Source organism: Eulemur rufifrons, chromosome 30 (genome assembly GCF_041146395.1).
Source record: "Eulemur rufifrons isolate Redbay chromosome 30, OSU_ERuf_1, whole genome shotgun sequence".
Classification (NCBI taxonomy): domain Eukaryota; kingdom Metazoa; phylum Chordata; class Mammalia; order Primates; family Lemuridae; genus Eulemur; species Eulemur rufifrons.
In genome coordinates, this window is record NC_091012.1 from 38,926,634 (window position 1) to 39,070,812 (window position 144,179).

The window sequence follows — 144,179 nt, forward strand, 5'->3', positions numbered from 1 at the left end:
AAATCACGTGTTTAGTATGAGCCCATGAATGTAAAATAATACATGTGTATGTATTTGTCAATGTATGTACATAGGGTCATGTGGATAGGAGTTTTGTTTTTCTGCTTTGTTTATTGATGTATTCCTTGAGTTAAAACAGTGTTTAGTATTGACTAGGCACTAATAAATATTTCTTGAAGGAATGAATAAACAAAAGAAAGAATGAATGAATATATAACATTAACCAAAATGTTAAGAGTGGTTAACTCTATGTATTATGATTGAGGGTATTGTATTTAATATTTTCCTTTCTTTTATATTTTGCTTGATTTTATTTTATTTTATTTTTTTACAAACAGCATACATTCCTTTTATCAGGAAGAAAATTCTTTTAATTTTTGAAACTACCCTCACCTTCATCAGTTACCTATGACCTCCAAGTACCCCTATTTGGCTGAATTCAGAGCAAAGCAATTGTTTTGCCATTGCAAATCCATATTTGGGCAGGAAGATCGGAATGATAGCAGGGAGAGATATGTTGACTCTTGGAGAGCTGAGAGCAGGAAAAGTGAACTAGGAGGTGAAGCCTGACAGGAGCTGTGAGAAAGAAAGTCTTGTGCCTTGGAAGAAAAAAGTTGAGCTGAGTTTTTCAAAGCAGAACAGCATAGGACAAGAAGCCGAGAGCCCCTTGCAAAACCTGACCAGGGGGGAGAGAAGCCTGTGGAGCCCAGAGAGCACAGTGAGTTTTGCAATCTAAATTCTTGACTCACAGTTGTGGATAGATATAAGAGTTAATAAAGGAGCCAAGTTATGACTCCAAGACTGTGCTGTCTGGTATATAAATGCCTCATTCCCTTTGGTGGTGGCAGTGGAAAATAAAGGCAGCCCTCTCTTTGAAGAAGTCCTTGGTTTTCTGTTTTTCTCTGAGGCTGTAAGAAAAACAAGTCAGATTATGTTCTTTGAAAAACTGATTGGACATTCTTTGGGATTCCGTGTTTATGTTTGCCCAATCACTCTCTATCTTCCTCTCTGATCCCCCTCATTACCCACTCACTCCCCATCACCAGAAGATACCTAGATTTCTCCAGTGTGGAAGGTTAATCTCCTGCTAGCATTTTCTTGTTCTGTCTTATGCTAAATGAGTGCTTATTTCCTTCCTGGCCTTGAGTTAAAAAAGTCTCTCTTCTGTTGCCCAAGTCTTGGAAAGTGCAGGCTCCAGGAAAAGGGTGGTGGTGATAGGGTTGCCAGATAAAATATGTGCCAGCCAGTTAAATCTGAATTTCAGATAACCAGTGAATTTTTTAGTATAAGTATATCCCAAATACTGCATGGGACATACTTATACCAAAAAATTAGTTGTTTATCTGAAATCAAATTTAACTGTATGTATTTTTTTTTTTTTGCTAAATCTGGCAACCCTAGATAGAGAAAAAAAATCTATCTTGTGATACAAGTGTTTTCTCAGTGCTTTTCATCCAAAACTTATCAGATGTTTCTTAGATGGACTTTCAGTTTACAAAAGGGGAAAATAACTAACTGATTAAGTCAAGATTAGACTGCAAATCAGCGCTAGGGCAGAAATTTTAAGTTTTCAAGTTTTCCAACACATGGCCGGGCGCGGTGGCTCACGCCTGTAATCCTAGCACTCTGGGAGGCCGAGGCGGGTGGATTGCTCAAGGTCAGGAGTTCGAGACCAGCCTGAGCAAGACCCCGTCTCTACTAAAAATAGAAAGACATTATATGGACAACTAAAAATCTATATAGAAAAAATTAGCCGGGCATAGTGGCGCATGCCTGTAGTCCCAGCTACTCGGGAGGCTGAGGCAGTAGGATCGCTTAAGCCGAGGAGTCTGAGGTTGCTGTGAGCTAAGCTGACGCCATGGCACTCACTCTAGCCTGGGCAACAAAGTGAGACTCTGTCTCAACAACAAAAATAAATAAATAAAATAAAGTTTTCCAACACATGATCTAATTCAGTGATCTTTTTATCAATAATTTATTGCTGGAAGGAAACAGTATTAGAATGATCACAAAGGCACATATTCCCAAGAAAAGTAAATTTTAAAAAGAGCCTAAAGGCAATGACTATAAAGGTTTTACTTTTCTTTAGACCATGGACATGACTGGGTTTAGCTGCTAAAATAGTGTTTCTCAAGGTATAGTCCCTGGACTACCTACATCAGAATCATCTGGGAAGCAGTCTGTACATATAGGCAGAAAGTGAAGGTAACTGGTCCTTTCAATGTTTGAGCTCGTGGTCTTTGTCTCGTTGGCATCACAATCACTTCCTTCATCTCCACTGCCTTTAATTCCACTAGTAGCTTTTATCCAGAGGATCTCAATCATAGAGGGTTTGTTGGTTGTTTTTAGATTTTGTTTCTTCCATTACATATTACAAAAGTAATTTATTAAAAGGCAAAATTGAAGAGGGATTTGACCCCTCCCGTCAACCCACCCAAATAAAGGAATCCAAAATAACTGTTAAATGCAAGAGAAAAGATGATTGACCTGGCCTCTATTAAATCACCAAATTTAATTTGATCTTGGAAGCTGAAGAAGTCTCTATCACCTTCATCTTGCATTGGTGCCTTGCCATTCCATAAAATTTACTCTGTACTTTCCCTGGGCCTGACTCCAAGATAACTAATCATATCTTAATAATTTGGTACAGAGCCATAGTATAATTGCTCCAGGTCAGTATTGTACCCTATCAGATTGGAGAAATTATTATCAAAAATTTAAAAGAATGAGGTCAAGAGGTACAGCTTGACTTTCAAAGCATCCCTAGGATGTATGTATAACCAGAACCACGTTTTAAATTGAGGAATTATGATTATTCTCTACTACAGCAAAGCAAATGTGTTCAGTCAGTTTGTCATTCTACATTTATAGCAAACAATCTCACATTTGGTCAATTCCTTAATCACATGCTAATAAAAATGATATAAATAGTTTGGTAACTCACCCTATGCTACTAAAATGTAAGTAACTCAAGATGGCTCGGCTATGTTGTTCTCATCTCATTTTATCACTGGGGACTCGATTCTTCTTAGTTAACATGATGTGCTGCCAGTTGATACTTGCCTAAATATTTCCTTCATTCTCAGAACATTATAGTTACTTTTTCAGGCTTCAAATATTTCTAACTAATTCTAGAAATACGTGAGGTACGCCTGAAACGCTGACAGCTGTAGCTTAGACCTAAAATAGTCAGGCCTGCTCAAGGAGACACATTGAGCAAATAGAACCAGGAGTTTGAAGGTGACAGCTGAACAGGCATCAATAGGAAACTGCCAGGTGCTCAGATGATCCAGCTAGGGATGGAAAGAGACAGATTTCATTTCTAGAAATAGCACAGAGGACGCCAACAAGTCATGGGATATATGCTATGGCACAAATCTTCCCTTCCATTTTCTGGAGAGCTTGGGGGTATCTCAGGAACCTTAAACTTGCTGTGAAAAGTAACATGTCAAATAAACAATCTTTGATATTGACTTATTGAGGCCCTATTTTTTTCGAATCACGTTTGCTAGGTACTTTGGGGGGGAATAAAAAGAAGTTTAAGACACAGGGTCTACTCACACAGAGTTTTCACACCAGTTGGGAAAACAAGACAAGTATGGCAGCAAAGTCCTGTCTTACAAAAGATTAGGTTCCTGGTGAGAAAAAAAAATCATTTATAGACAAAATGCCCCTCAGAAATTCCTTTGAGAGGTGCTACATTGGAGACAGACATATCATTTTCCAATAAGTCAAACACAGGTGTTCTTTTCTCTGCCAACATTATACCAGATCATTCTTTCTTTAGTTGAGAACCAAGCCAATTGGCTTGCATTTAGGGGCTGTGTTGAATTTTTATAAACACATATATTTAAGCATGAGAATCATACCATGAGAGGCCCACAGGAACTGACGCTATCCGAAGGAACATCAGATTCACATCTCCCAGCTCAAGTTAACTCCGGGGCAAAACTTGTTGAGTGGAATAGCAGTTAGAACTGCCCACACATTTTTCAGTTTTTTTTTTCTCTCTCTCTCTCTCCCCTGCACCCCTTCCCTCGCGCCCCCTCATTCATATAAGAATAGCATGCTTTTGATACGTCTCTCCATACCCATGTAACAAGACAGGAGAGACTATGTGAAAGTGAGCTTCACCATTTACTGATTGTGTGACCTTGGCCAAGTCAACCCTTCCAAGCCTCCATTTCCTCATCCATGAAATAAGGATAATAATTGCATCTTCCTTGCAGGATTGTTCTGTGGTTCAAATACAGTGATGCTTGCAAAATGCCTAGCCTAGTCCCTGGTAATGTAAAAGCCTCAATAATTGTTAACTATTATAGCAAGTGGTTTATTCATGATATACCAAATCAAAGAGACACACCTCACATGTTGTGGAAATTCGGGGGATGGAGATATACATAACTGGATAGTGTGTTGGCAGGGAGGGTTTCATGAGTGAGGTGATTTTTGAACTTGATGAGGAATGAGTAACACTGGGGAGTTGGAGGGAGGAAGGGAGTGAAGGTGGAGAAAGACATGGACAGGTGGGAATGCTCAAGAGACCAGCAAAGTCCATGGGGGTGGGTGGCCAAGCCTGGGGAGAGGAACATTAAGAGATGCTGTTGGAGGGGGAAGGCAGAGCCATGGGATTGAAGGCCTTGGATGCCAGGCTATGATGCTAGAGGCAGTAAGAAATTGTTTGAGATTTTTCACTCAAGGGTGATAGGATGATAAAATCTATTTAATATACTTTCCAAATTTAGCTCATCTGTAAAATTCTAGCTCACAGCCACTTCCTGCCGGAAGCCTTACTGGACCACTTCCCCCTCCTGGATGTCATTCTTCCTTTTCCAAACATTGTTGATGCTGATTGCTCCCGGCCCTGCTCCAATAATTTTGCCTGTAACCTTCTACCACCTTGTCTTGAGAACTAAATGGTGTGTGTGTGTGTGTGTGTGTGTGTGTGAGAGAGAGAGAGAGAGAAAGAGAGAGAAAGACAGGGGGGGAGAGAGAGAGATAGAGAGATCTTTTTCTCTGAAGATTGGGCCCTGCCTTTCACTTCCTCTGTCCACCACACAGAGCTTAGCACATTGTGGGCTCCAAAGGAATTATTTGTGCATTAACTCAATGATTGATTATGGACATGCCTAATTGGAACACAAAAACAAAGTGTCCCTTAGGGCAAGTGCTGGCTCTGTGAGGAAAGTAGTAAAACAAAAAGAAAAATGGACAGGGTTTCATGTCATGGGCTCATTCTTGAAGCCCCAGAGTCAAGTTTTTTGAACGTTTTCCTAAATGTCTTTGCCTAAGTTAGCCAGGGACCTGCCAAGCTAAACAAAGGGCTGGCTGGCTGGGCTAACTGGTGTAATGGCTGCAGGAAATGGAGGGCTGGCCAGGAAGAGATGCCCCAAGTGCAGCCCTGTGGGGGAGACCAGCTTCCTCAGAGCCCAGAGAAGGAAGAGAAACAGCCTCTATCTTTAATCACAGCTATTCAAGAAACAGGCTCTGCTGAGAGCAGCAGTCTCTGGGGGTGGGGGCAGGGGGAAGAGAGACAGTCTTTATGAAAGAAACTTTTTCTAACCTGAGGTCAAGCCCAGGAGTTAAACTTTGAAGGGACTGAGAGGGAAAGCCTGGGTATGAAATGAAAGGAGAGAGTCTGTTACATTCCTGGTTCTGAAGGACATCTCCATGCCTCTTACTGTCCACCTTCCCAAACACTCATCAGATGAAGTAACCCATCTGTAACAGATCTTCATCTGTCCAATGTGGAAGCTCTATATCTGCATGTTATCCCGGTTTGCAAAAGCCTCCAAGAACATCAACAGAAAAAGCCACTTGAAACGGGTTCTGGTTAGGACTTGTCCCCTTCCTCGTGTTCAAAGTGATGTCATTGCTGACAATTAAGAACCCTGCTACCTGCCACCTTCTCTGGGCCCCCAGGATGTTTTCTAGATTCCCAGCAGAAACTGTTTCCAGAGATCCAAAGTGACCCCTTCTTGGGCCTCCACCAATCAGTCCCATCACTCAGCCCACCCATCTCATCTAGCTGTTAGGGAGAAAGCATTCTGATTTAACTAACGCACACTAAGGTGTAAGTGAGGTCATACACGAACTTGCCCAGGTGTGTTTGCATTTCCAGAAGGGCCATCCTAAGGAACAGAATTCTAAACAGTCAAATTTCCAGAGTTATTTCGGGGCGTTGTGTGATGAGACAAGTCTTATTGGGCCAACTCAAATATACCACATGGGTAACCGCCTCAGCCGCGTCTGATGCTGTTCCCTTCTCTTGGAATGTTCTGGCCTCTCCTGTTTCTCCCTCCAAATCCTATTTTTCCTTCAGGGCTCAGCTCAAGTCTTACCCATGAAGCCTGCCCAGAGTGCACCTGGCTTGAATTCCTGCCCCGCTCGGAAGTCATTGCTCCTCATTTGTTCCATCTGGGTTAGTTTGGTTTCCTCAAACAGATCCTGAGCTCTGTGAGAGCAGGAATCATGTTTTAAACTTCTTTTTGATCTTCTGCAGCTCCTGCCATGATGCTGGCCTCATAGGGTGTGTACAAGAAATTTTCATAGTAACAGCTATTGCTCTCCCACATATGTCCAATTTGAGTCACAGCAACCCCATAAGGTAGTGTGTCGTTACCCACATTTTACAGAAGAACTTGTGGGGGAAAAAAACACTGCTCAAAAGGAAGAAGTTAAAGTCTTGTCTCCCTTCTATTTCTGGAAATTCTCAATTTGTCAGTCAATATGATATTTTTGAGTTAGACATTTGTGCCCAATACTGTGCTATTGGAAATGTAAAAAACATGTAGACTTGGAGCCACACCTTCAAGTCAGCCATGAGGCAGTGCCCCCCAAACCTGGTTGTTGATGAGGAATACCTCAAGAGCTTGTTAACACACAGGCTCCCAGACCATCCCCAGAGATTCTGACTCAGTAGGTCTGGGATAATTTCCAGGTATGTTCTCAAAGCCAACTAGGAATTCTGATCAGAGGTATGACATGCTTAACGCAGGCTTATAGGAAGATTAATCTGGCAGTGGCCAACAGGGTGGGTAGAATGAAACCAGACCAGTAAGTGGGCTCTTCTACAAATCCAGCCATGGTGTGACAAGGACCAGAACTGTGATGGTGGGATTGAAAATAAAGAAGCAAAGGTAAGTCACAGGCTAATTAAAGGCAAAGGCAGGTCAAAGGCAGAACAAGCAGAACTTAGTTATCCATGAAAGGACAAATGAAAGAAAGAGGGGAATGTAGGAGGACTCCAAGGTTTCTAGACCTGGATGATGAGGTCATGGTAGTGCCCTCAACTGAAATGAAAAACATAGGAAGAGGAGATGGTTTGGGGCAAAGGTGAAACATTTGGTTTTGAACATAAGGAGTTGGAGGTGGTGGTGGAACATCCAAGTAGAAATAGTTCCAAGCAGCTCAAAATATGAGCCCTGGGTTACAGGTCAGAGGTCATTAAACTCTCATTTTAAATATGGATACTTTACACAAGAATCATGTTCCAGTGATATACTCACTTTTATTTAGTGTTAATTTAAAAGACACATTGTTTTCATAAAGAAATTATGGTGTAAGACTTTGAACACAAGGGAGCAAGCATTTAAGTGCCTTCAAAGCCAGAAAACATCAAGGAGAGGGTGGGAATGGCCCAAGTGAGTAATTATAAATTTTCTCTTCTGGAAAGAAAAGAGAGAAAAACCATGGTGTAATTTCCAGTTGTCCTTTCTTGGAGTGCTAACGCATAGAAGGATTTAGTGTCCTTGTCACCCAATGCAACCTTTCAAAGAACTGCTGGATGAGTATTTAGTAATGAACCTTTGGGAATACCTTGTATGGAATCCAGCTCCTCTGCAATTAATGCAGTATGGCAGCTGCCTGAATGATTCATATCAGGACATCATGTAACACCACATAATTTGACAAAGTGAGAACGGGAGGAACGGGAGGGTTGACAATATTTGCTGTGTTGTCTGTTACATACTTGCTTAGTGAATGAAAGGCTATACCCCTTAAGCATGACTGACAAAACTCTTGGACTTGCTAACCCCCAAAAAATTCATCTCTGATTTTTATGAGTCAAACTACTGGAAACCGAGTTGGGGAAAACAGCAGGTTTAGCAGAGGTTCCAGTGTGCTCTTAGAGCAAGAGGGAAAATTATTTGCTCTGGACACGTTTACAGAGAGAAGGACTGGGAGCCTTTTCTTCTAAACCTGTTTTCTGGAGCCTGTGCTGGTCATCAGGAAAACATATGAAGTTTCTCTTTTAGCCCTTCCATCACTCTCCCTGTCTTCTCTCTCCCCACAACTCGTTTCAAAATCTACAGGATTACCTCTAAGTTCCCAGAACTATCACAGCTCCAGGTTTCACACTGTGAGGCCTCACTAAAACTAATAATAACTATTGTGTACTGAGAATTGGCAATGTATCAGATGCTCTGCTAGGTCTTTTATATATGTTATCTCAGTCCTAAGACAAATTTATGAGGTAAGTACTGTTATTGCCCTGAATGTACAGATTAAAAAACTGAGGTTTAAAGTAGATTCCACTAAGGCATGAACTCGAGTCCGATGTTCTTTCCACTACATCACCCTTCATCATAGAGTGATAGGAAAGAGAGGGGCAGCCAGATCAACCCTAGCAACCAGCAGGCTCTCACATCATTTTTTTAAAGCAATGAACTTCCTAGAAGTCCTTAAATCTGCCCCCTAAGGCAGACTTCACTGATGGCCTAAAGAAAATAGGAAAGAGGTTTTCTACTCTTGACATGAGTAAGGGGAGAATGTCGTTTTGACAAGAGGTTTAAAGTCACTCTTTAGATACTTTCAAGTTAGAAAATCGTAACACACATTTTCCTTGGGCATTTCCAGCAATTTTGAATTTGCACTTTGATTCTGTCTAGCCACTGCCATGACTGATCTGTGACAGAGCCCTGATGCCAACATCTCTTTCTACTGATACATTGGTCTTAAGAGTGGCACAAGATTTGAGGGGCAATGGGAAGCTTTATGATTTGCATTTATTCCCTGTTACATCCCAAATCCAATGAAAGGGTAGACTATCATCTCTTCTTGAATTATCACCCAATTCCTTATTGGGATTAGTTCATCCCATTGGTTTCCCAGATGAAGGCTAAAAGCCATGATTCTTAGTGATATTGGAAGGCAAAATGGTCAAGGGACAAGTTGCAATTGGGGGTCTAGAAGGCAGCAACCAAGAGAAGCCTGGGCTTCTTCCCAAATTCATCAAGGCTCAGTGCTGGCCCTGAGCACATGGCTGTCAGTACAGCTGACCAATTCAGAGCTTCCACTAAGACCCATTGTCACAAGATTGTCACCCTATGATTCACAAGAGGTTGAAGGAGGATCTTTGAAAAATTATAATAATACAAGTGCTGTCCTACCTTGGGGAAGCTGATCATCGCTGACCCACCCTGGGCAGGGCTGGGTTTCAAGGTGTCTGTCCATCAGTGAACAGGGCTCAGAATGAGCACTTCACACTCTCTCACCTAGTCCTGCCTGTGCCAAACAACAAGATGGCTGGCTGAGATGAAGGAGGGTGTCCAGCCAGGGAAAGGCATTTTTCTTTGTTTATTTACTTTTCAATAAAACTAACCAGTCCACATAAGATCAAACCAGCAATCCTGTCCTTTTTGGTATATCCTGGGTTTGTCATTGTACCCTGTACCCAAGATACTCTCAGTCACCAACTTTCCTATCTTCAAACCATAGAACAACAGAGCTAAAAGAGAATTCCAAACTCATCTCATCCCACCCTTCATTGCATAAATGGAGGACAGAGAGCCCCAGAGAAGGAGATGGATTTTCTCAAGGTCATGCAGTGACTTAGTTGTGGGCCAGAACCCAGATATCCTGATTCCTGGATATCTTCCTCTTCCACTCATCAACAGCAGAGATCCGATTAAGGGTCTCTGGGCTTACGTGCATTTCAGGTTCCAAAGTATTCTCCTCGCTGGCTTTTAGGACTCACTGGGTAATCCAAGGCTGTTTGCATAGTGCCTAAGTGTCATCCTGGATTGTGCTCCCCAGATCAGCTGCAATCCAGGCCAGGATGGAACATTGCCACAAAATCAGTCCTCCCTGGCCTCTGCACTGTGAGTAAAGGAAAATGAATGTCTCTGTCTTCTGTCTGGGGCTCTCAGATTGCTGAACAGATGTCTGTCTCAAAATGACTTCTCAGATACTGGACAGGGAAAAATAATCGGTTACAAGCCTTGATAAGGGAACACAAGCTTTTAGAGAGCGAAAGAGCTGTTGTTGCCTAGCTCCAGCTCCCCTACAAGACCAAATGCATGAAATATTGAGTTTTCCTTTTCAAAGATGTACATAAAGTACCCTTACTTAAAACAGCCTAGTGAGCCTTTTGTTTTTGGAAAATTGGCTTTTAAACCCAAGCTTGAGCTCCTCTCAGGAGATCTTACCTGTTCTTCCACCAAGCATTAGACTCGAGGTACTGTTTTTTCCATTCACATGAAATAATATTTCCCCAGTACTGACCCAAAAAAGAAACGATGCCATTTTGTCCAGCCTGCTGTATTCCATATATTTGCATGCTTCACCTCCCCTTACCCACCAGCCTGTGGCCCAGTGTAGGCACTATTTTTGGAGCTAACCTAAGCAAAAGAACAGTGGCATTGGGGTGAGGAATTTGAGAAGGGATTCCTATGTATCTGACGCTAGGCTCAGCTCCTGTTTCACTCTAAGCCTTGGCCCAGTAAAAGTAATGATCTTGTGTTGCCACCTAATGCTGCAGATGTCTAGTTCCTGCTGGATCCACTTTCAACAACTCAAATATAGCAGGAGACACAAGTTGGAGCATGTTCCTCAGGAAGGGTACATGACACATGGCCACTAGCTCTGCAGGGCCAAAGCTACTCCTCCGTGGAGAATGACAGCTACTCTGTTGAGGCCCCCTGGAGGGGCTAGGCAGCCTTCCAAGGCAGGGGAAATGTCATTTATTCCCTACCATCCCCTTTTCCCATCAATAGTGAAACTCGGAGTAAGGCTGTCCTTCTCCTGCATAGTCCAAATCAGTGATGGCCCTGTGTCCACTCTATGGGATTTGAGGGATATGCCTATAGCCAGCTTCAGGTAAAGGCAAAATAGATATAAACAAGAAGACACTAAATCAAAGCAGAGACAAACTAGAGTGCTTTTTTTTTTTTTAAATGGCAGACCACTAAATAATATTCTGGCTACTGAGGAGATGAGAAGATTCAAACCCTGGAACTCTCCTGGTTCCTGAAAGATGCCAATTCCTACATTCCTATAGAAGTTTTAGAGGGACAGTCATTTGCCTTCATGTAGTTGAAGGTCAGGCTGAACTATGCAAAAAGAGATTTTCCTGTTGCTGATGATGGAGAGAAATTCTTAGCACCAGGTGGTCTCCTTTCCCTTAGAATTTCATTGAGACTATTAGTAAGCCTACCAACCTCTTACATGTCATATAGAAGTCCCATCCTCAGTCCCCTTCTTCCACCCCACCCCTCTGCCCGAGTTTAGTCCAAGGTTGATCATCACCTGATGTGTCCAGCTTCCCATCAGGATCACAAAGATATCACCCTCTCTCTTTCTGACTGGACATTCCAACCCAGGCCAGTCCAGCCAGACAGCGTGCAAGGGCCTTCTGCTACCTTGCCCTACTGGGCATGCCAACCTAACTTTTCCCTTTGGATCTAGGTTAACATGATTGAAGATGCCCAACTCAATTTTCAGGCTTTACTCATGGTACCCACACAGACTGATGTTGGCACAAAGTGAAGTTCAGTAAAAAGCCAGTGTTGACTTTGTGGCAGCTCCAGAAGCAGAAGGCCTTGATGGAAGAATAAGCCCTTCCAAGCCTCTTGCCACAATAGCTAGTGTGGATGGTTTCGCAGTATTTTTCAAGCCACACAGATACTCCATGTTTGGGCTCAGTGTTATGGACAGGACTCTGGAAGAACCCTATTCCCAACTTTACCAAAAGCCAGCCCCATCATCTGTTTTCAATCTGGGCTGAATTAGCCTGTGATGGGAAGCAGAGAAAGATAAATGATACAAGGCCACTGTTTGCAAACCTCTGGCAATCCGTGGTGGAAAAGATTTGTGACACTCAGATCTTTGTGCCATCACATGGTGAGAGCCAACTAGAATCTCTTCTAGCAAAAGAACCCAGATTCTGGTCTCCTCTGAGTTGGTCCATCTGAACTAGTTTGTGAAATTCACCTCTCCATTTTTGCCATTTACAGTGGGTGTGGGTAGGCCCACAATGATGAAGAAAGTGTACCCTCGCTAATGTCTCTAGGATCTCTGCAGATAGAGGCAGAAATGGCTACGGAAGGTCTGGGATGATTCCAAGGCCCACTGGAATAAGCCAAATCCCATTTTATTGTTCAACCCACATCCCCAAAATAAATTTTGTAGCTTCAATCACAGGGAAAAAATGAAAACTTTGAGGTTATAAAACCCCTTGGTTTTTCTTTGTGTATTGAGACTTCATGGAAAATTCTGGAGATGGAGGGAGAGAGGAAGCAAGCATTGAAATTGAACAAATAAATCACACACAAAATAATATTGCACATATTTCCTGGGCTGCTCTCTACCACTTGTGAAGTAGTCAAGGATGAAATGACATCTTGGTTTCATGATTGAAGAGTTCATATGCTCTTTTACTTTATTGCCACTTACTGTCTGAGTTTGGCTTTTAGGGACACTTCTTCCAGGCCATCTGGTTACCTTATATCCTCTAGTCAAAAGCAGATAGGGGCCGGGCGCGGTGGCTCACGCCTGTAATCCTAGCTCTCTGGGAGGCCGAGGTGGGCGGATCGTTTGAGCTCAGGAGTTCGAGACCAGCCTGAGCAAGAGCGAGACCCCATCTCTACTAAAAATAGAAAGAATTATATGGACAGCTAAAAATATATATAGAAAAAAATTAGCCGGGCATGGTGGCGCATGCCTGTAGTCCCAGCTACTTGGGAGGCTGAGACAGGAGGATCGCTTGAGCTCAGGAGTTTGAGGTTGCTGTGAGCTAGGCTGACGCCATGGCACTCACTCTAGCCTGGGCAACAGAGTGAGACTCTGTCTCAAAAAAAAAAAAAAAGCAGATAGGGAGGTACTTGAGTAACCTATGGCGAGAGCAGGATCCAATAACTCTGAGCAAAAGAGGAGGAGCCATTTGGCCAAAGGGCTCTTCCTTCTCCTTGATCCCCTCAGGACCCACCAGAGCTTGCTTGCTTTCCTGACTGGACCAGCAGCCTAGGCTCCATGCCCCACCCAACTGCCCTGTGAAGAGCATCATTTGTCAAAGACCCTGTTCTCCAAAGTGCCTGCTACCAGATAAATTAAATGCAGTTTTAATTATAGAAACATAGAACATCTGAGTCAGAAAGGGCCTTAAAAATCACCTTGCCCAAGATGCCAATGAATAAACATCTAAGGAATCATAGAATTAAAATGTCACCATTGTACAACCATCATCTTAATAATGGATTTAGACAATGATCATCAATATATACTAAAACTATAGGATGCAATGCTATGTTAGTTTGATTTCTTGGTTTTCAGGGTGTCTGCCCAATTTTCCCATTGTAAAATCATCTTCTCCCCCTTTGAAATCACAAACCTAACAATAATAATAAGCCAATAATGGAGCAGACTTACATAATGTGTCTCCTGATGTGATGCAGCAATGAGAACATAACATCATTTGTGTAGTATTTTTAGAAGAAAGAGCTGTGGGAAATGTACCTTGTCACATGAATTGGGAAACAGATACTAGACAAGGAGAAGGAACTGAGTCAAAAACTGAGATTAGAATCTTTTCCCCATGGCCTCTTGGTGCACCATCTAGTTCTGTGATGATGATGTTGTTGATGATGATACGTTCGTTTTTTTTTTTCAACCAATATTTTTTTGATTTTCTACTTATGCCGGATAGTGTTCTTGGCACTTAGGAGTCATCAGTGAATAAAACAAAAGATCTTTGCCTTCATGGGGCTTATATCATCTTCATATTATTTCATTTTTATCTTCTTCATCCCTGTCCTCATCATAGCTATTTCATTGTATTTACCTTCTTTTAAATGTGTAGGTCTTGGTGGAAAGACTCCTAAGTAGATGTATCTCTAGGACCTGGAACAGCATAGGTGTTTAATAAATAGTCATTATTTTGAATTAATGAATGTGTGTATGTGTGTGTGTGCACATCATGACTGTATGTATAACAACACTCCACTTCTGTACCTTAACTCAATCTGTCCCCCCTGCTTGGAACAGGATCCCCACTTCTCTCTTACTGGCTTTTAAGGCAGACTCATTTCCTCAGTAATGGCTTCCCAAGAGGACCTCCTCCTCTTAACAACCAAAGTGTTTACCACTCATTTGATTCTCATCACACACAGTATTATGACAGCTTGGGGACTGTAGCTTGGTTATTTAACTCTGTTAATGGCCACTGATGAATTTGCGTAGGTTCCTCCAAGGTGAAATAATTTCCAGTTTCCCAGGAGCCCTGTGAAAACAATGATTCCCTAACAAAAGAGCAGCTAATACAATTTTAGGCCCTGAGAAGAGAGAGCAAACCTCTCTGCCCCTTCTCTGATGAGGACCCCTGGCATGCAGAATCTTTCTGGCCTGGTCACATGAGTCTCATTGCATTTCTGCCCTCAGCCTGCCTGTACAATTCAGTGTGCTTACCTGTAAAATAAAGGAGTTGGTCTCTGGGCACTGGGATCTTTTGCAGTTTTCTGTCTATTAGGGTGATTTCTCCTGACTTCAGGAAGGGAGGAAATAGCCAGGACATTTGAGAAAGTACAGCACCTTCTCAAATGGCCTTTGCACCAACATGTCTGCCCTGCTCTAATTAAAAGTGCAGTCCTCAGACACTTGGATATTGGCCCTAATTAAGATATCCAAATGAAAAGTCTACAATTACAGCCGATGCACCACATATAGAAATGATTTTGCAAACCCTGAGCTGGGTAATTTTCTCAGCAGGCCACATACAAGTGATACAGAGATAGGGGAAGGAAGGTGGGGTTTTTTTTCTTTATTTTTTAGACTATTTTCTCCCACATAAGGCCTTCCAAAGACAAAGAAATGGCCAGCATTTCAGGCAGGACCCTCTTCTCCTTTTCTCTCCCTTCACTGCTCCACAGCTCCAGGGCACACTGGCATATGATGTGACAGCCAGTATGATAGAGTAGTTAAGATAGTGCACTCTGGCATCAGGCAGACCTGGGTCTTAATCTCAGCACTGTCATTCACTAGCTGTGTAGACTTAGCCAATTTACTTCTGATCCTTTGTTTCCTCTTCTGTAAAAGGGAATGGTGGTACTATCTCATGGGGTCATTGTGATGATTAAATGAAGGGATGCATGTAAGACAGTTAGAACAGTGCCTGGCACTTAGTAGGTACTCTGTCAATGTTAGGAGAAAAATGCCCAAATGAAAATATTGGGACACATAAGTACCCATGTCCTTATGGGGATTGAGGGTGGTAGCATGTTGCAAACTGGGACTGTCCTAGAAAATTCAGTGTCTGCCTAGGAAGTAGCTTGTACTCTGTTCTTTGTAAGCTAGTCCTGAACACTTTGCCCAGTGGCTTGACCAAATGGGGATGTACCTCTCCTTGGGGGAAAGAACAGAGATATGCTGACTCTAAGGCCCCACAGGAAGCTGAGAGAGCAGCTAATGCAATCACTGTCTTTCCCACCTTCACCTACAGCCACCCAAAGGACCATGAAACTCTGAAATAGGAAGTGAATTGCTCAAGGTCATGCAATAAACTGGTACAGAATTGGTTCCATCTCTTGATCTTTTTCCTGTTGCTTTGATAAATAAGAGTTGAGAAAGAAAATGTGTGCAGCATAGAACAGGTGAAAAATATATATATAAATCCAGGAGACTTAAGCTAGTCCCTATATACCAGGGTTTCTCAACCTCAGCACTATTGACATTTTGATCCAGATAATTCTTTGTTGTGGGGACTGTCCTGTGTCCCCACATTGCATTGTAGGATGTTTACCAGTGCCCCTGGCCTCTATCCAGTTCTGACAACCAACAGTGTCTCCAGACATTGTCAAATATCCACTGCGGGTGTAAAGGAGGGGGGTGGCAAAATCTCATGTTGAGACCACTGCTGAGTAGGAACAGCACTGTAAATGCAGCTTCCTCCTCAGCCCTCTTCTCAACTCTTAGCTATCCTGTCTCCGATGGTGATACCATCCACCCCATGGGTGATGGCTCCCAGACGGGTGTCTTTAGCTTTCACCTCTCCTACCCACTCCACAGCCTGCTCAACATCTCTCTTGCACAGGCTATATGCATCTCAGACAATATGCCTAACACTGAACTCATGATTCTTGATCCTGCCCTTTCCCCAACTCATTCTTGCCCTCATTCATTTATTCTTATATTAGACAATATCGCACACCTACTGTGTTCGTTTCCTGTGGCTGCTGTCACAAATTACCACAAACTTGGTATGGCTTAAACCACAGAAATTTGTTCTCTCACAGTTCTGGAGGCTAGCAGTCCTGAATCAAGGTGTCCGCAGGGCCATGCTCCCTCCAAAGGCTCTAGGGGAGAATCTTTCCTTGCCTCTTCCAACTTCTGGTGGTTCCAAGCATTCTTTGGCTTGTGGCTGCATAACTCCAGTCTCTGCCTCTGTCTTCACATGGTCTTTTCCTGTTCTCTCCCTGTGTCTCTCCCCTGTGTCCCTTATAAGGACATCTATCATTGGACTTAGGGCCCACCCATATAATCCAGGATGACCTCATCTCTAGATCTTCAACTTAAGTACAACTGCAAAGACCCTTTTTCCAAGTAAGCTCATGTTCACAGATTCCTGCAGTTAGGACATGGATGTATTTATTTTTTTTTGGGGGGGGGGCATTGTTCAACCTACCACTGCTACTATGCACTGGGGATATTATAGTTGCTGGGGACATAGTGGAGAACAAAGCAGTCCCTGAGTTCACAGAAATTACATTACACTGTAGGGTGATAGATAATAAATGGATAACTATATAATATAAAATGTCAGTGATAAGTGTTAGGAAGAAAAAAGGAAGCAGGATAAGAAGAGAGAAAATGACAGGGGCTGCCACTTTTGATAGAGTGTTTGGGGAAAGCCTCTCGGAAGAGGTGACGTTCAAGTAGAGAACTGAAGCCTGGAGCCAGGCATGGGAAGGTTGGGGAAAGGCATTAGAGGAAAGGGAACAGCAAATGCAAAGGCCTTTAGAAAGGATTGTTTTGGGCATGTTTGAGAAAAATCAAGGAGACCAGAGTGGCTATTACACAGGGAGCTACCAGAAGAGTGGCAGGGCATGAATTTGGAAGGGTTAGCAGGAACCAGAGCACACAGGGAATTGTGGGCCACAGGAAGGGCTTTGGTTTTATTCTAAGTGTAATGGGAAGCATTAGACTGAGGCTGGAGGTTGGGGGAGCAACATGACCTGAGTTGCATTTTGCAAAGATCAGCCTGGCTGCTATGTGGAAAGTTAAGTGTAGCAGCAGGGCAGGTGTGCAGGCAGTGAGACCAGCCCATGGCCAGGGAGAGGCTCTATTATTATCCATCCACTTGCTTGGGCTCAGACCCTGGGAGTCATTCCTAATTTCTCTCTTTCCCTCATCCTCCACATCTAATCCATTGGCAAATCCTGTTGGCTTCATATTCAAAACATATCCAGAATATGACCACTTCTCACCACCTCCATCACTATCCCCTAATCCAAGGCACTGTCTTCTCTTGCCTGGACCACCATAATGGCCTCTCAACTGGTCTCCCTGCTTCAGTCCTTGCCTCCCCAGTCTATTCCCAACATAGCAGCCAAATCAATCTTGTTTAAGCATAAATTGGAATGTATCCCCCTCTGGCTTAAAACCTGCAATTGTTTTCCAGTGCACTTAAAATAAAATCCAAGTAATCTACCATGGTCCTCAGTATCTGACTCTCACCTACCCTCTTCAACTCCATTCCCTACCTCTCTCAGCCTCACTCACTGTATTCCAGCCACTCCAGCCTTCTTCCTGTTCCTTGAACCCTTCCAGTTTGTTCCTACCCCAGGGCCTTTGCACTAGCTGTTCCTTTTGGTGGTAATATAGGTTTTCTTAGCTGCTATCACCTCTTCCAGGAAGCCTCCCTGATTACCTTCATGAAGGTAAAACCCTAACAGTCACTCCATTTTCTTTTATTTTCTTCAGAGCATTTATTATTCTTTGAAATTATATCAGGTATGTTTTATGATGTATTTATATGGTGGCTTGTTTAATACCTGTCTTTTCTTACTAGGAAGTAAGCTTCTTGAGGCAAGGCTCATGTCTGACTGTTCACTGCTGTGTCCCCAGCACCTAGCACAATGTCAGACACACAGTAGTCCCTCAGTTAATCTTTGTTGAGTGAATGAACCTCTCTTACAGTCAGTGCATGGCTGGACAGGAGCTTAAGGACTACCCAGTGGCTGGCCATCAGAATCACCTGAAGGTTCTTAAAAAAAAATCTATATTTCCAAGGCCCTTTCCAAACCCACCAAATCAAAATCTCCTGTGCCAGGGTCCAGTAATCTGCATTTTGAACAAGTTACGTTTGTAACAAACACTTATATAGCACTTACTGCTACTGTTCTAAGTATTTTACAAATATTAACTCATTTTACCCTCACAATAATCATTTTAATATTCCTATTTTACTGATGAGGAAATTGAGGCACAGGGAGGTTTGGTAATTTTGCTCAAGGTCACCTGGGTAGGAAGTAGGAGGGCCAGAATTCAAACCCAGGCAGCCCATCCTCTTAACCACTATTTTATGCCGCCTCTGCACAGTAGATTCTGTGATCAGCTCCATTTGGGACCCGTAGATAAATTTGCTCCAGTGATGACACTGAGGCCCAGACAAGACAATGGACCTCTTTGAAGCCACAATCCTGGATGAGACAGGTTTTATGCCTTCCCATCTGATGAGCATTCCATTCCTTCCAGTCAGTCTGTACTCTGTAAGGAGCAGGGCCTGGGAGCACGTTGCCTACATAAAAACTCGGTCACAAGAGGTTGTCTAGAAATGTTTTTGCCGTCGGCACTGATTGTGAAGGAATGTCAAGGAATGCAGGAAGACATCCTGGCATTGGGTTCTCTAACCATCTCTGGGGGGATACAAGCTTAAAGTCAGAGACCCTCTTCCCTCAGAGGGCAACTAGCAAAGCCACAGGCTAGGAAGCCTGCTGATGCTGGGCTAGTTGAGGATGGGATGTAAGAGCAGCCCCTATAACTGTCAGCGGAGAGAGCAGAATATGCAGTGGAGCTTATCTGATCTAGTCACAGAAAGTGTGCCAGGCCTCAGCAGCCTCCACTCCCCCACCATCCCCCACTGAGAGAACCAGGGGATGGCCCAGCCAGATGACATGCCTCAGTTACTCTCCAAGGAGGCCCTGGGCCAAACAGGCTTTTCAATTTCCAGATGCTTTTTAATTAACATAAAGGCTACTCTGTAACCTGACTTTGAATGGACAAAGTTTCCTTAGTAGAATGACTGTCCAAGTTCAGCCTTTTTCCATTACTTTTCATTGAGCAACCGAACGTTTGTAACCAATAAATTATGACTTCAGTCACATGGCAGCAAGGGGCATGGAAGGGTTAAGTGACTTATGGAAGGTCACCCTGCTAGAGAAAGACTCCTTTGTTCCTGCCTCCCCTTTTGCTCCTGCCTCTGCTGGCGTGTATTCTACCTTTGGGGGAGACAGAGGGAGGGCTAGGCTGGCCTCGCTCAGAACAACAGAGGGTTAAACAACAGTGTTGTGACCTTGTCCATCTGGGAATGCAGACCCTCCATCTCTGCTCCAAAATGGATCTCGTGAGCTGACATTTTCTGTATTGGTTGCTCATACTGTGAGTTCCAACTGTGCCTCTATCCTCTGGGGACATAGGCGACAGGGAAGAAAAAAAAAAGCCACTTTTATTTCTCTCTAGGCCACAGTTAGAGGAGATTTTTGGGGAGACCTATGGAGAGAAAAGCAAACCTCGCCAACTTCTGTCTTGGATTTGCCTTGTCTAGAATTCTAGCATAGTAAGGGAGGAAGAGGCCAGACAGCAGGATTGGGCTCTGCCCAGATGTGAGAGCTTAATTTTGCTCCTTGATTATAAGTCAACTCAGCCTTTAACAGAGTTCAGAGACAATGGGGCTGTATGTGGGCTCAGAACAAAGCCCACTGATGCTAGATTCCAGAATTAGATGTGTTCTCAAGTGATGACTGATTCAGCTCCCCTGCCTCACATGGAGAGTGTTATTGTTCTTCACATACTACGCTTAGGGCAACTGAGTGAGGTCCAGATGGTTACATGATTTGTCTGAAGACCCTCAGCTAAGAATTGTGGAGAGTAAAGAGTGAATATTCCCTTGATCATTTTTTTCCTTCCCAAACATTCCCGAACTCCCGTCCTGTGGATCTTTTCATGGGAGCAGAGCCTTTGCCAAGTCCTGTTTTCCCCGTTCTGCTGAAAGATTGGGTCTGATCTGTATTGCCAGCTATAGACAGAAAGGGGAAGGACTGAGAAACCAATGAGGGAACTTGCTTTAAAGTTTTCCTTGAATGCTCCAAAGTAGTTTCCTCCACGACCTGGAAGTACCAAAGTAGTTAGTGTGGTCTATCTTGGGCCACATATACATGAAACCAACATAGCCAGTAGGAAAGTGGAGAACCCAGTCAACCACTGTTTGAGAGGCTGTTGATGTTTGTTTTTTACAGTTTTAAATTACCCATTTCCGTGCACCACAGATGCTTGTGGGTCACGGTGCCTGCGATTGAGGTTATGGGATGAATGTTGTAGGAACAAAATTTATTTTGTCTTGGGTCCTTTCTCACATTGGCTTTCTTTTATTGGCTGTGTGAGCTTTTCTTGTTTGTGTCTACTGAAGATGCAGAAACATCCCTGCCCTCTACCCCAATCCTTCCATTTCATTCCCGAATGGCCTTTTGGATGGGGGCTCTTCTTGGCTTTGCAGATTAGTATCTCCATAGATCCATTTCAAGCTTCCTAAGGGACTTCAAGGCATGAGACTGAGAAAATGAATCTTAGGATTTAGTGCTTGGGTTACTGCTCCACAACATGTCATCCTGAAGCTAGAATTTCTGGGGAAGATCCATGATATCAGGCCCCTTTGGGCAACCTTGGTGTCCTCCCTTGCCATTAAACTTGTGAAGTGTCACAAAAAGGGCCATATCCTAAATTACTCCAAAGCAGGCTGTTGGGCCAAGATTTTGGGGTCCAAGGCAAGCGTCTTCTGTTTCACCCCTGTAGGGAAATGTCATAATCATATCCAACAGTTTTATGGCTTCAGAAAAGCAAAGAGTGGTAGGCTTTAGAAATATCCATATGTTGCCCAGTCCCACACTAGTTTATGGCCACATTTCTTCTCATGAACAGAAGAGTAAAGACAAGTGAGGGACATCTGAGGATTGGTCAGCAGTACCTAGGTCAGGTTGTTGGAAGCTCTTAGGGCTCTCATTCTGGGATTCAGTTATGTTGGAGAACAAGGCCAGCCCCAATCCTCCTTCTACAAATGGAGATCAAAAGACAGTGTCAGCCAAACCATCCACAAATCTCTTCAGCATTTGACACTCACTATCAATAAATCCCATCTCTCTGCTAGGGAGGTGGCAATCTGAAGCAGCTTTCTTAGGCCAGAGGGCTTGGGGACCAGGGAGGCCTCTGCATCCTACACCACTTCTCATTTGGTCCACTAAACCTCTCCATTTGTGAAAATGTTTAGGATTATGATGAGACTTTCACATGATAGAGTTTCTAGGCTGAAAACGAATGGCCATAGAATTATGGGCCATTTCCTTTCTCACATCCTGTCACACAAATCCGCTCTTTTTTTTCCCCTCTCCTTCCTTCCTGCCTTCGTGCCTCTCTGCCTCCCTTCCTTCTTCCCTCCCTTCTTCCCTCCCTCTCTCCCTCTCTCCCTTTCTCCCTCTCTCCTTCCCTTTCTGTCTTTCCTTTCTCTTTCCCTCTCTTTCTTTTTTCTTTTTTTAAAAGTAAGTTAGCCTGCAGAGGCTCACCCAGTGTAATTTCAGCAAGTTCACAAGCCTAGGATGTTTCTCTCCTCTCACCTTTTCCTCTATCAGTACTGACTAGATCCCCCAAAGGGCCATTTCAGCTTAAGCAGACACACAGTGGGTGGGGAAGCCATCTTCTCATGACTTACATAAGGAGTTTGAGCTTTGCCATAGTTCCCAGTAGCTCTCAAGTTTGCCTCTAATAGTATATCTGAAGGGGTCTCTGAAATGACAAGATTTGTGGGGGTGCCCAGCGGTACATTCAATAAAGGGGAAAACCACCAGATCCATTCTGAAGTGTCCTCACCCACCAGCCAGTTGCCTATTACAGGGTATTGTTAGTGCACTAACTTCTGTACAGTAAATAACCAGCCCCTAAATTGTTCACTAGAACATTTTGAATTGAGTTTTTTTCAAATGACACTCCCTTTTGGGGTATCACTCATGACTTCTGAAAGAATTCTTTGATCTGATGGAATGAGACTCATGAGAAATGAGAGAATGAATAAATGAAAAGAATATCTTTTTCAGATCCATTCAAGAGTGTGAAGCCATCTCTGGTGGTGACATCCCTCCCACTGGAGGAGTACAAGGACAGGATGCGTCTCATGACTTATCAGAATCATGAGTTTTCTTGACGTTCATATTTATCAAGGGTATTTTCTTCAGAGAGCAGGGATGAGCCTCCAAGCAGCTGGTTAGATTAGCAGCACAAACATTTCTGTCAAAGAGGAAGATAACTGAGTATTGCCTGATTTTAGTACAGCTACCACAGGATGCTCCAGAGATACTACTTAACAAAAAAATAGAAAAGAAGAGAGAGCAAGAGTGTGTTCAAGGAAGGACAAGCTTCCTGTGTCTCTGAGCACACAGCCAGCTAGGGTATTGAGACCACCCAGAGACACCCTGTCAGCCCCTGCATTCCCCACAGTGGATGTTATTATAAGCCCTTGGAACTTGTAGGGGGGAGCGCTTAAGGTTATCTAATAATGCTAGAATCCCTCCACAGTCCCCACACCAAATAACTACCCATCCTGTCCTTGTACTTCTCCTGTGGGAGGGATGTCACCACCAGAGATGGTTTTGCACTCTTGAATGGCTCTGAAAAAGATTTTCTTTTCATTTATTCATTCTCTCAGTTCCATTTACTGAGCATATACTATATGACAGGCACTGCACTTTGTACTGGGGATACAGCAGTGGATGAAACCAATGGGACCCCTGCCATTGTGGAGTTTACATTCCAGTGGGGATATAGCTAAAAAAGGAACAGAACTCCCCCACCTGGCTCCATCACTCTCTGTCCCTTTACCCACGGGTTTGTGGTGCCCAAAATGTAACCCAATGACTCCAGAGGGCTTTGCTTGATTTACAGGGCCAAGGCAGGCCTCTTTTATTCTGAAGACTAGATTTTTTATGAATGCAACGTAAGACCACTTTTGTTTTTTGGTTCACTGATCACACCAGACATTGACTTACAGTGGGCTGTCAACAGAAACCCCTGAGCCTACCCCCCTCTTTTTTTACTTGTTCTATCATTAAGCTAGTTTTCTCGTATGTTATATTTGTGCAATAGATTTCTTTTGGACCAAATTACAAGACTTTACATTTATCTCTGTTAAATTTTATTTTGCTAAAATACTGTCATACTATCTATTGAGCAAGTTTGCATGCAATTCAGTAGAACAGTAAATTTTGCCCTTTGCAAAATTTACTCAGGGCCTATATATAAAACTTACAACCCTGGGTTATCACAGAGAGAAACTGGGTCTTAGCCAAAAGTTGGAGGCCTGACAAAACCAAAGCGTCACAGGAGTTTCACTTCATGGGGTTAAAATTTTTTTTAACAAACAAGGAAGTAAGGCAAACATATGATGCTTTGGTTCAGTAAAGTAGTGCAGGGAACTCCCAAGCACAGCATAGATCACAGCCTTCTCAAAGATCTCCAACTGCTCACCACGTGGTTGAGTTGGGTCTGTGAACTTGAAATCCAGTAGCCTCTTTGTTAGGCGGGGAAGGGGGATTTTCAGAGACCAAATCCTCAAGGCAATGGGACATTACTTGGAAAAGGTGCCTGTGACTGCTAGCTCTTGGTGTGAGCTTCATAAGTTGGGGCATCTCTTTGTCTTGTTTGCATAGTGCAGCTGGAGGCTACACTGGGAGTTGGTGTTCCATAAGACGATAGGAAGACCAGTCGATGACTCTGTTCTGTGAAGGCCAGTCAGAGAAGGTTCCTTGGTGGTGTGCTCAGAGACTGGGATTCAGCAGCTAGTGAACTCAGCCAGCTAGGCCGGCTAGCAAGTTAGGCAAACACCCCTAACCTCCTCCACCCCCACCCGCACCCAGCCCCACATTCTTGAGGTTTTCGTTCACCAGACCTGAGTGAAAGACTGCCTGCCTGACTGCTAATTATTCCTGGAAGTGGCATGCTATGAAGTCTGCAAACATTTTCTGCAAACATTGGCCCACAAGAGGCGAGCTGTTGAGTTCTGGAAGCCAGGAGGCTGGAGGTGGGAGGGGGTTTGGGAGGCATTCCTCAAGCATGAGGCAGTCGGGTCCCTTTGCCTGCTGGATCTCTGCTGTAAGGTCAGCGGGAAACAGATGCATGGAGTACAGTACCCAAGGTGGCACGGGGACCACCCAAGGGAGTTGGGCTTTTCAGACCTGTTTTTCAAGTGAACATAGGAGGCTGGGCTGGGGACTCCCAGGGAGCAAGAGCTGAACTGTTGCTGCCTTTCTATTGTCAAAAAACGGTTTCATCTGCCACCAGCCAAACTGCTTGCACACATGTTTTCCAGAGACAGAGACAAAAATGTGTTTCTCGGGTGGGGGTGGGGTGGGGAGACTGGAGTGACAGTTACATTAGCCGTATGCAGGGCCATCCTCATCACCTCGGCATTTCCTGGAGATGGTTGCAGCCTCCTGTGAACCCCAGCCAAGGTTCTATCGAGATCCAGGGCAAGCCCCATGGCCAAGAGCAGGCTGGCCTGACTCAGAGGGAAGAACAGGAGACTTCAGGAAGAGGAGCCAGGCGTGTAGGGCCCCTCCATCGCCAGAGCCCACCGCCCACTTCAGCCTTGTCTTGGAGGCCTTCTCTGTGCCTCCCGCTCCAGGAACACCAGACTACCCCAGCACCCTGCTCACACCAGGCAGCCCCCAGCCCTCTGCCCTCTGGCCCCAGTGCTCTTTTCCCACTGCTTTTTCCTCCTAACTCCTACCCATTCTTCAAGACTCCCCTCCAGAGTCACCTCCTTTGGAAAGCCTTCCCTGATTCCCTCTGTGTTTGGCCTTTTCCTCCGGCTCCCACAAAATGTGTTTCCTCCAGTCACAGCATTTCTCCCCCTCGAGAATAATAGCTCTCACTCATCTCCAACTTAGAATGCACAGGTCACCATTCCACCTCCTTTACGTGTATTAGCATTTCATCCTCACCACTTGACAGGATTATTGGTCTCCTGATTTTATTGATGAGGGAACTGGGAAACTGAGAGGTTAAGTAACTTGCCTGACATCACACAGCTAGGGTATGGTGAGGACAGGATTTGAACCTAAGCTTTCTGGCTCTGGTTTCTGTCCCACTGGAAAATGAACTCCTTGGGGGCAGGTGAGTCAAATCGTCCCTGAATTCTCAGAGTACGCACTCCAGAGATGTTGGGTGAACTTAACTGAACCACATGAAACCACAAAGCCCATGGGGAAGACCCTGGAAAGGTGGGAAGGGCCAGAAAAAGAGGTAGCCCCTAATGGCACACCTCTCTCTCCCACCCTGTGGACAGACGTTCAGGCCTAGCAGATCCCACCATGGGTCAGCTCCTGTGAGCATAAAGGCCAGAATGATGCCTGGGGCCCCACCCGGGGAGGCAATCTTTGGGAGGCCATTTTCCAAGGCCAGAGCCATTTCCACTGGTCCTGCCTGTCCCTTGCCACCCAGTGTAGCCACAACTCATTTTGTTTTGGTTAAAGATGACAATGGATTTGCTTCCTGGGGGAAGTAATTGGGGTGGGGGGGGCTTGACTTTTCTATGTTTGAAGTGTTCATAACTTAACTCATCATGCCCCAATCCCAGGGAGATTTGGAGGGGCCAGAAGGAAATCTTTTCTAGTCCTAGAACTTTTCTATCTTCAACCTTGAAGCCTTTGCATGAAGGCTTCACCTATGTGGAATTCCTATGGACAAGTGTGAGCTGGCCATTAGGGCCAGATTTAGACCTACTACCAGTCCTTCCCTGGCCTCTGAGGGCCCTTTTGAGGAAATAAACAGAAAACCCTGTAAAAAATAAATACTGAACACAATACCCAGGATCCAGAGCACTAAATCATAAGTCTAGGCCTCCAACTCTAGACAGAGTGGCCATGGGTGTAGGCACTGGAGTAGAACTGCCTGGACTGGCATCTGGGCCCCACCACTTGATTGTGTGACCTTAGGTTCCTCATCTGTAAAATGAGGATAAAAACAGCACCCACCTCAGAGGTTAATACGAGTATTAAATCACTTAACTGAAAACAGCTCCTGGCACATAATTAATGTTCAAAGATGGCAAATTGTTATTATTAGTCTTGGTTTTTTACACCAATTAGCTCATGGCCTTGGGCAAGTCTTTTATTTTTTCAGTTTCTCATCTATAAAAGAAGGAGTTGAACCTGATCCCGAAGGCCCCTTCCAGCTCTCACGTTCTATGATAGCATATTTTTCCACCTTAGTTTATATTTTCTTTTTTTAAAATTGAGGTACAGTTTATATTCAGTTTAAGTGTTCAAACTTCATCACGCAGCTCTGTGAATTGTTACATACCCGTGTACCTGCACATACATTTGTATACACCACTCAGGTCAAAATCTAGAATGACTCTAGCAAATCACAGGCTTCCTTTCTTGTGCCCCCTTCCAGCCAAGCCCCCCCCCACCCCGCACAAAGGTCCCCCCGCACAAAGGTAACTACTATTGTGACCTTCATCACCATAGATTAGTTCTGCCTCTTTGCACTTTATTAAGTGAAAACATAGAATCATATAGGATGCTTTGTGCCTGGCTCGTTTTGTCCAACATTGTCTCCTGGATGAATCTGCATTTCATGTGTGCCGATATTTTTTTTTAATTGCTGAGTAGTGTTTCATTGTATGGATGTATCACAATTTACCCTTTATCCAGTTGATGGACATTTGAGTTATTTCTAGTTTGGGCTATTACCAATAGTGATACTGTGTACATTCCATACTTGGCTTTTGGTGAACATATTTATGCATTGCTATTGGGTGTATACCCAGGAATGGAATTGCTGGGTCATAGGGCATGCATCTGTTTAGCATTAATAGGTATTGCTGAACCATACAAAAGTGGTTTTACTAATTTACAGTTCCAAGAGCAATGTAGGAGTCCTATTTGCTGTACATCCTTGCTCATACTAAGTATTATCAGCCATCTTACTTTACCCATTTTGGTGTGTGTGTTCCTGACTACAACTGCATCTATGTTGCTATGGACATGGTGACACATGAGTATCATTGCAGGTTGTCTTTGACTAGCCTGATGTAGATCTTCAAGAAGGAAGCCATTCCTAGCACAACCTCTGCAGTGGGCGCTAACATTCAGGATGAAAATATTCAAGGGACATGTTTCCAAATTGGCCTTCTAACAGTGGCTGCTTCAGAAGAAAGGCTGCACTATGCTAACATCATTTGGAAAAATGTTACTTGGGAGCAAAAGACAAAGCAGTTCCAACCTTAATTCCTAACTTCTGGCTGTTTTTGCAGGCCCAGGAATTTAGAATTGAATAAAACTGACCACCCATCCAGGACAGCTCCAGAGGAATCCAAGGGTGTAAGTGCCAGGTGGTTAGAGATCCACAACATTTTTTTATAGCAGCTTTATGGAGATATAATTCACCTACGATAATATTATATTCACAGAGTTGTGTAATCATTATCACTAATTCCAGAACATTGTAATCACTCCAAAAAGAAACCCCGTACCCATTAAACAGTCACTCCCGTTCTCCCCTCCCTCCAGCCTCTGGCAACTACTAATCTTCTTTCTGTCTCTATGGATTTGCCTATTCTGGAAATTTCATATAAACTGAATTATATAATAGGGGGCCTTTGTGTCTGGCTTTTTTCACTTAGCATCCGATTTTCAAGGTTCGTCACATAGTAGTGTGCATTAACACTTCATTCCTGTTTCTGGCTAATATTCCACTGTACGAATATATCACAGTTTGTTCATCCGCTTGTCTGTCGGGCATTTGGGCTGTTTCCACTTTTTGGCCATTGTGAATAGTGCTGCTGTGAATAACCATGTACAAGTTTTTGTGTGGACATGATTTTAATCCTCCTGGGTACGTATGTACCTAGGAGTGGAGTTGCTGGGTCCTAGGATAACTCCTGATTAACTTTTTGAGGAACTGCCAAACTGTTCTTCAAAGCGGCCGTGTGATGTTACGATCGGACCAGCAATGCTTGAGGGTTCCAATTTCTCCACATCCTCACCACCACTTGTTATTTTCCATTTTACTTTTTATTATTGCCATCCTAATGAGTGTGAAGTGTCACCTCATTGTGGTTTTGGCTTCCATTACCCTAATGACTATTGATGAACATTTTTTATGTGCTTATTGGGCATTTGTGTATCTTCTTTGGAAGACTGTCTATTCAGATCCTTTGATCATTTTTAATTGGGTTATTTGTCTTTTTAGTATATGGAGTTGTAAGTGTTCTGTATATATTCTAGATACAAGTCTCTTATCAGGTATATAATTTGCAAAATTTTTCTCTCATGCTGTGGGTGGTCTCTTTACTTTCTTGATTATGTGCTTTGAAGCACAAAAGCTCTAAATTTTGATGAAGTCCCATTTATCTATTTTGGGGGGTTTGCTTGTGCTTTTGGTATCAAATCTAAGAAACCATTGCCTAATCCAAGGTCAGAAAGATTTACACTATGTTTATTTCTAAGAGTTTCATAGTTTTAGCTCTTGCATTTAGACCTTTGATATATTTTGATTTAATTTTTATATATGATGTATGGTAAGAGTCCAACTTCATTCTTTTGCATGTGGCTATCCAGTTGTCCCAGCACCGTTTGTATTAAAAGACAATTCTTTCCCCCATTGAATTGTTTTGACACCCTTGTTGAAAGTAAATTGACCATAAATGTGAGGGTTTATTTCTGGGCCACAGCATTTGTAACTGATGTAAAGGAATGGTCAGATATGGAGGGCCCACTGTAGTCCCAATGTCTCAGGGTAGCATACCTGGGGGCCTCTTATCCCTCCATCCACTCTGCAAAGAAAGGGCCACCACCCAGGGAAATGGTAGTCACTGAAATTAGGTCTAATGACTCAACCTGAAAGCAGATCATGCAGGAAAGTAACACGTTTCCAGAACCAACCTCCCTTTTGCTGGAAAGTTAATGCTTCAGTGTAGACCCCGTTCCTCTTTTTGAGCATGCTGCCCTGAGTCTAAGAAAAGTCTTCCCTCCTTTCCCCTTAGCTGAGCACTTCATCCAATGCTCACCCTCCTAAGACTGCCTGCTCTCCGTCTAAGCTGTAGCTAGAGCCCAGAATTTCAGAAAGCAGAGAGGGATTCGGTTTCACTTTTCTTCTCAGAGAAAAAAATGCTCTTGCCTGCACCTTCTTTGCCCTTCACACAGCCTCACACTTTGGGCAGCCCCCCAGCAAGAGGCAATGGACTTATTCTGGACATGTCCTTCCTACTTTTGCTGACAGGCCTCCAGTTGACAATGAGCACCTCATAGTTGAAGCAGACTGCTGAGGACAGAAAGTGAACCCGACCTCCCGCTAGCTTTGGCCCTACCACCTAATGACCCCCTGGTTCAAGCCTTCAGGAGATTCTTGACCTCTTGACTAATAGGGTTCCCTGACTTAGAGGAGAGGCAGAGTGCCAGAGTGGAAAGGGGGCAGGCTTTGGCACCAGGCAGCCTGGGTTTGAGTCCCTGATTCTGCATTCGCTTTGTCTGCAGACACAGAGATACGCTGCTCAGATCCTATGTCTAGAAACAACCCGCTGACCAGGGAGAGGAGTGTGGTTAGTTGACAGCCTCCAGCTGTAAGATCCTTTAGGGTCTGCCCCAGCTTTTGAGCCAAGGTCATGCTGTTCTTGAGGTGGCCCCTAGCCAATGACTGATCAAGGAGGTGATACAAGGCCTATTTCCACCACACAGAACACTCCTCTGAAAGGTGGTCTTTACTCCAGAGCTCCCTGTAGGGCACAGACTTTGACAGGTCTGTGTCATGGTCTGGGATCCTCTTGCCCAGTCCTATTTTCTCCCTTTTCTTTCCTAAGTATTATTTCCCACCAAACCTTTTGCACTCCCAACTGTTGCAGTGTCTACTTCCCAGAGAACTCAATCTGTCTCCCTCAGCCTGTGTTTCCTCCCTGTGAAAGGGGAATAATGACATTATCTCACAGGGTTAGTAGGAGGATTAGAACTAAACAAAATACCGGCACAAAGTAGGCATTCCAGCAAAGGGAGCTGTTACTACTAGGGAATCTATCATTTCCACTGCTACATCCTAAATTTTAAAGGAAATAGAGGTACCCGTAACAGCCCAAACCTGGAAATAGCCTCAATTCCCATCAACAGGACAATAGATAAGTACATCGTGATGGGTCCATACAATGGAATCCTAATCAGCAATAAAATGGAATGAACTATTGATACACACAACAACTTGGTTAAATCTCATCAGCATGAGATTGAGCTAAAGAGACCAGACACACAAAAAATACATCATGTATGATTCCATTTCTCTGAAGTTCAAAAATGGACAAAACTAGTTGGTGATGGTAGAAGCCAGCGACTCAGTGATTACCCTTGGAGGATATTGACCAGGGGCAGGAGGAAGCCTTCTGAGGAGGTGGAAATGTTCTCTATCTTGATCTAGAGTCTAGATTATGGTTTACATGGGTACACACACATAAGTCACAAAGCTTGCACTTAAGGTTAGTAGACTTTACACACTCTGTTATGCTTCCATTTTAAAAATGGAAAAATAGTGGGGAGTCTTTTTTAATTAATTATTATATGTACATGATAAGTTTTTTGTAATTTAGAAAATACAGAAACATGGAAAGAAAAAAATCCCTATGGCTCCACCTCCCAAAGATAACCACTAGAGGCATTTTAGATGTCTCCAGCCCTCTTATTGCTCTACCTCTCTGTGGTCCCATTTTGGCTCATGGAGAAAGGAAGTTCCACCATCCCTTCCACCTTCTTGGAAGTAGTGCTTCTAGCCCCTCTTCTGCTCCTGCCCTCAGATAAAACCTGAAGCTAACTAATGCTAAGATTTCAACGTCCTAATCTGTGTATCACCTCACACTATAGCTGGGCTCTTCTGGGCCTCTGGATCCCTTTCTGGACAGCCAGGCTAGGCACCCAGGTTCACTGGGTCTTCTGCCTCTATAGGAGTTGAATGACTAACTCAGGCCCCAGAGGACTTTCTGATGGGAAGGTACCTGACATTCCCCAAGGCCGAAATGGTCCAGGTTCAGAGCAGCCAATTTTTTTGCCTGGTTTTTGTGTGAATTGGGGGAGAAAGGCATTTTCCAGCTTGCTTAGATGACCACAGACTGTCATGGTGACTCTGTAGGGAACATCTCAAAGGCAGATTATAATCGAAATCAGGCATCTGAAAAAACTGGGGCTTTCTTCCTGGACATCTGGGTCTCAAAGTGTGGTTCCCAGACCAGCAGCATCAGCATCAGCATCACCATCACCTAGGAACTAACTGGATAGGAATGCAAATTAGGGGGCTGCACCCTGGACCTACTGAATTAGAAACTCTGGGGTAGGACCCAGGCATCTATTTCTTAACAGGTCCTCCAGGGCTGATGCACCCTTAAGTTTGAGAATGTCTGTTCTTCAGGTTTCTAAATTCTACTACCAGAGAAAGGAAGGATGTACTCTCACTGTGTTCTGCTCATGCCCATAACTGGTGCTTTGTGTCCTTAGTATGACTTACGGGCACGTGCCAGGTCCATATAACTTCAAAGTTTCTTGTTCTTTATATCCTGAACCCAAGGAAACACATTCCTTTCGTCTCTGCTAGCTGAACAAAGATAAAATATAGCCCAATGTTCCCCCAACAGAAAGATTTATTAATTTGTACTAATGACTGTTTAGAGAAAAACATAAAAACCAATGTCCTTGTTGAATGCTCCTTATTGAGGGCAAAATGTGGATGTTATCTGTAAAACCAACAAATTTGTCACCAAAGTGAAATGTTATCTTTTCCTGAGGACTTTCCCAGGCAGCTCAAGGCCTCAATGACTAGATAGCCTCCCCTCTCCCCATGATCAGATGGAGAGTTAGAGCTTGCAGCCATAACTCAAATGCTTTAAGACAGCTCAGTTGTGTGTTTGTTTTCAGGTTAGGAGCTTTGCTCAGACCCAGCTAAAGAAAGGAGACCATGAACCTGTTCAAAGACTCAAAGAATCCCCACGGACATTTGCTTCCTTACCAGTGTGTGCATAAATGCTTAACAATCTCCATATATGTGTGTGCCTATATATATATATATCTTTATTATAAATGTATAGCACACAATTTAAAAATAATAAAATATACAATATTCATTATTGTAAATTTCATATAGCCAATTAACTCTCATAGTCACACTTTAGATGATTTCTGTCTAACTCTTGTATCCATAGCCAACCTAAGGTGGCAATTAACAAACAATTGTTCTGACGTGAGTGTTGGTTTACATTAGTGAATAAGACAAAAGTGAAAGAACAAAATGCATGTCAAAATTTCTCTGGTTCATATCAGTGATGTAAGTGACTTCTTTACTAAATCAGACAATAGTTTTAAAATACTGGAATGATATTTCCTCAATTTTTTTGTGCTATTTACAATGCAGCAGCTACAGAGACAACACAATTTTAAGTTTCACCTGTGTTGTTAACATTTTCTCTATCACTTTCTTAAACCTAGACCAGGGGTTCTCAAACATTTTTTGCTAAAGAGTCAGAGAATAAATATTTTAGGCTTTGCAGCCACATATTCTTTTTCATTTTTTTTAACAACCATTTAAAATGTAGAAACCATTCTTAGCTTGTGAGATATACAAAAACAGGCTGTGGGGGGAAGTTCTTGACCCCTGGTCAAGACGATCAACAAAACAATAGACTAAGCACTGATTTATAGCGTTTGCCAATTTCTGTGATGTAAATACTCCTACTATGGCCTATTTTTTTCAAACTACCAACCTGATATCACTGAATGTGGAGCTGAAGAGAGATGTGCGGTGGCAAAACATTATATAGTGTTAAATATTTTCACTACACTAATAACAAAAGACACAAGCAACCTCAAGAGCATGGATGATAGTAAAGTGTAGTAAAATAATTAGGAAGGGATGAGTTTTGAGTATTTATTAACTTTGTTTTTAATGTGATTTATTTAATTGTCAGTTTATATCATTTAATTTTTAATAATGGCTGTATTTAACAACCAGCTCTCAAAATTAATAATTGGCTCTTGTGGATTGGTATGAGCACACCAAATTTCAACCTGGTGTTTTTCTTGGGGGGTGGGTAGATAAAAAGAGAATCTTCACTCAATTTGGTCCATTATTCCCTGTAACAAAAGGATTTACTACAGGCTTTCTTTGAAGCTGGGAGTTTCCCTGGCTCTTCTAAAATAGGAAATGATTTTAGATGTTATTTTTACATATTTTCAAAAAGAGGCCTGTCTCTATTCTCAACAGCTTCCTGACCACCTTTTGCTTCCAAATAATGAGAACTATTTAAAGGAAAAAGGAACTACTGTAGTGTGGTTTTAAGAAAAGCACATACTTTGCTCTTTCAGAAGTAGTTACACAATAGTTCTGCTCATAAACTTGGGAAGAGTTAAAATAGCTTTCCATGGCCCTCCCAAGGCTGTGATTTTCCTCTCATCAGCTAAGGTAATGCCACTCGTTGTGCTCACACATTTATTCAAGTATTTGAGCATGTATCACCTGCCAGCCACTGTGCTGAGCCCTAGGGACACAGCAGAATGCAAGAGAGACATGGTCCCTGCTGAATAAATAATTATGTAGATCATTATTTACTTACACTTTTCATGAGTACCTAAAGGAAAACATACAACATAGGGGTCTGACCTGTTCTGGGGGTTCAGGGTGGGACATTTAACCTCATACCGGAAGAATGAGTAAAAAGGCAGGCAAAGGAAGAGGCAGAAGGATGTAGAACAGCCTTCTCCCCAGGTGATGTGAACGGCCTGTATATAAGATGCTTACATGAAGTACAGGTACATATATAGTACATAAACAGATATACAGTATATATTTGGTATTAGTATTTCATGGGGGGAGAAATTAGGGAAAAAAGTTCAAAAAATCTCGAGGGGGGTTGATAATTTTTTCAAAACAACGTTGAGAAACATTGGTCTGTATAAAGAACTGGGTGCTCTTGAGCTATTACAGTAGCAGTGGCAGAGCTATGATGCTGACCTCCTCCCATGAGGACTGACTACGTGCCTGCAGGCTCCAAAGCCTGGTATTAAGACAGGAAGTTAGAGGATTCATGGTTTCCAGCAACTCTGGAAAATTTCCTCTATCATCTTTCAAATACTGCCTCTTCCCCAAAGCCTTTACTCTCTCCTCCTGGAACTCCAGCTAGACATTTACTGGAACTTCTCATTCTATCCTCCAAGTAGCTTAACTTCTCTTTCATGTTTTCCATCTCCTTATTCCTCTGCACTGCATTAGATCTATCTTCTGCCTCACTCATCCTCTCATAAACTGTGTCTGGTTTGTTTAATCCCTCTATCGAGTGCTCCCTTTTCCATTGCAATGCCTGTTTTTTTGTTCTTTTTCACGTTCACCTATATTTTTCAAATCCTTCTATTTTTACCTTATAGTTCCCATTCCTTTTGAAAATCTCTTTGAAAATTTTAAGCATGCTCATTTTAAGGTCCTTTCAGATTTCTCTATTAGCTGTATTTCCTAAGGTATGAATTCTCCCAATTTGTCACGCCAGTCTCATGGTGGTTTATTTTCTCATAGACTTAGCAAGTTTTAGCTGTGTGTTCGTCTTCAGAGGCATAGTTACAAACACAGACGCCTGTGCTATCCTGGTTGGCTTTAAATTCTGGCTCTGCTACTTAGTAGCTCTGTGACCTTAGATAAATTACTTAATCTCTCTGTTTTGTAATTTCAGTATCTGTAAAATAGGGCTGTTCTAAGAATGAGTTAACATAAGCAAAGCACTTCGGACAGTGTCTGGCACATAATTAAGCACTTGGTTAGTGTTGTTATTACTGTTGTTTGGCAGGAACTGTTTTACCTTGGAGCCTTTCATACTCTGGGTTATGTGACTCCCTACTCTCAGCTCAAAATGGCCAGTACACTTCTAAACTGTGTTTCCCGCCCCCCCATCCCCACTTACAGGCCAGCCCTTCCCACTTGTAACTTTCTATGGGAGCTCAGATCCCAGTACCATCCTCACCCTTTCATTAAAACCCTTCACCCAGAATGCACGACCACTTTTAATCATGCATTAGGTTGTGTAGTTACAATTTCTGCTCACTGCTGTGGCTTTGATCCTCCTCCTCACTTCTGGCACCAGGACGTGTTTATTTTTGCTTTTGGTCTCTACTACATACTTAATTTAAAACAAAACAAAACAAAACAATATGTTTGGAGTGGGGTAGTAGCTTCCAGCAGGAGCTCAGACAACCATAATGACCAGCAATCCCTGAACATTCTTTCTAAAGAGACTTACCTCTCATTTGGTAGTGGGATCCTTGAGAGAACCTGGGACAAAGGCTAGAGGGAAGGGACATGTTTTATTTGATTTTGTATTCCCTGTGCCTGATATGCTTGACATATGTTTACTGAATTAAGAAATGAATGCCTATGTTGGCGACAGCAAGCACTACAAGCGGCCAGCCCGCTGTTTGGTTTCTCTAAGAATTACCACCACCATGATGTGACTCCCCCCTCCTTGTTCCTGTGAATAAGTTCTGTCAAAGTGCTATAATTTCTAACAAATGAAAGTAGGTATCATTCAATCAGTGACTATCTGAAGGGTGAGGACCAGATGTGGGTTTCTTTTACTCTCTAAGCAAAATACCAAACTGGGAAACACCGCAGAGGCCGCAGATTATTCTGACTTTCAGACTGTTGTTTTTAAAGCACCAGAGTAAAATGTTAAGCAGGTAGCTGATGCAATCTGGCACAGTGAGTCTATAGCTCTATTTATATAAAGACACACACATATATCAGGCCATCAGCAGTATTTGTATAAACAGTGACTCTCCTATGAAGGTAAAGGCCACCCCCCCTTCAGTTCCAGTGACTGAGATACATTTTTCCAATCCTGGGGGCAAATACAGACGCAGCAAGTTCCTTCTTCCCTTTGGAAATTTGGCAGGTATGGCAGCTCTGCCTCTGTTGCCGCATTCTCTCAGGATTTTATGACTCTGTGCACATGGCCTGTGTGAAGGCCTCGCTTAGGTCACCTTACGCCTTGGCAGCCAGCATGGTGTATGACGATTCAGGAAGACCCTGGTGTTTCCCAGATGGGGCGAGATCTGGCTGTGCAATTACTGCCCTCCAGCTGGGAAATGTGACATGGAGGTGATGAAGTGGCTGCTGAGAAGGAGGCAGTTTGACTGAATTTGGTCTGTTCTTTATTTAAATCTAAAGATTAAATACACGCACATACGTATAAAATCAATCTCTCTCTTTCTCTCTCTCTCACACACACATACACACACACACACACACGCACACACACTACTCCCCAATTGCATGGGGTATTCTTTAGGAATTCAAGTGGGATTTCCCTGAACACATATTTCCCAATCTAATCACTCTTTTCCCTGTTTACTTGCCATCTCATCATTCTCTCTTCCTTTGCTCTTCTACTTTTTTCCTTATCATTGATTTTAACCATCTGGGTATCCCCATTAAGTCAGATGGTCAGTTTAGGGCCCTTTGGGATAGAGACAGGGACCCTAAATCCATTTCCAGTGTGAGCTGCTTTGCTTCATTCTCTCCCATGGCCACAGAGAAGCCCATCTCTGGACCTTGATTCTGAGAGGAGACAGATTCTCAGAAGCTTCTTACCACTGGTAACACAATGCTACCCTCATGGTGGGCATTCTTGTTTATAAAGGATAGTACTGGAATAAATTTTGTCCTAATCCAAACAGCTCTAATAACTTATCCTTCCTTCCATCGATATACTGTTCTCTGTTACTACAGGGGCAGCAGGGAATGAACATGGGCTGTATATTTAGACAGACTTGGGTTCAAGTCCCAGCTTCAGCAGTTAATAGCTGGGTCACCCTGGGCAAGTTGCTTACCCTCTCTGAGCCTCTGTTTGTTCATTTGTTAACTTGGAATCAAATAGAATATACAGATGGTTCCCAACTTGCAATGGTTTGACTTACAATTTTTCGACTTAACAATGGGTTTCTCGGGATGCAGCCCCATTCTAAGTCAAGGAACATGTGTATAGTCAAAGCACTGGACACATAATAGGTGCTCTGTAAATAATAGGAGCAATTACTATGATTATTTGAATGATTATCACAGCCCTTGGTCCTTCCTGTCTCGCCAAAGTCAGAGATGATCAGAGCGTATTCTCTCCCAGTTGCAAGGAGGACTCTAAAGATGAACAAAGCATCTTCTCACACTCAGTCAAGTGATGGCTCTGAGCCACTGAGTGCTCAGCATAGCAGTAGCTCTCTAGGAGGCTCTAGGAGAAACCATGGGCAGATCTACTTCTGCTCTCAAGGGATCCCAGCCATCCAAATGAGCAGATAAGATGAAAATGTAAATGTTAGTGGGCAATAAGACTAGTATAAGCTGAATTATTCCCTGTAGACTACAAGTGCTGTGGAAATTCTGGGGTGGGGAGTGCTGCTGTGATTGGGAAGTCTTCCTGGAGGAGGCAGGGCTTGAGCTGAGACTTAAAGAAAGAGCAAGATTTGTAGTGACCCTTAGAAGAAGTGGGAGCTCTGTAGGCAACTACTGGACAAACTTGACAGGTAGGCACAATTTTTACTTCTATTTTACAGAGAAGAAAATGGAAAGTCATAGTAACTTCTCCAACACCACTCAGCAAGTAATTGGCAGTGCTGAGATTTAAGTAGAAAATCTGTCTCTGTGTGGTGTTGAAGGTTGTATTCAAAACTGGCTCCGATGGAAGAAAGATGGGCTTTTGCTGGAAAGTAAGACATAGCCATTGATGGTTTTCCAGAGAGGAGCGACATGACAAAAGCAGGGTGTTTTCCATTTTCACAGCACAGCAGATGTTCTGGGGAAGATTCTGGCACTAGAGGGGTCAATTAGGAAGCAGTTGCAATAATTTAGGGGTAAGGCATTGAAGGCATTACCCAGGGTAGGAGCATAGTGGGACTAGAGAAGGCATTAAGCCACGAGGCATGTCAGAGGGCAAATTCACAGACTTGGGAACTGACTGAATGTGGAGAACGAAGGACAGGGGTTGTGGGGAGAGGTGGGTTAAGCATCTGGTCTGGGGACCAGAAGACAGGGAAATACTGCTGCTAGGCATATTGGGAAGACAAGCTCATTTTAAGGTTCCTGTTTATATAAAACAGGGCCTGGTTTCTTTTATTACTATTCCTATTAAATCTTTTTATTGAAAAAAATGCTGTATACCATGAGGAAACAGACAAATTCAGAATATGAGATATTCTACAGCACGACTAGCCTGAACTCTTCAAAAAGTCAATATCACACTTAAAAAAATGGGAGCATGCACTGTTCTGGATTAAATGACATTAAGGATAAGTAAATGCAATGTCACAAGCCTTGGTTTTGGATTCTGGATTTTTTAAAAAACTACAGAAGACATTTGGAGGATATTGGGATAATTTGAATATGGATTGGAAATTAGATGATATTAGGAGATTATTGTTTATTTTCTTAGGTGTGATAATGGCTTGTGGTTAGGAGAGAGAATCTTCTTATTCTTTGGAAAATCATTTTGAAGAATTTCAGGGGGAGTACGTCACGGTGCCTGTGACCTTCAAGTAGTTCAACAAAGAAAAAAATATATATGTAAATAGATTGACTGATAGAAACAGAACTATACTGCAAATATGTTAAAATGTTAAATGTGGAATCTTGGTGAGTATATGTGTGTTCATTTTCTACTTTTTTATCTCCATGTTTGAAATTTTTCAGAATAAAACTTTGGGAAAAAATAATTCATGAACATTGTAAAAAGTTAAAATAGTATGAAAGAGTATGGAGGGAACCTTTCTATCCCAGATACCTGGTACTCCTTCCTCGATGCAACCACTGTTCACATTTCTTGAAATTTTATCTGCATTTACAAGTCTATATATGTATTTGTAGATCCTTTTAAAAAATAGGTTCATACTGTAAATATTTTTATTAGCTACAATAGGCTCTCTCTCACCTATGCAATTAGAGGAATAGTTGGTCAGATAATTAAAAATCAATTAAATAGAAGTGCCCAGACTCACTAGAGAGAGGCGTCCAAGCCTATCCAGGGTGCTGTGGGCATCAGTTGGTGTGTTTTACAAAGGAAATGGAGAGAATCTCTTACTCCTGAGAGTTGGCTCCACAGAGGTCAGTTAAGCGAGCTTTCACTGCAGTGGTGGCAGCTTGCTTTTTTTCTCACTTCAGGAACCTTCTTGGAGATTGTTCCATATGGCCGCATGTAGATCTGCCTCATTCTTTCAGCACGGTTTTTAGGATGAGTGTGGTTTTAATCGTGTTGTGCTTCAGATGATAGTGGGACATCTGGGTAGAAAAAAATTGCTGAGGCTTCCTGAACTTGCCTGATCATAACAATCACTTGGGTATTTGTCTAATAAGCTCTCAAATTTGGGCAATGTTGCCATAAGCAGTGGCATAACCAGGACTGGGGCTTCAGTGACAGGACTGCTCTGAGAAATGGAAGTTCCACTAATGGTGCTAGTTAAAGGTATGAGAATACACAGAGAAGGCAAGATGCCAGAAAAATGCTGAAGTCCAAGGACAGAGCCCACAAACTCCCATACGAGCTTCCGCCCCCTGCTGCTCCCCACCAAAGATGATTGCCTCCTGTTGCAATCATGGGAGTCACATTTCCAAAGCATGTGCAGCTTTGAATGTGAAAACCCTCCCTAACTGCCAGCACCTGGGCAAATTCAAATCACACACTTGGACGTAAGACTCCTCCCTGCAAATGGGAAGATTGATTGGAAAAATGTGACTCCAGAAACCAGATCTGGGATGGAACTGAAATTGCCTGAAAATGAAAGCATTGGCACAATTAACAAAAAGGGACTGGATTCCTTTATTTTATTTATTTTTTTATTTTTTTACAGCTAAATCCTGCACAGCTTGCAAACCTTGGGAGGCAGCCATCCTATTATCATTCCTGATATGGACTTGAATTTCCAAGAAATGACTTTTTTTAAGATCTGTGGACTTGAACCCCCACTAGAAGCAATCTTAGAAGTCCTAGTCTTAATGTTTGAAGAACAATCTTGAGACAAGAGTCAGAACTCTGAGGGGCCTTGAGTGCCCACTGACCCCAAACCAGTCCCTTTCAGGTGTCCTAGAAAATCCAGCTCTGCCTCTAAGTCACCCTCTACATTGGGACAAGGTAGAGCAGGTCTTGATGTCATTTGAGTGACCCACAATGTCAGAGGACCGCATTGGCTTGTCACACTGCCTGAAATGTCCCCATTTCAGTGTGAAGCACTGAAGTCCCCTGTCTTCTCTAAATCAAAGTGTCTCAGAGGTAGAGACAGGATCTCTAATCTTTTAAGAAGATAAGCTTTTTACTTAACAACCAAACAGAAAAGGGCGGATAGTGCTGTGTCTGGTTTTTGGTGTAAGCCTGGAGCATAAGCAGATGGTAGGGAAAGGGAAGGGTGCCAAGAAGGCCCAGAGCCTGCCAACATGGCCCCTGAGCCACTGTTAGAACCTTCAGGAATGAGGGAGGTGAGCCATGGGGCCCAGGGAGAGGCGAAGGGCATGATCGGCCTGGGCTGGGACATTTCTCATATGTAGCCCCACAGGCGCACCCTGACTATAATAATTGTAGGATTAGGAAGCCATCGCCACAGTTTCCAATTCCCTATCACTGTCATTACCACAACCACACCAAGTGCATGTGCTTTGAATTTTCAGTGGGCCTGCTGGCCCAGAGACACTTCCACCTGCACCATTATTCGGTGGCACAGATGGACCACAGTGGCGGAGGGAAGCCACAGGCAGATTATCTGATCCATCCAAAAGATCAGACCTCAAGGATCTTGCATTACAGTTTATTCCAGCTCTTCCATGTCTCTTAAGAAGTCCACAATTTTGGTTAGTTTTTTTTTTTTTTTTTTTTTTTACTTTTAACCATTCCCCCCTGCCCCCGTTTTTAAAGAACGTACTTATGTGCCAGGTGCTAGAGTGAGCATATTAGATATATTATTTATTGAATCCTCACCACAACCCTGTGAGGTAGGTGTTATTGTTAACCACATTTTACAGATGTGGAAACTGAGGCACGGAGAAGTTAAGGAACTTGGCCAGCACTGCTCTGTTCCAGCAGAGCTTCTAGAAGTCAGCTGGCCCCCTAGAATCCTTCAGATTACTTTTCCTAACTCCAAATTACTTCTGAATTGTCTCTCCCTATTGATTCAACTCCTCTGGTGATAGGTTTGTCTTCAAATGAGGTTGCCTGGGATAGCTCTGCTCTAGAGTCAGCCCGACAGGGTCCAGCCTCACCACTCACCTGGGAGCAGTTGCCTGTAAAACCATAGAACAGAAATAGCAAACTTCATTAGGGCTGGCCGCAAGCCATAAAATCCTTTAGAAGGACCCTAAAATGTCCCTGAGAAATGATAGTTGGATCACGGGCCATGCCGCTAGAGAATGAAACGGCAGCGTAGCAGCCACCCATCCAATTGGAGCTACATGACTTGCCACTGTGGGTCTTTTCTGCCAAAGACCTTCAGTTAGCCCAGCTATTCCAGCCTGATCTTTCCGAGTCTGCGTGAACTAGCTAGATGGTTGACTCTGGGTCACTGTAACCCAAAAAGGCTTAATTAAAATCAGGAAATAGGCTCATGCTTCTCTCCTGCAATGCTATAAACTCTAGATAGGCCAAATTAGGTTGTAAGGACACACAGGCATAAAAGGTGCTTTGGGCACAGCACAGTCATTTGGGACACACACATATACACACAACCAGCCCCCCCCCCACCCCAGTAGAAATTGAGAAACGAGAAAAGGGAAGTATTTGACTCTAGGTGAGTTTCTTTTTGTAGAGACTGGAGACAAAGGGGCTTGTCTACTGAAGACACTTTGTTTGAGTATGGGGGAGTGATCTTCCTAGCCTGAGGGCCTCAGGCAGGACTTGTCTTGGTGGGTGCTTGGGAGGGCCAAGAGGGCCAAGTGAGGGATAACTGTCAGGCTGAGGGTGTGAAGAGGACAGAGGAAGAAAGAGGGGCAGATGATGAGGGAGACAAGAACCTAGAAAGTGGGTAGGGGCAGTAGAGAGGACCCAGCCACTGGCAATCAGCTCTCCATGTTGATAAAGTCATTTCCTGTTTATCAGACATTGTTGGAGCATTAGAGGTCTCACTCCAGTGATTTATCCGATAGTGGACACTTGCCGCCTTTGGGTATCCACACTTTTGGAAGCCAGTTTTGGATAGATAGCTTTTTGAAATGTATTCACATTCCCCTGCTTTCTGACACTAAACATCTAGAGTCCTTTTTCTGGAAATAGTGGTAAAAGAGGCAACGAGTTTGCTTGTGAAAATCAGTTCCATTCTTTTTCTTTTTCTTTTTTAATGATATCACAGGCAGATAGAATGGTTTTATTCTTTAGACAGATACTTGTTTGCTCAGAGCCTTCTATGTGCCAAACACCATAGCAGATGCTGTGGACACAGTAGTGGACACAACAGACCTGGAGCCTTCTTATGGAGCTTGTTCTGCTTGTAATTTGGCCCATTTGAGGGCGTCATAGAATGAACACTTCCTCTTCCTGAACTGTGCTGGGCTATGATCAGTGAGGTCTTTGAGGGTCTCCAGAATAAGTTGGATTGTTCGCCCTTATCCTAAAAGGCTCAAAGATTATGGTTCTGGGACTTCCCAATGTCAGCTGTCACTTCATGCTGCTGTCACTGTGTTGCATCTGTAGGGGCAAGAAGGTGTAATCTCTTTCTCCACCCATTGTAAGGGTCGTGGCTGACACTCCTATAACAAAGGACAGGTTAACAAGAGAAAAGCATAACAAATTTATTTAATCAAAGTTTCACATGACACAAGAGCCTTCAGAAATGAAGACCCAAAGACCCAGGGAGAACTGTCTATTTTTATGCTTAGGCTCGATGAAGAACAGTCATGTAGAAATGTGATTGGACAAAGGGTATGATCTAATGGGTAATAGACCCAGTAAAGCCTGTCTGTTTAGATTCTTCTTGGTCTCTCTGTGTAGCATTCCTTCCTCCCAGGTATGGGGCAGGACCCCTCTGGAATGAGAGTCTACAACGGAGAAGGGAGAGAGTGACCTTTCTAGGTTTTACAGCTTGCTTTGGGGGAGAAGGGTTCCAGTTTCTATGACTCACCTCAGGGGAGAAACAAGGGCAGGAGACAGGAGGGCAGGAGGGCAGTGAGAGACTTTGCTTCTGCGGCTGTTTCTGAGGCCTTCCAATCTCCTTTAGTTCAAAGCACTCAGCATGCCAAAGTGCCGTGCTTTGGGGTATCATTTTCTGAGTCCCAACACTGCTCATCTACCATGTTATTTAACACATATTTGCCAGGGCTAGGGCCTTACAGTGGCTTTTCTCTCCCACAGAGTAAAGTGCATGTGTTTTGTGATAATGGTTGGTCACGTGGATATATTTCCTCTTCCTCCTGAGTTCTTAGCTGCATGCCTCATGGTTGCTGGAAGTATAGCTTCCAGAGAAGTGAGGACTTACAGGGTAGTCAGTGGTGTGCTGGCAAATGTTTAACAATTGGCTCTCTCGAGGGGGAGAGGAGTGCTAATTTACAGCGTTTACTGATTTCTGTGGTGTAAACACTCCCACCATGGCTAATTTCAAGCTCCCAACATGACATCATTGTGCAACAGTACACCATTGTAGAGTATTTCCACCACACAGATACAATAGATATAAATAACCTCAAGAGCATAGATAGTGGTAAAGTGTAGTAAAATAATTAAGAAGTGATGAGTTTTGAATATTCACTGGCTTTGTCCTTAATAAACTTAATTGTGAGTTTAGGTAATTTGATTTTTAACAATGGCTATATTTAACAAACCGGCTCACAAAATTCATGTTGAGCCATTGGTTCTCACTATCCAGCTGAGTGTGGTGCTACCTCACTTTTCTCTTAGCCTAAGCAGTAGGAAGAGAGGCTGAGTAGACAGGGCCCCAGGGCTCTCATCCCCACTTTAACCAGAGCAGCCCTGCTCATATTCATTTTATACATAATGGGGTTCTAAAGTTTTTAAAACATCTTTTTGAAAGGCACTGGTATAGATGGTCTATGAGACTCCTTTCATCTAGGATATCTTAAGTTAGCCATGTCTTGGTGGCCTCTTATTTCCCCTTTCATTCCCTTGTCCCCTCTTGTCACTCAGGCATCTCATTCCTACTATTCCCAGAGATCCTTCTGTCCCATCCCAAGGCTTTCCATCTTCACTAAAGAGATAGCTGTTATCAACTGATCTGGCTTAAAGTGATATTCCTCCCAGGCCACATTTTACTCTTCAACATGTGACTCCAGAAGACTCATAAGATCTTTCAAATACAAAGGGATGAATTTCGAAAAGCCAGAATTCCAGGAAGGGGGGGAGGTGGGTGTCTCTACTCAGTGTTTTTAAAATCCTAATATTGAGCAGTCAGACCTCTTTATATTTTGTATTATCCTTCAAAAAATTTCTGGATGCTGGGTTACCCCCAAAATACTGCCCAAGAGTATATCTCTATTTTTCTTTAAACAACACAGTTTTCTTTGTGTAAAAACTAAAACCTTTTCCTAGCAGATGCTTGGTTGGTCTTCCACTGAATGCAATCTTTTCAACCATGGAAATGGTAGAGAGGCTGCAAGGGTTATGAATATGACACAATCCTTTTCTGAAGGCAAATTCACCCTCTTTAGCCTGCCAGAGAAATTATTTTTCCAGGAAAACTAAACAGTAAGCACATACTTGGATGTTCCTTTCAAGCAAGAGAGGAGCCTTTTCTATCCCATTAAGGTCAGGCAATTGCCCAAATGATTTGCTTCACTGCCTATCATAACGGGGAGTGTGGGACAGAATCAGCAGGAGCCTACTCTCATCTCTCTCCGTCCAGCAGTCTAGTCGAGCAAAGGTCATAGGCACAGGCACCCCTTGAAGCCTGCAGTCAGAGAGGCTGAGGTTGGGACCACTCGGAACAACCCCCTCCGCAATACACACACATAGAAGCCCACAACATGCTCTCAGTTCAATACAGCAGCTCATGAGAATCAGTATTCCGAAACCAAAAGTAGTGCAGTGAAATATGGCGCGTGGAAGCTGGTGGCTCAGAAGGCCACGAAATGAGGCACAATGGTGATCTTCCTGGCTAGCTGCCAAGTCTGCTGAGTGCATGCTGTTCAAATGCAGATAGGATAGCCAGTGGCCTAGGAGCTATGAAGGACAGGGGTGCTGCTATTTCCTGCCTACATGGCTACCTTCTGAGGCCCAGGGGTGCTCTCCACAGCTTTGCTTCTCTGGTTCTGTCCCCACTGCTGACACCAGCAACAACCTCCCCTTGGCTCCATTTTGCTGAGGGTTGATGGCTCACTGTCTGAAGGCTCCAACTGTAAGGAGGTATGCATGCATGCCCAACACATAAAACAGATCCAAAGCCAAGCTCTGTCCAGTTGAGGCCAACTTAGGCAATAAATCTTGCTCAATTCCCTGGTCAGAATACCTTTGGCTACCTCTGCAAGCCCGGTCTATTCTTGATCCAGGGCCCTTTGGCCAAGATCCCTGCACAGTCGGCACTCTTTCCTCTTCTGTGTCCAAGCTGAGCTCACTCTCCCCTGGCTCCCCCCAGAGTTCTTCACTTTCAGAATCGGGATCTTTTGAACCAAAACTTTCCTACAAAAATCTCTTCTCTAACTCAAACCTCTAACCTTCTTCCAACCTAGACTCCTAGATTCTCTTGAGTCTTCCAGCACTTGAATTATAGGGGAATTTGGTCTCTCGGGGGGGAAGCAGAGAGACACTCCTTATTTATTTAGTAACATTCAATGGCTACTATTATTTCTAGACCACCACAGAAGTCATCAATCTCAGAATGTGCTTTCTCTGTATCACTTGCTCTTGACCTTGGAGAGAGGTTTGAAATCTAAATATAAGACAGCAAAATATTGTCTTTTCAAGGCACCAAAAGGAGGGAAAGTTAGCTTATCTTTTAGAAGCCCCTAGAGCATTATGGACTAGCTGAGTAAGTATAATTAGAAAAAGGAAAAGTGAAGTCAAGAATAATTTCACATGTAGCTGAAGAAGTCTCATGATAAAAGTGAATTTTCCCAAGAATTGCCGGAAAGCAAGTATTGCAACCATTGGGAACGGATGAGCCCAAGAATTTCAGAAGAGCCTCCACCCTTCACCTGGCCTTGATATCACCAAAGAGCTCCTATTGCTCCAGTCCAGGCTCAAGAAGCAAGCTGCTTTTCATTACTACTTTCCAAAGTGTGCTCATACCCATTATCTCACTTGATTCTCACCATGACCCCGTGAGGTAGGTAGGACAACTGTTAGTTTCCCCCTGGCTCACTTCTGGAAGATTCCCAGGAGTCAGATTTTGCACAATTACAATTTGACAGGTTTGGCTCTATTTTCACATGCTAACAAAACCTAGCCTAGTCCAATCATTATGTGAAGGGAAGATTTGTCATGCAATATTGACCTAAACTAGGCAGAGAGAAGCCTGATCATCAGGGGGTAATGGGGTGGGGGACAACTTTGGGAAATTTAGTAATTCTACTCCTCTTTTCCCTTCCTGGAACTAAAACCCAGGCTTTTAAAAGGGGAGGGCTTGTGTTATCCTGAAGCTACTCAAACCTTCTTTCTTGAAGACTGGATACCAAGGCCAAATTGCTATATATTAGCTATATTTGATCAACCTTACCAATTAATCAACTGCTCATTGAGGGCCCGACTCTGGTTAGTGGGAGGAGGAGACAGAAGTATGAGATGCAGACCCTGACCTCCAGGAGGTTACAGTTTTGCTGGGAGTTAAACTTGTAGACACTACACAACAACACATAGCAGCCAAAACAGAATGAAGAAAAGATCAAGGAGGATTGATGCAGCCAGGGGAGGCATCCCAGAGAGTCAGAACAGAGGGGTGGTTAAGAGCGTGAGCTCTGGGATTGGACAGTAAACATGGCTTCGAATTCCAGATCCACCATTTCTAGCAATATGAACCTTGAGCAAATCACTATACTTGATCCACAAAATGGGGTGAATATTAATAAATACTTATAAGGTTGCCAAGATGATTAGATGAGCACAATGCGGTTTCATTATGGTGTTAGTTAAGCTGACCATTGAAGAATAGCAAAGATTTGGAGACACTCAGAGGTAGAGACAGGAAAATACAAGGCATTGAGTTAAACAAAAGTACTGAATTAAAAAGGAAAGGAGGTGGGTAAGGAAGGATACTGGGGGTATTGGTCTTACTAAAGCCGAGGGTATATAATTAAGGGAGCAGGAGTTAGTGTTTGTTAGCTTTGTTAGTTTGAGTGCAGCTAGATGGAGAAAGGCCACCATGCAGAGGAGTTTAGACCAGATATGATAAGAAGTGAGAAGCCACCAGACTTTTAAGCAAGAGAGTGACTTGAAGATAGTGGTCTTAGAATAAGATTGGCCTGTGGTGTACTTGGTGATTTGGAGAGGGACTGGGGGATATCCACTGTTTCAGGCATGAGTTGATAATGACCTGAACTAGAGACATGAGAGTGAGAATAGAAAACATTTGAAAAATATTTTGGATGAAAAAGTAACTGGGTAGAATAGGTAATTGGACATGGAAGATGAAAGAGAAGGAAGGGTCCAAGAGGGTTCCAAGGTTTTGAGTCTAGGTGACTTGGAAAGTGGTGGTGCCATTGATAGAAAAATGGAAGTTGAGAGGAGCAGTAGACATGGAGGGAGGATGATAGACTCAATGTTCAATATGTAGAAATATCTGGAAGGAAATAGTGATACCTGATTGTCCTGGGGAGGATAATTTCCTTCTTTTACTTCATTTCTGACAGAGGCAGATATCACTTTTAGTTAGATAATTATATTGTCTGTAAATATTGATGGTTCCTTCCTTTCTGGCACTATTAATTCTTTTTCTTATTCCATTGCATTGGTTTGGACCTCCAGTAAAATGTGGAAGAGCAGAGTTACAGCAGAACTAGACATTCCTGTCTTGTTCTTGACTTAAAGTGTGAAAACAGCTAATGTTTCAAAGTTTGTTAACAAACAGTTACATAATGCTTCTATGTATGAAGCACTATTTATGAACACTTTACAAATATTAGGTGATTTAATCCTCCTACAATGTTATGAGATAGATATTATTATTCCCATTTTACAGATGAGGAAACTGAGGCACAGAGAAGCTAAGTAACTTGTCCAAGGTCACACAGCTAACAAGTGGCAGAACAGAGATTCAAACCTCCACTCTTTAGCTTTGGAGACTATGTTCTTAACCACTCTGCTATGCTTGTTACCTTTTTAAGTATAGAGTTTTCTGTAGATTTCTAGATTTCTGGAAGATATGCTTTATCAAGTTAAAGTTTCCTTGTGTTCCTAGTTTTCTTAGTGCTTTCTAAGAATAAATGGGTGGTCAGCTTTATGAAATATCTTTTGCTGCATCTGTTGAAATGATCATATTGTTTTCTCCTTTACTATGCAAATAATAACAAATTATATTAGTATATTTTCTAATGGTGAACCAGCCTTGCATTTCTGGGATAAACCCTACTTGTTTATATTATAGTCATCTTTTTCTAAAATGCAAGGTTTGATTTGTTAATAATTTATTTAGGGTTTTCTATAGAGTTATTTTTCTGTCCTCATACAATTTGGTATTGGTATAATGATAGCTTTGGAAATTAAGTTGGAAGCTTCCCATCTTTTTTAATGCTCTGAAACTGTTTGTTTGGTAAGGGAATTATCTGTTCCTTAAAGGTTTTAGACAATTTACCTGTAAAACGTGTGTGTGTGTGTGTGTGTGTGCGTGTGTGTGTGTTAAGGAGTCTGAGGTGTCTACATCTTTGATTCTATTTCAATTTCTTCTCTAGTTTTGTTGGTGTGGTCAGATTTTCATCTTGTTCTCAAGCCAATTTTGATAATTTATAGTCTCCTAGAAAATTGTCCATTTCATCTAGATTCCAAATTTATTGGTATAAATATTATTTCAAAATAATTACTTATAATTCTATAACTATACCAGGACTTACACAATTACTAATAATATTTTAATATTATCTTATACTTGTTAATACATTCTAAATGTAGTTTTCTCTTCTCTGTTCCTCTCCCTTTCACTATCTCTTTTTACTCCTGAGTGGGTTTATTTTTTTAGCAAACTTGCTAACTTTTGCCTATCTTAATGGTCTTTTCAAAGAGCTGGATTGTGCTTGTATTGATCAATTTTCCATTTTTGATAATTGTGCACTTTATAAATTTTTTATTTTTTATTCATTTTTTACACTTAGGACTTTGACTCAATATAAATTATTTATATAATCTTTATCAGGCAAACTTTACTTCTGTAAAGCCCATCTGTCTGGAATATCCTTTCCCCCCTCCCGTTCGCTTGGTTAACTCCTACTCATTCTTCAGTTTATGCATCATGTCTTTCAGGAAACCTTCCCTGACTCTCCAGAATGATTTAAATGTTCATCCTCTGTCCTCCCCCAGCAACTTTCAGCCCTTATCATTCCGTGTTATAATTAGCCATCTGTTTGTCTCTTCCCTACTAGACTATAAATTCCTTGAGGGCAGGGACCGTGTCTGGTTCATAATTGTACCTCCAAGCACCTACCATAGTATTTGGCATCCCAAGTAGTAATTCAGATGGAAAGTTTATTGGAGGTAGCAACCAACCCACGAGCTGGCAGGCAGATCTAACAAAGGAGCTCCTACCACAGTCTGTTGCCTAAGGTTTGGGGTCTTTCATAAAAAGGGGAAAAAATACCCCTGGTAGAATTTATTTTCTTGATTTTTAAAATAATCAACCCCCTTCCAATGGTCATCCCAATGTTCAACCCTTTGGAAAGGTGTCCTTCCCACTCCCCTATTCCCCCAGCCTTCCAGCATGGATCTAGAGGGTTCAACCCCAAAGGAGATAAGGCCAGGAGTTAGCCCTAAAGGAACTCAGACTAAGTGGGGTTAAAGAGTCTACAGATTGCCCCAGGGCTTTTCCATTTCAAAATAGAGTTCCTGCATGGGGGCCCTTTCCTTCTCTGCAGTGAGGGTTGGGGGACATCATCCCACGCTTCCACACCTCTTGTTTCTAATCTCATCTGAAATACCTTTCCTTCTATATTCATCTTTCCCCTCAATTCCCTTCTCTTATTTACCATTGACCCTGTAGTTTTTTATTACTTGTGTCCAGGAGGTGTTTCGAGAATGTGAACTGAAGTAGTAGTTTATGAAATTGGCAACACCCATGCATTGCTGCCCTAAGTTTTCTTCTGGAAACTTCTGTGGTTAGCACTCAGGTCCAACGAAAGCAGAACACAGGCCGAACTGAAAGAGAGGCATACCAAAATCGTGGAACACCATCAGCATTAGGGCTGGCTCCTGCCCACTTCTCAGCCTCCGCTTCCACCCTAGCTACAGTCCGATAGGAGCCTGTTTCTAGAGACAAAAATCAAACTAGTGACCAAGGGTTTTCCTGCTCACTGTGACTTTACTTCCTGGGAAAGATGGTCTCACTTCCTTACATAATCTGGGTTCCTCTTCGAGGAAGGGGTCATGAAACTAAAAATATAAAAGCACTTTTGAAAGAGAACTCATTCTGAAATGAGATGCAGGACCCAAAGCATATCCACTCTGTGCTACCTGCCTAAGACAGAACTAAGGAAAGAGAGATGGCCACAGGAATCCATGTGGGCCCCAAGAGTCCTGGGAAAGGGTAATGGGCTGATGCTGTCAGGCAGTCCCAGGACCTTTCTGAGGTTGCTTTGCTAATAGCAAATGTGTTCCAGGCACTGTGCTGGGCTATAGGGATAGAGCAAAGAACAGGACACAGTGCTTCCCTTGAGGAGCTTATAGTCTGGTGCCCATGTGGGACACACAGTATCCACATTTGGAACTCTCCTGGCTATACTATGCTATCTGGTACCTTGACTTAAACATGTATCATCTCCTCAGCATTTGCAGTGGCCCTAAAGACAGGAACTGCATCTCATTCACCCGCAACATCTAGCACACTACTTAAAATATAGTATGCACCCAATAAATACTTTTATGTGATTGAAGGAAGGAAAGAAGGATGGAAGGAAAGAGGGTTAGCTGAGGTATCCCAGAAATGCTTCATATTGACTGGAGATGATGTCTGGGTTCATAGGAGCCAATCTCAGAGGAATGCATGGGTCCCAGATAATCACTGGCTGGGCCCTCCAGAAACAATCCTCCCAATTGAGATGTCTCTGAAGCAACTGTAATCCTGAGGCATCAACCAGAGTCTTGGGACAAAAACTCAGGCATACCTAGGTCAGCTTCACAGATGCTGGTGACTTTGAATTGGTCACTTTTATTGTTGTATTTAGTCATCCTTGAAGGTATTAAAACAATAAGATGGGAAAACAATGTGGTGGCTCCTCAAAAAGTTAAACATTGGAATTACTATATAACCTGCAATTCCAGTCCTAGGTATATACTCCCCAAAAATTGAAAACAGGTACTCAAACTAGTACATGTATACACATGTTCATAGCAGCACTACTGACAATAGCCAAAAGGTGGAAACAGGCCAAATGTCCATCAATTGATGAGTAGGTAAATAAAAAAGTGGTATATCCATATAGTAGACTGTTACTCAGCCATGAAAAGAAATGAAGAACTGATATGTGTTATCATGTGGATGAACCTTGGAAACATTATGCTAAGGCAAAGAAGCCATATACAAAGGCCACATATTTTATGATTTCATTTATATGAAATATCCAGAATAGATAAATCTATAGAGATAGGATACAGATTGGTGGTTTCCAAGGTCTAGGAGAAATGGGGAGCATCTTCTTGTTGGGTAAGGAGTTTTACTTTCGAGTGATAGAAATGTTTTGGGACTAGAGGTGATGCTTCTATAATATGTGAATACACTAAATGCCACTGAATTGTTCCATTTATTTTATTTATTTATTTATTTATTTTTTGAGACAGAGTCTCGCTCTGTTGCCTGGGCTAGAGTGAGTGCCGTGGCGTCAGCCTAGCTCACAGCAACCTCAAACTCCTGGGCTCAAGCGATCCTCCTGCCTCAGCCTCCCGAGTAGCTGGAACTACAGGCATGAGCCACCATGCCCAGCTAATTTTTTCTATATATATTTTTTAGTTGGCCATATAATTTCTTTATATTTTTAGTAGAGATGGGGTCTCGCTATTGCTCAGGCTGGTCTCGAACTCCTGACCTTGAGCAATCCACCTGCCTCGGCCTCCCAGAGTGCTAGGATTACAGGCGTGAGCCACTGTGCCCGGCCAAATTGTTCCATTTAAAATGGTTAATTTTATGTAACTTCCACCTTAATAAATTATTATTTTAAATAATAACACCAGGGCAACCTTGGGAAAAGTCAAGGTAGAGAAGCCCCAATTCTGATTCTGGGGAAACTGAGTAGTTGGGGGGGAGTTGTAGACTAGGTGGGTATAGCATGGGAACTATTTCCTTCCCCACTCCCCATGCCACTGTGCTGCAATGCTTGTTCTTTCCTCAGCTAAGTCAAGTATTCCTATCTCCACTCCTGACCATATCTAAGAATCTCTTGGAATTGTTCTTAAGAATATTCCATTTCTCTAAGGACTGTTCCCCACATAAGGGCAGTTGTTATTTGTTAGGAGCCCTTCCCAGAAACCCCAAATATCAAAGATTTGGGGAATATGGGAAGCCAGCATGAAGACATGGGCCAGCTTAAGAAGATGTCATTTTGAAGTGAGTCTTCAGAAAATGTTAATGTAGCCAAGGTGTTGGATGCATACAAATTGTTGGGTACCTGGGAGATGTTAGGAAATGCTTGTTGATCGACTAATTCCTTGATTGAATAAAGACATTTAAACAAAGGATCCCACTCCAGTGGAGCCTATCTAATTTATGGTCTTCAGGCCACATTTTGTGTAAGAGCTTTCATTCATCCATTCTTTCTTTCATTCCACAAACATTTATTGAGCACCTCCTATGTTCTAGGAAATACAGTGCTAGGGATTCATGATCATAGACATGGGTAAAAGAAATTCATATACAATCCCCAAAATTCTTTTTAGACATATTTCAACCTTTTACCACCTCCAATCTTTGAGCTTGAGTAAACTGATGGGCAGGAGCAGGGCAGGTTATGGTGATGATGGTGGTGCAGCCACAAACTGGAATATGTGGTCCAGTAAGAATGGTTAAGGGGCCACAGAGAAGAATACTTGAAAAATGGGCCATTGTAGGAAATGGCCCTGTGACAAGGGAGGTGGAGCAGCTGGGGGACAGCCTGATCAATGTTTTCTTCCATCTCTCCTGTCCTCTCTGTCCTCTTCCCCATTCCTGAACCACCTTGAGATCATGGATTAAGGAAATATTCCCTTATACTGCTATGGCTACACACACCCTGGGTGCAGCAACCACTTTCCCCAACCCCCAGCATAGCTCATGAGAGGCTCTGTGTGAGCACTAGGTCGCCTGAAATTGAGGGGAGGCAATCTCGTCAGAACTAAGGAGGGTCTGCTTTTTTCTGCCTATGTTACAGTTAATCCATTGCCATCTGTCTTTATTTTGCTGACTCACTGCTTTCATTTGGGTTGGCAGTTCTTTTGCTGTTGGCTGCAGTCTTTAACTGTTTACAGAGGACTGAGATGGATGGAGAATTAGGGGCTTTGCGTTCATTCCCTGAATGAAATCCTACCCAGGTACTGTGGGCCTCTTGTCGAGGGGCTGAGGCCAAGGCCCCTGGATTTTGATGGATGGTGGAGATTAAGTGTAGGGTAACACATCATTTAGTCTGATTGCAAGGCCAGATTTCTCCCAAGTGCTGCCAAATGAGCTGGGAGGTCATGTGAATTGTCTGCCCAAGCACAAGGGAGCACGGTGCCTCTTAATTAGAATAAGGATAAAGGATATTCAGGACCTTGGTCTGTCAGAGAACTTGGAGCGCCCAAATCCTATACTTCATTCAAGGTTTTCTTTAAGCTTCACCTTACTCATGGAAGCCTTTCTGCAGAAACTTCCATCCCCACACTCTATCCTAGCCCTCCTCCAAAATACACCTCCCTACACTTTGAGTGTCATCAGCATTTGGTTTCTACTGTGTACAGTCCTGGCTCCTACAGCCATTTTGGAGCTGTCCCTGAGCAAATTTGAGAGCTTCACTCTTTATCCCAGTGAGATATAAGTTCATCAAGATGCAAAACTTTGTAAGCTGTTATGGCTCGAGTGTGATACTGGGCATTACGTTTGCTGCCTAAAGCCAAGGTGACCATACAGTTTACTGTCCAAACTTGGACACTTTTGAGGGTGAAGGACAATACTATTATAACGGCACTGGCGTAGCAAGTGTAAATTAGGACCATCCTGGGCAAACCAGTACCTATGTTCACCCTACCTAAAGCACCAGGTTCCTTTTATTTACCTTATTTTTGTTCCTACTCCAAATCCCAGGCAGGGACTAAGGCTGAGTAGGCAGATATACCCAAAAACTCTTAACTCTCTCTACCCCAGAAATGGTCTAATGCTGACAGAAAGTAGCCTTGAAAGGGTTAAAGGGTGAGCCCACTACAAACCCTTGGCATCTTAACACAAGTAATTTTTAAAAATTTTTTAATTATTATGGGTACACAGTATTTGTATTTCTTTATAGGGTACATGTGATGTTTTGATACAGGCATACAATGTGAATTAATCAAACCAGGGTATTTGGGGTATCCATCACCTCAGGCATTTATCATTTCTTTGTGTTAGGAACATTCAGATTCCACTCTTTTAGTTAAAGTATACTCCAACTTATTATTGATTATCGTCATTTTATTGTGCTATCAAATATTTTTCATTCTATCTAACTATATTTTTGTACCCATTAACCATCTCTACTTTATCCTCCCACCACTACCCTTCCCAGCCTCTGGTAACCATCATTCTACTCTCTGTCTCCATGAGACCAATTGTGTTTAATATTTAGCTCCCACATATAACTGAGCACATGTGAAATTTATCCTTCCCTTAGCACAAGTCATTTGATCAGACATCCTGAAAGTGTTTTCACTGAATTTCTATAGGTCTCAAAGGCCAAGGATGCCTTTCCCCAAGTCACCTTTTCCCAAGATCCAACCACCATATAATCAAATGGAGGTGACTGGCTTATAGAAATTATTCCCTTGAAAACTTAGCATTACATGGCCAAACTATCCTAGGGAGATGGCTTCTCCAAGCCATCAACCCTGGAAAGTATTCTCTACCAACAGGACAGGATCAAAAAATAGCCTTCAGAAATTGGAGCCCTTGTATACTGCTGGCAGGACTGTAAAATGAAGTAGCACTTTGCAAAACAGTTTTGAAGTTCTCAAATGATTAAACATAGAGTTATTATACCATATGACCCAGCAGTTTCACTCCTACACATATACCCAAGAGAACTGAAAACATATGCCCACACAATAGCTTGTACATGAATGTTCACGGCAGTGTTACTCATAATAGCCAAAAAGTGGAAACCACCCAAATGTCCATCACCTGATGAATGGATAAACAAAATGTGGCATATCCATATAAAGAAATATTATTCAACCACAAAAAGGAAGGGAGAACTGATACATGCTACAACATGGATGAAACTTGAAAACACTATGCTAAGTGAAAGATGCCATTACAAAACATTACATCATACGATTCCATTTCTAAGAAATGTCAGAACAGGCAAATCCATAGAAACAGAAATTAGATTAGTGGTTGCCTAGGACTGGGTGGGGTGGGGAGTTCTTGGCTGTGGGGAGTGACAGCTAAAGGGTACACAGTTTCTTTTGGGGGTGATGAAAACATTCTAAACTTGATTGTGGTGATGGTTGCACAACTCTGTGAATATACAAAAACCACTGAATTGTGCCTTTTAAATAGGTAAATTGTATGGAATGTAAATTGTATCTCAATAAAGCCATTAAAAATGTGGCCTCCACGCCTAAGTAGGGCTCAATACCAACTACCCAGGCTATGCTCACACTCGTTCAGTGAGGACGTGGGAACTCTCTTCCAGACATTTCGTCTCAGGCTTCAAAATGGTTAAGCACAAACTTGGGCAAATGCCTCATAAGAGCAGACCACTGGGAAGAAGCCTTGGTAGTACCCACAAGCCTTTGGGATTTTTCTTGATTCGTCAAAGGATCCAATAATGTTTGACAGGAAAGGGCCTTAGAGCTTATCTCTTTGATCCCCGCTGTGTAGATGCTCAGAAAGAGGAAGTGACTTGCCTAAGTCACAGCTAGCCAGTGGCAGAACAGGGACCAGAACCTGATGCTCCTAACTCCCACTGCAGTGCTCTTTCTCCTGCCCCGCCTTCTCCATTGCCTCCCTTTCCTCTGCCCTACCCCTAAAGCAGCCCCTTTGGCCCTTCTTCCTGAAATCTAGAAGAAATCAAGTCTGAGAATTCAAGTACAAAATCAGGGTGAATTTACAGTTTTGGAAATATGGTATAACTTTCTTAAATAGCAGGTCAGGAAATCTACATTATAGGTCTCCCAACATCAGGATGTGGACAGAGTACAGGATTTGACCCCTGGTACAGCTAAATTTGTGGAATAATCACATGCTTCTCTTTATACTGTATTTGGCAGTATTAGAAGAGAAAAATAATATTCATCTTAGGAAAACCTTGGTAACTGCAAATTTGCTGGCAACCTTATTTCCTCTTGCTTTCTTGGAAGAAAGCAAACGAAAAAGCAGCTGTACAAATTAGCCCTGACCAACAGGCCCGGGACCAAAACAAAACAAGAAATAATAAAGTCAAAAACTAATCAGGCTAAATGTTTAAATCAGAATGGAAAATGTATCCAACTATATGCCTACTGGAGCTGTTGAAACTACTAATCTCCACTTGATTGTCGACAACATCTTCTTTCTGGAAGGTCAGGACAAAACTGGGGACAGTTTGACCGAAAATTACCAGGAATTTTCTAAACCTCTTCATCTGCATTTACAGATTTTTCTGATAGCCCTGTCTAATTGCAGCAAAACCATTTATCATGCTTGTTGGAATTCTACTAGCACCATAGGGAAAAGAAAATGTGCTTAATAGGTCATCATTCAACAGACACTGTGTGCCAGGCGCTGTGCCAGTGCTAGAGCAAGACAGGACAGGGCGAAGACACGACGCCTGTCTAAGAGGAGCCATACATCCCCAAAATAAGGTGGACCATGCAAGGTAAATGGCAAGGGCTAAGGGCGAGAGCAAAGTTGAGAAGGCAGGAGAGTTTATGTATGCTGAATAACAGTAAGGGGACCAGTCTTTCTGGAGTAGAGATTTCTTTTAAGGTAGTCAGTGGGATGGTTGATTGAAAAAGAAGTTTGGAGACAGATCATGGGGGCAACGTAGCATTTTGAGGAGGTGAGTGGCCAGATGAAAACCACATCAGGAGAGCCTTCTCTTCACCCTCCCCTTAACACTGGGTTAGGAGTTCTCCTCCGGCTCCCACAACCCCCTGCACCTTACCATAGCGTTTTCACATTTTCCTGTAATTCACTGCTTCCTTGTACTTCTTCCCTTCACACTAAGCTCCTTGTGGAAAGAGCTTATGTCTTGTTGATGTGTGGATCCCTAATGCCTAGCAAAGGGTTTAACACGTGGTCAGCACTCAGGAAATATGTGTTGGTGGGATGGGACGTGATAGAAGGTAAGATCTTTGGAGGAGCCATCTGGAAGAGTAGGCAGGGAGAGGAGATCAGTTAGAAGGATGTTGCCAGGTACAGATATGAGGAAATCTGGCCCTGATCCAAAGCAGTAGCAATGGTGACAGAGAAGGAAGATGCATTTTGAAGGAAGAATGGACAGGACTGGGGAACCTTAGTTATCACTGACCTGAGGAAATAAAGCAAAATGACTGTGGAACTGGAGCAGGTTCCCCATGAGGCAGCGTGGTAGGTCCTACAGACCCCAGTAGGATTAACCAGCCCTCACTTCCACTTTGCGGACAATGGGCCCAGCTGTCTGTGGGGACCCTGGCCCTTCTGTCATTTTCATGTCTAGAGGTGAAAGGGACTAGACCATTGCTGACGGCACTTTGCCCAGCTGTCTCTGTGCCACCTGTGCCAAGTCCCCAGAGAGCTCATAATGACCAGTAAGACTAGGCTCAAGGGTGATGAACCGCCGTTTGGCCGTCTTAATCCTACGGTCTCAACTCAGCTCCCACCACCTGGAGGTGTCACACAAAGAAATCCAAAATAAAGAAAAGGGTCAGCCCAAGAAACAAGAGTCTCTTTTTTCTAGCCGTGCCTGTTTCGTTCCACCTTTCTTTCTGCAGCTCAGGAAGGGAGGGGTGGGAGAAAACCACGGAACTTTTCAAAATCCCATTTTCCAAAAGCTAAATCAGATTCATTCTGTGTCTCCTGCACAGACTGCATGAGCCTGGGTAATGTAAACACTGTGAGGCCACAGCTGTCTGCCAGCTGCAACGTTAAAGCCCATTTTGGGGGGCATGAAAAAACCTGTCTGTAACTATCACAGATGAGAAGTGTTAGCTAATGAATGGTCCCTGCTGAGTCCAGAGCCCAGCTGAGTTATTTCAGTCTTGGGCCTTAGCAGAGATTTTTATTGGGTAACAAATTTCAAATGCTCCAGTCACCCCTAGACCCTAGATTGGAGCCCATCACTCAATCCCCCGCCCCCCACCCAAAAAAAAACTAATATACTCCAGGGACATTACTGGTTGCAGCTCAAGAATCTTGGCACTTGGAGTGTTGGGTGATTGCTCAAGGAAGGTATGGTGGAGGCTTAATAATAACATGAGTCACCTTAGGCTCCCCACAGAAGTGTGGACAGTGGCCTTTTCCAAGAGCAGAGCCATCCATGGCATCCACCATGGATGGTCAACTTGGAGCAGTCTAAGAAACAGTTGGCTTTGTGTTGGACACCCCTATTTCTGCTGGCCCTCAGTCTAATGCCCTGGTTCTTGTTGGTACCTGTCTCCTCTTACAAGTCTTTCTCCTACATGGGCTCAGGTCAGGGGCAAGGCCAATGGAGCCAAACCAGCTGCAATGAGATGAGGGCTAGGGCCCAGGCCTTTGCTGGGCATCTGCCTAGAGTGTGAGCACCTCATTGCCACACCTTTCAGCCTGCCCTGGGGTAGAAGCGGGTGACTAATTATCAGCTGTGTACATGAGAGCCGTCTGTGAATTAGAGACACACAGAAGAACATAAATCCAAACCAGCTATTTTTGTGTTGTAGTGGTAAAATACAAATAACATAAAACTTAACATTTTAACCATTTTAAAATGAGCAATTCAATAGAATTTAGTACATTCACAAGGTTGTGCCACCCTGACCTCTGTCTTGTTCTGGAACATTTTCATTACCCACAGAGAAGATCCCCACGCCCATTAAGCAGTCATTCCCCATCCCCTCCCCCCACCAGCTCCCAGAAACCACTGATCTGCTTTCTGTCTCCGTGGATTTGCCTCTTCTGGATATTTCATATAAATGAAATCATACAGTATGTGGTCTTTGTTGCCAAGCCAGCATTTTTTAGTACCTACTATGTGCTAGTCACCATAATAGGCATTAGGACTCTGCCTTAGGTGCACACCAGCTAGCAGCAACTGTTTTGGGGAATACTTAGCTCACTCAAAGGACATGTGGGTGACTTATTTGCACCATCCTATTTAATCCTCACAATGACTCTGAAGTTGGTAATTGGAATGTCCCCATTTCGAAGATGAGTAGTCCAAGACTCAGAGAAATGAATAACTTGGCCAAGGTTGCACTAGCAGTTAAGATTCTAATTTAAGTCTTTCCGTTATTTATCATGTATTCAGCCCTACTTAGAGCCAATCTGCTTACTTAGAGGCAACGTACTGTCTTCGTGGTATGTGCTGCCTGCCCCATCTTGCCTGCCGTTAAATCCCCACTGTGACAGACCCCATAGGCAGGGCAATAATTTCATGAGGCCCTTGTGAAAATACCCTTGTGTTGCTAAGGATAGGAGCCTGGCATGAGTGCCCCTAGTGTTCACATGCCCTTGGGCACACCCAGAGTTTTCTGTAGTTCCCAAAGAGCTGGATATAACCCCTCCTTCTCTCCCACTCATGAGAGCATATGGGAATGTTAGTGAGTTATTTATAGAGAAACCCTTGAATCTGCTCAAATTTATTTTTTAAATCATATGCAGCTTTGGTATTTGATTATTGGAAATAAATAATAACTGATTGTCAGACACCAATGTGTCTTGGCATCAAAGATGAGAACCTCTGGTCCAAACATATCTAAGGCTCCAAAGAGGTAGAGCTCAGCTCAGCTCAGTTGGCTCCAGTTTACGGGGGAATTCCCAGATCAGTCAAGTTCCTCCTGAAGACTGAGAATCTGATTGTGTCAAATGAAAGTCTAGGGTGGCCTTCGTGAAGCAGCCTTGAAGGCTGTGCACCTCATGTCAGGACTTTTGAACAGTGATTCTGGCTGCTTCTGACAGGGCCCAACTGCATGTGCAAGAGATCACAAGAGCCTGACCCAAGTTCTGCAGCAAAGCTCAAGAAAAAGGAAAAGGAAAATGGGAGTTGTCCCACTGTTTTAAAGACTCCAGGATATATGTTTAAAAGATCCATAAATGGGAGCGGCACTCAGGAAAGTTCTATGCAACTGAAAGAGACAAATATTGATATTCAACAGTCAGCTTCAATAATAATAATAACAATAATAATAATGGGACTGCCTGAATTCAAATAAGCAGAACAGATGTTCCTCATGTGTTATGAGTTGAAAATCATTGCTTCATGTGGAATCAGTTAAAAGTTAAGCTTGGGACTTAGTGTATGTTTAATATAAAAATGCTCAATAAAAAGACTTTGGAGGCAAAATCCAAGTGAAGGCATGCTGCAGTCATTAGTGCAAATAATCAACCAGTCAGCATTTGCCTGTAAGAGACAAGTGATGTAAGGTATGAGAACGAGAGTTACTAAGAATGGAGGTGGTGATAGAAATGTTCTTTGCCATCAACTCTGACCGGAGCTCAACATGTAGCGTTTTTCTCAGTATAAATAGGACTTGGAACTTGGAACCGGAGTAAGCCTCAGAAAAAAAAAGAAAAAATTAAATCTTTTGATATCTAATAGACATTAGGAGAACTTTCAAAAGATGGGCTCTCAGAAATATATGAAACCATCTCACAGAATAGCTAATTTCAACTTGAACCAGCCCCAGCACCAGGGTGGGTATAATGAGAGGAATTTAGCCATAGTCTCTGTCTTCAGGACCCCATCCACACCACAGAAGAATCTAACTTCAGAGCTGGAAGACACACTAGGTACTGTATACCCAACATTCTCACTTCACTGATGAGGAAACAGGCACAGGAGTCTCTTAGATGAGCCCAAAGTCACACAGGGAATTCATCCCCAGGCAGAGGTGAGAACTCTGCCTTTCATTACTCCAGTCGGGGAGCCCACTAAATGAAAGAAGCACAAATCAAAATGGAATATAGAAAACATTATTATTGCCCTTTCACAATCCAGGCATAAAATTAGGATTCTACAAAAAACACTGAACTGGCATACCCTGTCCTTCTGCAGCACCAGCTAATAGCCGTTTTTGTTTTAAAGAATTAGTGGAGGAATATAGTCACCTGATCCAAAAGAAGAGAAACACAAAACAGGCAGCCGCAAGAAAGTCTTGATGAAGCCAGCCAGGGTCAAGGGGATTGGGAGGCTGCTTTACAAGGCCAGGAAGGAAAGATTAAAGCAAAATAGTTCAGGAAGATAAAGGCATAGAAGGAATGTCATATGATCAAAGTCTATAGAGAAACTCCAAAAGGTCATGGATCCAGGGGACTTAGACACATTCACCAAATTTTGGAGTACAAGAGAGAGGGGCGGACTTTGCAGTGCATCTCAGAAAAAATAAACTAAAAGAGGCTGCCTTTAGTATACCTACTTAAAGAGGTATACTCACTGTATACCCACTGTATACAGTGGGTATGAGATGCCCAGTAAACATGAAAGAAACGTGCAAACCTTCTTATTCCAAAAGGTGTTGTAAAGTTACAAAGCATTTCTCAAAGAACTTCCAATAAACTGATTCCTAGTTTAATAATAGTAACAATATTAATAATAGCTACCACTTATTGAGCACTTACTATGTGCTGGGCACCATGTGGAGCCCTTTACGTAGTTTTTGTATTTCATGCTTTTATCCTTATTTCATCCTTTCTTATTTCATCCTATACTTACAATATAGGTACTACTTCCATTTTTCAGATGAGTAAACTAAGGTTGAGAGAGGTTAAGTCATTTGCCCTAAGTCAGACAGCTAGTCAGTGATGGAACTCACCCTCAAATCCAGGTCTTCCTTCATTCCAGGGCACAGAAACTTTCCCCCATCCTGCCTCTGTAATTGTGATGGCTTGGTTACTTGGGGCTCTCCCTCTGACAGAAGAGAGATTTGACAAAAGCGATATTTGAGAATGTCCGTTCCAGTTGGTGGAAAAGATGAACTAGAAAGAGAGGCCCTTGGACTAAGGAACCAGTTAGGAGGCTGAACCAATCAAAAGGAATGAAAAGAAAGGATTCTGTGATATAGAACGGGAAGGAGGAACTTACAGACTCTAAAGACGTATGACATCTTCCTGTGCCAAACTCTGCTTTTTTTCATTTAGGGCATCATGGAGGTCTTCCCATGACAATACATATAGATCTGTCTTACCCTTTTTGTGACTGCTTAGCTGTCCATTCTATGGGAGTACCGCTACTATAAACACTGTCTCAGTGAGCACCCTGGATGTATATATACCTTTGCATATTGATATATATGTAGGATCAATTGCAAGCAGTGAAATTTCTGGGCTGAAAGAAACGTATTTTAAATTTTGATAGACTTTTTGGGGAAGATTTTCATAGTTGAGATAATTATTTTAAATCAGGGATGGGGGAAAACCTTCCTTGGTAGTGTGAAGGAATGATATAACAGAAATAAATGAGTTGGTCACTATTCAAAAGTGCAATCAGAAAGCACAAGGATTTCCATACCTTTCATACCAAATAAACACCAATGTTGTCAAAGCTAATGACAGAAGAAAAGGAACAGAAGGCATGGTAACCCTTTGGGAACCATTTTCAAGTGTTGGAGATCTGGTAACTCATTTCTCTTCGTTACTTAATTTTGAGGGAAGAGAAACCAAGCTAGAGTGTTGAGCAGCTGGATGGCTGTGGCTGTCATTTAATAGATGGCCTCCCGAAAGGCTCCCAGGAGGAAGACTGGCAAATGAAATGCAGGGCAATTTTCAGATATAATAACAACTTGACTTTATTTGTAGTTGAGAAGGTTGGCTATTGTTCTTAGGGAATCTAAATAACTTCTGCAAATTGCTCCCAAAGGAAAAAAAGACATTCTATAATAAAGACATCTGCACTTGAATGTTTATAGCAGCACAATCCACAATTGCAAAGATGTGGAAACAACCCAAGTGACCATCAATACAATACTCAATTACAAAAAAACAACGGTGATCTAGCACCTCTTATATTATCCTGAATAGATATTGAGCCCATCCTTTGAAGTGAGGTATCATAAGGATGGAAAAACAAGTACCACATGTACTTGCCATCAAATTGGTACTAACTGACCAACACTAAGGTGTTCACATGGTAGTAATACTCATTGGGTACCAGTCAGGTGGGGCAGGGTGGGAGGGGGTAAACCCACAACTGATGGAAACAGAATGAACTGCATGGAGGAAGGACGGGCTTGTAGCCCTGGCTCGGGCTGGGCAAATGCATTACATGTAACCAAAATGTTGGTACCCCCATAATATCCTGAATTAAAAAAATAGTTCCCAAAGGGAAGGGAAGGTAAATTTGAGAATTATTAAGTATAATGGTCCATCCCCCTGAGTGATAACTTTGATCCACTGCCAGTAGAGCCAGTTCTGTTTGGCACATCCTCACCACTAACTGCCTCTGGGCAAAAAAACTGTCTGGCCCTGGTGCCCAGATCCTGGATGCCTGTGAACCAAGTAAGAAGGGGGTGGATGGGGAGAGGAGATAGCTGAGGCTAGCTGTCTCTTCCAGATAGATAGACAGGTTGTGACAGAGTCAAATGCAAGAAGCTTTTAGGGAGAGACCTATGTGTGGAGTTAGGTCTGCTTTTTACATTTCCACAAAATGGACTAGTACAGAATACTACCATCTTATTCATTTACTTGACAAATATTTATTGAGCATCTACTATGTGCCAGGCACTTTAATAGGCATTGGGAGTACAGTGTTGAACAAAACAGGAGTCGAGCTTACTGTCTCATAAGAGAGATGAGTGATAAACAAGCAAACATGCAAACAAACATACAGTTGGAAATGATAATGAGTGCTGTGAGCAGTTCTGCAAAAAAAAAAACTAGGTTCTGTGAAATACAGGTGGGGCGGTGGGGCCTGAGCTGAGGGATCAGGATGGCCTTTCCAAGGTAGCCTGGCATTTAGAATGAGTCCACGGTGAAGGGGGCCAGTCACTTAAAGAACCAGAAGAGTCTTTAAGGCTGAAGGGAACATGTATGTGAAAGCAATTTTTGGATTCAGGCTCTTGAAGTTGCTGGTCAGGCAGGAGGCTCCCTGAAAGTTGCTCTACCTTTTGCTCTGCACTGGACAAACCAAAGTGCTCTAGGCTTTGTGGCTGCTCAGGGCCCAGAGACCCAGGTGGGTTCCAGAGACCAGCCTAGAAGTCACCCAGTGGGGATCCATGTGACAGCCTGCTTGTAGGTTCAGCCAGTTGGATAAGGTGAGCTTCCAAAGTACTCCTAAACCCTACGATCTTTGAGACTCATTTGCCAGTGATTTCCATTTCTGCTCATGGATTTATATCTGCGGGGGATGCTTGTTTTCTGCAAAGCTATGAGGCGCCTTGGTTAGGGTTAACCATTGAGGCAGCACTAGCGTTCAGGAAAAGTGCAAGCAGCAGCGGAGAGTGAGAGCAAGAACTGAAGCCAAGGAAGCAGCCCCTGCCAACAACTTCCGTTCTTTCCCTTTCCTTCAGCATGGCTGCCCAAGGAGCCCCCAGTGACTGTTTATGGTGATCTGTTTGTTTCGCAATTGACAAAGAAGGAGGGAGCCCTTTCTGACATTTTTGCCCAGAGGCCCCAGATTTCTCAGTACGAAACTGCCAAATACGCAACTTCGGGTGGATATTTGGCTGAATCACTTTGAAGGGCTTGTCAGTGCCTAAAATGGAAATTGTTAGAAAGCAAAGGAGGGTGGTTGCCAGCAACCATGAAATGGTAATGACCAAATCATTTATTTTTGCAATGAAATGTCATCCCCTAACACTACAAAGGCAGGTTTTTTTTCTAGCTTAGAAGTACTGACTACCTATAAAAATCTTCAAAAGTGATTCTATGTGCTGTGCACATGGAGACACATACCCCTATCTCTCTCCCACCCTCTGTCTTCCCTCCTAAACCAAGCTTCCTCCAGCGTTCCAGAAGCCCAGCTGCAACCTGGGATGAATTAAGAGGTTGGCTGATTGTGAAAGGTAATCAGGCTTCAGCCATCCTGTAAAATGAAGGGGAGTTCATTTGGTTATTTACAAGATGGTATGTGGCTGACTTTCCACGTGGGAAAGTCAGTAGGCAGTAATGGACTATATCCAAAAACAATGATGTGGATCTTTTAACGATCTGCTCAAGTCTAGCTATAGTCACACCTAGGAGATATGACACTTAATAAGGTTTTACTATATGTATCGGCTCGTTTAGCAGGCAAGATCTTTCATTCTGTACCTTTTCTTTTTAAACTCTGGTGCTTTTTTTCTGAGTTTAGGAGGAAGAAACTGGAAAATACATTGTGGGTTGACACCGGGGAATGTAAAAGGATCTTTCTTTGAAAACAGCCATTAAGATACTCTTCCCTCAGGCCAATTCCTGGGCAGCTTTAACCACATACAAAGCCCCAGCCCCAGGTCCTTCTTTTAACTTTTCCATATTGACTCCTGTGTGAGGATCAGTGAAAATTTATACTACCATAAAATTGATTTTAAAGTAATACTTTGCAACCCTTTGGCTTGAAAATATTTCAATAACATCTGCGCATTCGATACTGAAAAGTAAGATGGCTCCATTCAGCTCTCATTATAGTAGGCTTTGTAGGGATCTTTGGATCACAGTCATCAGTCCAGTTTTGATCAGCTTCTTTTTCAACAGAAGTCATTTTCCCCCAAATCATTTGTGACTGTTAGTGTGGGATCCATTTTGTAGGCAGGTTTGGTGTTAAGGAAGGTTATGGGGCATTACGGTTTAGCCATGGACTTGATCATCTGAATGTGGCCGTCGCTCAGTGTATTTGAAGCCCATGCTTATGGAATCCCTGTTATGCAAGGGGTTGGACCCACCCACTGGAAAAAGTGGCTCTGGTGTGGGTAAATCCCTCTTTCAGATTCCCTTGTGGGGTTGGCTCAAAGGCGAATTATAAATTAGGCCAACTCTGTCATTTCTGTCCTTTTCCCAACCTTTTCGGAGCCCTCTCCACCCTCAGACCACATGTATCTAATACCACGTTCTCTATCTCAGTTTCCTCATCTGTAACATGAAGGACTCAGACTAGACAAGCTACAAGTTCTCCCCAAACTCTGACATTTGACAAATTGAATGGATTTATCAGCAGAGAGGAATGTGGCTGTTTTCCAACACTTTCTTTAGTTTGGGGAAATCCATTTTACATAATGTTTTTTTCCCCATGTTTCCCTTTTAAGAGGCAAACACAACCCATTTCCAGCGTCATAATGTCAACACTTTGCAGCTCTGCGTAAGGAAGCTTTTATTGGTACCATCCTCAGTCCTCCCATGAAACGGGCCCAACTCAGGCAGTTCAGAGCTGAGATTCCTGAACCAGCAGTCCTGGCTTAGAATACCAGTTCCTCTGCTTCCTAACTGTTTAAACTCGAGCAAGTTAATTAACCTCTATGTGCCTCAGTTTTCTAATCTGCAAAATAAGAATAATAATCATACCACTGCAGAGTATAGTTGCAAGGATTAGATGAGATCAAATGAGCATGTAAAGTGCTTCAAACAGTGTCTAGCTCATACATATTAAGTGCTCAGCAAATGTTAACCATTTTCATCATTGTGCTCACATGTCCAAGTATGGATCCAGGAGTTGAAAGGGTTGCATTACACAGGGCCATCCTCCGTCTTGTGTCCAAGACTTTCTGGGGTATAGGACAACTTTTGTAAGAACAACTTTTGTCTGCTCTAGAACAAGTGACTTTCTCCTTTCTACAGAGCTAACTCTCCAATGGAGGGCCTAGCCCAGCCTTAGTCTCCCTCAGTTCACAAGTCAATGATAATGACCCAAAGTATGAAAAACTTTCTGATGAGAGGGAAAGTGTGGTCATTTAAACCTGGCAATAAGCAATTGTCTCTGGTTTACAGAGGATTTAGCAGAACTCTGACTTGAATGCTCTTGGAGTTGACAAAGGATCTTTAGAAAAGAATGCTCCCTGGGGGTTCTCCATGTCTACAGAGGCCCAAACAAGAGAGAACAGATTGTGGTTAGACCCAGGGAAGACATTTTTACCACAGATGGATAAAATGTTGGGCCAGATTCCCAAAATGGGTTATGTGGTGTCTTTTCCCGGTAAATTGGGAAGAGGATGGCTGGCCATCCATCCTAGATTGTTTCATATACCATCAGAGCAGGAAGGTCCCTTAGAGATCATTTTATCCAAGCCTCTATTTTAAGGATGAGACCCAGAGAGAGGGAACAATTGCCCTATAGTCATGTAGCAAATTATTGGCAGAACTAGGATTTAAATCCTAGGGCGATAGATCATGCCACTGCACCATAGTGGTCTCTTAAGGCACCCAAACTGCTGTCCCTTCTAGTTCTGGAATGTTCTATAGTATCAACATACTAAAAAGTAACAGAGGCCCACTCAGAAGAATTCAAGGTATTGAGCAGTGCCCAAATTGCAATTCCTCTAGTTTATCCATCTGATTTTGGAGCTCAGGCTGTCAAAGTGTTTCAGCCAAGACTCCTCACTCAACTAACTGGTCTTCTTGACTTACAATTTGAAAGCAGCTGTGGTTAAAGCCGAGCTTGCTGACTCAGCCCATGTAGTAAGGATGACTAAACACAAGAATTTCCTGTGGGGGGGGGTGTGCAGGGGATGGAAAATATCTTTCAAATGCATTTGTTTCGGGGAACCATTCTGATCAGTCAGGAGCTAGCCCACCGTGGGCCCATGAGGAAAAGCAGCAGGCTGTCCCTGCTCAACACCAAGGCAGGATTTGCAGATGTTTCCTTTCTTTTTTCTAAACAACACTGTGGCTGTCTCGGCACCATTTTGGTCTGGCCAGCATTTGTACAGAGGTTCATCTGCCAACTGGTACAGCCCAAAGCCAAGGGGAGCAGATGTCTCCCCTGACTGGAGGGGCCTTTTGCATTCCCCTGCTCAGAGGCCTTCCCCCAGGGGTGAATGGGGCTGATCTGCTTTATCTCAAGACAGTTTCAATTCTGAGCCCACCTTGAACTCTAAAGAGAGGATCATTTATGCTGACCGATCAGAAAACAATGTGGGCTGGCTTCCATCTTCAGGGTGTACTCTGGGGAGTTTGCAATCTGGAGTAAAGTTATCATTTTCAGGTCTGAATACCACACAGACATTGGACAACTTTAGGAAACAAACATTGACCTTCAGTTGGATTGCTCACCAGCTTAAGGCAGTAATCCAGTGAAACCAAAATTTGGATAAATATTTCAAGACTCTTGGCTGGAAAGGAGTCTGCCTTGCTCAATTAGAAAGTTGGAGACACCTGGTGCATTTGGGGGTGACACATTTTCTTTACAACTTGCAAATTAGAAAAGGGGGGCGGGGAAAGGGAGAGAGTGAACATATTCGGCCATCTTCTGAAAGCCATATGCAACTTGAACAGTTCAGACATTGAGGATTCAAGTCCAAGGAGCCTGCCTCATCCTCTTCCCATCCCCTCCCCATCCTCACCCTCATGTTCACAAGGAGAAAACAGGACTAGCCACCTCGGAGGTCTCAAAGAGGGCCAAGGATCTATTTTTCATAAGTGAGTAACAATTTTTTATTCCAATGGGGGAATGTTCTGGGACAGGCAATGTGGAGTAATGGAAAACATACTGGTCCTTGGGAGGAGAGGGGATGAGGGAAGAAGGAGAGGAGAATGTCCCACTTCCTTGCCACCTAGCAGTGTGAGCTTGGAAGTGTTATTTTACTTTTCAAAGCCTGTTTTTTATTCTGATTCAGTAAACACTCATTTAAGCTACATACAGTGCCTGGTAATAATATGGCCTCCAGAAATGTTTTCTGAATAAATGAGAGTGAGAGAGAGCAAAGGAGTAAAAGAATGAATGAATACATGACAGAACAATGATTTGTTTAGTTCATGGAGTTGGTTTGAAGCTTGAATGAAATAATGGTTATGAGTTCTCATGTTTCCAAACACTTTACAGTTAATATGGTATCTGCGTACTCACTATCTTATTTGAATCTTACAAGGCACCTGTGAGATAAGCAGGGTGAGGCTTGTTGTCTGTGTGATAGAGGGAATTAAGGCTCAGAGAAGTGAGGAGGCAATAGATGATGGAACTAAGGCTCCTGACCCAGTGCTCCTCCAAACATATCACACAACCTCTTACTTTCAAATGAAAGGGTTTTTAAAGGAGAAAGTGCTATAGGACGATTGCATCAGACCTATGACTTGCAACTAAGCACCATTTATTGAAGGCTTAAACATTGGAGGTGGGTTCAGAAGAAGAAATACCAGGCTAGGACTAACAATGCTATTAAACATTACAGTAAATCCTTGTCTACTCAAAGCACATGAGGCCAGGGGGAAATGGCCTTGGAAGGGCTTGGGTTGGGATTATCTAATATTTTTGTAAAAGAACAATAGGACTAGTTGGCAAGGAACTAAGAGTTGCTATTTGGAATAACATGGGCCAGTGTAAGAAGGTTGACTATAGACTCAGGTCAGTGAGCCAATATACACTTAAGTTTGCCCTCATCAGGTGCTTGGCCTGTCTTGAAGCCAGCAGCTGCTTAGCAGGAGTGGATTGTGGTCTGAACCTTCTCCAGGTTTACATAGGTCTTAGAACCCTTGACTCATGGTGCTTGAATGCGGCTGTTTAGGTCATATAATCCAGTTCCTATCCAATAAAGCCATTTCTGTCTGGTGAGTGGCTGTCTACCCTCCAGTGACAAAAAATCTTACTACCAGTCTATATGTAGTTTCTAGCTCTGTGTTCTGCGCAGTTCTGATGATGGTCATCTGTTCCATTGTCATTTCTGACTGCATGGGACACCAGGGAAATACAGAGATGTTAACTGTAAATGTACCTCATACAGCAATTAGGCATTGAAAACAAAACGTTCCATAAAGCAAGTTTTGTTTTTGTGTGCTCTTTGTTGGTTTGTTATTTAAAGGAATCATTGTTCCCTAACTTAGCACTTTTTAAAACATAGAATTAGGTTTTCTTAAAGCATAAATTTTTAACATGGGGTCTGTTGCTCTTGGATTAGCTACAGGAAGCTGGGTGAATCTTTCTGAAACTATGTGCAAAACTGTGTGTTTGCATTTATACATTTTTCTGAGGAGAGAGTCTGCACAGCTTTCCTCAACTTCTCAGAAGGGTTCACACCCAAAAAGGTTAAGAAACATTGGCTTTTAAAAAGGTAGAACTGTAATTGTGTTTGTGAATCTTATAATATGCAACTTCAACTGCAATTTATTTAAAAAGTGGCTTTGTCTCTGTTAGTTGCCATGGTCTCCTTCTCTTCCTTCTGCTGCCTCTGAAGGATGGATACCCATGGGACATGCTGACAAGCTTTGACCTTCTATTTTCAGGGTAATAGCTGTGCTAATAGGAGTTGAGTAGGAATTTTTGCAGACTGGAATAAGGTATTATTTGATAAAATTTCCAAGTTCTTGTTCTCTGTTCTCAACCCCAGAGTTCAGCCTTATAAGGAAGACATCTTTGTTGCTGCATGGCTTGAGCTTTGTAATCAAACAGCTCTGTGACCTTGGGCAAGTCACTTAATCTCTCTGAGCCTCAGTTTCCTCATCTGACAGATGGAGGTAATAACAGCATTGTTGTGAGCATTATAAGTAAGATGATGGATACAATGTGCTGGACACATAGTAAGTGCTCAATAAATAGCAGTGCCAATGGTATCTGTGCTGGGCAACCAAATCCTTAAGAAGATCCAAAACTCTTTTCTGAAGACATGGGTAGTTCTGTCTGGGGGTTACCTTGCTGCCCAGGGCCATACTTAGGGTTCATCCGTGGGAATGGGAATGAAACTAGTTGGACCTTTGTCACTTTATCAAAGCATAGAGTTTGGCCTGTTCAACACTTGTCCTCTGCTAAAAGCTGTTGAGAAGCCCTGAAACCATGTTTGACTACTGAATCTAAAAATTCTATGGAGGGTTTTAGGCTATGTTTACAGAAGGCCAGAGCAATTGGTACAGTCAAATCAGCTCAAAACTTCCAGTCAGCACTTTGGCCCGGTAGTAACAGTGTCCAAAGGGCTTTCCCACCCCTGTTCCTATTTGATCCTCAAAACAGCCATATGAGGTGAGCAGAGCAGGTGTTGGAGAGGCCAATTATTGTAGCAATGATATAAACAAGTCTGGAGGTTTTGAGCACTTTGTGAAAATGCAGTGGTTTGCAAACAAGTAAAGTTAGTGTGTTAGCAAAAAATGTTTATTGGGTGTTAGTTTTTGAATATTGGGTTTATTGAGTACAACTGAATATAGCACAGAGATGGGCATATGGTGAGGCTTATATAGTCAGGTTGGGGTATCAAGAATCACATGACAACACATTTAAAAGATTATATATCATGGCCAAGTGGGATTTATCCCTGGGATGTAAGGTTGGTTTAACATATGCAAAACAGTCACTATCATACACCACATTCATTAACAAAATGAAAGATAAAAACCACCTGATTGGCCGGGCCTGGTGGCTCACGCCGAGGCAGGCAGATCCTTTGAGCTCAGGAGTTCGAGACCAGCCTGAGCAAGAGCGAGACCCTATCTCTACTAAAAATAGAAAGAAATTATCTGGCCAACTGAAATATATATAGAAAAAATCAGCCAGGCATGGTGGTGCATGCCTGTAGTCCCAGCTACTTGGGAGGCTGAGGCAGGAGGATTGCTTGAGTCCAGGAGTTTGAGGTTGCTGTGAGCTAGGCTGATGCTGCGGCACTCACCCAGGCAACAGAGTAAGACTCTGTCTCAAAAAAAAAAAAATTAAAAAAATTAAAAATTAATTTAAAAAAACCATCTGATCATCTCAAAAGATGCAGAAAAAGCATTTGACAAAGTTCAACATCCTCTCTTCATAAAAACTCAACAAATTAAGTATAGAAGGAACTTACCTCAACACAGTAAAGGCCATTTATGAAAAGTCCACAGCTAATATCCTAATCAATGGGGTAAACTGAAAGCTTTTCCCCTAGGATCTGGTACAAGGCAAGGATCACCACTGCTGTTCGACACAGTACTGGAAGTACTAGCAAGAGCAATCACAGAAGAAAAAGAAATAAAAGGCATCCAAATCAGAAAGGAAGTAGTAAAATTATCCTTTTACAGATGACATGATCCTAGATGTAGAAAACCCTAAAGACTACCTCCCCCCCCCAAAAAAAAAACACCCGTTAGAACTAATAAATAAATTCAGGATATTTTCAGGATACAAAATCAACACCCCAAAATCAGTGATGTTTCTTGACATTAGCAACAAACTATATGAAAAAAAAAAAACCCAATTTACATAACATCAAAAATAATAAGCTATTTAGGAATAAATTTAACCAAGAAGGTGAAAGATCTGTACACTGAAAACCAAAAACATTGATGAAATAATTTGAAGAAGACACAAATAAATGGAAAGATATCCCATGTTCATGAATTGGAAGAATTAATATTGTTAAAATGTCCATATTACTTAAAGTGATATTCAGATTCAACGCAATCTTCACCAAAATTCCAATGACATTTTTTACAGAAATAGAAAAAATAATTCTAAAATTCACAGGGAACCACAAAATACTCCAAATAGCCAAAGCAATCCTGAGAAAGAAAAACAAAGTTGGAAGCATCACACTTCCTGATTTCAAATTATATTACAAAGCTATAGTAATCAAAACAATATGGTGCTGGCATAAAAATATAGACCACATAGACCAATGGAACAGAACAGAGAGCCCAGAAATAAACCCAAGCATATACAGTCAACTCATTTTCAACAAGGGTACCAAGACACAATGGGGAAAGGATAGTATCTTCAATAAATGGTGATGGGAAAACTGAATATCCACATGAAGATTAATGAAATTAGACACTCATCTTATATCATACACAAAACTCAACTCAAAATTGATTAAACACCTAAACATAAAGCCTGAAACCATAAAACTCCTAGAGGAAAACATACCAGGAAAGCTCCTTGGCATTACCCTTGGCAATGATATTTTGGATATCACACCAAAAGTTCAGGCAATAAAAGCAAAAATAAACATGTCAGACTATATCAAACTAAAAAGCTTCTGTATAGTAAAGGGAACAATCTGTTGAATCTTATATCTGATAAGGGGTTATTTGCAAGTCTTATACCTGATAAGGAGTTAATATCCAAAATATGTAAGAAATTCATACAACTCAATAGCAAAATAAATCAATAAACAACATGATTTTTAAAAGGGCAAAGGACCATAATAGACATTTCTCTAAAGAAGTCATACAAATGGCCAACAGGTATATGAAAAGGTGCTCAACATCACTAATCATCAGGGAAATCCAAATCAAAACCACAGTGAGATATCATCTACACCTGTTAGGATAGCTATTGTCAAAAAGTCAAAAGATAACAAGTGTTGGCAAGGATGTGGAGAAAGAGGAACCCCTGTATACTATTGGTAGAGATGTAAATTGGTACAGCCATTATGTAAAGCAGTATAGAGGTTTCTCAAAAAATTGAAAATAGAATGAGCATATGACCCAACAATTCGTTTTCTAGATATATACCCAAAGGAAATAAAATCAGCAGGTATCTGCCCTCCCATATTTATTGCAGCATTATTAACAATAGCCAAGATACAGAAAAAACCTAAGTGTCCATAAACAGAGGAATGGATAAAGAATTTGTGGTATGTATGTATGTGTGTATATGTATGGAATATTATTCAGCCTTAAAGGAGAAGGTGGTCCTGCCATTCGCAACAACATGGATGAACCCAGAGGACATTATACTAAGTGAAATAATCCAGACATAGAAAGAAAAATACTGCATGATCTCACTTATATGTAGAATCTTAAAAAAAAAAAAAGGAATGCAGGAAATGGGGAGATGTAGGTCAAAGGATGCAAAGCTGCAATTATGTAGGATGAATAACTTTAGACAGCTGATGATGTACAGCATGAGGACTATAGTTAATAATATTGTATTGTATGCTGGGAATTTGCCAAGAGAGTAGATTTTAGGTGATCTCACCACAAAAAAGGTACCTATGTGAGGTGATGGATATACTAATTTGCTTGACTATAGTAATTATTTTACTATGTATGTATATCAAAACATCATATTGTATACCTTAAATATATATACAATAAAAAACAAATTTAAAAAAAGAATATGTGAAAGTAAAAATCATAAGACAGCAAAAATTACTAGACACTGGATGGTCTGGTACAGCTAAGGGCTGTGACACTTTAGAGAAGGGAAGATATAGGTTGGATGGGGGATCTAAGGAAGGCTTCCTAAAGGAAGGGTGCCCTGGGGTGGAGGCAAAGGGAAGCAGGGAACTGTGGCAAGCAGACAAGCAGGAGCATAGAGGCTGGGATGAGCATGCTGGGGGAACGGAGGGACTTACACAGTGGTCAACCAGGGGGTAGCTTTGGGAAACAGTGGGAATTCTGGTTAAAGAGGTTACAGAAGGCCTCCATCGCCCAAACAAATGAAGCAGTCTGGACTCGATCTGGTAGGTGGTGAGGAGCAGCAAGGTGTGGCAATAGAGTGGCAAGAAAAGGGAATGGAGTAGGAGAGTCCAGCTGGGGGCCAGGAATAAGAATCTAGCTGTCAGTGTCAGAGTCTGGGCTAGGATGAGGCCATGGAAACAAAGAAAAGGGAAGGATGAAAGAGATCTCTGGTCTCAGCAGCCTTTGCCTAGAGTAACACAGGGACTTTTCTCTCCGTAAGGAGCAAGTCCATTTCTGGTCTTTTTATTTCTCTTGCATGAGAGATGCCTCTTTCATACAGGAGCATGTGCTCTGTTGAAGAAAAACAAGCAAGATAACTTGCAAAGGAGAGACCCCGAGAGGTAACTCCCTGTTGCAAAATGGCTCTTCACCAAGGGAGGCACAGAAGGTCCTTTGACATTGAAACTGCTCTAACTTCTGTGTGAGTTAGTGCCCTACATCCTGGAGAGGCTTTGGGGTGTGGGGTGACAAAACACTTCCACAGGCCCCCTCCTCAGCCTCTGCCTGGGGTTCTACTTGATGTAACAGGTCTTGTGAGGCTGCAGAGGTTGGTCACGGAACTGGTCTTTTGGTGAACTGATTCTGTGGACGTTTCAGCTTGAAAGATACAAAAGGGAGGTCTGCAAAAGGGGCTCAGGATTCAGTTCCTGAGTTTGTCCTAAGCATTTCTCAGATTTGAGCATTTGTCTTGGAAATATGCACGAGGTGGCTTCACGTGGAGAATTCTCTGAGGCTCTGAGGCACCATCTCCACCTGCTACGTGTGCCGGAGAGGCCCATGCCTGGCCCAATCCTCATACACCCCCGACTGCAGATGGGATGGTGGGTCCCTGGGAGGCCCTGGGGGGCCATGCACTTGACCAAGGTTGCTCACAGAGGCTGGATTCAGCACAGGTTCAGCTCCTCCAGCTTGGGGGCAGGGCAGGGCCAAGGTACCATACATTCATGCTAGCTGGAAAAAGAGGATTTTGTTTTTACAAACTTTAAAGGAATATAAAAATGACTTTGTTACATTTGAATTGTCTTTGCTGGATGAATAGAGCCCTGTGGCTCCAGGCCTTATAGAGGATTGTGTGGAGATCAAGTATTTCTTTATGTATGTTTCTATATAGATATATTTCCTTATATACAAACATCTATGCAATTGTTTGGGAGCCTCTGGCTAAAACCAATAAGCTGACATTTTTGAAACTTTATTGGATAGAAGCATAGAAGCTAGGGAGGGGGAAACCTTGTTTAATTGCTGCAAGCAGTTTTTAGCTTACAAGAGATGAAACCTTTGATATTCGTTTAGGACAATCTTCCTGTTTTAATGACAGCAGCTTCTATATATTGAGTGTTTCTTATGTGCCTGGCACTACGCTAAACCGTTTACATCCATACTCTCATTTAATCTTCACAACATCGCTAAAAGTGAGGTGACATTATTGTTCTCCATTTTACAAATGAGTAAAGTGATGGAAAGAGAGAGGTTTAGGGACTTACGGTAGCTAGTAAGTGGAGAGCTGGGGTTTGAACCCATAATCATTTTTTATTTCAATAGATTTAGGGCAGCAGTCCCCAACCTTTTTGGCACCAGGGACCGGACTGGGGGGTGGAGGGGATGGCGGGCGATGGGGAGTAGCTGTAAATACAGATGAAGGTTCACTGGCCCACCGCTAACTTCCTGCTGTACAGCCTGGTTCCTAACAGGCCACAGAGCAGTACTGGTACATGGCTTGGGGATGGGGACTGCAGATTTAGGGGGTACAAGTGTGTTTTGTTACATGGATGAATTGTATCATGCTGAAGTCAGGGCTTTCAGTGTACCCGTCACCAGAACAGTGTACATTGTACCCGACAGGTAGATTTTTATCCCTCACCCCACTACCACCCCCCTTCTTAGTTTTCAATGTCTATTACACCACTTCATGACCATGTATACCCCTCGTTTAGCTCCCACTTATAAGTGGACCCATAATCTTAATGACCATACAAAACTTCCGCTGGAGAACTACTTAAGAGTGTTCTCTCTGCCAATTTAAAGCAAATACTCTCTAGTAAAATTAAAATGTGGTTTAAGAAGCAAAATGGCTTTGTGTGGAAGAAGATACACAAAGTTGTCTACATGGGAGGCAGAGCAGTATTTCTGCAGACTAGTTTGTTATTGGAGCAATTGTATCTTGGCTGGGGAAAGAACAAGTACAATGAGGTGCTGGCGTGGAGTGTGACAGCCAGTCCCTTAAACTGGGCTTGAGCCCAGAGTGGGAGAAGACCAAGGGCCAAAGGCTAATAGGCCTGGGAAACTGTGGCACCAGTGGAGCTGCTTCTAAGCCCAGGGGGCCAAGTGTGACCTAGAGTTGGGCAGAGGGGACAACCAACTCTTTGCATGAAAGCTACACCTGTCTTGTGTCTGGTATCTTTTTATCATGATATTTTTTAGCTGGTTATCACTGGCATACAGGAAAGTTTTCATTTCTGTGTGTTTACTGTGCATCTAACTACTGTACTGAACTCTCATTAATTCTGATGTAAAATGAAAATTCACTCACGCCCCTTGAATTTCCTAAATATGTAAGCATATCACTGCAAAACATATACGTGTGTGTATAGTCTCCATTTTACAGTTAAAGAAACTGAGGCTCAGAGAGGTTTAGTAACTTTCTCTAGGTCACACAGCTAGTAAGTAACAATGCACAGATTTATATAGACCTAACTTCAGATCCTGACTTTTAAATTACTATACAATATCCTCTTATATTGCATTTTTGTAAAAATGGGATGATATTGTACACATTCTTTGTCATCTCCTTTCACTTAATAATTTTCCTATATCCCTAAATATTATTCAAGAACATGATTTCAAGGTATGCATAAAATACCTTTGTCATAAAAATATAATAATTAACATTTATTGAGTGCTTAAAATGTGTCAGGCATCTCAACATGGATTATTTCATATAAATTTGTTTACATGAGGCCAGGATTACTGGCTGTTGCAGTCACATCAGTTCAGAAACTCCAGCCTGCCACTGTCCTACCTGTTGGTACCCCAGCCTGTCCCCTACAACTAGCTTTGGTACTGTGAAGTCTGCTTGGGTTGCTGTGTCATCCAGCACAAAATTCCCTTATCTTCATGTAAGTGAAAAGCAAACAGCAAGTGTCTGGGCTGAGCAGAGGGCATGGCAAGAGTGGCAAGAGTGACCCTTGATATTGTCAAGGATTCCTGGGGGGACTTAATATTAATATTACTAGTCAAAACAAGAGACCAAGAAAAACTGTTCTCTAGTTTCCTGGAAGCTTTGAGATGATACTGGAACCCAAGGAAAATTATGGCAGAGAAGAGATTTTAGGAGGTGCAGGAGCCAAAGGTGAATAGGCACCATTGGTGGGTTGAGGGGGGCAAGATAGAGTGAAAGCATCAACATTAACATCTTGCCCACAAATATGATCCCTTCTGTTGACGCACAATGTCTACTTAATGCATACTGGCTGCTATGGACTGAATTGTGTCTCTTCAAAATTTATACACTGGAGCCCTAACTCCCAGTGTATTTGGAGGTAGGTAGGGCCTTTGGGAGGTGATTAGATTTAGATGAGGTCATGAGGATGGGGCCCCCATTAGGAGATCAGTGCCCTTATAAGAAAAAGAGATTGGAGACCACACTCTCTCTCTCCTCACACATGCACCAAGGAAAGGCCATGTGAGGCAGGAAGAGGGCCTTCACTGGGAACCAAATTGGCCAGCACCTTGATCTTGGACTTCCCAGTCTTTGGAAGTATCAGAAATAAATGTGTGTTGTGTATGTTTTTGTTGTGGCAGCCTGAGAAGACTAAGACATTACTTCAACTGATTACTTACATTTTGAAAGTGTTAGAAAAGAATGGTTTATGCTTCTCAGATGGCTTTCAGAGTTGCATTAGAAAATATACTTTATTCATTCTTTTTTAAGAAAAAAGACAACTGCACAAATAATTATTGAGTGCCTGCTGTGTGCCAGGCACTCTTCTAGGCAGTGACCAAGGTAGACATGATCCCTGCCTTCATGCAGCTTACAGTCTAGTGGGAAAGTCAGGCATTGAACAAATATAAATAATGATTTCATTGCAGTCACTATGTGGTACTCATGAAGGAGAAGTACAAAGAGCTATGTGAACAAATACAACAGGGGATCATGACCTTGAGAGAGAGGGGTGAGATGGCTTCCCTGAGGAAAATGAGTCATGATGAATAAGTAGGAGTTATCAAAGCAAAATGTATGCATGTGCATGTGTGTGTGTTCCAGCAGGCATGATGAGAGATGACAATGACATTATCCACAGAAAGAATGGCACCACATTTTTAGTGTGGTAAAATGCACACAATAAACTTTACCCTTTTAACCATTTTAAAAGTATACAATTCAGTGTTATAAAGCACATTCACAGTGTTGTGCAGCCATCACCACTATCTAGTTCCAGAACATTTTCATCATCCCAAAAGGAAATCCAGTACCCATTAAGTAGTCACTCCCCATTCTTCCCTCCACCCAGACTTACGTAACCACCAATCTGTTTTCCATCTCTGTGGATGTGCATATGCTGGATATGGATTCCATGTAACTGGAATCATACAGTATTTGTCTTTTTGTAACTGGCTTCTTTCACTTAGCATAATGTTTTAAGGTTCATCCACGTTGTAACATGTATCAGTCCTTCATTCCTTTTTATGGCTGAGTAATATTCCATTGTATGGATAGGCCACATTTTGCTTATCCATTCGTCAGTTGATGGACATTTGGATCGTTTCTACCTTCTGGCTATTGTGAATAGAGCTGCTGAACATCCATGTACAAGTTTTTGTTAGAATACCTATTTTCAGTTCTCTTGGATATATACCTAGGAATGGAATTGCTGAGTCATATGGTAATTCTGTATTTAACTTATCGAGGAACCAGAGAATGGCACCACTCTTACTGTTGTAAAGAAAAACTCAACAACAAAAATACAATCATATATATATATATATATATATATATATATATATAGGCTGTCCACAAGTATCCAGGCATGTAACCATTCTAGTTACATTAACAATGGCTGGATACCTTCCAGACAGCCTTTGTGTGTATATATATTTTTTGCAGCTTACAATAATACACATTTATTATCTCAGATTCCATGGCTCAGAGTCTGAGCATGGCTAAGCTGGGTCCTCTGCCCAGGGTGTCACAAGGCTACAGTCCAGGTGTTGTCTAGGCTGCATTCTTATTTGGGGCTAGGGGTCCTCTTGCAAGCTTGTTTAGGTTATTGGAAGAATTCAGTTCCTTGCTGCTATAGTGCTGAGGCCCTCAGCTCCTAGAGGCTTCCCCTCTCTTCAAAACCTGCTCATTTTTTTCTTCAAGGCCAGAAGGAAATGCTGTCTCTCTTCAGAAAAGGCCCAGTCACTCTTCTAATACCTTTCACCTGATTAACTCAGGCCCACCCAGGATAATCTCCTTTTTTTAAAAATAGTCCACAAGTCTTTTATTTTCTTTTATTTTTTATACCTATTATGCCATGAATTCACAGGGATATGTTCCAGCAGCTCAGGTTCCTTTCTTTTGGTTCTCACAAAGTGTGCTGCTCTGGGTGGAGCAGGCTGGGGCTTCAGTTGAACCCAGGCACCTTTCTCTTTGGCTTCTTTCTTTTTCTGATCATTTTCCTTCCCGTGATTCAGGAAGCTATCTCGGCTCTCAGTGTGCTTAATATGCTCAATATGCACATTCATTCTCTTGGCAAAAATCAGGCCCTTAACTTGTTTGTTTACAACAATGCCAACAGCATTCTGGGTCACACTGTAGAGTCTTCCAGTTTTGCTGTAGTAACATTTGTGGGGCATTCCTTTCTGAACAGTGCCCATTCCCTTGATATCTACAACATCACCTTTCTTGTAGATTTGCATGTATGTGGCCAAAAGAATGTCATGTTCTTTAAAATTTCGGTCCCCGCCTGCAGACGGGTCCATGGCCTGTTAGGAACTGGGCCACACAGCAGGAGGTGCACAGTGGGCAAGCAAGTGAAACCTACATCTGTATTTACAGCCTCTCCCCATCACTTGCATCACCACATAAGCTCTGCCTCCTGTCAGATCAGCAGCGGCATTAGATTCTCATAGGAGCACGAATCCTACAGTAAACTGCACATGCAAGGGATCCAGGTTGCATGCTCCTTATGAGAATCTAATGCCTGGGCCAGGCACGGTGGTTCACGCCTGTAATCCTAGCACTCTGGGAGGCTGAGGCGGGAGGACTGCTTGAGCTCAGGAGTTCGAGACCAGCCTGAGCAAGAGCGAGACCCTGTCTCTACTAAAAATAGAAAGAAATTAGCCAAACAACTAAAAATAGAAAAAATTAGCCAGGCATGGTGGCACATGCCTGTAGTCCCAGCCACCCGGGAGGCTGAGGCAGGAGGATCGCTTGAGCCCAGGAGTTTGAGGTTGCTGTGAGCTAGGCTGATGGCAAGGCACTCTAGCCTAGGCAAGAAAGTGAGAACCTGTCTCAAAAAAGAAAAAAAAAAAAGAGAGAATCTAATGCCTGATGATCTGAGGTGGAGCTGAGGCGGTGATGCTAGCACTGGGGAGTGGCTGCAAATACAGGTTATTATTAGCAGAGACGTTTGACCACACAATAAATGTAATGTGCTTGAATCATCCTAAGACCAACCCCCACCCCTAGTCCATGGAAAAATTATCTTCCATGAAACCGGTCCCTGATGCCAAAAAGGTTGGGGACCACTGCTCTAAAAGGCAAATAGGACATGGATCAGGTGTCTCTCCTCCTTCCCTTTGTGTTCCTCATTTTGGCAAATTACTTCTATAATCTCCCTTTTTATAAACTCAAAATCAACTCAAATGAGGCCTATTGAAACTATATTTTTAAACATTATTATGAGTAGTCTGGCCAGATTAGTGACAAATGAATCCTACTGTCAAGGAAGAGAATCCCAGTGAGTCATTCAGTGCACACCCATCATTACAGTTAGAAAAACCACACAAATGTCATTTTCTATTGGCCAGCCCAGGGAGAAGCATGAACTTCCTCAAGTCTGAGGGAGGACTCTTTATGTAGCCCTCAGTCACCACTGAGACTAGTGATGCCCTCATCCAACTATGAACACCCTGAGGACAAGGGCAAATCTGAGTCATCTCCATCATTTCAGTGCCTGGCACAGTCAACGATTTTTTTTGGGGGGGGGATTCTTTTTTTTCTTTTTTTTTTTTTTTTTTGAGGCAGAGTCTGGCTCTGTTGCCCGGGCTAGAGTGCCATGGCGTCAGTCTAGCTCACAGCAACCTCAAACTCCTGGGCTCAAGCGATCCTCCTGCCTCATCCTCCCAAGTAGCTGGGACGACAGGCATGTGCCACCATGCCCGGCTAATTTTTTCTATATATTTTTAGTTGTCCAGATCATTTCTTTCTATTTTTTTAGTAGAGACGGGGTCTCACTCTTGCTCAGGCTGGTCTCAAACTCCTGAGCTCAAATGATCCTCCCTCCTTGGCCTCCCAGAGTGCTAGGATTACAGGCATGAGCCACCGCGCCCTGCCCACAGTCAATGTTTATTGGTGGAAGGAAGACAGGAATGCCACCCAGCTCCCTGGGAGATATGGTCTTGGGCACAGTGTCTCTTTGCCATGCCCCTGCAGTGCACTGAGCCACCTCTACCCTCACAGCAACCTCCTCTCTATCATCCATCACTTGGGGTGGCACCACTATGGTCACTCCATGATGAGCAAGCCAGCTCATAGGACTTTTCACATAAACAAATAGGCAAATCACAGAAACCAACATTTCTCAGACCCAGCTACCCTGATTCTTGTTTTGAACAAAATGATCAGCATTCCCTTGGATGAATCCCCTAGTCTCTGGGCATTTGCCTTTCTCCACTGTAAAATGGGAATCATATGACTGCTTTCTAGTCACCTCACAGCATTGTGGGGAGAGTCAAAGCTGGATGTATGAACATCCCTGGGCTTGTGGAGTTCTCATCAAGTGGGCAGTGACTGGGCATGATCCCCTTTGGAGCCTGTCACTGCTGTTGACGTTGAGAATACCGGTGTGGGAACAAATGCTGTCTTTGTCACAGGCTCAACTACAGGGGCCTCTCCTTCCCTAAGCTGGCAGCTGAGGCTAAGTACTTGAGATCCCTGGGCCAGCTGTTGTGAAGTGAATGCCAGGCAGTAGGTAAAGCAGGATTCAGAACTGGGCAGAGAGCCAGGCTTGAGTGGGAGCAGTGATGGAAGTGGAGCACAAAAGTTGGCAAACAAATGTTTTCCGAGGAGGTTTTAAAAAAAGACAAGCTGGCTTCTAAGGTAGACAGCGTATCAATGGGGGGCTGCCTGAAAATTCCTGCTCTAACTCACTGTCAGCTGAAGAAGATTCTAGAACTGGAAAGGCACTGTGAGCAATGTTTCCCAAGGAAGCTTCCCTTGGAGCACAGAAAGATAGCCACACCCTTTGAAGTTAGCTGGAAGCTTACAAAGGGCAGTGTTGTTTCCACTGAGGAAGAATGATAGCCCCACATAATGGTGTCCTTATTCTGTAAACCTCAAACCTTTGTGATGAGGGGCAATCAAGCCTTCAGGCCCCAGCAAAGGGGGGAGGGAATGGTTGGCAAAATGCACAAGCTTTTAGCCTGCTTGCTGGTCAACATGGAAAGTCTTCCCTAGGAAGATGGTTTAGTCAAAGTCAGTGGTCTATTTCAACTCTCTTTCTAGGAGGATTGCTAAATCATACCAAGGTATCTTTTTATTATAATTTGACAGTAGCTGATAAAAGTTTTCAAGTGGACGGATCTTCTGTTATACTTGATAGATTTCAGTGAAACATAGCACAAGCTTAGTGGTTCTAGAGAGAAGGAGTAACAAGGAAAAAAATGGATAAACCAATTATTTTATTAATACATCAGAATGAGAATGGTGGCATTTCAGAGTGGTAGGATTCCTATCACACAAAAGAGGAAGTCAGTAGGCTAGCAGCAGCTGCCAACAGCAGACTATTGGTCAGCTATTAGGGAATGAAGCCCCAAAATTGGAATTTACATAGCCTTGACCAACTTCGAGATGCCTATGGTATTGTGTCATACATGCTTATGTCAGGGACCACTTCCAAAATTCTGACTCATCTCCCAGGCCAATGAAACCATGTCGGCATGTGAATTACACCCCTGGTGTCATCCCAGGGAATTTTTGTCAGCCCTGGTGCCCGGGACTGATTCCATTAGGCCTGGGAGAAGCTGTGTGGTGCAAAGGCAAGAGCCACAAGAAGCCTTGAGCTCGAGTCCTAGCTCTGTTGCTGATTAATCATCATTCTAAGCAAGTCTTTTAACCAGTCTGTGTCTTGGTTTCTTCAGTGGTTCAAAAGAGACTGGTGAATTTGATGACTTAGTCTCTTACAGCTTTAAAAATAAAAATGCCCATTTCTTAGCTTTGCATTCAACAAAGAATTGTTGTGGATACACAAATAATCTAACTTTATGATTTTCTTTAGGTATGAAAAGATCATGTAGTCCAACCCCTCTATCATACAGATGTAGAAACCAAGGCCCAGAGAAGAGAAGGGATTTGCTCAATGAGCACAAAATCAGGGTTAGAGATCAGGTTTCTTGATTCGCAGTCCTGTGCATTTTCTACTACCTTTATTTTTAAATCAAAGTAATACACGAGCGTGGTTTAAAAATATCAATACAGAAGACCTGGTAATAAAAAAACAATAGTTCTCTGCTCCACCCCTCCCCACCCCCAGTCCCACTCCTCAGAGGCAACCATTTTTAATAGGTTCTGTTTTCAATTCAACTGGTGGTTATGTCTGTATCTCTAAATAACATACCTCTGCTCCTATTCTTGATTTATCCATTTTGGACCTTATCCCTTAACTCTCTGTTATAAAAATGGAGAATTTAGCTCACTTCACATTATTCCCAGCTGCGTCTCATTCTTCCACCTCCTCTTGTTCAATAGTATTATTTTCATGAGATTTTCTAATTCACTTTTTAAAATAGCATACAGTAAAATTTACTTTTTTGTTGTACAGTTCTGAGTTTAGGCAAATACATAAAGTTATATAACCACCACCACAATCATAATGTAGTACAGTTCCATCACCTCCCAAAATTCCCTCATACTGCCCTTTGTAATCAACTCCTCCCTTTACCCCCAAACCCTGACAACCACTGATCTGTTTTATGTTCCCACAATTTTGCCTTTTCTGGAATGTTATAGGAATGGAATCTACAGCATGTAACCTTTTTAGACTGCCTTTTTTCACTCAGGATAACTATTTTGAGATTCAAGTATCACTCGTTCATTCCTTTGTATTGCTGAGTAGTATTCCATTGCATGGGTGTGCCACAGTTCGTCCATTCCCCAGTTGATGGCCATTTGGGTTGTTTCCAGTTTGATAGGATTATTTTTAGTTATTCCATTGGTTGCTTTTTAACTGGAAATCATACACTTTTTTTTTTTTTTTTTTTTTTTTTTTTTGAGACAGAGTCTCGCTCTGTTGCCCTGGCTAGAGTGAGTGCCGTGGCGTCAGCCAAGCTCACAGCAACCTCAAACTCCTGGGCTTAAGCAATCCTCCTGCCTCAGCCTCCCGAGTAGCTGGGACTACAGGCATGCGCCACCATGCCCGGCTAATTTTTTTTTCTATATATTTTAGCTGTCCATATAATTTCTTTCTATTTTTTTTTAGTAGAGATGGGGTCTCGCTCTTGCTCAGGCTGGTCTCGAACTCCTGAGCTCAAGCGATCCGCCCACCTCGGCCTCCCAGAGTGCTAGGATTACAGGCGTGAGCCACCGCGCCCGGCCGGAAATCATACACTTAAACTTCTATTTCTTGTACCATCATTCACTATATATTAAGTAGGTCTTCTTTTTCAGAATAGTAAATGCTTTTAACTGATTTAAAAACATGACACTTTCATTTTTTTAGGCTCAGTGTTAGATTGAATTTGAGGGTGTAATTTTTCATGGGGGTGAAAAGACTTGTTTAAATGCTATCCAGCAGCCCTATTCAGGACTACAGCTATTCCAAATGCCCCCTGTGGCATAGGGGGCCTTCTCTAGTACCAGACATGTTTGTTGCTGGGAAGATATACATGTACTTTCTGTTCTGACCATTGCTAGCTCAGGCAGTAATTTTTGGGAAAAAGATCTTTCTTCATGTGGATTTCAGCTTTTGTCTGTCATGCTTTTTCTGTTCCAGCTGCCTTCTCCAGTGAGCACAAAGCCACATTTCAAAGGAGACTGACAAATTATCCCCAGCTGCCAGAAGGAGGTTAGCTTTCTGTGTGTTGTGTCCCCTTTCTCTGATAACCAACAGGTTAACTTTCTAAAGAGAACTGACAAAAGCAGAAATTATCCTTTCATGCAAATGGGTATTTTTTGCTTTTTAAAAAGATGTGGATTGTAATATTCCTTTCCATTCCTGCTTCAATTTACATCAGGAAATAGAGTATAAATGATCACAACTGAATCTCTGTTGTTTGCAAAATTCATATTAATGCATTCTGCTTTAAGTGCTTACAAGATCTAAATGATTTTTTTAATTAGCTAGCCCAGTGTCTTCAATGAATAGCCATTTAAAGACTGAATGATGTCAGCCCTGACCATACAGATTTATGTGTTGTTATATTTCACTTGCATTTTTTCACATCTTTGTATATGTGTTATCTGTCTAGCACTTACACTGCACAACAAAAGTCTAATGCCTAGCACAGTACCCTACACATAGTAGGTGCTCAGCAAATGCCATTTGAATTGAAATTATCCAAAATAGTGTCATGTATACATGATGGTAAAGTACTCTGTGTTAATGCGGTGAGTCAGGCATTCTCAAACATTAATGGGAATGCAAATTGGTACAACTCTCCCACAGGGCAACTTGGCAAAATGTGCCAAACCCTTAACAATGTTCTTATCCTTTTACCCAGTAATTCTCTTTCTAAAGATTTATTCTTTAAAAAAATAGAGATGCATGAAAATATAAAAACTAGCAAATTCATTGTAGCATCATTCAAAATAGAGAAAAAGTGAAAACAACTTAAATCATCCATATTATGAAATCCTATACGTTAACATTTATACTATGAAATGCTATGTAGTTATTTAAAATCATGTTTAGAAAAATGTTTAATGACAGAGAAATGCTCACAACCTAAATTAAGAGAGGGAAGGGAGGATATACAAAAGAACATACAGTATGATTGTGTGTATATGTAGAAAAAAGAAGACTAGAAGGAAATAAATAGAAATATTAACAATGATTATCTCTATGTTTGGGGATTATGAGTGATTTTCATTTTCTTATTTTTGTAATGAGCTTATCTTTAAAATCTAAAAGATATTTTTTAATTTGAAATAAATAACTACTTAAATACTATTCATGATAGACAGAGGGCTGACAGTATAAAATACTAGTAACAAGATGTAGAACTGTTTCTTCAACCAAAGTCAACTCTTCATATGCTATGTGGACAGTTATGGCAGGGCTCAGTTTTTAGAAAGATGAAATAAAGCCAAGAAATCTTTTCAGGTTAGCGATCTGAGTCCCACTTTAATATTGAAAGGCAAATGTGTTCATCCTTTTCTCTAGTCTTAGTTAATTTTCATCCCCACCCCTTTTTAAACTGTCCAGATCTGTGGAACAAATGTAGAGCAAACTGGAAATAAATAAAATCAAATGGCTTTAAGATACCACAAAGCCCTCCCTCCCTTCCTGTGTACTAATGGCTACCTGCCCATTATACTCCCCAGAGTGGAGGGCTGGAGTCAGCCAAAATGGAGGCTTTTCTGATTCAAGCATGAAAACTGCAAATGCTCAAAAGAGAGAAAAACTTGAGAAGTCTGAAAAGATTGAGACACAACACGTACAGTCCTCCCTCCCCTTCTTAGCTTCACATAATATAAACTGGTGGGCTCTGCTGGGAAAAAAAACTACTAAGTAAAAACCCAGCCATAGAAGGCAGATATATTAAGGACTGTTCACATTTCAAAGAAATCACACAATCCTAGACCTTGAGAGCTGGAAGGAAAATATTCCAAGTAAAGGGCTCCTTCCAAATACCAGATACTATGCTGATCCAAAAGTTATCTCATAAAAAATCATCTACCAATGCATCCCATTTCATAGATAAGAAAACCAAAGCCCAGGGAGGAATTATGAATTGCCTTAGATCACATTGTTTATTGGCTACAAAGTTGGGACTAGGTCCTATATCTTCTGGAGACTCTCAGTTGAAATGATGGGTTTTTCTAGTATAATCTTTCCCTCAGCTTCAGATATTCCAAATACTTACTGTGCACTTGTGCTTGGAGGTTTTACTAACAGCTCAAGCTAATCAGGTAAAAGATCAAATTCAATATTCCCCTCATCTCCCCATCAACCAGGATCTGAACCAAACTCTGGCTTTTTACTCTCTTTCATCCCACACACACAGTCTGTTAATAAGTCCTGTTCATTTTTCCTTCAAAAAATACCTCCAGATCCTACTCTACCAACGAGACAACTCAACCTCCTCCTTAAGAAAACCCTTCTTCACTACCTCAGCCCACACTGCTGCCTCTCTCCTGGCTTCATATAGCACTTCTAGTCTGCATCACACAATTCAGTTTAGCACTTGTCATTCAGGGGCAATTAGCATCTATCCAGAATCATTCATTCATGCAACGAGCATGTGTTGAGTGTCTATATATATGCTAAGCCCGGAGACAGTAAATTAATTTTTCTTGTCTTCCCAACTAGATATTAAATACCCTGAGAATCGAGGCCACAACTTTCTTCATAGCCTCTTAAACTCCCAGTGCAGTTCTGGGCCCATATTGAAGACTTATTAGTTAAAGAGTGGTATAGACTCAAGGAATCTGTCACCAGCTCAGCAGCTGAGGAGCTCTGGGGACACTTTTATCTATGGTTCTGCCTCAACATCTCAAAGCTACATGAGCATGATCCACTCACTCAACATAGACAGTATATTAAAATGTGAGTTTTAAGCACCATGCCTTCAGAGATAAATGATGAGATTTAATAACTAATCAGAGAAGTGGGATCCTAAAGTCAATTGGGAACTTCTGCTTTCAGGAGGATGGAGTGAATATCCTTTTCCCACATTTAAAAACCCTGGACATTATATACAAGACAAACATAAGAAGACCAAGAAAGGTGGAGAGAAGAAGACATACTAGCTAAGGATCTCGAGACATAAAGAATGACATAGAAGTGAGTTCCCTGGGCTTTGTTTTTGCCTCAAATACTCCAGACTGTTTGCTGGAGAAATTAGCAATTCAGAAAAACATCAACAGAAGCAGATTTATTTTTAAAAGCCCCAACAAAAGCCTACTCTCTCTAGCCAAAGGACCAGGAAAGGGGCAGCCTAGAAAGACAGAAAACTTTTAGACAATTGCTGCTCTACTATAGCCAAACACCACAGGAAAAACTATGACCTCCCTTACCCCCAACTATGCCAGCAAAGGCTGAGTGGGGAGCCTGAACTTTCATCCCAATCTGGCAGTAAAAAGGCAACACCTCCCCTTTTCCCTACTAAAGCAATGTCACAAAAAATCAGCTAAAACAAAAGGTTTAAATAAGATGCAGGATCTCATAACATAATATCCAAAATGAACTGTATTCAATTGAAAATCATTCATCATACCAAGAACTACAAAAATCTCAAACTGAATGACAAAGACAATCAACATATGTCAACACTAACATGACTGAGATGTTAGAATTATCTGACAAAGATTTTGAAATAGCTACGATAAAAATGCTTCAATGAGAAATTACAAGCATGCTTGAAACAAAGAAAAAGAACAGAAAGTCTCAGCGAAGAATTAGAAAGTCTCATCAAGCAAATAAGAAGACATAAAGAACCAAATGGAAATTTTAGAACTGAAAAACACAATAACCAAAATGAAAATCTCAGTGGATGGGCTGAACAACAGAATGGAAGGGACAAAGGAAATAATCAGTGAGCTTGAATATATAACAATAGAAATTACACAGCAAATAGACTGGAAAAGATGAACAGAGTCTGTGGAACTATTACAAAAGATATAACATTTGTGTCATTGGAGTCCTAGAATGAGAGGAGAAAGAGAGTGTGGCTAAAAAATATTGGAAGGAATAATGGCTGAAAATTTTCCAAATTTGGCAAAAAAACATAAACCTACAGATCAAACAGCTGAGAGAACCCCAACCATGACAAACCCAAAGAATTCTAAAACATCTCATAGTCAAACTTCTGAAAACTAAAGACAAAAAATCTTGAAAGCAGACAGAGAAAAACAATGATTTAAGAGGGAAACAGTGACTTGAATGACAGCAGATTTCTCATCAGAAGCCATGTAGGCCAGAAGGAAATAGCACATTTTTCAAGTACTGAAAGAAAAGAACTAAATCCTATATCCCACAAAAATTCCTTCAGGAATGAAAGGGAAATCAAGACATTCTCAGATGAAGGAAAATTAAGAGACTATGTCTCCATCGGACCTACTCTAAAAGAATAGCTAAAGGAAGTTCTATAAACAAAACAGAAATAAAAGAAATCTTGGAACATCAAAAAGGAAGAAAGAGGCTGGGCACGGTGGCTCATGCCTGTAATCCTAGCACTGTGGGAGGCTGAGGCAGGAGGATCGCTTGAGGTGAGGAGTTAGTGACCAACTTGAGCAAGAGTGAGACCCTGTCTCTACTAAAAATAAAAAAAATTAGCCGGGCATGGTGGATGGTTCACGCCTGTAGTCCCGACCACCCGGGAGGCTGAGGCAGGAGGATCGCTTGAGCCCAGGAGTTTGAGGTTGCTGTGAGCTAGGCTGATGCCATGGCATTCTAGCCTGGGCGACAGAGTGAAACTCTGTCTCAAAAACAAACAAACAAAAAAAAAACACACCAGAGATAAGCGTTCTACACTTCACTGAAACTGGTAAAATAACACTACCGGTAGACTGTGACTATATTACAAACACAATGTAATACCTAGAGCAAGCACTAAAAATCTATATAAAGATATACATTTAAAACCACTACAGATAAATCAGATACAGTATTCCCAAAATTTTTCAAGTACTTATAGGAAAGCAGGAAAAAGAAAACAGAAAATTAAAAATAAAATGGGAGGCTCAGATGCTAACATATCAATAATTACCTTAAATGTAAAAGGTCTAAATACACCAAATAGAAGACAGAGATGGGCAGACTGGATAAGAAAAAATGACCCAATGATATGCACTCTACAAGAAAATCACCTTAAATATAATAATATAGAAAGGTTGAAAGTAAAAGCATGGAAAGATATATATTATGCAAGCATTGTCAGAAAAAAGCATGAGTGTCTATATTAATATCAGATAGACTTCAGAGAAAGAAGATTACCAGAGATAGAGAAGGACATTAAATAATAATAAAAGCTCAATCCACCAAGAAGACACGGCAAACTTAAATGTGCATGCATCAAAAAACAGAGCTGTTTGTGAAGCAAAATATGTGAAGCAAAAGCTGATAAAACTGAAAGAAGAAAATCCACATATCCACAATTATAGTTGAAGATTTCAATATCTCTCCCTCAACAATTGATAGAACAACTACACAGAAAATTAGCAAAGATATAGAAGAAATCAACAATACCATCAACTAACAGGATATAAACCAACATTTATAGAATACTCCATCCAACACCAGCAGAATACACATTCTTTTCAAGTACTCATAGAACATGGGCCAAGATATACCACTTTCTGAGCTATAAAACAAACCTCAACAAATTTAGAAGAATTGCAACGGTACATAGTATGTTCTCTGACTATAATAGAATCAAATTAGAAATTTATAACAGAAAGATAACAGGAAAAAATTCAAACACTTAGAAACTAAATAACATACTTCTAAATCTATGGGTTAAAGAATAAGTCTCAGGAGAAATTTTAAAAATACATTGAACTGAATTGAAAATAAAAACACAATATGTCAAAATTTGTGGGACACAGTAAAAGCCATGCTGAGAGGAAAATTTATATCACTAAATCATACATTAGAAAAGAGTAAAGGTCTCAAATCAATAAGCTCCCACCTCAAGAACCTAGAAAAGGCCGGGCGCAGTGGCTCACGCCTGTAATCCTAGCACTCTGGGAGGCCGAGGCGGGTGGATTTCTCAAGGTCAGGAGTTCGAGACCAGCCTGAGCAAGAGTGAGACCCCGTCTCTACTAAATATAGAAAGAAATTATCTGGCCAACTAAAATATATATAGAAAAAAATAGCCGGGCATGGTGGCACATGCCTGTAGTCCCAGCTACTCGGGAGGCTGAGGCGGTAGGATCGCTTAAGCCCAGGAGTTTGAGGTTGCTGTGAGCTAGGCTGATGCCACGGCACTCACTCTAGCCTGAGCAACAAAGCGAGACGCTGTCTCAAAAAAAAAAAAAAAAAAAAAAAGAACCTAGAAAAATAAGAGCAAAATAAACACAAAGCAAGCAGAAGGAAGGAAATAATAAAGATAAGATCAGAAATCAATGAAATTGAAATGAAGAAAACAATAAAGAAATTGATGAAACAAAAAGCTGTTCCTTGGCCGGGTGCGGTGGCTCACACCTGTAATCCTAGCACTCTGGGAGGCCGAGGCGGGTGGATCGCTTGAGGTCAGGAGTTCGAGACCAGCCTGAGCAAGAGTGAGACCTCTTCTCTACTAAAAATAGAAAGAAATTATCTGGCAAACTAAAATATACATAGAAAAAATTAGCCGGGCATGGTGGCACATGCCTGTAGTCCCAGCTACTTGGGAGGCTGAGGCAGTAGGATCGCTTAAGCCCAGGAGTTTGAGGTTGCTGTGAGCTAGGCTGACGCCATGGCACTCACTGTAGCCCGGGCAACAGAGCGAGACTCTGTCTCAAAAAAAAAAAAAAAAAAGCTGTTCCTTTGTAAAAGATCAATAAAATTGACAGACATCTAGCAAGAATGTCCAAAAAGAGAAACAAATTATCAATATCAGGAACGAAACAGGGGATATCACTGCAGACCCTGCAGACATCAAAACAACAAGTCTACACACACAAATTTAACAATTTAGATGAAATGGACCAACTCCTTGAAAAATACAAACTACCACAACTCACTCAATATAAATATAGTTAATAGCTCTATAACTATTAAGGAAATTAAAGCTATAACTTAAAAACTCCCTAAACAGAAATCTCTAGGCCCAGATGGTTTCACTGGAGAATTCTACCAAATATTTAAAGAAAAAGTAATGCCAATTCTACATAATCTCTTCCAAAAAATAGAAGCAGAGGAAATATTCCCCAGTTCACTTTATGAAACTAATATTACTGTTACCCAAACCAGACAAAGACAGCACAAGAAAACTATAGACCAACATTACTCATGAATATCAATGTAAAAATTTATAACAAAATGTTAGCAAATAGAATTTAGCAATATAAAGCAATTACACACTACGACCAAGTGAGGTTTATTCCAGGTATGTAAGTCTAGTTCAATGTTTTTTAAAAAGTCAGTGTGAACCACAATATTAATAGGCTAAAGAAGAAAAATCACATGATTATATCAATTGATGCAGAAAAAGCATTTGAGAAAATTCAAAATCTATTCATGATAAAATCTCAACAAACAAGGAATAGACCAGGCACGGTAGTTCACGCCTGTAATCCTAGCACTCTGGAAGGCTGAGGTGGGAGGATCTCTTGAGCTCGGGAGTTCAAGACCAGCCTGAACATGAGCGAGACCCCGTCTTTACAAAAAACAAAAAAAAAAAAAGAAAGAAAGAAAAGAAAAGAAAAACAAGGAATAAAGAGGAAGGTCCTCAACTTCATAAAGTGCAACTACCAAAAAAAAAAAAAAAAAAACGTACAGCTAACATTATACTTAATGGTGAAAAACTGAATGCTTTCATCCTAAGATTAGGAAGAAGGCAAGGGTGTCCTCTTTCACTGCTCTTATTTATCATAGTGCTGGACATTCTAGCTAGTAAAAAAAAGGCCAGAAAAGGAAATAAAAGGCATAAAGATTAAAAAAGAAGAAATGAAACTTTCCCTATTTTCAGATGACATGCTGGTCTATATAGAGAATCACAAAGAAACTATTTTTTAAAACTCCTAGAACTAGTAAGTGAGTTCAGCAAGGTCACAGGATATAACATAAGCATACACGAATCAATTGTATTTCTATATACTAACAATAAAGACATGGACACCAAAATTAAAAGTACAATATCATTTATAATTGCTAATAAAAAGACTTAGGTGCATATCTAACAAAATATGCATAAGACTTGTATGTCAAAAACTACAAAATGCTGATGAAAGAAATCAAAGAATATCTAAATAGAGAAGCATACCATGTTTATGGATTTGAAGCCTCAGCATAGTAAAGATGTCAGTTCTCCCCAAATTGATACACAGGTTTAACAGGGAAGAATTGATGTTGCAGCTTCAGTTTTAAGGCAGTCTTCTGGCAGAATTCCCTCTTCCTCAGGGAAGGTCAGTGATTTTCTTAAGGTTTTCAACTGATTGGATAAGGCCCACCCACATTGTGGAAGGTGATCTACTTTACTCAAAGCCTACTGATTTAAAGGTTAATCTCATCTAAAAAATACTTTCACAGCAACATCCAGATGTATTAATATTTCACCAAATATCTGGGTACTGTGGCCTAACCAAGTTGACACATAAAATTAACCATCACAAACCTCAATCTAAGTCTCATACTTCATATAAGAATTAACTCAAAATGGATCATGGACTTAAATGTAAAAAACTATAAAACTTTAAAAAATAAACAAGAGAAAATCTTCAGGATCTAGGGCTTAGGCAAAAAGTTCTTAAACTTGATACCAAAAACAATGCATAAAAGGAAAAGGCAATAAATTGGGCCTGATCAAACTGATCAAAACAAAACTGTTGCTCCACAAAGTAGGATGAAAAGACAAGATATAGAATAGGAGAAAATATTTGCAAACCACACATCTGACAAAAGACTCAGATCTAGAACAGATGGAGAACTTTTAAAAACTCAACAGTAAAAAAAAAAATCCAATTAGAAAATGGGTAAAGGACATGAAGACAGATTTCACGAAAGAGGAAATATGGATGGTAAAGACATGAAAAGATGTTCACCATCATTAATCATTAGAGAAATGCAAATTATACCACAATGAGATATCACTACATACTTATTTGAACAGCTGAAATAAAAAAGTGACAATACCAATGGTGGTGAGAATGTAGAGAAACCGGATCTTTCAGACATTGCTGGTGGGAATGTGAAATGCTACAGCCACTCTGGAAAACCCTGGCAGTTTCTTATAAAACTAAACATGCAATTACCAGAGGACCCAGCAATTACACTCCTGGGCATTTATCCCAGAGAAATGAAAACTTATGTCCACACAAAATCTCATACATGAATGTTTATAGCAGATTCATTTGTAATAGCAAAAAAACAGAAACAACCAAAATGTCCTCTGATAGGTGAACAGTTAAACAAACTGTGCTACAATAAAAAGGAATGAACAATAACTTGGATGAACCTCAAGGGTATTATCTTGAGTGGCAAAATTGTTTGCACAAAAATCTCTACTCCTCACTCCCTAACCATTGCAAAAATTCTAGATTCAATTCCTTAGGATTCAAAAGACAAGTTGGCAAAAAGGAGCACCCAGGTGATTTCAATTTGGTGGCAGTGTATGAGAAGTGGCAATCCCTAAGGCAATGTTTCTTAAATATTATCATTATCATCTCATATCTACAAGACACACACACACATTTCCAAGATGAAAAGATTTTTATGCAACAAAATTCCTGCCTCTGTTGACTCATTTTCAAAGATGAAAGATAGAGACTCACGTGAGCTGTGCTCACATGAGGGGAAAGGGCGATGGCTGGTAGCAGCATAGGCAAAAGATCGCAGGGAAGAGAGGAAGATAAAGCCAAGACAGAGTTGTAGGAAGAGGATTGTGCCAAACTGGGCTCCAGCTCTGTAGTGCTGGACTTGGCAATTCCATCAACATGTGCTCACTACTTTCTACATCTGTGGCCCCAACTCTTGAGTCTGACAACTGATGTGCAAATGTCTCTTCTTCAGAGAGGCTTTGCCAGACCCCAAGACTAGGTTACCTTCTTCTGTTATACATTCTTATAACACTTGAATCTAACTTTTATATCATTTATCACAATTGCAATTACACATTTTTGAGATTAACTATTTAATATTAAATAATTATGTGTGAATTTATCTATTTCATGCCTGTCTCCCATTTGGGACTGTATACTCCATGAATGTAGGAACCCTGTCTTAGTTCCGTTTTGTATATTCCCAGCCCTTCACAGAATGCTGGCCCAAAGAAGGTGGTGCTCAGTACATATTCGTTGGATGAATGAAAGGAGTAGCAAGACCTGATTGAATTAAATGTAGTTATTCAAACTCATATTAAGGAAACCTAAACTTTGATTTGTATTTATTTTCTCTCTTACAAAATAGGAAAAACATTACCTATCTCACATTGGATAAGACTGAATAGGTATGGAGAAGCCCTGGAATAAAAAGTACTGTTCAACTACATGGACTAATGATAATAAAGTAATGGCTTCCTACCCTTTGAGTGTGGAGGCCCATTGTACATTCTTTGAGGTATGGAATCCCAAGCCCTGAATGTGCTACACATGAAAATGTGGACATCAGTGCTCACGTGATCATTGGAGGGGTTTCTTTTCCACACACCAAAGATCCCTTGAAATCATCTGATAGAACCCAGGGGTTGGAACTGTTTGCTAGGTTAGAGTACTGATGCCTACCTAAGCTAATTACGGACTGGTAGGTATCAAAAATTATGGTTTCCATCCCTTATGTTTATTTCTCCCAAGGGAAAAAGTGAGTTTGGCAAGCACAAAGCATTTGAGGGCAGATTCCACTTTAGACTTTGACCTGAGGGCTCAAATGCTGTTCCTTACACTTATCTAGATTTCCCATTCCCTGTCACTCACATTGGAGCCCTCCCTGTCAGCCAATTAGGAAGCACAGGTTCCTCCAGTGGGAGAAATTGGGGAGTGCACATTTTCCAAGTCAGGACATTTCAGGGACAAGTCCAACCTGTTTTGCCTTTCTCAATGTACCATGATCTAGCTCCAGGCCACCTAGGCTCCCCCCACCTCCTCGCCCCAGTCCCTTAAGGGAAACAAGGTCCTTTCTGGCTGAATTCCACATTTAGTCCCCAGTGCTCTCCTCACAGCCACCTGATACCGGAGCTATTGCTCAACCCTCCCTGTTCCCACACCCAGTGTTGCATGAATTCATGTTTCTCCCCGGGCCCCTGACTAAGTCAACTTTTCCCCCAGTTGTTCTTCCTCTTTCTGCTACTCTTGATTGAATTAATCCCTTCTCCCAAGTTTCTCCTTCTTACTTTCTCCAGCTTGTGTTTTTTCCATCCCTACGTACTCTCCAGGCTCCCCTGTCCCATGGCCGATCATGCTCTGGCGAGGTCATTTTCTTCCCAGCGCCCTCACCTGCTCCCCATCCTTAGGTTCCTGTAGCTTCCCCTATGCAAGGAGAGTCTAACTTCAGTACACACAGGACAGGGGAGAGGGTTCTAGACAAAAAAGTGTGCAAGATATAAATATTACCAGGTTTTAAGATGAGAGTCGTTTTCAGCAAAACAGCTAGAGCCGATCAAATCAAATTACAGTCACAGAAAATCTATTCAAGGATGTTTTGTAACACCTTCCTGTGTGCATACTGTTTGTATCTAAACCTTCTTCAAAGCGCTCTGAAAAAAAGAATACAAGTACCAGAGCCTCGTAAATTGGGCTTTTCTAGGGTCAACTACATTTTTTAAGTGGGGGTCAAACTTACCAGTTCATAAAAAGTAAGAAATATGTTGACAGTTGCTTCATTCTGCATGAAACTTGCCCTTTTTTGTAGCTTGGAGGTTACAAAGGGAGACGAAAGAACAACATTGCTTTTAATCCCCATCCCCTCCCCGCTCTGCCTGCCTCATTGAAACCTGGTGGGTCTCATAAATAAAAGATGCCTGAGAGCCATGGCAGAAGCCATCGTAAGTAGCACTTGAAGGAAGTGAGAGAAGGAAAATTAGGAAGCATCTTGCTGGCAACACCCCTGCCCCTCAGCCGTTTTCTGTGCTGTGCCTGGGCCCTCTCTTCATGAGATTGTTCAGGAGAACATCTGCATCTTAACAGGATCCACAAGAAGAGGCCTAAGGAGAAAATTTCTGGCTGCTGTCGGGAGAGAACCAGCTCTAGAGTGAGCTCAGCCTAGCCTCGCGTCCTGGTGACTTGCTAGGGCGTGACCTGCATGGGCAAGCCATCTAAACTCTCTGGGCCTCAGTGCTGGAGATAATAACAGTGCCCACCTCAGAATGTTGTGAAGCTTGAGTGAGGCAAGATTCACAAATCCCCGAGTGCAGTGCTTGGCATATTATGAGTGTTCCATAAATGTTAGTGAGGAGATGGGGGAGAGGAAAAAGGTGGCAAGATAACCTTGGAGTCCCCTGGAAAGAAGGGGCCTAGCTGCTGTCTGTGTCCTTCCCCTGCCACTCTCCCTTTCACAGCCCGGTCCAAGGGTTGCTTCATGGCTCCTCAGGTTTAACAGCTCAGACTTTGTTTCCAAACTCGCAGGTGTGCTGTCCCGTGCACCTGGGTGGAATGTTGCTCTCTCCCCTTCCTGCAATTACCAAATCGCTTTGAGGGGAATGCTGTACATTTTTTTTTAAATGAAGCCTATGCCTGTATCCGCTCGTGGTGAATTTTAAAATTTAGAAGCTGATGGGCTTGTTTACTAAATAAATACGTGTGTTTGCATCCATTTTTCATCTCCTCCCTCCCAGATGCACTTTCCCCCTCCCGTTGCTGAGAGCTTCAAAAGCACAGTAGGCAGTGGGGTAGGAAAATGCGAGTTATTGGTCTTCTTAGACCGAAAAATTATTTGCAGAGCACGGGATTTACAGTCAGGAAGGATTTTTTTTTTTTAACAGAAACGGGCAAATTCTAGATGCTCTCTATGTATACAAACTTCCTTTCCAATAGTTATGAAAGGACATTTTACACTTCAAATAAGCGCCCTGTTGGTGGTACATTCTCAAATGCTAAGTTCCACCAAGATATCAAATTGAGGGGAAGGAGGTCACATAGAAATTGCCACCTTTGGGTCCCAACTTCTCCCCAATAATGCTGTGACTCAGGAATTAGGCAGAGGCCCTTCATTGCACTCTGGGTTCACTTCACGAACTCTGTGCATCTGATGTCAAAGCTTAAGCCAGTAACATATACCAAGGGATAGAATTCAACCCAGGGTCAGGTCAACTTGAATAGTTCCATACAGAAGTCCAACTTTAAATTCTACCCTCCATAGAAGTAGTCCCCATCCTGCAGCTGCTCTCCACCAGCTGCCTAACCAGCTGCCATTAGGCCTAAATTACCCCCACCTCAGGGTCCCTACCTTGGAACGTCATAAACACACTCCCTGGGGCTCATTCGCTGCCCTGCTAGCTGGAGTCACCCGCACTGAAAGTCAGCTGTGGTTTTCAACAACAAAGGGGCAACTTATAGATATCCATCACTCTCAGCACATGTGGAATGAGAAAAAAAAAAAAAACTTGCCAAGTCAGACCCCAGAACCAGATTGAGCCAGAGATGATGTGAAAGTGGAACCAATCAAGAAGTTCCCTGTCTTAGAAAGATCTGGCTTAATGATTCTCTTTAAAATATTTTTAAAATTTTAAATTGCATCCATCATGAAAGAATCCTCACTCTTTTCCCAATTCTTTGTTTTTATTTATTTTGAGGGAAAGCTGTTTTGCCTGTTTTAATGTGTCATTTGCAGAATCTGTGGGTAACAGGAAATTGGGTGTGAAATCAAGGCTAGAATCTCACAGGGAACAAGAGGTTAAGAATCAAGGATTTAGGATTTGAATCCCCGTTGCTTCTGTGGTGAGAGGTTGTCACACAGGCAATTAATTGTGCATTAATTTTCCAGAGATGTAATATGAAAAATCAGCACATCAAATAAAATAGTTAACACCCAGGAAAAGCCAAATGTGTATTCTGCATGTGTGTCCTTAAGTGGTATTTTTATGGAAGGAAAACTTATTTGAAACAAATGTTGCAACAGGAGTTTAGCTTATGAAGGGCACTGAGAAACCATGAAACATAAGGTTTTAAAATGTTGTCCATAAAAAGCATAATCCTCAGCCTCGGTGCCTTGGATGGTTAGCATGCACGTTCAATGCTCATGTTTATCTACCTGTATGTACAGGTGTCTTCGCTCATTTGCAAATCTTTCACAGCCAAACCTGGTAGTCACGTGTGTTCAATGAAAAATGGAAGTGGACTAGTGGATCCATTGTCTGGCACCCCAATGCTTGGTCTTAGGATTATACCTGGATATCCCTTGCAGAGCTTCCTGGGACCAGCGTTAGAATGAAACTCTGTTTTCTGCCCACAGCTAAGAAATCCCAGTGCTCTGAACCCAAAGTGGGGAGCCCCCAAGCTTCTATCTGGGTCTCCTGGAGGGGGCTTGTAGTGTGTTGCATGTGATCTGTGCCAAAGGAAGGAGAGAATTGGGGTTATTGAGTGAAGCCACAGCCAGAGAAGGCCCCTGAGATAGAGAGATGTCATGGAGGCATAGTCAGGAAAAGTTTGCCACGGCTCTGATTCCTTTCTCTCCCCGCCCAGATGCCTGCCCCCGTCTCTCTTTTTTCATTCACTTGTACATACATTCCTCAAGTATTTACCGAACACCTATTTCAGGCATGAGCCTGGGCTAGCCAGGGCAGGAGTATACAGAAGACGTTTGTTTTCTCCTCTCCCTCTCAATGGGTCTTCTCTCCTTCTCTCTTTCCCCATAACTCAGTGGTAGCAGGGGTGGATGGAGGAATATCCGAAATTCGTCCCTGTAGGAGACATCTGCGCCAGGAATTTCCGGCAACCCCCGAGGAGAGTGGCAGATTGATGGGACTCTAGTTGGGCCTAACCAGGGGGTGGAGGGAGGTGGGGGCGGAAGGAGCCCTGCAGCCAGGCTGTCTGCCTGAGCCTATTCTATAGCTCCCATTTATTGGACACTTGCTCTGTGCCAGGCCCTGTACGTGCAGTTTTTCATACCACTTGCAGTCTTCCAATGCCCTGAGGTCGCTATTATAACCGTCCTTATTTTATATGAAGAAACTGAGACCAGGATGGGAAAATGACTTGTCCAAGGTCATACAGCCAGGAAGTGACAGAGCCTCAATTCAAGCTTAGGGCTGTATATCTCCAATGCCCAGGCATTTTAAAAACTCAGATGTGGTTTAGAGGTAAGCAAGAAAATACATTAGGAGTTTCTAAAAGGCACTATGAGAACCCTGTTTCTATGTGTGGTTTAGTCTCGTTTCTATATTCAACAATAATAATTTTGATAATAACTAACACTTTTTGAGCACTTATGTGTCAGGAATTATACTAAACAGTTTTACACTCATGTTCTCATTTAATCATCACAACCACCTACGAAGTATTATTGTTATTAGTATTATTGGTCTTCATTTTACAAGTGAAGAAAACAATGCTTAGAAAGTGATGACCAAGGTTACACAGCTAGTAAAACAGTACGGTTTCATTCCAGGTCTCTCTTGACACATTAAAGCCACTCAGCTGCTAGACTATCCTGCTTCAAGCCCTCCAGGACCTCACTACTTCCACAATTCTTTCCCCAGACTTTCTTCTCACCCTTTTTCTGTTCATAGACATCTGTCCATATAAATTGCACCCATTTTTGTTCCATGAAGTGAGTTAAGTCACTGTCTCCTCCATAACCTTGCCTTTCCTCCTCACCCAGACCACTTCTTATCCCCACTATCCACTTAGCCAAACCTGAAAGTCCAAAGACATGTCTGTATAGGGCAACCGGAACAAGAATCCTACTAGCACCAAGCTTCCAGTCACCCTTCTGTGTTCACAGAATCTTAAGAAGACAAAGTAAAACTATAAACCCTTGTACTTGGAAATAATAAATGCTACTTGAAACTTGGTTTTTAAAAAATAACCTCCAGGTCTGCAGTCTCCCACAAGAAAAATCTCTAAAAGGGAGGCTAAAAGAGAAGTCCTTCTCCCTGAAAATCAGTTTATTTTATAAATAATGTGTAAAGTGGCCCTTTTGAAAGTGTTGCTTATTTAGAGACTCAGAATTTAAACTTAGATTACTAGCGAGGTTGTGTTCCAAATTACCATATTCCTTGATAAACACAATCGTTTGTTTTTGTTTTTGTTTTTTTTTTTTTTTTTGAGACAGCGTGTCACTCTGTTGCCCAGGCTAGAGTGCCGTGGCATCAGCCTCGCTCACAGTAACCTCAAACTCCTGGGCTCAAGTGATCCTACTGCCTCAGCCTCCCAAGTAGCTGGGACCACAGGCATGCGCCGCCATGCCCGGCTAATTTTTTCTGTATATATTTTTAGTTGGCCAGCTAATTTCTTTCTATTTTTAGTAGAGACAGGGTCTCGCTCTTGCTCAGGCTGGTCTCAAACTCCTGAGCTCAAACGATCCACCCGCCTCGGCCTCCCAGAGTGCTAGGATTACAGGCGTGAGCCACCGCGCCCGGCCCACAATTGTTTTTTAATCGGCTCTTTTCCCCCTAGTTTCATAGCACAACCACCAAAGAGCCAGGGCAGCCGCCATTTTGTGCCATGAGTTTCTCTTTTCCATTTTCCAAGGAAGCAAAGAATAAAGAATGTCTCACTTACCTCCCCATCCCCTGTTTGGAGTCATGCCCTTTGAGGTCTTATTCTATTTCAGCTTCTACCTCGAGGCAGTCAGAAAAATGAGTTTGAACAACCCATAGAATGAGCACCTGCTTCAGTTATTGTCCCAATGTGAACATACTAATCCCTGGGTTTAGGAGAGGTTCGCCTTCCACACAAAATGGTCAGGCCCTTCTAATGGGCCAGCACTGCTGGTTTTAATACCCCAGTCTTGATTTCTAACAGGTGGGTGCCACAGTTGTTCAGCTCTTATTATGAGCCCATTCATGGCTCAAACAATATAGGATTCTTCATAAAGAATCTGAGAAACTACCAGATGGTATTATTGAGAGAAATAAGTTCAATTCCTTTCTCTAGCAACTCAAGTTAGTGCTTTTGACCAGGAATGAAAAGTACCTCAATCCTGCTGCTTTCTTCAAACTCACTAAGTGGGCTCTTTTTCTTGTTTTTTTTTTCTTTCTTGGTTGGTTTGTTGTTGTTGTTGTTGTTGTTGTTTAGTTTCTCAAACTAAAATGTTTGTGAAAGCCCAACTTATGTCAGGGCACTAGGGCTGCCTAGGTCTGGTTGTTTAGAACATGGCACTAATGAGAAGTCACCCACTGACTTGACCATTTGTCTGTCTGTACTCCTTCCCTCGCTCCCGTCCAAGCCCTGTCTGAAGTGTCACAAACAAACTCTCGGTAAATGAAGCCCAGCATTCTTATGATGAAATCAGAAAGAGACAAAATCTCTGTCCTCAGGGTGGAATTAAATATATGATTCTCCACTTCCATAACAAATGTAAGAGTTTGAGAATGTGTGCTACCCTTTTTCCATTCAGGAAGATTTATTGGGTGAGCTTGCAGGCCATTCTGCTTAGTTTGGTATTGCCATATCTGGTGGCTTTGTACAGAAGCCATACACATTTCCCTCGTCAAAATAGATTGAGAAGGCCTGAATATACAGCGTGTCCCAAGGTTCATTATGTTCTGGGTGTACGTGCAGTTCATGGAATAAATGTGTTACATTGAAATAAGGAATGATTGCTTGCTTTCAAGAAGTCTAAAATATAGAGAGTGATAAAATATAAACAGGGATCCAGAATTATCTACTCTAAGTGCCCCTGAGTTTCTGTCTCTCATTTATTGCCTCTTTATTTCTCTATTTCCCCTGCTTGAAAAGCTATTAGCTTTCTAACCTCCCCCATCACCCTAGACTCTGATACCTATAAACAACTGATGCCTCTCTTTTATGTCCTCGTTCTGAACACCTTCCCTGTGTTTACTTTCTCAGCATTGGCATAGACTAGACAGAGAACCATGGAAGCTCCATGAGCATGGCAGATGCTTCCCATCCTGTCTTTGCCACTTACTACGTTTGTGTCTTTAGTGGATTTCCTAACCTTTCTGATCCTCAATTTCTTAATAAATGTCTTCCTTCCTTCCTTCTGCAGAAGAATCTCAGTTTCTACAGTCAGCCAGCTGCCTCTAATGAATGGCCTTATCTAGTGGGTGAACTCAGCTTCTGTCTTTGTTCCCATAACTTAGGAGTACAGTGAAAACTTTAAAAAGTGGGGTTTATTAGCCAAGGGTGGTGGTACACATCTGTAGTCCCAGCTACTTGGGAGGCTGAGGCAGGAAGATCACTTGAGCCCAGGAGTTTGAGGCTGCAGTGAGCTATGATGACACCACTGCACTCCATCCTGGGTGACAGAGTGAGACTCTGTCTCTAAAAATAAATAAACAAATAAATAAAATGCATTTTTTAAAGAGGCTTTTAAAAATAAATGAATTCATTAAAAGTGGGGTTGGTTTTGAGGGTGCATAGAAAAGTTCTTTTTATCTCTGTACAAGACAAGATATTCAAGTTTCAAAATATCCCCATGGCCTGTTTACCCTGAACCTCCTTCTGCTCTTCCACTCCCAAGGGTGCTCCAACTTGGTGGAACGTGGGCCATGTGGGAAATTAAACAGCCTTTCTGAATCTCATTATACTCAATATAAATGCAGTGGGATGGATTTAAGAACTGGTGACTTGGCCTGAGGAATTGCTATATTTGGTGGAAGCAGGGCAGGTTCATAAATAAGTGCACAGAGCTTTTGGAATATGGGAATTATCTGCTCTTCCTGGACATGGATGTCCTCCCAGGAATGAGCACCTTCTTTCACTATCCTAAGCCTCATCAAGGGAGCCTTCCATTCCAGAATACCTGTTTTCCATTAAATCAGGCACAACTTTCCAAGAAAGCACAGACTACGTGCTCAGCTGGGGTCTACCTGGGTGTGCCCTCTCTAATCTGTGACACAGGCCTCACTTGAAAGCCTGAGAATACTCCGTTCTTCCTCTGGTTGGTTTCAAATCTTGGTCTATTCTAGAACTCTTTATCTCTGTCCCTCACTGCCATCTGCCATCTTAGAGCTTCTCTCAGCTTTCCCCAGCCATGGGAAGTTGTTCCCAGAGCCCCTCTGTGCTTTGGTTTGCTCAATCTAAGAGTTCATTCTGCCTCCTCTCCTAAATGACTCGACCATCAGACAATGAAGCAGAACTCCCCAAACGTCTGGGAGCAGTAGTCCATAGGCCAAGCCACTTCAGGACTTTCCCTTCCTTTCACAATGGTTAACTCATCATAATAATGTCTTGCAATTGTGTCTGTGTTGTGACAAGTGACAGAAGCCAGGCAGGCTGGTAGAAAGGCCTGGAGGCCCAAATTGACTTATCCAAACTTGATCTTGGCCCAAGCTCTCTGCCTTTCTGGGCCCCCATTTCCACAGCTTTACAGTGTGATATCTGTTTTGGGGGATCTTACAGGAGAACTGCAAGGGTCAAGAAGAATGACAGGAGGGAGTGCACTCTATTGGGAGGAATCTCTAGACAAAAGATATCCAAATTAAAGCAAAAATGCCATATTTTGAGATTTGTTGCCGTTTGTGACCCATATGTGCTCAAACTCTTTTAAATCCCTGGATTCTGTAATTGCTTAAAACATTGCAAAGAAGCATAAATACATTGTTTTAAAAAGTCATTACTAATACTACTTTGTAGGTTAAATAGAAAATACTTATATTTGGAGCACTTGCCCTATAACTGTAAAAGGGCCTCCATAGACTGTAGTTCCAAGGAGCAGAGAGCCCCAACCTTTTCAATCTGGTACAAGAAGTTGGTAAAGAGAACCCCCAGTTCAAGGCTTTCAGAGACCATGCTGCTTAGAAAGGCCATTTCAATCCACATCCTTTAGAGCTGGGCAGTAAGCCCCATTCTGAGTATTTTCCTCTGTATAATGACCCTCTCTCCCTTCTCCTTTGCCACCTTCCCCTTGTAATTACCACCAACACACAGTCACATCCAGTTACAATAAAAACTGGCTGAGAGATCAGGTCTCTGTTAGAAAGTGTCATATAATCTTCTATATATCAGGGTTAGAGATTTCGGGAATCAATGACATTGCAAGACTTTCAAAAGAAGACGCACATAAATAACCTCTGTATGCATGCATGATGTATGTATGCATGTGTTCATAATACATATGTAATCTATCTGTCTACACACACATATGACATTCTGTGATAGAACCTTTCTCCTCTTATTTTGTTATTCGTTTGTTTTGTTTTACTTTTTCTGTAGACCTTCTCTGTGTCTACATAGAGAACCTTAAAGATCATCTAATGTAGCCTCCCACATGGGACAGGAATTCCCTCTCCAGCCATACTGATAGGTAGCCATCCAGCCTCTACCTTAACGCCTACAGGGAACAAAGAGAAGTCAGATCCACACCAGGTTTCTCCTTCCATTTTTGGACAACTTTTAGAATTAGGAAATTCTTCCTGATATGCACTAAAATCTCCCATCCTAATTCTATTTCTCCTATATGCATCAAATACCAGCCCCAATACCCCTTTAGACAGGCTCCTTTCTTTCTAACCTTTTGTCTCCACTCCTGGTTGTCTCATCATCTTTCTAGTTACAAGTGGAATTTAAGGTTGTAGCAAGGCATAGAGTCAGAACATTAGTAGTTGCAGGCTCTTATCTCAGGAAGGAGGCATGTGTGTCTGTTCAATTTGTTGGAAAAATATATTTATTAGTTTGCAAGGGCTGCTGTACAAAGTATCACAAACTGGGTGGCTTGAAACAATAGAAGTTTATTGTCTCACAGTTCTGGAGACCAGAAGTCCAAGATAAAGGTGTTAGCAGGGGCATAATCACTGATGGCTCTAGGGGAGCCTCTTCTAGTTCTGGTATTTACCAACAATCCTTGGTGCGCCTTGGGTTGTAGATGCATCACTGGAGTGATGCGCACGGCTATCTTCTCCCTATGTGTCTTCACATCATCTTCCCTCTGTACATGTCTGTCTCTGTGTCCAAATTTCCTGTTTTTTAAGGACATCAGTCATATTGGATTTGAGCCCACCATAATGATCTCACTTTAATTTTATTACCTCTGTAAAGATCCTATTTCCAAATAAGATCACATTCTGAGGTACTGGGGATTTAAGACTTCAACATATCTTTATGGAAGGACTCAATTACACACACACACACACACACACACACACAGTCCTAAACATTTGTAGTCAAGTGATGTAAGTTCAAAGTCTTAGCCCTTGAGAAAAAAATTCAGAAAATGTTTTTTATTCTTTGTTAAGGGAAGATAGATTACCAGGGAGGAGGGAACTTCCTCTTTTTCTTATTAATAGTATATAATAGTATATAATAACTTATAATAGTATTATACATCATATATGTGTATATTATCACATATAGTAATATATATGAACTTTGTATTTATTTTGAACATTATGTATTAATATATTTTTTAAATATATATTATAATATGTAAATAATGAATACATGTTCAACTTATTACATACATTTTTTAATCAAATAACTAATTGCAAGAAGAAGGCACCAAGCCAACATTCTGTTCTAAGTTTTTTGATATTGCTAGGATAAGGAACTATCACACCCAAAGTCAAATCTTCGTTATATAAAATGTACAGGTGAGAGAAATGAATAGTAATATTTACCAGTGAAATACTCTATCATATATGGAGATGAAGTCAAATGCAAAGCACTTTTGGGAAAACTCAGGCTCCCAAACAAAACTGAAGTTGGCCTGGAGTTGGCAGAGCAGAGAGAGAGCCCGGCCCAGAGTGAGCCAAGGGTCACCATGGGGTAGGGGAGACTAGGTCCATCTTGCCTCCGATTTCCCAGGAACCTCTGGCATTTTCTGATTTCTGCCTCTGTGCTTGGAACTGGGGGTGGACATGCTGATCTGCCGTCAGGAGGAACAGATTTCCAGCCTGTGGTTTAGGTTCCTCCTTCAAGCTGGGGGAATCCCCCGACAACCTCAGGGGCTGTGTCCGTTTGCCTGGGTAAACCTGGTGACTCCAGGAAGACACTTCTACGCACCTCGCTGTTCTTCAGTACTTCATGGACCTGAGGCTGCTGCCTCTGATTGTGCTCTGCCTCTCAATTGCCTGGGCTTGGTCTGGTGGGGCTTAAGAATTTCTTCTTTCCTCCCATGTAAAGGCTAGACTAGGAGAGAGTTCCACCTTGTCTTCCCTCAAGAGGTTGACTTATCGCAGGGACGGCAGGAGAGGGGGAGAAGGATACAACGAGTATCGGCTCTATTTGGGGTAGCTGGCTAAGAGCTAAATGAGAGGGCAATGGGTACCATTGGACTGGGCAGACATAGAGCCTTTGGCATCAGAGAGCCTAGTAGGTAAGCAGATTGGCAACTGGCCAGGCCAGGCCCCTTGATAGTGCTCTGTGCTCTCTAACTAGAAAGGCTTTACTGCTACCCCAGGCCTTTAACTGGAAGTTTGGAGAAGGAGTGGGGGAGGAGTTAACCAGTAACCAGATTCAGGCCCTTAGGGCTTGACAAGGAGGCACAGGGATAGGTGGTGATTTCTGATGGTCATTCATTGATTCCTTCATTCAAAAAATATTTATTTCCCAGCATTTTGGGAGGCCAAGGTGGGAGGATCACTTGAGGCCAGGAGTTGGAGACCAGCCTAGGCAACATAGTAAGACCCCATTGCCACAAAGAAAAAAAATAGCTGGACGTGGTGGCACATGCCTATAGTCCCAGCTACTTGGAAGGCTGAGGCGGGTGAATTGCTTGAGCCCAGGAGTTTGAGGCTGCAGTGAGCAATGATTGTACCACTGCACTCTAACCTGGGCAACAGCAAAACTCTGTATCTTAAATTAATTAATTAATTAATTAACTGAGTATTTACTATGTACCAGGTACTATAGTAGACAGAGACCCAGTTCCTTAAGGAATTTACCATCCAAGGATTAAGAAATGGGGAGACATAGCAGGGATCAGGGCAATGGCAGGAAACAGATTTGGGGCTTTCCTTCTCCTCGGTAGTTGTGTGTGTGTGTGAGAGAGAGAGAGAGAGAGAGAGAGAAAGAGAAAGAAACAGAGAGAAATTTGCTCTACCCACAATGTCCTGGCCACAGAGCAATGCATCTTTACCTACTCCAATACACACGCATGCCTCCCAAATTGTAGGCTCCCTAACAACGACCAACAGCCCTCCTATCAAAGGAACCTTTTCTAAACCTTTTCTACCTCTCAGGAGCCAAGGGATGATGAATGGCCTCAGTCAGGGTGTATACACACACACCAAGCGGCCACATTCTGGGTGGGGCGTATACAAGGTAGCTTTGGGTTTTGGAAAGATGCATTCTGGTCGAGTCAGTTAAAAATCGGCCAAATAGCCTGTAAAGTCAACTGTGGTTTGATTTGGACTTAGGCCACCCTTAAGGGGCCATATACCTACACCTCACTTTAAGAAAACCTGTACCCAAAAATCTCAATTTTGAAAGGGAGAGAGGAATGTGCCAGACCATTTTTGGAAGCCATGTAGAGCCCTCATTTATTGACACAGGTGTATCAAAGAGGTGGTGAAGTCCTGGAAGGAACATCTGATTCAACCCTCTGCCTTCTGATGGTAACACCCTGAAATCATCTCAGGCGAACAGGCCTTTATCTGGTTTTGGCAGACTCCCAGAGACTACTAATGGGTTAAAAATGTGGCTGTGGCTGCTGTGGAGTTGAGAGCTCTGTATAGACACAAATCTACCTTGTCTTTTAAAATGAGAAGGGCCTCTGGGGCTTTGTGGCAAAGGGTGTAGTTCTCTAAAAAAATCAAACTCAAATAAATTATTAAATTAAAACATAAACTGAATTAGAGGCATGCGTTTAGGATGTTACTTACATTTTATGGAAATTTTGAAATACATCCCTTTGTTCAACTTCAAAATTAAACCAACTCAGCTTCTCTGCACAAAAGGGAAGGAGTTCCCCCCTCGTATGCTGTTGTTGGGAATGTAAGTTAGTGCAACCACGATGGAGAACAGTATGGAGGTTCCTCAGAAAACTAAAATTAGAACTCCCCTATGACCCAGAAATCCCACTGCTGTGTATATATCCAAAGGATGGGAATTCAGTATATTGAAAAGATGTCTACACTCTTATGTTTATTGCAGCAGTATTCACTATAGCCAAGATTTGGAATCAACATAAGTGTCCATCAATAGATGAATGAATAAAGAAAATGTGGTACATAAACACAATGGAATATTATATAGCTACAAAAAGAATGAAATCCTGCCATTTACAACAACATGGATCGAACTGGAAAACATTATATTAAGTGAAATAAGCCAAGCACAGAAAGACAAACCTCACATGTTCTCACTCATATGTGGGAGCTAAATATTAAAAACAATTGATGTCATGGAGACAGAGAGTAGAATGATGGTTACCAGAGACTGGGAAGGGTAGTGGGGAGGAGGGTATAAAGTGGGGATGGTTAATGGGTGCAAAACCATAAATAGATAGAATGAACAATATTTGATAGCACAACAAAGCGACTGTAATCAACAATGAGTTAGGGTATACTTTAAAATAACTAAAAGAGTGAATTAAAATGTTCCTAGCACAAAGCAATGATAAATGCCTGAGGTGATGGATACCCCGAATACCCTGATTTGATTAGTTCACATTGTATGCCTGTATTGAAACATCACATGGTACCCTATAAAGATATACAACTATTGTGTACCCATGATAATGAAAAATATTTTTTTAATTTTTAAAAATTTTTAAAAAGGAAGTAGTTCCCACGACCTAATATTTGCAATTTCCCGTAAAGCACAGCTTTCTGTATTTATTTTAAAATACTTATGTTCAGTTGGGGCATGGTTTACCCTTGTTGTATAGCCTTATTATGGTTTGATTTCCCATTGGACTACTCACCTTTTAGTAACCAAATTTGTGACCCAACAAAAATTTCTGTCTTACAAGGAGTTTGGGCTCTTATTTATTTCGCAACCTTTATTTGTGTATGAGATGAACCATGACATTTAAACTATGCTTGATAGCTTAACAGATTATAAGAACAAAACCAGATGGCCCAAACAAAAATAATGCTTTGATTGCTTTCAAATTCAATGTCAAAAATTAAAAACAGCTTTCAAAAAGTCTTGACTTTTTTCCAGAAATGACTTTGAATCATATATGTACACATATACTTTTTCCCCCAAAATTAAAAATATATAAACCAAAATTTAACAATGGTTGTTTTGGGGCTGAGGAGTGTTTTCTTCTTTTTTCTTTTCTACAGCTTCCAAGTTTTCTAGTTACTTTTAGAATCAGAAAAAAAAAATTGAATGACGGCTTTTTAGTTTAATTTTAATGAAGTCTTTTTTAGGGTTCAGTCAAGGTGTTTTCCTCTGTTGAGAAAATGGGCATTGTTAAGCATTAGCAGTTCATAATTCTTCTTCCACGCAAAAATGATGAATAATGTGTGGTTATTTTAACACTGTGCTTCAGGAGGTTGGAAAACCAAACCAGTCCCAGAGTCTTCAGAATTAATGTAAAGTCTACAAAAGCAGTTATTTAATTTTCTAACTCACTTTAATGTACCTTCAACATCATTAGTATTAATCACAATCCTCACTTTCTTTGAGAGCAGTGAACCAACTAATTCTTTAAAACTGGGCTTTAAAAAGAACCTCAATTTTAAAAGGCTCTCAAACCTTGAGATAGTTTTCAGGGCAGTGTGACTACTTGAATTTCTAAACTAAAGTGTTCACAAAGTGTCAGGATTCTTTTTTCCGGTCTTGTTTTGTAAAAGAATCTTTATTCCGACTCAGATTAATTTTTCTCCAAATCAGCTGCAAGAGAGCGAACAAACTTTGCTGCAAATCAAAGCCCTGACAGTTATATTTCCCTGAGATAATTGCATGCTGCTTTGGAGTTTCCTTTTCCCCTCTGTTTCCTTTTGTTTTGACAACAAGATTCTGGGAAAACAATATACAAATGATAACTATGCTGTCACGAGTATACTGAATTTTAAAAATAAATAACTGTCGACCCAAAAAGCTTCCAGGAGCCTATGGAGTGAGTCCTTTATTCCAAACCGTTCCAAAACCAGATGTGGAAATGTTTAGCTAATTCCCCCTTCCCATTCTCCATGCAAAGAGTTCACACGTGTCTCTAACGACATCAGAGGGGATGGGGAGGCAAAAATCCCATCTGCATTCAAGGAGATTTGTGTTACCCTTCTCAGTTCACTCCATAACATCACAAAACTAATTTGGACTTCAGCTTTTGTCTATTTTAAAAAGGTTTTTTTTTTTTTTGTTCTGAGATGAAAAATGCTCTGTGTTTAAACCAATATTCAATCTCTTGTAAGACTTTAAGAAATAGAGTTCAGGGTAAAAACACTGAAAACCCACTCTTTCAGCAATTTTGAAACATGTAATACATTATTAACTATAGTTGCCGTGCTGTACAATAGATCACTAGAAGTTTTTCCTCCTGTCTATCTGAAACTTTGTACCCTTTGACTAACATCTTCCCTTTTCCCCTGTCCACTGCACGACCCCAAGCACGACTCTGCTCTTTGCTTCTACAATTAAGTAAGGTAATGGACAGGACATGTTGAACCAGCATTCCACAATGTATACATAAATCATAACATCACATTGTAACCCATAAATATATATAATTTGTAACTGTCAATTTAAAAAAAGATCTGCTGATGAACTTTATAAGCAACATTTCAGCATAAAAAAATTAATGATGGTGAGTTAAGTGGCAACTCTTTTTCCTCTTTCCTCTTTTTGTTTGTGTGGGACAATTCATTCTCTTCCTGTCTAAAAGAAGAAAAGTAGGCTGTCTTGTTTCACAAAGTACTATAAGACCTCAGTCTTGCTTTGCTAATCTGTTTGTATCACTCTCAGTGACTGATATAGGTATCTCTTAAACAAGCGCTTGGATTCTTCTGAACTTAATTAAAAGAGCAGCTTTGATTACAGGGGACAAAAGGAAATAGAATTCATATTCCCAAAATAAAACGTTTCATGATTTTTTTTTAAATGTAAAGGATTTATTAAGGTTTATTAAGGAGTTCTTGGGAAAAAAAGGGAAGGAGGAAAATTCTGTTAAAGGAGCTAATGAGATATGTATATGCATAAACCACATTTAGAAAAACAGAAAGCTACTTGTGCTCTGTAGCTTCAAGGAAAGCAAACATTTTGCATCCAGGTGTTACTAGCAACTCTGGGTTTGCTCGGCCTCTCTATAGCTCAGTTCAGGACGGTATGTACCAATAACTGAGCCCAGCTTGGCTATACAAATGCGTCTAAGCTCACTGCTCCTGGAATGTTGCAAGAGGCGGGGAGGATAATTTGCAATCAAATCAAAATAGGGCTATGGTAATGTAAACCCTCGGACCTGCTTTCTTTCTCAGCCCAGAAGACTCAGCAAGAAGCTAGACAGTAGTCCCAAGGTGAGCACTCCCTTCTTTGCATTTATTTCTTCCCCAGTCCTTAGCTCCACCTCAGCTCTGAAGATTTCGGTAATAGAAACTCTTAAATAGAATTCTGCCCACAGCTCCTGGGATACTGTGCATGGCCCCGACTATGGCTAAAAATACCTTCAGTTTGGCACCGGGCACAGTCCTCTCTTCTGGTATCTCCTTCCCATCTTTAGCCCCTCAGCCTTCTTTTCCTTCTGCCCCCAATAACCAGAGCCCACCTTCTCCCTCCCTCCCTTGTCCAGGATCCCATTCTGTCAGCACATCTCAGCGAGTTGTTAGAAAAGCCAGCTGATTTGATTAATTTACGCTGTGTTGTGAATGACTTATAACCATCCCCCAACACACACGCGCACGCACACACATACACACCCCACACACCGCTCTTCGATTCCCTGGGAATTGCAGGCAGCAGGGGAAGGGAGGCTGCTTGTTTTGATGACCTGTGCTTAGCAAAAGGGTACAAGTCTCAAAGTGAGCCTCCAGCGAGGCATTAGCCAGCTCATTAGTGAGTACATTCTGCTGTCCTCCTAATCTCCCAACTCCTCCCTCTTGAGGACCTCAGAGACACAGAGCCTTGAACGTGTGTCCCACTGACTTCCTCTTCAAGCTTTATCTGAGCTCAAATGTATGTTGTCACACACATAGGCATCTTCATTTAGTGTTCCCATCACATAGCAATATGTTCTTGGCTTTAAGGAAATCAGAGGAAACAGATTCTGCACTGTCCAAGTCTGCAGATTTGTACTAAATGAACCCCAAACTCAATGATGCTGCCCCTTCCTTTGAGATGAATTCAGTATAATGTTATTCGAGAAGTGGATGGGTGCGTGTTGCTGGGGGTGAGATAGTCTGAAATGATTGCTTGGGGGACAACTGTCTTATTTCTCAGAAAATCTACACTTTTTATAACTCTATTTGAATTATCTGTGAGAGAGAGAAGGAAGAGGGAGGAGTATAGAAAAGATGCCTGAGGGAGGGAGAGGAAATGGTTGGCTTAACTCCCTGGGCAAGAACAGCTTTAAACTTGGGTCTCAATTTTAGGGTTTGAACAACAAAAATGGAATGAAAGATTGTTTCCTTGGCCTATTCCAGGAACTACTTAAAGAGGAGGTTTTCATTCAGGGCAAGCAGGCCGAGGCTGTGAGATGATGTTAAGGAAGGAAAGAAGGAGAGAGAGGAAGGAGAACAGGAAGGAGAGAGAGCAAGCCACTCCTAAAGCATGCTTAGGACAAGGTGGTCTTCCTAAGACCAAGACAATAGTGCAGTAGCGATGGGGTGATTATCCCAGCAAATATCATGCATCATTCTGGAACCAGTGGTTTGTTTACTTAACTGTTGAGTCATCCAGGACCAGCTCACATCAGAATTTACTTGTCTGTGTTGTTGTTTTTTTATTTTGTTTGTTTTGGGTTTTAAGGGGATAGAGGTTTTTTTGTTTGTTTGTTGCTCCTGCTTTTATTTTTGCTTTGTGAAAAACAAAAATAGTGGCCTTAGGAGAGACATTTCAGAATGAACAAAAAGGAAGGAAGAAGCCCAACCCACCCCTTAGTCTTCTTTTTTACACCCCAACACTCCTGAGAGAATGAGAGGTCATTAATGAGAGAGTGAGAGATAGGGAGACCTATCTGTGCCAATTAGAAACAAAACATTTTATCCAGGCCAGCACACTTTTCTAGTGGGATTCTATGCCATGGTTTCCATTAAAGTATGCAGCAAATTCATCAATATCAAAGGAAGAGAAAGAGCTGCATTTTTTTTTTTTTTGCAACTGGGGAAAGGGGGAGGAAAGAAATAGCTTTGAATGCTTTTTGGCCTAGTGCTATACACATAGTAGGCATTCAATAAATATTAGTCAAAGAATGAATGAATTTATGCAGGTGTTACTTATCTCAGCAGGAAACAAAAGTGAATCTCAACTCTCACACATGAACATTTTCTTCCAAATTTTAGCCACTTTACTATTTGATTTATGTCATTTTTCACTTTTAAAACCAAGCTGAGTTGGACATTTGGTGATGTTGCTCTTGCTTCTTTCTCCATTTGTCACCTCCTTCTGGCAGCATGTTCTAGATACTTATTCTTAGCATTGCTTTTTCCTCTTCACTGCTCTGCCCACCATTCTTTAAGAGGCAATAAGACTGGGAAGTGGCCACAGAGCTTCCTATTGAGAAAGGAAAGCAATAAAAAGCTTGTGAAAGTAGAAAGAGAATATAAAGCAAAGGTTTTAGGAGATATCTTGTCAATCAACGTGTAAAGAGCAAACCTAATAGTCCCTTTCATTGTACAGGACTTTTAAGTAGTTTTCATGTATAATATGCATTGAAAAATGTAAAATTAAAAACCAGCAAGTTTTTATGTTTCTGCAATTTAAGTATTTTACAAGATCTCTCGATAAATATATCAGGCAATCTATTGGTCATAATGACTTACAGTGCTACTACTGGAGTATTACAAGGATCAAATAAAGCATTCATTTGATCACTGTAAGCAAGCAACTTGGCAAAATCTCAATATTTGGTTGTTAGGAGCAAAGCATAATTCCTTGTTGGGTTTTTATTTAATTAAATTTGTTGCTAATAAAGAAAAAAGGTAATAAGGAGAGGTTCAATAGTATGATCTATGTGAGGATACTGGGGCCCTTAAAGAAGGAAGTGTTGCCATTGAACTGTATCTTCTGTCTCCTTATTACATAATTGACACAAAAACTGTTGTGTTTTGGTTTTGTCATGGAGTTACACACAAAGGGGTGCCACTCCTGATCAGTATTGACTGTCATTCTGTATATGAGGGATATGTGTTTTATATCAGAACAGCATGGTAAGGTTGCTTAAAGTAGCCCTTGTAATCATCCCTAAACATGAGTTCCAACAATGGCATTATAATTCAGTTCTCTCTCACACAAATGTTTTGTTTTCTTAATGCTTTAGAAACAGCTTTTTGCTTTAGAAAAAGATCATGTTTGAACTTTTGATAGAAAATAAGATGGTTTGCCTCTTGTGTTTTTGTGTGCTCTAGAAATCCTCACTGGACGGCTTCCTGTTTCCTGTGGTTTGTTACCTGATTGGCTGCAGGGATGAAAGTTTTCGAGCTGATAGTAGGGATGGTCCTCCTCACCTCTGTGTTTTCCGTCTGTTCTGGACAAAATCCAATGACTGTGCTGTGCTCCATAGACTGGTTCATGGTCACAGTACACCCCCTCATGTTGAACAACGATGTATATGTACACTTTCATGAGTTGCACATGGGCCTGGGTTGCCCTGCCAACCATGTCCAGCCACATGTCTACCAGTTCACTTACCGTGTTACCGAGTGTGGCATCAGGGCTAAGGTTGTCTCCCAGGATATGGTTATCTATAGCACTGAGATGCACTATGCCTCTAAGGGCACGTCATCCAAGTATGTGATCCCAGTGTCATGCGTTGCCCCTCAAAAGTCCCCATGGCTCACCATGCCCTGCTCCATGAGAGTAGCCAGCATGAGTGGGACCCCAGCCCAGAATGATGAGACATGCTACGAGGTGTTCAGCTTGGCACCACCCGGCCAAAGGCCCAACTGCGATTGTCCACCTTGTGTCTTCAATGAAGGAGCATATCCCCAGGCTCCCCATCAACAAGCAGAGGCACAAGAGGCCCGTTCTATGCAGCCATCTTACTTTGTTGATATTTCTGAGGATTGGTGTCTTCACTCGGATGATCTGATTGGTCCTATGTGATCCCCAGGTTTGGGGTTTCCTGAAGATGCTGTTTCTAGAGTTAGTAATGTGGTATTTACAAATTATCAGACAAATAAGTGCTCTTGTGGCCCTTTTATGAGTGCTTTTGAGAAAGGGCAACCCATGGCAACTTCATGAATACATGTTTTTTATATTTTTGTATCATTTTCTAAAGAAAAAAAATAAAATTCTGATGGCATAAAAATATCAGTTGGGTAGTTTTATTTAATAAACACACATATAGTTTTTACTGTGGGCCAGGCACTGTTCTAAATGGTTTGCAAACATTAGTGCCTGGTTGCTTCTCTCTAAGATGATTTCTCTCCCCTTTAAGACTCTCCAAGAAAGCCTTCCCCAACTGAATCTCTCCATCTGTATGCCCATTTCACTTAGTACTTAACTACATAATTTCTTAATTTAACCTACAACTGTATCACTTTTCATCCATGGAAAGCATAAGTTGCACTAGTGATTTATAAAACACCAATGGTTCTACGAAGCGTTCAAGTCACATCCCACCAGCTAGATGGTATGCTCCTGGGGTCAAGAGCTCCATCTTATACTTTAGTCACAGACTCATAGTACTTTGAAAGTTTTTTCCCTCAGCATACATGATCAGAAAATTGTCACCAAAGTTTTGCTATCCATAGCTTTCTCAAAGGCTTGGAAGGGTGAGAATAAGTGAATTGCTCAACAGATATTTATTGCAGAGTGCAACTAGATGCCAGGCACTGCTCTAGGCACAGAGGCTATGGCAGTGAATAGAAAGGGACTCAGAGAAATTGAGGTGACACAGCTAATAAGCATATAAATAAGTAAGCAAAGATAAATTCAGATAGCAACAGGCTGGGTGCAGTGGCTCACGCCTGTAACCCAGCACTCTGGGAGGCCAGTGCGGGAGGATTGCTCAAGGTTAGAAGTTTGACACCAGCCTGAGCAAGAGCAAGACCCTGTCTCTACAAAAAATAGAAAAATTAGCCAGGTGTGGTGGCACATGCCTGTAGTCCCAGCTACTTGGGAGGCTGAGGCAGGAGGATCACTTGAGCCCAGGAGTTTGAGGTTGCAGTGAGCTATGATGATGCCACTGCACTCTAGCCTGGGCAACAGAGGAAGACCCTATTTCAAAAAAAAAAGATTCAGATAGCAACAAATGCTATGGAGAACTTAAAACAAAGTGATATGAGGGAAACTGGAGAAGTGGCCAGAGTAGTTAGGGAAGGCCTCTCAGGACTTGTCATTTGAACTGAGTCTTAAATGCAAAGGAGCCATTCCTGTGATGATCTGGGGAAAAACACATTCCAGATAGTAGAAGCATCTCATTTAATCCTCACTACATCCTATAAGAAAAATACTCTTCTCATACCTATTTTACAAGAAACTGAAGCACAGAGTGATTAAGAAACTTGGCCAAGGCCACATACCTATTAAGAAGTAAACGATTTCAAAACATCATGTTGTATACCATAAACACATACAATTTTCATTCGTCATTAAAAAGAAATTAATTTGTTTTTTAAAAATAAGCAATGTTAGTACAATGTTTGCACATTTAATAAAGGCAAAGTATACTTCAGTGGATGAAATTCAGTCATGATAGTTAAAGAAACACAGCTGTTTATTTTAAAATCCCCTGCCCCTTCTTGAGGAACACTAGGTAATAATCCCTGAAAACAGCATATTCATGCAACAGATATTTACTGAGCTTGTCCTATGTGCCAGGCATTATGTTAGATGCTGGTGATGCAATGGGGATCAAGATTGACACAGTCCAATTGAGGTGAGGGGACAAGTAAAGAAGCCTACAGAGCTAGAGCTATAAGAGCCTAATCCAACCCAGAGAATGGGCCTGTGCAAAGACATGAGAGGTCATCAGAGAAAGTGCAAGTGGTCTATTCCAGTGCAATGGAGGCGGGGGTAGTGGTGGTGGTGATGGTGGTGAGCAGGTGAACAGTGGGGCTAGAGCAGTGGGTCTTGAGACTATGTACAAGAGAGGTAGCATGTCCCTCCCCCATCCTGTATTCAGAAGCTTGCAGATTATTCAACACCAAAACACATACAAGCAACTTAGAAAACAATCAATACTAAACACATTAGACCTGGGCTACTATGTGCAAGTTGACCATTTTACAACTGCAAGGGACAGTATTCACAGAGACGCCCCCTGAGTTGTGTAATGCATCAGGCTTAGAAGAGACTCAAGACCTCCATGGTAATAAAAGGAGTTATCATGTGCCAGACACATTGTATGCATGATCTCATTTAATCCTCACAACAGCTCTGCAAGGTGAAAATGATTTTCCCTGTTTTATAGATGAGGAAACTAAGGCTCAGAGAAATGGAGGTTGTACAGTTAGTAAATGACATCACTGGGACTCAAATACAGGTTTGTCTAGCTCTAAAGTCCACTTTCCCCTCTATACTCAACACTTCCTCTCAGAGAAGAGAGTCTTCTGTATGGATTGGAAGATCCAGGAAGGTTTCTTGGTAGAGTGAGGTCTTAGGTCTTAGAAGACCTCACTCTTAGAAGACAAGGAGGACTTGGCTAAGCAGAGAAGAGGAAGAAGAGCATTCTTTGTGTTCCTAAGTCCTGGTACAGGGCAGATAAGTGCACTGTGTTGAAGGGAGTCCACTTAGGGAGTTACTGCTCTAACCTAAGTGAGATGAGAAGAGCAGATGGGGAAAGGAGTTGAAGAGTAGGAAGAGAAAATAAGAACCATTTTAAGTGAAGAACAACAGGACTTCGTTCATTTTAGCCTACAGGAAATAATTAAATGCCTATGTAAGCCCCATTCATAATTCAGAGATAAATTGAGTATTGCAGGCAAAACTGGAGCATGGAAAGCTTCAGGCCCTAGAGCAGAGAACACAGGCTTCGTGGAGGACATAACTTAAGCTAAGCTCTGATCTGACTGGATGTGTGCGAAAAAAGAAGAGGCTGGCTTAAGAAGATATCACCATTTACAGCCCTAGAAGCTCAGAAGACATGGTAAGCCCTGAATTTGAGTAAGGAAATTGGGATGAGGGTAGAGGATATGGAAGAAGATGAGTCTAGATTGAACATGTTGAGTTTGAGATGGTAGTGGTATATAAGTGGATATGTCCAGGAATCAGCTTCAGAAATGGAGCTGGGGCTCAAGAAAGGGGTAATTACTTGGATATAAAGCCATGGGGGAATCACATGAGTTTAGGCAACTAGGACCACAGAATCAGAATTCTCTAACAATCAATTCTCAAGGCATCATTAAGAAAAGGGCAGGAGAAGAACAGTCATCAAAGGAGACAGAAGAGAAGTGATCAGAGAGATGGAAGGAGAAGTATGACTCCTGAAATTCTAGTCAGGAGACCTGGGTGGGCCATAGTCACCAGTGCCACAGATAAGCCAAGAGGGAGTACTCCTGGGCTTCACGGAAGTGAGGGCCTTTGAACCAGCCCTTAAGTGAGAAGCAGAATTTCATCAGGTGAAGATGGGAGGGAAGGGCATTCTAGGCAAAGGGAAGAGCAAGAACAAAGACACAAAGAAACATTATGGTCAAGAACCATATTTTGCATGAGTTAATGTCTCAGGATAAATAGGCATAATTTTTTCAACATTCAATAGTAATCTGCACTCGTTGGCTTGGACATATCATTACTCGGTGAAAGTGCACTTCAACCATTTCAGGTGCGTATTTGACCTTCTCAACTCGTTTATATACTTCTTAAGCCTGGGGGAGCCTGTCTCCTATTTGTTTGTTTGTTTTGTTTTTTTCTTACATTACTTGGTGAACATGCCCAGTAGGTAGGTACTCAATCCAGTTGACTGACTGACTGGTACTGAGAAAGTGCCTGGGAGTCCCTAAGCAAAGGAAACATTCTAAAGATGGGAAGATGACAATACCTTAAGGGAAAACTGCATTTTGAATTGACTATTTGTCTTTTGAAATACCACTCCAGAAGAATATTTTCCTCCTTCATTATGGTAAAGTTTATTTAATTTTTGAGATGACATGATTTATAAAAGTCCATCATACAGTGTAATCATATTTGTGATGATAACAAGAAATGCTTTGTTGCCATTAAGAGAAATGAGCATTTTCACCTTTCAATCTCTGGGAAAGCCAAAAATGTCTGAAACCATTTGTTATGATAATTGCTTGTCAAATATTTAAAATTTAGAGGCATAATGAGATTTTTCACCCATAAAAGGAGACTCAGAGTAATGCTCAAATTTTTATTCTTGTAGCCTGAAATTAGCAAACCAGATTCTTTTTAAAACTTTGTAAGGTATATGTAAATGTTAAGGGCAAACAATTCTTTTAGCCTTAATTTTAACCTATAGCCCATTTTGGAGATGTATATAAATACCCCTATCCCTCCCTTCCTCCCTCAATAATGAAAGCCTGGTCAAGCGTTAAACACAGTACTTCTCTCTCTCTCTCTCTCTCTCTCTCTCTCACACACACACACCCACACGCACACCATGTTTATAAGAAATACATTATCAAGGGACAAGTGTTTATTGTAAAGAGAAAGTTGACTTTCACAAAAACATCCTTTAATTCTAATTAGTGTTAATCCCTATGATGGATCTCTACAATATCCTGTTTAAATTGTAATTATAGTTGTTTATTCCCAAAAAGAGAGAGAGACCTTCAGCCTTGTGATTTTTCTACAACTTTTTTCAGAAGAAAATAAATGAGGTCAGATTTCAGCTTACAAACTCATTTTGGTTATACAATTACAAGACCTTCTCTATTGGTTATCTGTTGCTGAAGAACAAGTTACTCCAAAAAAACAAGCCTTTATTGTCTCACAGGTTCTGTGGGTCAGGAGTCTGGGCATGACTTAGCTGGGTGCCTCAGGCTCAGGGTCTCTCCTGAGGAGCAGTCAAACTGTCAGCTGTGGCTCTGGCTATAGTCATCTCAAGTCTTAACTGGAGTTGGAAAATCCACTTCCAGCTCACTTAAGTGGCTGATGGCAGGAGATCTCAGTTCCTCTTGGTGGCCTTCTCCATATGCTGTCCAAGTGTCCTCATGACATGGCAACTGATGAAGAAAGAGAAGGCAAGGGGAAGAAGATGGGGATGACAGAGAGCCCAAGTCGGAAGCCACAGGCTCTTTGTAACCCAATCTCGGAAGTGACATCCCATCGCTTCTGCCATATTCTACTTGTTAGAAGAATCTCTAGGTCCAGCCCACACACGAAGGGAGGAGATTACACAAGGGTGGCAATACCAGGAGGCAGGGATCACTGGGGACCATCATAGAGGCTGCCGACCAAGCCTTGAATCTGATCATACTGGCAAACTCCACAAATACATTCTTTCAATTTGTTTCTACAATTAATGGCAAGACACAGACTGGATGGAAAAAGACATGCTTTGTCACTGCTGTACCTTTGCCTCAGTCAGTTGTATTTTCCTTCTTCGGTGAAAACAAGTTACAGCACTGACTTACTGATGAAAATCATTTCATAGAAAGCTTCTACCTAATCTGTCCTAATTATTTATTTATTTAGAGACAGGATCTCATTTCGTCGCCCGGGCTAGATAGAGCACAGTGGTGCAAGCACAGTTTACTGCAACCTTGAACACCTGGGCTCAAGCCATCCTCCTGCCTCAGCCTCCCAAGTAGCTGGGACTACAGGCGTGTGCCACCACACCTGGCTAATTTTTTTTCTTTTTTTTTAACTTTTTATGGAGACAGGGTCTCGCTGTGTTGCCCAGGCTGGCCTCCAACTTCTGGCCTCAAATGATCCTCCTGCCTCAGCCTCCCAAAGTACTGGGATTACAGGTATGAACCACTGCTTCTATTTATTTTTATAACAGGATATTGATGAAGACATTTAAAGCCAAAGAAGAGTGTAAAATGTAAACCAAATAATATCAATGAGGAGACTGGGTAGAGGCTCTCATGTTGTTTCTAATGTTCCCCATATTAGTGATAATATGAACTCTTCCAACAATCCCCTAAATAATGGAATTCAGATCAGGCCAACAATCCTCTAATGTAGTTAAGAGTGGGGTGGGGAGGTGGGGGATCCAGGTCATTGACACATATATGTGTGTCTGTATATACGACTATGTGTGTATATGTATGTATACATATTATGTGCATATATATATATATACATGCCATTATTTACCAGCACCTAAGGACACAAAGCAGGGGGCTCACTTTGTTTTTATCCAATTCACAACCATGTGGTTTGGCCATTGGTGAAGTTGGTGTGACTTACCTGAAGGGTAATGCATGAAATCAAAGTAAAACACAGAATTATGAAACACCAGTAGCTGAGGGGGGCTAAATTGGCCTGGGCAGGTGGTGGGATTGCAGGAGGGTACATAAACAGGTTTCCGGAAGGGAAGTGACAGACTTGCCCTTTGCTACGTGGCTTTGTCAGCATTCATTTGTAGATGTTCTCTGACAGGCAAGGGGAAATTGATCTGAGTCAGAAAAGTAAATGCTAATACCAGTTTTCAAACATAAAGGAACATGAAAGAATCCCTGCCAGCTCTCTAGAAACATACATACGAAGGCACTTACATTCTACATTTACTAGGAGGAACAGTTAAATTGCCCACGTTATTTTCAATGTTGTTTTAACTTTGTCACACACATCCTATTATATAAACACTATACTAATGTAAATTATTCACCATTTAAAGTTACTTTTTTTTTACTTTTAGCCAAATACCTATTTCTTTTTATCAAGAATTCTTTCAAGCTCTGTCTACAACTTAAACACATACACATCTTTAAAAGAAAAGCTAATTTTCCAAGTAATGCCCACAGAATATTTATTCTATTTTTAAAGCTGCATTTACATGACAAAGCACTAAACGAAAACTTAGTATGGGGAGAGAAGGGACAAGTCCTAAAGCAACTGTGAGGCTGGTTTCTTCGGGATTAGAGACATTCCAGCCTTCCCCACTGCCAAGGGTGGGTCAGGTTGGGAACAAATTGACCCAAAAGTCAGCCTCGATGTCATTCCTACACCAACTCCCTGTAATAATTTATAGTCTGCAATCAAAATAAAATAATCTCTTCAAAAATCTTGCTTTTTTACGGTTAATACTACAAATTAATTCTCATTTTCAGTTCATATTTCACCAGCTTAATTTTTGATCCACTAAGGTAGAGAAATCACACTCTTTCTGATGACAGTCAGATGTACCTAAGCTCTAAATATATTGTGATATCTGGGTTACAGCAAGTACAAGTAATATCTAAGTTGTCCAAGTTACTTTCAATGTTGTTTTAACTTCATGAAAATATTTAATGACAATTTTTTTTAAACTGCCCATGAAAAAGAACATTCTCCCGTTTGAAGCTCTGCCACCACCAATAAAATGGTTAGCCTCGGTCCAGAAGGTGCAGACTGTATTTTTATTCCTCTATTTCATCAAATCAGCACATGATGGTAAGTTTCTGGATTCCTTCAGTTAATTATTTCTTGCTGGATATTTACTGGTATTTTAAAACACACTTTTTATAAGTAATTTAACAAGAAATTGATTAACTTTAAAGGTCAATTAAAATCAAGTCCTAGTGAAGACTTTTGGTGTGTGCACATATCTGCAGGCATGTATGAGAGGGAGGGAGAGAGCAGGGAGAGAGGGAGAGAGCAGGGAGAGAGGGAGAGAGCAGGGAGAGAGGCAGAGAATAGTTAGGGGAGGAGAGTCTAATACATCTCCTGATACATAGCAGGCATACAATAAGTAGCATTTTTCCACTCTTTCTCTTCCCAAATAAGAAAATTCAAGCCAGGTGCAGTATTTGAGGTGTGTAATCCCAGCACTTTGGAAGGCCGAGGTGGAAGGATCACTCAAGGCCAGGAATTCAAGACCAGTCTGGGCAACATATCAAGACCCCCATCTCTACATAAAATAGAAAAATTAGCCAGGCGTGGTGGCATGCACCTGTAGTCCCAGCTACTCGGGAGGCTGAGGCAGGAGGATTTCTTGAGCCTGGGAGTTCGAGGTTGCAGTGAACTATGATGATGCCACTATACTCTAGCCCAGGCAACAGAGCAAAATCCTGTCTCAAGAAAAAGAAAAAAGAAAGAAAGGAGAAGAAAAAGAAAATTCACTACAGTGTGCCATGGAGAATGAGATGTTCTGATTATTCAGATAGTCCTAGGTTTACCATAGTTCATACTTCATAGGGTTACCATATAAGCCAAGTGAATCTGCTGAAAACATTATTTTCATTACATTATGCCTCCACCAAGGCTCCATACCATCCGGCAACTAAAGTCAAAACTCCTCTGCCCACTTTCAGGCCCCCCATAATCTATCTTAACCTACTTGTACAGCCCAGTCTCCAACTAATTCCCAACAGAAAGGCTCTGTCTAGCTGGCTCTATCTCTTTTCAGTTCTTCTCTACCTCTGAGCCTCTGAAAATACTATTTCCTCCATTCCACCTAAATCTCACCTCTGGCTTGAAACTTAAAAGTATAAAATGATGGTGAGAATTTTTCAGAAGAGAGTTTATAGTTCTGAGCAACTAATTTAAAAGTAAATTAATTCCATATTATTGCAGGAAATGTGTTCCAAATATCAGTCCCAGACCGACTTCTGTGAAGCTAACATGTTGGATCTGTTTTAAACAACCTTCAGTCGGCACCAAGGGCACTGAAGGGCACCTAAGCCAACTGTTGAGGATGAAGTCCCACTCTGGCCACCACACATACAAGACAATGGATGTTAACCATTATCTTTACCACCAACACATCTTGTTCTCACTCCCTCCATTTCCTCTTTTCCCTTCTCAGGTATGCATTCACTTCACAAATATTTGTAGAACACCAACTGATACAAGTTATTATGCAAAGTGCTGAGAAAGTACCTATAGACATGTCCCTACCCTCTAGGACAGTGGTCCCCAACCTCTTTGGCACCAGGGACCATTTTCATGGAAGACAATTTTTCCATGGCCTGGGGGCAGGGGATGGTTTTGGGATAATTCAAGCACATTACATTTATTGTACACTTTTTTATTATTATTACATTGTAATATATAATGAAATAATTATGCAACTCACCACTGGTTGGGGGCCCCTATCTAGGAGCTCACTGTCTGCTAGGAAGTCTCAGAACAATGAACTTCATTAAAGCACTGTAACAGGATAGGACAGTAAGTTAATTCCAACTCTGAGGCCATCTGAGAAGGCTTCAAGGAGGAGGTGGCATTTGAGCTGGGCTTTGAAGGATGAGGAAATGGGAAGAATAGACATTTCCGGCAAGGAAGCATGAAGAAGGTGTGGCTGGAGGGGAAGGGGTGCAACCAGAGGAGCAGATTGGAGCCAGGTGGAAAGGGCCTTGAATGCCTCATTCAGGAGTTAAGGTTTTAAGTCGTGATTTTTGTGCCAACAATTAATATGATCAAAATTGTGTTTTCCCAGCAGAACTCGGGGACCACTGGGAGAAGGGCAAAACTCAGCTGAGAGATCAGTGGGGGAACCTAAGAAGATCACCTTCATGACCTTCTGGTGGCACATTGAAATTTGAATTTGAGGACAGATAGTAGGAATGGAGGAGGGGAAGGACTGGGTTTTCCTTTTCTTCTTTCATCTTCTTTCTCTCTCTCTTTTGCCCTGGCCCTTGCTCTCCACCTCACTCTTGTTTTCACTCTTCTCTGCCTATGGCCTAGGCATTCCTGGGGACTCTGGGCTGAATAAGCAGTTGAGCCCTGGGTTTAGGGCAAATGCTAAAGTTAAAAACGAGGTCCGTGTCTCCATTTCCTTTTTCATTCCAAAGGATGGGGCTTACTCTTGTCATTAACTACTACAAAATCCCACCCAATTGTAAACCCAAGAATTATTTTAAGAGACAGGAGGTAAAAGAAATGACATTGTCCATCAGTCCTAGAAACTCTACTTATTGTCTTATTTTTAAAAATGTGAACAGTGATGTTAAGGGGACAAGAATGAGAACTGTGGGTGAGTTCTGGAGAGTACAGTGGGAACATCTTTCATGGAGATATTTCAGTTGTTACATGGACTTTCCTTCCTTCTCTATTTCAACAAAGTACTTCATGCTTTGGTAAACACATAGCTGCATATTGGTTTTAAACAAAGATAGCATCTCTTAGCACTCTTCAATTTCCTGTTCCCTCCTCTTCCTTCTACCCAGCAAGATATTATTTGCCCCCAGGAGCTATTTTCCTCTACATAGTGAGATCCTGAAAGTGACGTCACTCAGACTTGGCCGAGCTCGGTGCTTTTTATAGGACCTCCTTGGTGCTGGTCATTTTTGATTTGTGATTTTTGTGTGGGTTTTTTCAATTTTTTTATATAAATGGAGCAATCAACTATCCAAATGCACTTCAGCCTCCCTGAACAAAATTGCATTTGCCATGGTAACATTGGTTTATATTGGGGTTCCTTTTCTTTTCTCTTTTTCATAATTAGGTGAGGCTCAAGGAGGATGCTAGAAGTGTAAGGTTAGAAACTGGTGACAATAATTTTTATGGTGAGAGTAAGTGACCAAATCTAGCCTAGGACTACACTTGAAGTCCCATTCTGGCCACCACACATACAAGAGATGGGTTTCCGTCTCCATGCCCCTGTCATTACATTTTGCTGTGTCCTTTCATGCTCTGTGCAAAGGACAGCAAGTCGTGCCTACTTACAGGTCACACTGTAGCGCCCATATGGTAAAAAAAGAGAGACTGAGGCTGTCCTACACCCCTTCATCGTGGCCCTCCTTGGCACAAAGTTCCAATCATTTCTGTCATGAGACAGTCTTTGATTTAATGGGCAAAAATCCAGGAGTAATTAAGACAATAATAGTACACATCCAACAAGAAAAACATGCCTTGTTTAAAGAAGAAATCCCAGCAGCATTGAAGGCAGTGATTCTGCATCTTTGAGGAGGGAAAAGATCTCGAAATCAAAAGCAACAGCCATCAGTGACTTATTAAGCTCCTCTTTGGCAGAAAGGAAAAATTTACTAATTTATTCTGCTTTTTTTCCTGGTGAGACCATGGGGGTGGGAGAAGTTAAGACTTGAAAATTTCTCCCTAAGTTCTAAATGTTGCAAAAATCTATTTTTTATCATAACTAATTTCATAAAATAAAACAAAAATTATCAAATGGCACTCACTATCTTTTTTGCTTAATCTGGTAGTAGGATAAACAGTATTATATAGTTGCAACTCCCTACTAGCCTTTTCTTGAACCCTGAAAAAAAGCCTTTACAAATAACACAGCAGAAGCTTCATAACGCAATTCCAGTTGTTTTCTTTCTGTTAAATCTGTAATTCTATCCTGATTTTATCTCTCTGAAGACTTCTGGATATTTACAACATAAGGAAAATCTTGTTTCCCTGACTCAAGACCTTCACAGAAATCATAATCATAAACAGCATTTCAATTTAAAATAAAAATGGTAAGTTCTAGAAATTTTCTTTATAATTTACAAAAAGAAGTTTGAAATAAACTGGATTCCCTATTATCTATTTCCAAAGATTCATTCACAATTGTTTTTCAGAAAACACTTTCCAAAAATTATGCCAAATACCTTGTTATGCATACTTCCTTGCCGAATATCTCCACTCTAGAGCTAATTTGTTTTTCTCGGCTGCGTCTTCAGATCCTTCAACGCTGTTGCTAAAGTCTCCTCCCTTGGCTGACTATAATTGTTCCTTATCAAGGTAATTTCTGAACGTTTCAGTAAGAAAATAGAAAGGAAAATATGTGCTATTTTCCTGAAAATACCTTATGTGAAACAATATTTCAGAAGTGACAAAAAGCAATACATGGTGTGCATTTTGCTTCGGGTTCCTAGTTGCCCAGAGAGAAGTTGCCTAACTACCAGTTGGAGGCGTCCCTAACACCCCAGTTAGTGAGCCGTGTCCCGTTTCTAAGCCCCGGGTGAGTTTTTCGGCACTCCTTAGGGGGCAATTTATGTCCCTCGAGTTTTGTCAAGTTGGGAAGGGCCTACTAAACGAGAAGCCATTTGCAGAATCAGGGTTTGCTTCAAAGGTCCAAAGAAAATCCTTGAGACATCATAGTTGAAAAATATTTGAAGATTGTTCACTTGAGTAAATACTTAAGCCTGCCCTCCCTCACTTTTTCCGGCCTGTAGCCATATTACTCACTCTCAAAGAATTCATCAATATTCAACTGGCTCTCTAATTTGCTGATGTAGCAAAAGGAGTTTAATAAAGAAAGCTGTTGCAATTTTTCTTTAGAGAACATGCCACAAACTCAACTTTTATCTTAAATCGCTGGAATCTTCGGCCCCTCTACTAATTTAGGTAGGGAAATGAATGCTTACATGCAGCAATCCAAGCAAATTTATCCACGAAGCCGAGCCTTAAAATTCCAGGAAAGCCTTTCACCCCAAGGACACCAGAACTTTATAAATGATCTATCCAAGGATTTAGAAGCTTGTTCAGTCACGTCTGACAGCCCGGCAAACTTTCAGCCCACGAAGGGTTCTGAAGATGTTAACAGGAAAATTGTAGTTTAGTATAATAATAAGAGGTTTTAGCGCCCACCGAAACCGGACAAGTATCAGCAGTTTTAAAACCTTTCCTGAAAAGAAAATTTTGGTCTGTACAATCTTTTTGGTTAACTTTTCAAAACAGCTTTGCAGACCCTGGAAGACTCTACGGTCCACTTCCCGCTCCCCCCTCCCCGCAAAAAAAAAGCGGAAGACTCCAGCGAAAGGCCATGCAACCTTGCAATGCCTTGCGTCTTCGAGATCGCTCTTGCAAAGAAATTTAAGATTTTACACCAGCTCTACAGAAATATCACAATTAAATGCATGCCAGAGTTAAGTAGCTCAAGCAAGAAACTCAAGCGCAGAGCATGTTGGAAGCTGTGGGGGTTTTTTTGTATACTGATTTTGTGTGCGTGCGTGTGTTGCTATTTTCTTTCGGCACCTGATTTTTTTTCCCCCCAGCGCCCGCATGCGCTTTCTGGCTGCCCCGCGCGCGGTCTTCAGGCCGCGACAACCACGGCCTGCCCAGGGAGTGCGGGGGACGCGGGCCGCGGCAGCAGCTGCAGGCGCGCGGCTCGGCTCCTCGCGGCTGGCGGGTTTCTTTGCTTGTCCGCAGGCGCAGCCGAGCCCACCGAATCTGAGTCGGGCCGGGGGTCGCTGAGAGCCATGGGGAAGTGTCCCCCAAAACCGCCCCGGAGCGAGCACGCTCTGCAGCCCTGCAGCGCTACCCGCCCAGCTGCCCACCTGCCCCAAGGTTCCCGTGGCCCTTGCCTGCCTGCGTCTGGCGCCCAACGTTGTGGCCACCGCAGGCCAACGCTACCCATTGCTCTTCCCGCCCAGATCCCGCTGGGTTTGAGCCCTATTTGCTGACAGATTTGTCCCACCCGGGACAAGGAAAGAGAAGGAAGCCGCGTTCATTTTCTTTGACAGTGTCCAAGCGCTACTTTATAAGGGATTTCTACCATAATTTTTATTATGGTATTTTGCAAATATTCAGCAAAGTTGAAAGAACAGTACAAGGAACTTCTGTTTATCCCCCATCAGGGTGCAACAACTGTTTAACATATTGCAGTACTTACTCTCTCTTTCTCTGTGTGTGTATGTTAGCTGCATCATTTGAAAATTGCGGACATCGTGACATTTCACTTCTGTACACCTCAGCTTGCATCTTCTAAGAATAAGGACCCCGTCCTGCTTGCCTCCAGTACCATCCTCATACCCACAAAATAGCATCATCCCTAATAGCATCTAGCATCCACAATAAAGGCTCATTTCTCTCCTGTTTCCTCACTTCAGTCTTAAAATCAGTTTCCCTCCTTGGACTGGACATATGTGTAAACTATTGTTCCCTCCCTCTGTGCAATGAATACCCCCAAAGGACGCATGGGGTTCGCCTTTTCCTCGGTGCTTCTCTGACAGCTTGACAAGGTGGCGAGGGCAGCGGAGTCCCGACAGATCGGCACTTAGACGCGTGGGGAGACGCGCTACATTCACGCGGTCTGCCTCCTCGACCCCGTTTCCTCTCCCTAAACATTTCAGGTACCCCTGGGAGCACAGCACTAGAGGCTTTGCTTGGCCACCTTACACTCTCCCCGCAGCTCAAAGGACACCACGAGGGGACTGGTGAGTGCGGGGTAGCGTCCGTCGGGGTGAGTCTCTGGCTGTGCGCTGCACTACCTTGTGCCCTTGGCTTTGCCATTTTGCGTTCTCTCCTTTTCCTCCTGGAATCCCAGCTATTTTACTCTGTATTGGCTACTCTGGGCGCCCAGTGTGTGCCCTTCTCGGCCCTTCCCGGCCGCTGGCCAAGGCGGTGGCGCCGAGAGCCCGCACACCCCACCCCCCGCCCCTTCCACACCGCGCGCGCTCTTCCCCTCCCCCCTTCCGCCCCCGGGCCGGCGAGAAGCGGGCGATCGGGGGGCGGGAGGCGGGGAGCGGGAGCACCGCGTGGCCACGCCCCCCGAGCCGGCTTTTTCTAGGGCCGCTGCGGGCGCCTCTCCACTGTCTGCCCGGCTCGCCTCCCCGGGTGCGCTCCGCTCTGGCCCTTGCTCGGCTCCACTCTGCCTCCACCACGCCGCTCTCCGAGCTTCGGCTGCAGCCGCCCTCCGCCCTGCGACCCCGGCCCCTGGCTCTCCGTCCCTGTTGCTCGGTGCCCGGCACCTCGCACCCTACGACCTCGCCATCTCCCAAGTCCCGGCCCTGCTGTCTGCCCTGGCCCCGCGCTCTCGCTGTCTGTCTGTCGGTCTGTCGATCGGTCTGTCTCGCTCTCCGCCTCCCCATTCCCTCCTTCCTCCCTCTGTCTCGCTCGCTCGCTCGCTCACTCCTTCGCTCTCCGATGCGGCGAAAACAGCCTCGCGGGAAAATCCCAGAAACCTTTGCAAAAAGCTTACAATGAAATTTAAGAAGTTCTTCGATTTCGGCGCCATTTTCGAGTGGAGCGAGAGGTGACATGCGATTTTTTTTAAAGGGACTTGTTGGCTGGCGTTTTTCCCGATTGTAATATTGGTTGCAGCAGACTGGAAAAAAAAAATCTGGTGATAATTCTGAAAAAGTTCTGTGTCGCTTTGGGGTTGTAAAGCACTTTTGGGGGCTAGGGTGGGGGCGAAACAGAACTTTAAAGTGTTTAGCAGATGAGTGCGGTCGGGAAATTTCTCAGGAAACGGGCTGAAAAAAGCTAACATGGAGGGGCGGGGAGAGAAAACTGAGTAAGGGGCAGTGACAGACTGTCAGCTTTGCTGGGGTCAGGAGCGACTGGTTTTGACAGAATGTAAATGGACTTTCCCTGATTCTTATTTGCAAGCAGTAAAATAGGTCTTGGAAAGAAATGTGTGATTAATTTTACATTGTCTCTCCGGAATTAAACCTTTCAAGGTTGTTTAGTTTTCCCTGTAGGAAACTTGACATTGGGAAAGTTTGGTTCGAATGCGCCCAGGGGAAGGCACATAGTGTATTTGGGGCGTGGGGGGCGAAAGCATCTGAAAAGACAAAACGTTGTAAAATATGAACAGAGGAAGAGGCGTATTCTTTGGCTCTTAAATCATTTGGCCAAACATTGCAGTTCAGAAGGGGGTGGAGCTATGGCAACTTGAAAGTATCGATTCTTTGTCTATTGTATCAGCTAATGACCAGCTCCAGAACTGACAAGATGCCTCTTTGTACCTCTTTTCGTAAGTACATTTTAGTCTAAGGGGAAATATGTAAATTAGGGAATCGAGGTGGCTTTTTAGGGATGTAAGTCGTTGTACTGTCACTGGGAGAGAAGGGGACAAGTGAAAGGGATAAGTGAAATGAATTTGATTCCAGTGAGTTTGCAGAGCAATCTGGAAGGGACCTTCGCCTTTTACACCGATGCTATTTCGAATGCACTTTTGTTTTTCCAAGTAGTCAACTAATGAAATGTTAAATTAGGGGTGACTTTTACATCTGATGTGATGGCTCACATATTTGTGTGGAACATAAAATAATTGGGAGAAAGTTGTGGAGTTTTAAAGTATAATTGTACACTTGCTAAACATGTTTTTTTTTCTTTTTAAGGGCAGCCAACGACATTTTTCTCCATTAATCCCAAAGGTCATTTTAAAAATTGTAATTAAAATAGCCAAAACAAAGTGGAATTTAAAGACACTTAATTGTCCCAATTGAGGGAGTGAAGTTATTATTATTAATGACTTTGTTTACCATGACATAAATAGTGTATTTGTTAACACTGGACCTTAGTCTGTGGTCTTAATGAATTTTGTACTTAGTTTCATTAAATACTCTGCACATTTTATTAACTAATAAATAAGATACTTAACATTCATTGTACTGGTTATGAAAAACCGACATAATTTTTAAATGAAACAAAACACTTAGAAGACTTGGATATTTTTTCTATTACTTGTACCAAAATGTATTTTAACTTTCAAAACTGTTACAGTTTTGTACTGGTTTTGTTGTTTTAACTTTCAACTTTATGATTGAGGGTTTCAGGGTAGTTTTTTTCATATGCTTAATTGAATATTTTGTTTAAATAAGAAGGGGGAAATGCATGTAACTTATTGCTAATATGTATCCATTTTAAAAAGGAAATGTGGTATCTAATGAGTTAATCATTAAGGAGTATGCACAGTGCCGGCCATTTCAGGACATGAAAGAGTTTCTGTGGAGCTGCTTGAAACAGAAAGGAGTGATTTGACATCAAGTGTTTAAACTTTGCGATTTATGTTTTGGTAGGTGACATTGATAGGTATAAATTATTTATAAATAAGTTTGAGTAGCCAGTTTAATATGTAAACATCCAGGTATTTGATCTACAGAAAGTTCCCTCTCATTCTTTGATGATCTTAAAAATAACTCAAAACAGAGTGTTTACTGTAAGAATGAAAACAGCCGTGAGTTAAAGAGGACATCTGATGCTGTATAGACGGATCTATATTTCACAGATAGATTGTACGTTAAAATCAGCTGAAGCTGCCAGAGAGGTTTTGGTTATTTCCTTTGAGTCATCTGCGTTTATTTCCGATAAATGAAAAGTTGTTTTTTTTTTTTTTTTTTTTTTTTTTGTAAATGGGGACAATGAATGAGACTTGTAACATGCAGCAGGAAGAAGTTTTACCAAGATTCAAAGCTGGCAAGAGTGATCCACATGTAGCCAAATTGCCTCAATTTATTTAATTTTATTAATTGTCTACTTTCAGAGGTAAGATTCTCTCCCACCACTCTGTTTTGCACCACTACACTTTTCCAAGATTCATCCTGGGGTGGGGGGGGGGAGGAATTGAGAACCACACCCTCCACTCCACCTGCAGATCCTTCAAATCAAATGGTGAAGTTACAAAAAGTACGTCAATTTGGAGGGAGGTGGCCTAGTCAATAAGTTTTGCTTATTTCTTGCCCTTGGGTGGGGCAGGATGGGGCTTCCTTCAGTGACCAAGTCTTTCTTCACCCGCAGGTACCCCAGAGCAATCCCCCTTCGTTGACTCCGAGGGGATGCAGCAGCAATTCATGTTTTGAAGTGCTCTAAATGATTCAAAACGTGAGGCGCTGCTATACCCCCTCGAGGGGAAGGTAGAAGGTGGGGCTGTGCCAGACGCCTGTTCCTGCTACCAGGCCCCCCCGCACCCTGCAAGGCCAGCTCTGGAGCAGGTAGGTGGGCGGGGGCTTTGGTCTCTCTTCTTGGTCGGTCCGTGCCCTTCCCCGCCCACGCGACAGGGCCATGGTTGGGGAAGGGTGGCCTTTCTCTGCGGGGCGGCGAGGTTGGGGGTGGAGCCGGGGGTGCTCGCAGGCTGTGTCATCCAGGGAGGGACGCGGTGCCCCACACTCAGCCGTGCCCTAGCAGCGGGAACAGTACTGCAGTGAGTGATCAGTGCTCTGGAGTATTGTTGCTGCTGCCAGGGTAAGTCTGGGACTCCCGGACGGGCCCACCCACCAGGTAAGTCCTGCGCCTGCAGCATCAGCCCGGGAGCAGCGAGACCCGAGACTCCATCAAACATTTACCGGTCTTTGAATATATGGCTGGGCCTAAAAGGTGCTTCATTTTAGCACCCCTTTTCCTGCCTAGGTGGAATTTAACTGACTGAAAAAAAAATCCCTTCCTGGTCACTTAGAATACCACCCACAGGACAGCAACAAAGAAGACCCATCTTCAGTCCCCAACAACGAAATGGGGTGGGAGGGATTGGAAAAGGAGTAAGGGGAGGTGGGAAGATTGACTGGCTGCAAGCAGTCCCCTCTCTGTGGTTACTGGTAAACGGGCTCATGTCCTGAGTGTGGAAAGGACTTTGGAGTTCAGGAAAGATTAACGAGCCCCTTCCCCACATCCACTCCTCCCTTCCCCCCAGCTGTGTTGGGGGAGCTTCATTGAGCTCTGGCACCCAAGCAGGACCGGGCGAGGCATGAGGCCTTGAAGGCCAGTGAAGCCACGGCGCTGACCTGCCTGACGCCTGCAGAGAGCACAGGGACCTGAGGGCTGGCTCCGGAATGAGGCTCTGCGTTTCTAGCTTCTTTTTGGCCCCCTCCCCCGATATCTGCTCCCAGCATTCCACCCTGGAGGCGCCACCCCAAGGACAGCTTTGTCGCCCCAGAGCCCTTACAGGAGACACCTTACAGGAGGCCCCACTGGCAGGACACTGGCTTGACAGTTCCTGAGAAAACGGCAGGACCTGAGCTGTTGATTCAGGGGCCTTTCGAGACTCCAAAACTCTGGGCGCTATTGCTTATTAGTGCTGCACAACTGTCGTCCTCTAAAGCCACCTCCACCCCTCACTCGGCTGGCATTCTGAGCCTTCTGTGGGAAAACGGGGTTCGGAGTCTCCTGCCTGGCAGCTTGATGACCGGTGCAGAAAAGACGGCTAATGCTCTGAGGTCCCACTTTTCCTGTGAATATTTCTTTAGATAGTTTTTTGATCTGAAGTATGGGCAGGTAAAGGACTATTGGCAAACACGAAGGCAGGCGTGGAATCTTTGTCACCTTAAAGGACAACCAAAACACATGGCCCACACCCCTCTCTTCTGTATGGACTTCCTGGAACTGGGCTTCCCAGGGAGCGCTGGGCACCCAGAGGACTCCCAGTGTGGGGAGGCCGGGGGTCCCGGAGTCTGGAGCTGGGACTCTGGCCCCAGCGGCCCGAAACACCGCTTTCCCAGACTCCCTTGCGCCGGGGCCCTCCCGGCCCGCGCTGACCCTCATGCCCCCAGGGGCGCCGCGACCTGGCAGTCTCTGCCGGGCTGGCTCCTCGGGCCACCGCCCCGCGGTGACTCCCAGGCCAAGAAGCCCCAGCGTCGCTCCCGCCCCGCCCGGCCGCCGGCCCTGGGCCCCACTGGCCGGCAGCCCCCGGGCCACAAGGGCGAACAGGTTCCCGCCTCCGCCTGCCTTTGCCCTTGGGGGTCGGGGGCACTGCGACTCTCTTTCTGCCTCTCACTGGCTTCCCTTCCCCCTCTCTCCCCGCTCGGTACGCTACCCCCTTGAGCCAGAAGGAGGCCCGGTGCTAGCCGCCCTCCCCAAGGACCCAGCCCGCGCCATCCGGCTTCCTCCAGTGGGCGCCTGCAGGACCCAGGTGAGACGCTGGGCCGGTTGGGGACGCGAGGGGCGGAGGGCCGGGAGCGAGTCATCCTGACTGGGGGGCGTTGCCTTCCAGAATCGAAGCGGCCCTTTGCCCGGGGCTCCGAGAGAGGCATCGAAATTGAACTCGTCCACACAGCCCCCTGACTGCGTGGTGCCCTTTTCTGACTTAAAACATTCCTTGCACCTTTGTTTGCACGCTCGGAGTTTCAGTGTGCCTAGATTTTCCTCCAAGGACAAAAATGTGAATAAAGCAATATTTTAGTCAAACATTTCTGTGTCAATTAAGAAGATGGCAATTCGTTCCAGACTATAAATTCTCTTTAACAACTCCCTAAGGTATTCTTTTAAATTGTTTTTTCAACATTGCTAAATGTCCATCATAATGTGTGGGAGACTTGTATGAAGTGAATCAATTTATAGTCGGCTGATTCATTGATCCAGTGTTACCACCTCCAACGAGGCACCTTTCCAGTGTTTTCTCGTTTTTCCCCAACACATGTTATTTGTTAGTGAGGAGGCTGCGTGCACGTGGCATTGTATAAAGTTTATTAGACAGCCCTGGCCCTTAAGCTAGGAAAAGCTTAGCCTAGCTCTAAATCTAAAATTCAACATTTCTATAAGTTGTGGGACAAGATACACAGGTTACTTTGATAAACTAGAATTGAACATAATTTTTTAAAAAGTTTTAATCACAGGAAACGTTTTTAAGGCATCCAACTATCTCCAGTTAGCAGTACTGATTTTTTTTCCCAACACATCAACGCTCTTGGTGGAGATCTGGACACAGAAGACTCCTGTTTCAAGAAAATACAATCATCTCTCAAAGGCTGTAATTTATATGCATATTTAACTCACTAAGTATTGAAAACCACCCAAGTGTCCCACAATAAGAGGGTAAAATATAATCACTCAGTGTAATATTATACATCCTTTAAAAATATTATTGGAAAATTTTATGATCTGTAAGTAGAAAGAATCCTCTCCCACCATTTCTTTCTCCTTGATGTTCCCCTATACCCACACTTCTTTGTTCCAACTGGCATGTGAACTTGGTTTTCCCACCAAATGAGTCAGTCATGATGAGAACGTCAATTGATTTGAACAGATGTGTGTCAATGGTACTTGGAGAACTAGATGCCAATAACCAGGGCCACAGAAAAAAGCAGTGGTTGCAACTCTGTAAAAAATGTATACATGTACACAGACAAGGACTAAAAGGGAACCTCACACAGGAAAACAGTTGGAAATACTCCACTGCTGGGAGATTAAAAGATTGTCCACTGCTTTTGATTTCCGTTAATACTGGCAATTGTCCAATTAAAAAAAAAACTCATAAGGACTCTGCAGTGCAAATTATTCGGCTGTCTTAAAACACCATACAACTCATCAAGGCAGATGGGGCAGCGGGGGACTGGGTTTGTCCCCTGAATCCTGGTCTGTAGAGCTCAGGACAACACTTGCAGAAAACGTGAGCCTACAAGACGAGAGTTAACTTATAGACAGCTTTCCTGAGAGACTGCAAAATGAAAATAAAAATAGGTTCAAAAAGCATGTTTTGAGAAGATCAATCAAAGTTTATTGATAGAAATTCAAAAGACTTGAGTCAGGAGCTATATCCAAGTTGGCATACGTTTTTAAAGATCTATCATCTTCCCACTGGCCTGCAGTATTACTTATTCTCATGACCCTAGAGCTTTACATATACATTTGTATGAAGAGTTATTACATTACTCTTAAATGAAAAAAGTGTATATATACACCAATTGTAGCAAATGTACATCTCCCTGAACCCTATGTCCCACTCAGGCCCGCCCATCAGTTACTGTTCAGTGAATGAACAAAGATCTGCTAGCTCTTTCATAATATTTCACCTATATGCCACCTTTGCCTCCCTCCTCAGCTCCATAATTGATCTCTTTGGCAAGTTCAAAGAGGCTGAAACCCCTGTGGAGATAGTAAGTTGAGCCATTAGGGAGGAGCCCTGAAAGACTTCTGCTTCCTGTGTTCGCTCTGGCTTTGGAGCACTCCCCTTACGCTATTGAGTTCTACAATCTGAGCAACTGGTGGGAGTTTGGGAAGATGGCCCGGGCTTCACTGCTGGGGTCAGGGAGCTGAGAACAGTGCAGCAAACTGAGAATCTTGGTTGCTTTGAAGTCTGAGTCTCCCAAGGCATCTCCCTTACCTTTTCCTCATTCCCACCCCCACCTGCTATCCAGACCACACCACACTATTATCCCAAGACCAGACCTTTTAAAAAAGCCTGGCCACAGAATCCTCAGAATCATAATAATCCCAAGATCTTGCTTTTGTGTCATGCTTTTACATATTTTCCAAATTCTCTCATATTTTTTATTTGCAACAACTTTGAACAAGATACATAGATAAGGCAGTAAAAAAAAACAATTAAAAAAAAAACAAGACAACTGAGGCTTCTGGAGGTTAAGGATTTGTCTGAGGCTAGTCTCTGGCACCTCTTCCTCCGGACCTCCTGCTGTGTTCCTTATGTCATTACCTATTAATCAGAACCAACTACATAGTAATGACTAGAACAGGAAATGGAGTTGAATTAGTATGTTTGGTTAGAAAAATCCCAGGTGAAACTGACTATTCTTATGGTGTGCTTTTGCCTACACACTGGACACTTCCTGGATGAGGCCCAAGATTGGCCCTAGGATTACTCAATAGTGTTTGTAAATTACCTAGCTGTGTATGAATTGATGTGCACAAACCAAAAAAGTGTGATTTAAATTCATTTAAAACCTCTGGCCCATATTTGTTATTTTCTATAGAGTCAGCCAAATTCATTTTAAGGAAACAAACAAAATGTCCAAATATAGGGGTTAATCTAGTCACTCGATAGAACCGTTTTCAGCCATTACAAATAATAATTATAAAGACTACATAGAAACCTAGAAAATGCTTATGATAACAAGTTTTAAAAATCAAGGCCACAAAATCACAGGGACACCATGATTGAAAAGTAGGAGCAGAAACTGGAAGGAACACGCAGAACAAACACATACTCGTTACTGAAGGGTGGTGGGATTAGAGCTGAAGTTTTTCCTTTCTCTACTTTTTCATCTTTGTTGTTGTTATGCCATGTTTTTCTGTTATGTTGTCAAACAATTCTCTAAAAAGTCTTTAGGGGTCATGGGCGATACAGAAATTTGGGGTCAAGGATGCACAGACCTCAGACATCTCGGGGATCATCATGTCACGAGATACCACTGTGCACTTGTGACAGATTGATAACTGAAAGGTCTGAGAGCCACTCCTCTTCAGAAAAACACATGTGGTATTACAAGACCAATCAATGAAAAGATCAGGAGGAAAGTGGGCCCTAAGCAAGGAAGAAAGAGGTTGCCATGGGATGGGGAGATGATTTGTAGTTTCATAGGACTGTGATGGGAATGTCCATAACTATTTGTGTCTTTAACTGTTGCATTACATTTCTGTTTAATGAATTGAAACTTACATAGGGCATATGATTTTATATTTGTGCTAGAATGTTAAAACAAAGAATTTATGCTCAAGTTAACAACTGGAAAAATATTTGCTGTAAGCATTATAGACACAGGGTCATCTTTAATATGTTGAGTCCTCACAAGTGGTCAAGAAAAAACAAAAACTACGTAAACAGAAAGCCACAGAAAAAGGAATGTGCTCATTTCAATGTTTTTAAGGATGGAAATTAGGAACATCCTGAATGTCCAGTAACAAAGGATTGGATAAATAAAATATGGTGTATCTAATACAATAGAATAGAATGCTTTCATTTAAAATAATGTTTCTGAAAATAATTTTTGTGACATGAGAATGTGCTCCTGATATGTTTAGTGATAAAGGAAACATGCAAAATCTTTTCCCACCTAGGTAGTATAAGTAGATGGAGAGCATTCCATATGCATAGTTTTTTATCAATATACAGATAAAAGGCTAAAAGAAATGTTTCAAAACTTTATAGTAGTTATCTCTGAATTGTGGTATACTAAGTGATCAAAAAAAGATGCTAAACTATTTTTGCGATGTGTTCCTAATATGTAATATAAATGTATTGGGAACATTTTGCATTCATAGTTTTGTATCAACAATATGGGGAAAAGGCTAGCAAGAATTTTACCAAAAGTCTATAAAGGTGGTTATCTCTGAGCTATGGCACTATACGCAATCAAAGAAAGATACTAAACTGTTTTTGCGATGTGTTCCTAATATGCACTATAAATATATTGGGAACATTTTGCATGCATAGTTTTGTATCAAATTACAGACAAAAGGATGGAGAGAATAAACTAAAAACCTAACAATGGTTATCTGTGGTTTGTTTTTGTGATAAAGGTAAGGTGCAGAATTATTTTTGCAATGTGTTCCTGAATATGTAATAAAAGTGTATTGGGAACATTTTGCATCCATAGTTTTGTATCAACATATGGAGAAAAAGCTAGGAAGAAATATACCAAAACTTTAACAGTGGTTATTTCTGGGTTTCTAGTATTATAGGTGATGTTTGTTTTTCTCTGTATACTTTTATGTATTTTCCAAGTAATGTATAAATAACAAAAGGCTTATTCTTGTAGCAATAATAAAACTTATTTTATTTTTAAAAAGAGTTTGTATTTATTAAAACAAACAAAAAAAAAAAAGCATGAACCCCTGACATGGGGTTGGGGGACGACTTCCTACTTGGCCCGCAGTGGGCCTAGAACACATTTTCAAACCTTTCTGGGAAAACCTTACACAGCTTCAGTTGGATCTGCAAAACAAATGCGTGTTTTCATTTGCTCTTGGCAAAGGAAAATATAATTTGAAAATATAACTGTGACAGAGTAATAATAGTAATATTGCTAAACAGACTGCTTTCTCTTGTCTAATCAAAGTAACACTTTAAGAAGTACAGAAAGTTTAAACAGCCTCCTTTTCCTCTAGGAGCAATTCAGGAAGGTGGTACTTGGATGTTTGCCCAGGGCCTCAAGACATGTTGGCCAGTTTGGGACATGCCTGAGTCAGGAGAACACCTTACAGAAAGCCTAGTTCCACTCAGCTAAATTTTTGCAGATCCAGGTAAAGCCCCTTGCATTTTCCCACAAATTCTGCCGAGCTCTATGATAACCCTGGTGTTTGAGAACATATGTGATGCCCCAATTGAGGTGCTCCCTGTTCTGGTAAGAGAGACAGAAGCATTTGGTAACATACCCAGCCCATGGTATGACAAGGCACCTACCAAGGGTTTTAACATTCCTCAGTGGCACTGATTTGAACAGAGACACCACCACCACAGAGACACCTCCTACCCTTTTAGAAGTACTTTGGGGTGCTCTTTTTCCCCCAAAGAATTATTTATACTCTAGGAGGTCCATATTATTAGACATTACTTTCAAAATATATTTATCATATTCCTTAAAGTGGAAACTGCAGTTTCAAGGCAAAAATATCCATTTTCAAAGATACTTAGAAACCATTCTTCCAATTTCCTGATGCCATACCCTTGTTCTGCTTAAGAACAGTCATACAACCAAACTTGTCTTTTTGCTTAAATGTATGTGCTCCTCTTTAAGTCTTTCATAAGCATTTTTCTCTGCCAAATGCTATCAATCAGAGCATGTTTACAGGGTGCCTATGGCTGTCCTAGTTACTTGTGGGTAGAGGAGAGAAAGGAAGAGAAGCAGGGGTTAAGGCGAAACTGCGCCAGAGAGGCCTTGAACACACCAATCCTTTCCTCTGTCTGCCACAGGGTACAGAGCAGGAATCAGCTGGGGCTTTGACCTTCTGCTGAGCCAGGTCAGACCACACAGAGAACCTGCTTTCCTAAGCTAAATTCTCTAAGTGGCCTCCTTTCCCCTAGGCCTCACTCTGGTCCCTGCTAGACAAAGAGTTGGAATAGGGGCAGAGTGTGGGAGGGACCCCTTTCTAAATGGGAGGTCTTGCTGCAAGGCCAGAGAAAGAAAGAGAGAGAGAGAGAGAGAGAGAGAGAGAGATGACCCCAAATTGAGCACCGATCTTAAAACCCTTTCATTTACCAGTGAAAAAAGCTCTACCCTCTGAATTTCTGAACCAATAAAATGTCCTAGAATTTGGCCAGTGCGGAGAGGACTCCTCCTAGTTGGGAGTATGCCAAGAGGGGCTAAGAAGGATCCAGGAGTTTCCCTTCGCTAACAGGGTCCAATTCCTCATTTTACAGAATTCTAGCCCCTCATTTAAAGAAGGGGAAACTGAGTTGCAAAGAGAGGAAATAACTCACAGAGAGGTGTGCAAAGAATTGGTGGCAATGTTAGAACTAGAACCTTGATCTCCAGGGCTTTTTCCACTGTAATACATTGGGACAGAGAGAGTGACCCGGGAAGACTCTATGAAGGATATGGGACTTCATGAGCACCTTCAAAAGTGGATGGGGCTCGATGTGGTGGCACTGGGTCTGTAGTCTCAGCTACCTGGGAGGCTGAGGCAGAAGGAGTTTGAGGAGGCTGTAGTGCGCCGTAACCAGGCTGTGAGTAGCCACTGCACTTTAGCAGGGCAATATAGCTAGACCTGTTGCTATTTAAAAAAAAAAAAAGGTGGGTGGGTCCAGAAGAGGCAGAGAGGACAGGGGAGGACATTCCAGGCAGGGGGAAATGCCATGAGCACAGGCTCAGGCAGGAATGGATGTGGTGTGTCACCAGGGCAGTAAGGAGACAGTCTGGAGGAAATTGTTTAGGTCAAATCTTGCTTCTCAACATGAGCTATGCAGACCCTTGAGTGCATGAGACAGTGTCCCAAGGGGTGCAAAAAGCCACAAAATACATATGGCACAACTTCCTAGAGCACAGATTTGATTCAGTGGTAACTGAAGGCATTGTTTTTCTGTAATAAGCACAGATTTAAAACGATAAAACTGAGAGCTCAAAATAAATTTCAAGTTTGTTGCAAGCCCCTTTGGGCTGGCCCAGGACTCCCACTCCAGTCTCATTTTGAGGGAGGATTTGTGCAACTAGTCTCTAGACATTTGGCTTTTTGTTTGTTTTTCCTGCCAGCACCGGGTCCTCCTCGTCTTCTCCTGA

At 42.2% G+C, this 144,179-nt stretch overlaps 1 protein-coding gene across 2 annotated transcripts; it reads left to right on the forward strand.

Moving 5' to 3' along the window:
• Positions 1 to 36,288: 36,288 nt before the first annotated feature.
• PLAC1 (placenta enriched 1) lies at positions 36,289 to 117,880 on the forward strand. 2 transcript variants are annotated; one of them, XM_069464078.1, is made up of 3 exons: positions 36,289 to 36,433; positions 86,609 to 86,680; positions 116,979 to 117,880. In XM_069464078.1, exon 3 carries the CDS (start codon positions 117,037 to 117,039, stop codon positions 117,673 to 117,675), a length of 639 nt encoding a protein of 212 aa, XP_069320179.1. In that variant the 5' UTR covers positions 36,289 to 36,433; positions 86,609 to 86,680; positions 116,979 to 117,036; the 3' UTR covers positions 117,676 to 117,880. The 2 variants fall into 2 exon arrangements, with proteins under 2 accessions (XP_069320179.1, XP_069320180.1); XM_069464079.1 differs by lacking the exon at positions 86,609 to 86,680.
• The last annotated feature ends 26,299 nt before the right edge of the window (positions 117,881 to 144,179 follow it).

Coding starts and splice junctions, on each gene's coding strand:
- PLAC1 (XM_069464078.1), top strand. CDS start 117,037: ATGAAAGTTTTCGAGCTGATAGTAGGGATGGTCCTCCTCACCTCTGTG.